Raw genomic sequence first — 144,179 nt, forward strand, 5'->3', positions numbered from 1 at the left:
ATTAAACATTTTTTTTAAACATATGGATGTTGGTTCATTATTTATTTTATTTTATTTATCTATTGGGCCACAGCCAATGTTAATTTACATTATCAATCAATCTGTAGATTATTATTTCAGCATATTTTTATTGATTGTTAAGTCTGTAAACTCAGAAAATTGTAAAGAAATGACGTTACCAGAGCCCATGGTGGCATCTGAAAATTACTTGCCTGTCTGATGACCAAATCCAAACCCCAAAGATATCCCATTCATGATAATATAAAAAAGATAAAATTAGAAAACCCTCACAATTGCTGTAACCAACAAATAATTGATAATGCTATTTAAATAATTTAGGTGATCAAGTGATTATTAAATCTGATAGTAATTAATGTTCTCTCAGTCAAATAATTGATTAATTGCCTGCAATTTCAGGACTCACTGTGAAGAAATATATGTGCTATAGAGTAATCCTTCACCCCCACAGTCTCCCTTTCTCAGCTGACATTCCATGTGGATTATAAGCAGCTTTGATAGGTGACTATAATCTGAGTTCTCTGTGGTGTGCATGCTGGGCAGCTGTGATCTCTCTGTTTCAGTATAGTCATAAGTCGAACCAGATAGAAAAGAATCAAGGGATCTAACAGAGGCAGAGAGAAGGACATCCTCCTGCCATGGGATTTACTGTAGATCACTGTCAGTAAGCCCATGACATAAACACAGGAAGGAAGCTGAGGGATCCCTGAGTGGGGGAGCCAGATGTTTCCTTAGACGTTGATCAGGCTCATGGAGTAAATGCATTAAGGAGGAAAAATTCACTCTTGTGAATGCAAATAATAGCAGCCATGATGCTGTCAATCGTATCAGATAATTTCCCATAAAATAAGTTGAGGACAATAACCCATAATGTTAATGCATTCTTTAAGGAGTCAAACACACAGTGGTGTTCCTTGCACAAACACCATTTGAAACTGACACCCAATCTAATTTCAGTATAACATTGCTATCCAATAGAGCCCAAGCAACAAAATTTTGCCCTGTTAGGCCCTTAGCTGTTTGGCCTGTATTGTAGAAGCATCAAAGGCACAGATGAACAATAACCTGATAATGTTAGAATGTATGAATAATTGGGTTATGTACAATATCATGTCATGAATATGCTTAAAACCAGGATAAAACATAACAGGAACTAGTGTGCATCTAAAGACACTAATAGGCAGACCATGTTGATGGAATGACACAGAACAGAAATTATTACAACTGAGTGGAAGAAACTTGGGGGATTCAAGAGGGCTCCAGCAGCTCATTATTACAATCTGTGGTTGCCAAAGCATTTAGGATTTTTTCATAAACTATCTTTAAAATGAAACCAAAAGCTAAACTAATGGAATTTTCCGTTTTTCAAAATAAGTATCGCTTTAACCTCCACGCTGGATACATATGGGCAAATACGTGATATATTATTATTATTATTATTATTACCTTTCGTCGGTAAACTTCCGGAAAAAAAACACGAAGCGAGCACGACACCGGAAATGGATCCACAAAAAAAAAAAAGAAGCTGAACCGTCAAAACATAAACAGAGCAGTCAACCTTGTGTGAACACAGCTGGCTTGTTTTATGATCTGCCTTTTGCCAAAAGCTTTATGCACGCATTCCTAATGTCGTGTGTCTTCCGTCAGAGAAATCCTAGCCGAGGCACTTAGCTCAACTGCTAAGTAGTGAGGTGGAGAAAATAAATCTGCAGTAAAGATTAGGACTAAACTAAGAAGTACGCCTCGTCGGGCCTTCGAGTAGAGGTAACGCTAGCTTTGCTAGTTAGCCACTACAAGCACTGCTAGCTGCTTGCTCGCTTTCGGACAACCAGCTGTTTAGTTGTTAAGCAGAACTGACAGTAGCAGCTTATTTTAGTTTCGATATTTGTAAGCCTCGGAAATGCTAGTTAGCATTAGCTCACCTCAATAACAAGTGCCAGACAGCCGCGCACTCGTTGTTTTGCAAGGAACAGTGCACTATTAAAGACCACAAAGCACAACAGGGTATTAGACAGGCCCGTGAGCCTACTAGCAATCGAGTTAGTTTGTTTATGTGGTTACGTGCAGTGGTTGATAGGTAGTATAATTAGCCTGGCTGTTAGTTTGGAAGCTATGGAGCTAGCAGGTAACTTGTGCACCAGAGTACACAGTGCGATGTCGGTAGTTGTCAACAGTTCAACGAGTGCGAGCAATTATGTCGGCTTACTTATGCGTACAAGTTGTCTGTTCTTAATCTGATCACTTGCCAGTTGGTTAATAAGCAACCTTTGTATTGTATTTGTGTGTGACACTCAAAAGGTTCTCCCTCGGGTCGACGCAGGACAAAGGAGGCAGAATGGCTGAGGCTGACGGCAAATCCACTGCGCTTAACGGTAAAGGATCAGTGCTGGAAAAATAACTTGACTATTTTTACAGGCCATAATGGTGCGGGCTGGCATGCTCGGTAGCACCGAGAGTTAATCACAGTACGTGTTTGGTTTGACTAGGTTCTGAAGAAAAGGAACCTGGGGAAGATCAACACAAGGAGGGAGATGCCTCTGGAAGCAAAGAGGGACAAACAGAGTCTTCCTCTCTAGATGGTAAAGTCAGTCCTCTAGTTGAACAGCTCCTTAGAAAGACTTGTGCTGCTAACATTGTTTGATATGGTACAGACTTTGTTAAATTATAATTTTAATTATATACAAGATTTTAAAATATTTATTTCTGGGATTCTCTGCTGTTGCTTTTCTTAAATTTCTCGCAGCCTGATAGTATTGATACACTTCACAGAAGAATTTTTGCAGCAATTTTACACCTTTTCTTGAATCTCCCAATGAGACAGTGTTGTCTTAACCTTATTTGCCTTGACTCTGAATTTCCCTATTTCTGTAGCTACTAAAGAAACAGGAGAGCCTTCAGGAGACAAGCCTATGCCAGATGTGGAAGGAGAGACAGGTGCAAACAAAGAGGGAGAAGAGGAAGAAGACACAGACAGCATGGATGGCAGCGGCCTCTACTCCCTGACTGAGGATGGCGAAAGAGAAAGTGAGGGAGGTAGAAGAGAGAGGGTAAAGGATAAAGATGGTGGGAAAAGGGCAGCTAGAAAGAGAAATAGACCTGGCGGTGGCACCAACCACTCCTCCAGCTCAGATGAAGATGACGATGAAGATGAAGAAGAAGAACAGAAAGATGATGAAGACGATGACGAGGCTATGGAGGCGTGGCTGGGAGCAGAGCTCCGTGACCTCCGTGGTCCTATATGGCGAGCAGTACCCTCACTGCGCTCCAGGGAGATTGGCAGGGACTCGCACCAGTTTGTGAGGCGTGTTTGTGGAGCCCGAGGCCTCGTGCAGAGGCTGGAGCTGCAGGGCCGCCTGGAGAGGCACACAGGCTGCGTCAACACATTGCACTTCAACCCCTCAGGCACACGCCTGGCATCAGGCAGCGATGACCTGCGAGTTGTGATCTGGGACTGGGCCATCCGCCGTGCTGAGCTGGAGTTCGACAGCGGCCACAAGAGCAATGTTTTTCAGGTAAGCTGGTATAGAAATTTTTACCTCTTTAAAGCAAATATCCAGACAGAAGAATGACCAGAGTTGAGTAATGGTGAGAAGAATTTACCCAAAAACATTTATAAGATTAAATGATGAGGGTGGGTAATTAGTTCATATTGTCAGTAGTAAATGGTAAAACTTGAAAGACAGCAAGAGTAGACACAGAGTGACTGGGTGACAAATCAAAGTGTACTGTGGTCATAAACCTTTCCCTGCTCTTAATGTACATAGGCAAAGTTCCTGCCTCACAGCGGAGACTCCACCTTGGCCATGTGTGCTCGAGATGGTCAGATCAGAGTGGCTGAGCTCTCTGCCACACAGCGCTGCAAGAACACCAAGCGGGTAGCACAGCATAAAGGGGCAGCACACAAGGTGGGTGTTTGCACTGTATTCGTGAATGAAAGTGTTAAGTTGTTTGTGCTATAAAGTGCAGCTGTGATAGATATATACTGTTAATGGAATACAGTCTCTCCTCTGTGTGTGTTTATCTGCATATTTTTATTTCAGCTGGCCCTTGAGCCAGATTCGCCCTGCTCCTTTCTGTCTGCTGGAGAGGACGCTGTGGTGTTTGGTATTGACCTGCGTCTAGACCGTCCGGCAAAGTGAGCAATGCTAACATTAAAATTTACTGAGTTTAAATTTAGTCAGACCTTGGTAGTGAAAACTATTGTCAGAGCTATATAGTCATAGGTATTGATAAAACCTTTGTAGTTTTGTTACACAAATTTCCCATCTTTCAGTCAGTGTTGGTGAACTTTCACCTCTAAACAAGCTCCTCTTTATCAGTTCTCCTTTATTTGTTATATGTTGTTTAATTTTTAGGATTTTCTGTAGTTCATACCTGTTTTTCCTTTGTCTCCTTACATTTTTGTGGCAGTAAACTGGTGGTTGTAAAGGAGGGTGATAAAAAAGTCGGGCTTTACACCATCTTTGTCAACCCAGCAAAGACACACCACTTTGCTGTGGGTGGGAGAGATCAGTATGTGAGGTAGGAACTGGCTTCTAGCTTTAATTCTATTTATTTTATTAATAATGCAAATGGGATGCAATTGGAATAGTTTAAAAATATTTAATTTTGTTGCTTACTGTCTTCTAGATGTTACTTTTAATTTTTTTTCCCACTTTCTTTGCTGCTCCCTCTCTTTAGGATCTATGACCAGAGGAAGATTAATGAGAATGATAACAATGGTGTACTGAAAAAGTTCTGTCCTTCACATTTGGTATCCAGTGAGTCCAAAACCAACATAACCTGCCTTGTGTACAGTCATGATGGTACAGGTAAATCACCTGCACAATGAAAATATTTTAGAAAAGTGTAGTGTTTGAAGTTTTAAATAAGCACAGCACAAAAGACGGAAATGGAGTGGCTTGTATGCAGTCTCTATAAAAATAATTTGATATCCCTAAGGCATGATTTAATTGCCCTGCAGTTTCCATAATCCAGCTTCAATTTTATATTTGAATTCAATTTGATTGTCCTGACATAATTTCTTTCTCTGTTATGAACATATACCAGAAATATGTATTGAAAACAATGAGACCTGCTCAAGTAATTGTCTTAAAATTACAAAACTTCTGCTCCTCTCAGCCCTGATGCAACCACAATGCAATATCAATGACACTCGAATAGAATCAGGTCTACTCTCACTGAATAATTGCATCAGTGTGCTCTCATCTTTGCAGAACGCCAGTAAACTTGTGTTTAGCACCAGCTACAGAAATTTATTAAAGTTATATTAATTTGGTTTTTTTCTATGATCAATAACTTAGCTAAGGTTGTCTGAATCATCTCTATATGGCATTAAAATAAATTCAACAAATGACTCTTTGATCCTCTTTGTCTGTGTAGAGCTCCTGGCCAGTTACAATGACGAGGACATCTATCTGTTTGACTCCAACCACAGTGATGGAGCTGACTATCGCAGGAGATACAAGGGACACCGCAATAATGCCACAGGTATTTAATTTAGCCACTATTTACAGCATTAGAAATCTGTGACCTTTGTACCCAGCCACAGTTTTAGAAATTTGACTTATCAGGTGTTGCTAACCCTAACTTTACAAGCATTTGGCAGTTGGCCTCCTGTATAACCCTCTCCCATCATCGCTTCTTCCTAACAGTGAAAGGTGTGAATTTCTATGGGCCATGCAGTGAGTTTGTGGTTAGTGGCAGCGACTGTGGACACATCTACCTGTGGGACAAGTATTCTGCACGTATCGTCCAGTTCATGGAGGGAGACAGAGGAGGAGTGGTGAGTTACAGAGAGAAGTATATCATATAATGTATAACATAAAAATAGAAATATATATTTGTTAGACTCAAGTATGACTTAGAAAAAGCAATGCAAACACATTTCTACCGTAATGTTTTTGTTTCAACAATGATTTCACAGTTTTGTGTTTATTTAGAATATTATGTGTTAAACTTCATGTTCATGTTTAAATCTCAGTCCCTCTCTCTACTCTCAACAACCATAGGTGAACTGTCTGGAGCCTCATCCCCATCTGCCTGGTATGGCCACCAGTGGGCTGGACCACGACATCAAACTGTGGGCCCCCACTGCTGAAAGCCCCACAGGACTCAAGGGTCTAAAGGAGGTATTCCTTTTGTTTTATTGTTTTTCTGTATCATAATATATTCTCACAATGGGTAGCTGAGGTATTATTGTTATTCTGTCTCTGCAATCACACAAGTTATGATGACTAAAATGTCACCATAACATAATGTAACGATACAAAACGACATAAAAGAAATCCAGGATATACAACAAATAAAAAGTACCTGAAAGTGAATGGAATTTTGTTTCAGGGACATGTTGCACATACACAGTGTTGTTTTGTCACATTCACACCTCTAATTAAGGACACGTTGTGTTTACCAAGGTGATGAAAAAAAACAAGCGGGAGCGTGATGAAGACAGCGTGCGCCACGGTGACCAGTACGACACCCAGCTGCTGTGGTTCCTGATGAGACACATGAGGAACAGACGGCCCCCGAGGGTGAGCTCTCAAACACTTCAACAAACCTGGGAAATTATTAATTATGTTTTGGGGTGTGGGTGAGCAGAATCTAACAAAAGGATCCTATTGGTTACATTATGGAAAATACAGGATCCAGTGTTTTTTGAACTAAGCTTCTTCTAGAAACTAAAGGTCAGGACATCTCTCTCTTTATTGCTTCAATTTTGACCATTCGTTTTCATCATCTGTTTCCTTGACTGTCTGCCAACTTTATTGAGATGCATTATTAAATACAAAATATCTTGATCTTAGACTACAGTCCAATCAAAGACAAAATCACAAGATTCGACTCAGTGATGACAGTTGATGAAAATACTACAAACACTGCCAAAAGTTAATGAATATGTCTTTCATTAGAGATGATTACATTCAATATACATACAATACATAGGTAAAATATTTCTGACTCATGCGTTTATTTAATGTGTATATACCAAAATGAACTTTTGGCAGTGTTTGTAGTATTTTCATCAACTGTCATCACTGAGTCGAACCTGTAGCACAGTGTTGCTGTTAAACCCTGCATTCATCAAATGTGTTTGATCAGCATCATGGACGCAAACGTGTTGTCGATCAAAAATGTAATACAGCCATGAAAGTTCTGTAGTTATGATGGCCTGGAGGCCGAAAATGCTAACTAGTGATTTTGCATTAAAATGTACATGGTTTCTGCTTTAATGTTTGAGTTGATTACTTAAAAGATGTTGATAAGATATTTACATGCTGTTTTAGACAGGAGGGCTCTGAGTTCCTGTGCATACTGTTAAAACCCAAATGGTCTCAGTTGCACATTCTTTTCTGTGCTCTTCCTCTTTCTCTTGATCCAGGCTCGCCGTGAGGGTGCAGACCCAGACACAGATGAGTCCTGGAGCTCTCCAGATTCCTCTGATGAAGAGGAAGGAGGTCCAGACCACGTCCAGTGCATGTCCTCCTGAGCCACACACATACATATTTAAAAACACACACACACACACACACACACACACATATATACACATACATATTTACACACTTTATTGCCCTTGAATTGATGCACATAGGCAAGCACTATTGACACACTGGCACACTCAAACACTGACGAGCCACAGACTTGGGGTGTTTTTTTTTTTTTGTTTGTTTGTTTTTTTTCCAAACACACATACAATCTCACACAGACAAATGCGTACATTTACTTAAATATGCTGTTGAAGCAGAGTGACAGAGATGTGTTAACGCCTGGTTTCCCAGCAGTTACAAGTGTGCACATGGCGACTACAGACTGCATACACACTTCCAGAATCTTTTTTTTTTTTTTCTTTGAGAATCGTACAAAAAGGTTTATTAAGTGCTCACATCCCTATAAACCACTTGGAGGCCCATGCTTGTCCATACATTATCTATATGCTCAGAACTGTGTACTGTGCGTGTATGGCAACAAGCACCTCCAATTTTTAGGCACCCTGTAGTAAGCTACACATCACCAGCACACAATCTCCCCCTCTCTTAGTAATACACCTCTTGCTCTTGTGCTTTCTGTGCTGATGAAGAGGGGTTCAGCAGGGAGGAAGGGCGTAGACTCAAACTCTCAAACCATCCCCTAAATGTGACTTCCTTTTAACATTTGAACTTTGGAGAGGGGAACCCCGGCACCCCTCGCTGCATCGCCCCAGCCTCACACTGTTTTCTGGCCCTGAGCTTGAGCAGTTAGTTGCATTTCTCCCACATTTTGCTCCTGGAGGACTACTAAAATCTCTACATGCTGCACCACCTTACATGCTGCCCTCAGCTACTCCCTCGCCTCCTCTTTCCATCACCCTCCCCCCTCACTACTGAGTGCACTTTGAATCAGGGATGCTTTAGTTTGAGACACAGACAAAACGTGCACTGAGTGAGTGATTTTTTGGATGGAAGAGATGTTGTTTTGTCTTGTATCTCATTGGAAAATCCACAGTGAAGTTCACTTTATTTCTCTTGTTTTTTTGTTTTTGTTTTTTTTGAGTGAGGGGAGGGTATTTTGCACTTTTTTTTCTTGACTGAGGAAGAGGAGGTTTCCTTTTGCTTCCACCAGCCTTTCCTCCTCCTCCTTCCTCTTCTCCCCACCCCCCTTCACTCTCCATCCTGACACCCATCTTTGACAGGACGTCTTCACCTCTCTCAGTGAACATGAAAGTGGAGAAGTAGATGGTGTTCAGCATGTGCATAGGAAATAAGGACTGATTTTGGGCCCTGTTGGGGAACCGTGTAATTTTAAGCCAGAACCGACCTGGATCAGTCGCAATTGAAACACTGCCTATGAGCCAGATGAGACTGGAGTAATAAAGGACTCCACTTCTTCATGCGGTTCTTTTAAAAATCCTTCTGTGATGCTAAACATCTCGAATCAATTGCTGAGTGACACTTTTCAGACTAACATTTGAACCAGGCCGTTGTTTGCTGCCAGCACACCACTTGTGAGAAAACCTGTGTCTGTGCTGTATTAACATTGGCTCAAAGAGGAGGACAGGGGGTCGGCAGGGTCAATATGCTTGCCAGTCATTTGTTGTGTGAGAGCGATAAAGTCCAGCTTTTCTCATTTTCTATGAGAACTCTAGTTAGTTGAATTTATATGTACATATATAAATATATATTAAAACTGTAAAAAAAAACAAAAAAAAAAAACAACTTTAGCAAATGCTGTTTGACTTCAAAAAAAGAAAAAAAAAGATGTCGAAACATTTGATTGGTATTGATGCAGAGGTTTATATTCTATATGAGGACAAAGTACTTTTAAATTCCAGAGAAAACAAAAGACTTGAGGCACCATTTTTCCTTTTATGAATGACAGCCCTCTGTTATGAACAGAATCGGTGTCATTTCAAGTATTAAAGTTTTGACTCTCTTTGTTGTTCAAAAGAAAAAAACAGTATTTCCTTTCTATATCTTAATCCATCATTTGAGACAGTTATATTCAGAATTTTCCCACTGGCTATTTTTTGGCATCTTGTATACATAATAAGGCTTTTGATGGACAGTTTTTTTCCACCACTGCCTAATATTGCATTCTACCAGTTCAGTTGGAAATATGTACGATTCGTGCAATAAACAAAAAGACAGTGCTCTTGATGATGTTGTCATTTTATGGTCTCATTCTTTGTTGTAGCATACTGTGTGTATTGATTCTATTTTATTGACTGACAGATTTGGCCAGAGGAGGTCTTATTATTTATCTATGGAGACTTGCTTTTGTCAGCACCAGTTTTCAAATATCCTTCATAGTGTGGACTAGCAATGTGCAGTATATGCTCATCATTCAAAATCCAAAAGTTCTTAATACAGGCTTTCTGTCAAAACAAAATATTGGGCCCAAACTGAAACCATTAAGACTTTTGGATTTTACTAAGAACATGGATTGTAGTGACATCTCTTAAGTAACTCATATTAACTCATAATAATTATTTGTTCTATTGAATATTGTCATATTTTTAAAAATAATTTGTATGCCAGGCTTTTGACATGACACAGTGGGAAAAATGCAGGTACAAATAATAAAATGAATGATGGCTGAATTCTGTTGAACTGTTTAACTCTCACTGTCACATTGAGAGCCCACACAGTGGAGTCAATCAGCCAAAATGGAGCCAGTTAAAGAGGAGTCAAAATGTCTGCTGTGAGAAACATCTGTTGTATTAATGGATGTTTTGAGCAGATTCCTTGTCCAAAATATCTGCTGTCCATTTCCATTTCTATTATACCTAAACTTTCACATCTTAAGTACCTGAGACACTTGCACCCACACTTAAATCCCCACGACCTCTGGCATTAAACTTTTTTCCATCATGGGAGTAGTTCCCATGATGAAGAAAACAGAGTTCCACGTTCATGGACTTAGTGCTTAATTCAGCTGAGAAATGACAAAAACTTGACAAATGATCTTTATATCATGTTTTTATTCAACAGGTCTCTGAAAACTCAAACTCATGTTGGCAGTGACATTTACCCACAACTGTAACCACTCACCATCCTGATCTGACATAAATGACAGCTGTATTTCACATGAACAAAACAATAGTCTACAAGTACAGAGATATCTGATTTGTAAACCCAATTGTAGTGTTTTCTAGTTAGAAAACAAACCTGGACTGATGTGCACAGTTGTGAAACCAGCTCTCCAGGACGGTGTCTAAAACAAAACCAGATCTAAGAAAACACATTTTCAGAGCACATTTCAGACACACTGTAAACTGAAAAGATCTCATTAACACATAATACATTCCTGCTGGCTACTCTTACAATTTGGGCCATTTCTTTCACTCATCTCACTTGATACAAAATGTTTTGAAATCACAAGGATATAATTCAAGAAGACAGCAGATCAAGTATGAAACCAAAACAACTTGTACATAATGTAGTACAAATAGCTCTTCACAACTCATCCCAAATGAACAAAAATCAAATATAATATACCGTGATATTATTTTTTTAAACAAATGAAACAAACATGTTTTGGAATGAGTTGCTACTCCATGCAGTCAGCTGGTTTAAATCTCCAACACAGGAGGTGACAGTTTTTTACAACCCCTGCCAACCTGGTGCAGTCTGTCAGCTGGAGTCCTGCCCCCACCTTATGCATGTAGGAGATGTGATCTAGCCTATCAAATACAATCTGCCACAACATAGTGCAGACATAAATATTAAAAGAGGCACCATCATGAGCTTTCACTTGTTGCCTCGCTTAAGCCGATGTGTTCACACGCACATCACATCACACTGATAAGAATCCAAAAGGCACAGGAGCCGAGTGTCAGGTGTGTTATTCCTTGTACTCCAGAAACTGCTGCAGTCGTTTCCGGTGCTCTGCAGACATCTGAACAGCACTGAGGATCAAATATATATATATATATATATATCAAACATTAATGCATTCCGTATAATAATTTTTAACAAAAAAAAGCTAATTATTAATGATAGGCCTTACTTTAAGTGATCTCCAAAAGTGGTTGTTATCCTGTAGATGGCAGTCTTGAGTGTGGCCCTTAAAGCAAAGCGCAGTGTTTTGTAAGTCGAGTCTCCTATGCTGCTGGTTGACCTGACGGGCTTGCTGGAGGCATGAGGCAGCTTGAAGTGGCGATCTACAGCCTGAAGACAAGGAGAAGTTGTCAGTGTGCACATGACTCAAAGTGAGAACAGTCATTTGTTTTCTTTACATCTACCCTGCAGTGTAATGAGGCTCTGTTGCATGTGCATGCCAACTATGTCAGTATGTCACCACAGTAATGTTGATGTAATCCTGTATGCTGTGACTGAAATCTTTGATGTCTCAGTTTCTTTTCCTTAGAAATAAACAAGGACCCCCCCCACACACACAGAACTGAATCTCAGCGGTGGATAACTCAAAACCGACAATATGAACATTTTTTGTGATTTGGATGAGCAGTCCCTTGAATTTTTTTGATTGTAAAATGTCAGTGAGATCACAGTACTGTGTAGTTAGTGTTTGCTTTTGAGGTACAAAGTTTAATTTTTAATTTACAACAGGCTGGTATGTTTTGCCAATTGCAACAAATAAAGCAGTGAAATCTATTTCTTACACTTCTTTTACAGCCTCTTTAAACATTACATCAGTTACTGTGTGGACATTTTGCTAGCATTGACAACAGGGTCTTGTATGAATTGTGCATGTCCAGTCTGTATGTGCACTCAGAACAGCCACAGTAAACCAACTTACCTCTTGCAAGACCAGCATGCAGCTGAGAATGCTGGGTAATGCAGTCTGTACAACCCCAAAATGGTCTTCTGAGAAGGAGGCCTGAACAAGGTAAGACAGACCTGGAAGGATATTAGAGGAAATAATGATGAACTTGCTGGGGTTAAGAGGTTTCATCCATATCAAATGAAAACAGAGAAGTCCATCATCTCCTCCTACCTTCTAAAGCCCAGATGTGAGCCTGGCTGTCAGCAAACAGAGCTTGACTGGAGGCTTCTGGAAGCTGCAAGACACAGTGTTAACTAGTAGTAGTTCTCTTTTTAAATGACAGTTGCAGATTCAGACCAATGACTAAGGAAGTGGTTAGTTAGACACATTTTAGTGAGACTACACTATGACATGCATGTAGGATTAAAAGAAGGCACAATCTCAGAAAGCAAAGCAAACTTACCAAACTAGTTTCTACATACAGGAAAAAGTGAAGTCTAAGTACAATGTCTGGTTCTGACAAACTTCTCAGTACGTCACACTTATAATCACGAGACAAAATTTCAAAACATTTGATTAGTACAAATAACACAGATTTTATAGTACTCAACTTTCAAGACACGTTACATGACTCCTCAATTCAAGCTTTTAAGGTAATTAGTAAGGCTCATTGTAACAGCTAGATGAGTGGAAAAGAGCTACATTAGTAATGCCTGAACAATTAGGCCCAACCAGGAGTTAAATTAGTGATGCCTGCAGGTCGAGGTTGTTAGATTTGTTAAAACCAAATGAAAATCTACTGTGCCAAAGGAGAGCATGCAGGAAGGAAGCCCCTCAGTTTTCAGAAGTCTACAGGAGATAGCATGCACATGCCACACATCCTTACCTTGTTAAACAAATACATTATCAGCACCCGCTTTGCCAAGAAATTTTTAACCTGAATGGGACAATTAAGTGTAGAGTTGTTTTGGTATCAAAACTAGAAAATATAAAACACGAAAATGGCTTTCCACACTTAAGCCTGGGCCCTTGTAAAAACATTGAAACCTGGATATCTCTACACTTGAGGTGGATATATACTCTCAACAGATGACGAAGACAGATGATGTGACCATTGTTTCATCAGTAACCAGACTCCAAATTAGATTAAGTCACAGTACATGTGAACAAGGAAAGAGTAAAAAATGCACAGGGCAAACGGAGATCTGTCCATTTTTACAACTATGAACACCTGATCGTCAGTTTTGGAAAGTTAAATGTGTGAAAAAAAAGTTGTGTGAGGCAGGGTTTGATTCTTATAATCTTATCCCAGAGTTAAGTTAAGTGTGAAAAGCCTTATGACAGAAGCACAATGCTGGACAGACTAACAATTACATTATAATTCTGATCTGTAACAAAGTGAAGTACCTGTTCTTTTCTGTTCTGCAGGAACTGAGCCAGGAGACTTGGTTTGGAGGCTTCCTGCTTGGGACTGGGAACTGAGGCAGGGGATGGTGGGAAACTGCCATTGACCTGTGAATCTGCAATGAGACAAAGGTTAAAGTCACAAATGGGAACAAAAAAGCTGGACTCTGAGATATCTATACCAATTATCTATTTAGTATTAAACGTATATAATGATTCCCTGAGCCACTGACAAGTTGGTATAATCCCATGCAAGAAGTTCAAAAGCTGAAATTAGCTGATTAGCTGATTAGTTCAGGTGAAAAAAATGTACAGAAAACTACTAAACACATCAACAATTTCAGAGCTGCTCATAACAGAACAAGGTGAAATTTGTCACTTATCAACTGAAAACCCCTTGGTATCAACATGTCAACTATTCCCATATACACACACATATAATACTTATTACCATTTATAGTGATCCAGCAGGAACATGTCAAGTCATGAGGCACCACAACTGTATCAGCAGTGGCTGCTCCAATAAGAATTTTCACAGCTCTATTTAGTTCAAATTGGATCCTGCAGTGTTTGTTTGATCTGAGTGACCTGTCTTCCATGAGCCTCCTCTCACCTGTGGAGGTGGACCAGAGTTTTGGCGCTCTCCTCATGATGTGTGGGCTCTGCACTGTGCCGTGCCATGGTGAGCACTGTTCTACTGGAGCAGTGAGGCGCCGCAGGGCTGGAGAGGCAAAGGGGCTGTCCAGGTCAGGAGTGAATGGTGCCGTCAGAGGGCTCTGTGGGCCTCCAACAATGGAGCGGGCAAAGACTGAGGCTGGAGTTTTCATAAGCAGAGTGGGCCTCGGGGACATCAAATCCTCTGTTCCTGAGGTTACTTGTAAGAAAATAAAGGACAGAGGCAGAGGATGATCTATCAGGATTTGCATACCTTTTCCAAACATAATTTAGCAAATAAAAGCTTCTATAATAGCTAGATCTTCACTCTAATCGACCACTGGTATACCGGATGTCTCTGATGAGGTCTTCCTTTCACTCCCAGTAGACAGCGATTTGGCCCTGCCATTGGTTGCCACAGTGTCGTGATAGGCTACAAGTCTCTGGGTCAGATCAGCCAGCAGTGACAGACACTCCCCACTGATGGCATTCCAGTTATGAGGGTGGCCACCTGAAAAAGAGAAGGATGAAAAGATATAGTAAATACATTTTGCTTTTGTTGTTATTAATACAACATAATCTGAATATTTGAAGTGTCTCATGGTTTATTTTATACAGGAAGAAAAAAATAAAAAACAGTTCTGAGCAAGGGCCTTTCAAGGACTTTTCTACACAGATGACATAACAGACCTGGCTGACTCAGACTGAAGACCTCACAGCGTCGTGATGGTGAGTGTTGAGACAGCAGAGCCAAGTCCTGCAGAGCTAGGAACTAAAATTTGGAGGACAAGTCACAGCAGCCAGATTTGATAATAAGTAGGCACACAAGAAAGAGGTAACTTGAAATAATGTAAATGTGTGCATTACCTACCTTTAATATCATTGGCTGCTTGTCTGTAAGAAGAACCTTGGGAAGACACTGATGGGCATCTTCAGTAAAAGATGACTGCACAGGAAAACTGTACACCTGCAGATGAGAAATATTATATAAACATTAGACAATTACCTTCAAGTTAAACTTTAAGCACTGAAGGCGATTCTGAGACATTTACCACGATTACACACATAATCCTGTTTAGTCAGGTGTCTTTCACATACTTAGACATTCAAAGCTATGACAACGCTGCCCCCTAGTGTCTCTAAATAATTAAAAAGCAAACAGGGATTGTCTTTGCCGAGCAATACAACACCCTACTTAAACTGGACAACAAACTGGATTACCTTATGGTGGTCACAATGGTCAGGGGGCATGCTGATCACACAGTGTATAAGGTTTAAGCAGTAACCTCTAACCAGCAGATCAAATTTAACAAAAGCATGCAAAGAACAATTGCAAACCTTGATGTTTATTTGACTTTTGTACTGTAGCACAGAAAGATGTAATGTTTTGTTGCTGTGTAAATTTTGTCTTAAAAAAACAAAACAAACAACACATACCTCAGTGACAAAGATCCTAAAGAGCAGCAGTGTGATGTACCATGTAAAGAGGAGGAAGGTGGCACTGATCCACAGGTGGTAGAACAGGGAGAGGTCCAGCAGTCCAGCAATGCTGTCAAGCGGGTGGGCAGAGCTGGAGGTGGAGATTGCACACAAACACATCCATGAAATTCCTTACATTGGTACAGAGATTGGCCACTGCCAAAACATTAACAATGTTTAATCAAGAGATCATATGAGGAAACTATACTGACCTCGTCAAATGCAGATTCAGTGTTTTACAGATCCATGCTCTTGGAATGTATCCTGTTAATGTTCAATTTAAATATTTTATTTATCTATCACTTCTAGTAGCATTGTTCAGAAAAGGACAAAAGCAAGACAAAAAACAGAGCTCAAATACAATAACTGAACAATACATAAAAGGTTACTAGAGTTTTCTTTATAAACAGAGGTCACTCACCCAAAAAGAAATACACAACAATGTAGTTCCTGATCGAGTAAAGTGCTTGAATGGCGCTGCACTTCACCACCAAAGGCAGGGATCCCTTGAAGCGAAGGTATTTGTATTGCTAGGGAAACAACAATAGGCGAGCATGAATATGAATAATTAAATGGAACTCAAAGCAGCATGCTGGTATTTTTGTTTTTTAAAGTCTGGTTTAACTGTTCAGGCTCAATAGCTTTAGTTAAGGTAGTATCAGGTCCACAGTCTATATAGTGCACAGGAAACATGCATGTATTTATCTAGACTGGCAGAAAACCACATCTAGATACAGTAGAGGTATGTTCACACTGTCACAGTTTTCATCTGAGACCAAGCTATCCAGGAAAAGAACATTTTCAGTCAGATAAGTGAGTAACCTCATACACACCTGAACAGTGTGAAAGGAGACATAGTTCATGTTGTGGATCACACCCAACAGACTGTGAGAAAATCCAACAAAGGCTCCAGCCAGCAGAAGGATGAGTTGATACTCATTGAGACACATCTGAGGGGAACTGTAAGTGTTGAAAACGAATCGAGGCAGTTAGGCTACAGCTGAAGCATGTAAAGCTAAATGAGATACGTTTATGTGGTAGCAGCCTACCCATCACTCTGTATGCACGGATAGCCGAGCGTCTCATATCTTCCCCCAATGGTGATGGCACAACACCAAGCCACAATTATTCCCATGATACAGTGGACCACGGAGCTGACAAACTGACGAGGGTGGAGCAGCTGACCCAACAGGGCGATCTTTGAGCATGCAATAGTTGGAATGACTAAAGAGAGGGAGAAAAAAAAAAAGTGAGCCAACATCAAATGTTATGTATTAGACTCTATACTAATAAGGAATAAAACTTGGAATAGCAATGTACAAATTAGTCAGAATCATAGAAGTGGAAGAAAAAGGTTGAATATGCAACATTTTAATTAATTACACCAAAACTGATAATAACAACAATAACATGTTTGATCAAATTATGTAATGTAGTCCTGTATAAACTGTATTATTTATTGTAAATACATTTCCTGTTACTGTTAGCTATTCTGTTTGTCTGCTGTATATTAATGCTAAGGTGATTAGCATTCATTTATGTCACTTTATATCTATGTGCTGCTGCTCACCTGTATAATACTCCAGGTTCAGGAATCCCACCATGAGGATCACTCCACACAGCAGGATGAAGGAGAAGATGGCACTCGCACTCGTTAGCAAGGACAAGCATTCTGCAGGTAAAGAAAAGCATGACCTTTGTACACAACTTCACACAGCTCTCAGTCAAATCCCAAAATTACCGTGATGACTGACCTGATATCGTGTGGATGGGATGGAGAAAACTGAACCTGCTGAGGATTATAAAAACTGCTGTGATGGGTGGCAACAACAGGACAGCCCAAGCAATACTGGCCGCAGCTCTCCAGCAAATCACCTGAACAGAGCAGTCAGTATTTATACACACAACAAATACACAAGCATTAATTTGCCATTGCAGAATAGTTACTGTTACAACTATGTGTTACAACTACAGTTAAAGTGACAAAGCACTGTCCATATTCAAAGTATTAGGCTATTCCAAAATACCTTCTCTTCACAAATCTATTAGAAGATAAATATATTTCGTTGCCCTAAAGGTTAAGGACACCCACAGTAAGATTTTCTGGTTTTAATGTAATATAAATGGAAGGACCCCGCTCCCTTTCTCTTGCTGAAGTGTCTTCCTTCTTTTCCGTGTTAAAGCGTTTTTGGAGGGTTTTTCCTTATCAGAATAAGAGCTCCAGGCAAATTTGTGCAAGCAAAATGACTCGACTTAATTATCCACTGAGTGGTATACATCAAAAATTTAAATTGATAGGTACTTTCATTTTTTGTTCATCTGCGGTAGGAGCTATGAAGCATCTATTGTTTCAGTCAGTGTAGATGCATAATTCAAAGATAACTGGATGCTCTCTTGTTGGATTTGGCTAATTTGATCACTTTACTAGATTAATCACATTCAGGAACCCAGGTGAATTAAAAGTCACACGTCTTTTAATTTGGTTTTGCCAGGTTTAATTACTTTTTTCAAAAGTCTTGAAAATACAGGAGGATTAAAAGAAAACCGGTATAAGGACTAAAAATCTGTGTGCCGAGACGTAAGTGTCATACTTTTAAATTCTGTCTAGCATATACAGCATAATATATAAAACTGCATATTTTGTTTTCGGTCATCCTAACTGTTTCCTCCCCAAAATAAATAAATAATAAATGCCTTTTAGCTCCGCTCACATCAACTAGCATAAAAACACAGGCTACTTGGAGTTAGCATGCTAGCACAATCGAAACTTTTTTTCCTTTATGAATGACGAACTGATTTCAAAAGACAAAAACTCACCTTGCGGACAAACCAACAACTTTGCTCTGTAGAAAACATGGCTGGATAAATAGAGAGCCACACGGCGATTATAATTTCTTCGGCTCTCCTGCTGTCAAACTATTTCCACTCAGTTTCCCATATCGCGCCACATGCACTCAAAAGACCTTTGAAGGACCCCGAATAATAGTTGTCCATCTTCCTGCCTGCTGCCAGCATTTCACATCAACACGGATTTTCTGTAAATTGCTTTTTGAACAAAAGTTATATGTATTTACAGTAAATTCGAACTGTTCGGTCCATGCAACATTAATTAAACTGCATACGCTCATAAAACGATAGCTTAAAAACTTTTGCTTAAAGGCTGACTTAAACATAAGTAAAACGAATTAAAAGATGTCATTGTTTAAATTGAATCTTCTTTTACTTGTTTGTCATGTACAGATGTATTACACATTTGTTCTATAATTATTTCCTATTATTCATATATCTCTGCTTTACTTTCTCAAAGCAGATTGGCTGTCGTCTTTCGTCTGACCCACATCAGTTCTGAATTCCTTTAGTTTCATCATGCATGAAAGCTTTCTTGTCATTATGATAGCCATTTCCATAATTTGGAAAACTGTGTTTATCCAAAACAGTTTTTTTGTCAATGTCCCGAGAGAATGGCTTGGTCTCAAAAGCATTGGCTGGGAGCTTTTGGGATGAACCGATGGACATCTCAGTTTGAATTGCTTTATGGACAAGTGGTTTCTGTCCAGGTTTCTGAGTAATTGCAGGAAGGGCGAGCTGCTCCCTCTGGACCTTCTTGTCTTCCCACAACTTCAGGAGACGACGCTGATTATTTGTCATGTCCTTGAGGTTTTGCTGCAATGACTGAACTTGGTCTTCTAAAAGAGTTTTAGAGGTGACTGTATTTGCCAACTCTGATGTCAAATCATCAATGGTCAGGCTCAGCTTCCCAGCCTTCTCCACCAAGGAACTGCATTCACGCTCCTTCTCGTGTAAGTCATTGATTATGTCCTTTGTGCTCTTTCCATTGAACTTGGGGCTGCACTCAAGTCCAATCTCAGTACGAAGAGCCTTCACTTGTTTCCTCAGCTCCTTGTTGTCCACGGTCAAGGTTTTCAGCTTCTGTTTCAGAGCCTCAGTTGAACGCATCCTTGACTCATACTGTCGGAGTTTCTCTCTGAGAACACTTTCTCTGTGCATGGCATCATCTCTCTCCTTCCTACATTTCTCCAAAAGTTTTAAAGTCTCAAATTTGGACACTTTTTCACCTTTCCCATTTGAGGTGGCCATCCTATGGAAAGTCCAAATCACAATATTAAAAAATCAAAATCAAAAAGGCATTTTCTTTAAAAAAATAAAAATAAATAAAATAATAATAATAATAATAATAATAAAAAACCATTACTTAGAAGTGATTAAAATAGTCCTTGAGTATTGCGCTAACAAATCCACAAGCAGGAGCAGCTGCCTGCATGCCTGAGACTGAGGCAGGTGACATTCCTCTAAGAGGGTTATCTGTTTGACAGACAGCTCCTGTGTAACTCAAAGCTGGGGCTAGAATGACCATTAATTAGGGCGCCACCATCCCTTTGACACCGTTTCAAGTGACACAATTTTTTTTCTGTTTTGTTAATTAATCTAAAAACTTTGCCTTTGTTAGTCAATGAAAATATTAAACACAGTCTATGCCTAGGTCCCCTGCATGTGAGCCTGTATGTAAAGCCTGTAGAAACCAGCTTTACATACACAAGTATCTCTTTCCACTGCAGGTGATTGGTGCATCCAAACAGCAACGTGGTAGACTTTATCAGTTTGCTCAACCACATGACAGTTTAGATAGATGAGTTGGAAAAACAGCAGCAGCAGCCAAATGTCCACTTTTAAAGTTAGACACTCTCTTTAAAATGTTGAAGTTATACCTATTAGATTCAGTCTCTCCCTTAAATATTTAAAATGTTCAACTGCTGAAATGTACTGGCAGCCTTTAATGCTGTCAAGACCTGGCAGAACAGAGTCACATTGCCCACACATGGGAGAGCTGGGGTGTTTGAGGTTGTACTACCTAAAAGCATCCACAGTCACTATTGTTGCAAATAGCGAACATCAGCAAGAGATAAGGTTGGATTTGTATTGGTATTTAGCCTAGGATTTATATATTCTAGATTTTAGTGGAAAAAAAAACAATTAAATACACAAAATTTTATACAAGTAAAGTGATAACATTTGTGTCATTAGTATAAATATGATGCCACAGCCTGTTAGCTTAGTTTAGCATAAAGACTGGAAACGGGAAAACCATTGTATCTTATTCCCTCTATTCCTGGTGCTTATGCTAAGCTAAGCTAAGTGGCTGCAGCATAATATTATACTAACAGCATCTAAGTGGTATCAATCTTCCAGTATAACTCATGACAAGAAAACAAACAAGCATATTTCCTAAGATGTGGAACTATTTCTTTATGCTGAAAAATAGGATCTACATATACTGTAAACTGATCATTGTCATAACATCAGAAACTTCATTAATGAAAATGGGTCCCAGAAAGACCATGTTTTATTTTATTCCCCATGAAAACAGACATATCAAATGTTCATCACAAAAAAAAAAAAAAAAATTACAAAAATAGTTACACAAGTTGTAAATCACTTGGATGGGTCTTTGGCATTAGTTTGGGGCAGTTATGATTATATCAGTTAGAGAAAAATACAATAATTCTGTGTACATATTAAGGCCAACCCTTGAAAATCTTGCCAACACCTACAATTGTTATGCTGTTCATACAGTAACCTCTGTACACACATATACTAGACAGTTCTCATTATAGGTAAAAAAATGCATGAAAAATGCATATACAAAATGCCACCAACATTACTGCAAAGACTGGTTAGCTAAATATTTCAACTTACAAAGCTTTAAACTAACATACTAAAAGAGATCTTGTGTGCTGTGTAACACCATACCCCATTTATTTTTAAGGAAATTCAGAACCCATCCCGTTAGAAATAACATACTCGGTAGCAGTGTTCATTTTCAGAGGTCACTCAGTTGAGCCAAGTACACACACTGGCTTTTAAGGTCTTGAGCCAGAATGTCCAAGTGCAGGTGAAATCCAGACGACCAATGACTTCATCACCACAGCAACCCGATTCTCTCTAATAAGGCAACAAGAGAACCTGCAATTTAAAAAAGAATAACACTTGCTTTGGGAAGGAGAAATCATGTACAGGAAGTCCGGTGTCAGATGTTCTGCTCAAGCAGGTCAAAACAGCACATGCTTGAGCCAAAGCCACTAAAATAGGCTAACAATATAGAGCTGCTAATGCAGTAGGCCTTATTCTTAATACAACTGGGTGCAAATATAAGAACAACCATGAGAAAGCACAAGGGGGAGAAAGATGAGTTACATGTATCAAGTTATTCGTGTATTTGTACAATGAGCTCATGGCTTTACAAGCTTTTGTGTCACTATTGTTTACCTTCAGACAACGAAAGGCTTTCATGTTGAAGATGGTGCCTTGGTCAGCACTGTTGCAGCAGATTTAACAAGTACTTTGCGTTCCGAATTGCTAAAGAAATAGGCCTGAAAAACCAAGCAAATAGGAGAAATAGTGTAAAAGAACATGGCAAAGAGGAAATTACATGTTTAAGAGAAACTACTAATCAATCATGGACTAAAGCTGGAGTGTCTGGGAGTAAGCGTGCAGCAAATGTTCAGTGATACAGGAGAGAATACAGCATTCCTGCAATCGATTTATCATGGTCAGCCTTCAGACATGGCTTACTTTGTAGACTAATTACACGAATGTGACCAGACAGATGATACCCCTGCAGACCTGACAGTATTCACATTAAGAAGTGCACTAACAGCCCGTTGTCACACCAGTTAGCAAATGCGGTCGTCACAGTTTCCAATGAAGAGAGTCTCCCCAGAGGGAGTTAACTTGACACTATCAGGTGTAGTCATTTCCCAGAAACACACAGGGACAGAGACACGCAAAAATGTCCGTGTAGTGTAGTCTGTGACTGACATAGACAAGTTGGGTCAAAGCTTGGCCATGCTACTGAGATCACTGAGGACAAAAGAGAGTGAGTCAATCATTGTTATCTACACCAAGATGGGCAGGCAGTGTTTAATCAATTGAATTAGCGCAGATATAGATTGCCAAAGCAGGACAATGAATGTTGTATCTCATTTCCCAAAACAGATTCATTTTCCATATCACTCCAATTTGTAATTAATCCTACAAGAAACGTTAAAAGAAGCATTATAGCTATAGTATAATTACCTTACAACCAACAGCAAGTAGGATGTTGAACACCACAATGGCTGACATGGTCGCTATGATAATTTTGGGGTGGTCGTCCCTGACTGCAGGCCAGAATGTCAACATCAGAACTGAGCCAGAGAGGAAAAGAGCCACCACGATGGAGCACCACTGCAACCATTCAAATGTTCCAATCCATAGGACCTTATATAGGAAACAAAAGTGCAAATGGATCAGAGTAGCTTTTCAACTCAACTGTTTTATTTCAAAATGTTAAATAGATAAAATAGTTTTATAAAGCTGAATGTTACAAAGATTTAAAGCTTTTCAGCTGTACTGAAGATATGTTACATCCTGCCACAACTGTAGCACAAGAAAAATGACAGTGAATGTTATCAGTTTTTACCCCTGTTACTCTGATTAATTAAAAAAAACTGACATCTTACCACTGCAGGTATGTATATTGAAAGTGAATAGCCGTAGACGCACACTATCTCCATAAAGGAGTATGACACCAAGTTCATAATCTTGTTGCTTCTCCATAGCAGGAAACTCCAGAGGGCAAGTGGCACCAACCAAGCATAGCCAAAGATTGCTGTTGCAGCTATGGACACTGAAAAACACAATATATTCGAAAATAAAAGTGTTTTTAAGAGGAATTTGCAGTACAATTTCCTCTTACATTCAAGCTGAGCAAGTGAGCTGTGAACACCAAAGAATAACAGCACTTACCTTTTCGAAACTCTGGGGTATACTTGTAGGTCGGATCGCCCAAGTGGGTCAGAAAGTTGGATAAATTTCCACTGATGGCAATGGCAAACACAAGAGTGGTGCAAATCCAGAATGGTCCTGAAAACACAAGTATCAGTCACTTAGAACCTCAGTTTGCGTGCACATTTGAACAACCTCTAATTAGGGCATGAAAAGTACTAACCATATAGATCAGGGTTTCTACGAAGGTAGACCTGAATAAAGTTCTTTCCAGGCCATGGCATCACTGATCCAATGATTCTTTCCTTCACCTGAAACAAATGTTAATAATCATTATGCATGTGAGCTCATTAAATCTATATTGGGTCTGATGCACTCCATGTTAGGTAACACATTGTAATAGTGGTAAAAAAAAAAAAAAATCTTTAAAATTAGTAGTAATTATATTACGTGATGGGTCTCGATGTCAAAAAATCTTTGGTAGTACTCAAACGTCCAGAAAGGGACACTTTTCTGTTGCCCGGAGAGAAGCTTCAATAGAAAAAAAGAGAAAGAAAACATTTAGTAGTACATAGTTTAAAAATTCACACATTCTTTGTTAGTATTAGTCCTGTCCTGACCTCTGTTTTGTCGTCAGTGGCTAGTGGGTCCCCATCCTCATCATCAGGAGGGAAACCAGCAGCTTTTCTTTTCTTCTCAGGCTTGATATCTTCATCTTCAATGCTAATGGTGGTTGCATCTCTGTTGGGCTCTAACAAATTGCCTGCTTCTTCAAATTCTAAATAGATGGCATGGAAATACAACAAGTTTATGAGTTAAGTATGCATTGTTGCTGTGAATACATCGCAGTGCTGCAGTGGTAGAGTTGGGAGAGATGTACGTTTACCGAAGGTATTGAGAGTAAATACAGAGAGAGACAAGTGCACTCAACCAAACAACACGGAGGCAACACTGTTATACTATTAACACAAAACGCTGTAGCTGACACTCACCTTGAAACTGAAATGGATCATTTATCGACGCCATTAATCCGGATTCACTCTCAATAAAGAGGTTCTTATTTCCGGGATTTATCGGCAAAATATTGTTGCACGAAGGCAACAACTTAATCTTTGAAAACTGTGAAGGAGAGAAACACAACTTTATTTAACTTCCGAGCCTAATTATTCATTCCCTGTATGTTGGATTAAGGTTTAACAATGTGAAATGCAGGGAAAAGAGACAAGTTTTAAGTTAGCTTACTGGTTAGCTACCACGTCCTCACTTGACAGCTCATCAACAACTAGCCAATTACAGTGACGGTATAACGCAACATTACAAGGGGCACAAATAACAAGAGCCTCGTTTGCATTTAAAAGTCAAGGACTTGGTATTGTTTGGTTTCTTTAAAAAAAAAGACGCATGCTCACCAAATTATTTTCCAAAACTCATGAAAATCATTTCAGTTAGCCAAACGTTGTCAGGGAGGGGACATACCAGTCTTGTAAACAAGACTACTTCCTGTTACTAAACATTTTCAAAATAAGGGTTCCGCCTTTTAAAAAAATGAAACATACAATCGACCACGTGAAGCCAGGTTAATTATGATGTTTCTATGAGTTTATTTGAGTGAAATTATTGCTACTACTTGTGGCTTCTTAGTATTCCGGGATCCTGAAACAAGCGTCTATTAGTAATAGGCTTTTAATTTGAAGTTACCGGCGGCAACTCTCATAATGTGCAGTGTAAGCTGTTGAAGAGAACTCGAAACACTTGTCAAAATACACGCAAGTAAGGAACTAATTAGAGTGAAATGTGGAATGCAATGGGAATAGCTAACAAACAATAAAACAGCCAAAACTTAAGACTCAAGGGTCGAGGTTTCAGCTTAAGTCAACGATTCTATTCATTAGCTAGCTACTGAGCTACTTCAGTTTTTGTTCTGCCTTAGAGTTTAGCCGGCTAGCTAAGCTCACATGAGTTGAGTGTTTTGTCTTCACGGTAAAAATGTGTGACCTTAGTATGGACAGTGGCACCATTTATGTCCGAGAAAGAGGCAGCCTTCGTCGTGTTGGTGACATAGTCCTGGCGCAGCCAAAACCAGTGTCATCTTGCAGAAGGACAAATCCGTTTGTGCTGAGAAAAGAGCATTTCATATTCACCTACAATGCAGAAGGAAGTCTGAGATACACCACAAAGTCGCTTTTTGACCTCACTCTGTTGTTCGTAGCAGACAACATTCACCATGTGGACTCTCTCGTCGGTTTTCCTGAGCAAATAGGAGACAGACTTTTTGCAGCAGCAGAAGAGAATCGTGTATTTTCAAACACAGATATTTCTCCCAAAGCCCTGCAGTTATTCAGTGATGCATATGGGCAGATGGTGCTTGGATCACTCTGTCTACGAAATAGGTAAGTTATGGTGCTACTGTCTGTATCTCCACACTCTCTCAGGTTTATTGGCCATAAATTGCAGTGTTTCTTGTCCCACTTTCTGCAGGTTTCCACTCTTGCATGAGCGGATGGATGAAATAAAAACATTTCATAGTCTTAAGTCTCTGGATTTGTTTGGCTGCAGACTGGGTGATGATCATGAGATATTCCAGCATCTAACATCCACCTCATTGGCAAAGTAATAATACCTGACTTCTCAGCCCCAAAGACACATTGTGGATAACCTGAAAAAAAAACAAAAAACAAAAACATTACTAATGCTTCGTTGTCATTCATCCTTAGCAGCCTAATTCAGCTTTTCATCGGTGGTAACAGTATGTCAGATGTTGGCTTACAAAGATTGACTGCACCTATTCGGATGATGAAGAAGGGACTGGACTGTCTTCAGCTCCTGGATGTTTCCTGTTAGTTACCAGAATATTAACACCTGACATAAAGTGGTGACATAAACACCACTACGTCCAAATTTAAAGCAGTCACAAATTGATGTCCATTACTAAACTGTCATCGGTTATTCTCTTTCTTATACAGATAACCCTATCTCAGAGAGGGCCCTCAGATACCTCACATGCCTCCCCAAACTTGAAAAACTTGATGTATCTGGGACCAGTTTGAAGGTAAGCCAATAATGGTTGTGTGTTAAAACATAACTGTAGCATATTGTGATGCTGATATATAAATGTAATTTATACCTCCAGCTTGGTGCAGGATTGAAAACAACCATATGGAACCTGTTGGGACTCATTTGTTCCGAGAAACCACTGGACAACTTTGATCACTCAAGATGTAAAACAGAAGGTTGGGCAGAGCAGGTAAATATTCTCAGGTACTGATGAAACTGTAAATGTTGCAGGTGTAGTATTTTACAGTTGCTCATAAACAATGCTTGACTCATTTCAGGTTGTAAACCAGTGGGAAACAAATAGCTCACAAATGCCAAAACAGAAGAAAATTGAAGAATCAAGGACATCAGCACTACGCTTTTGTAAGTTTACATTACATTACATTACTTACTACTGGTAAGTCAAGTTGAACTTTGTAACTTGAGATGTGAATGTTTTTCTGTTGTGTAGTTGGAAGGCAGAAGTTTGTCAGAGAAGTCCTGAATACAGCACCACTGGTATGTGAGCGTGAAGAAGAGGCCAAGAGAGAGAGACTGCATTTCTACAGACCTGCAGCAAACAGTCACATACCAGAGAAACAGGTTCCTTACCCAGTAAATCACCAAGAAAAGGCTTCCTGGTACAACATTAAAAAAAGACAGCGTCAGCCAGAAAGGTGTGACAGTTCACATCATAGTCCTCCAACAAAACGTTCACCTTCATCAGCTCTTACAGCAGAGGACATTGAATTGTTGAACAGCTATTGAGGTATGCATCCATGTAGCATTCCACAAAGAGCAGTGCAAAGCACAAACAGGTTCATTAACAAGCAACGTTTAGGCTGAAAGGAACGATGAGTCACCCTGGTCAACTGCAGACACTTTCACTTGGATTTTTAACATATCTTTATAAATAAAAGTTCAGTATTTTGCATGTTTTCACATCCTTGTTCGTCATTTTGTGGTTTGGAAACACATCCTTGTGTGCCAAGGCAAAGCAGACAGCTATTCTGGGGCCTAAACAGCTCACGATGTGTGAACTGATCTGATTCTACTTGGATTTAAAATTTGTTTGGTAATATGCAATACTCAAGCACAGTATCAACTGACACAAGGACCTTAAGGTGGTTATGGTGATTGCCTTATTATCTAATTTTGAAGTCCTGTTTTGAGTATATGTTGGGCATTCCTAAATTACTGTGTTAAATCAAATTACCACAAACAAAAAAGTAGGGCGGTTAATAGGGGACCTTCTAGCAAGTAAATCCACCCATGAATTACATCCTTCATGTGCTGTGTAATTGTTGCTTTTCTGACATATCAGAGCAGTCCACACAGTCACTGATGTGATCACATGCAGAAAAATGAATAGGGGAGATCTGATCTGTCATCAAATGAAATTAGGGGCACATTATGTTGAGTGAACATGTAGTTCTGTTTTAGAGGATCAGACCTTTCTATTCAATACGCAGTGGTAAATAAGTTGTCTGATATTTCATTATTGCACAATTCTCAACTTGCAAGCCCTCAATCAGTTCTGGAGGCCATTGAAGAGATCAGAGTGATAAAACAGCCACTGTGTCAACACACTGAAAGCCAGTGCTTTTCTCTGCAGTCTTGCATAAACAACTGAAATACACTAAATCAGTCTTAAATTTCAATCGTGCTAACAGTATTCACCAGAGGTTTGGGTGTTCTGGGGAACTTGCTAAAACAGAGGAAGGAATGTACACACTACAATGTAGTAATAGAAAGATGTGAGTAAGATCTTACAGCTGTGTAACCTGAACAAGGAACATGATGTCATACTGCAGTTAACCCAGACCTAAAACTTGTACTATTGTTGAAAAAAGTCACACTCCTGTCAATAACTTCACTCCATTGTATTTAATTCTGATCCATCATCATGAGAACAGACAACAGTGAAGCGGGAAAGACCTACTGCATGTATCGTCACTATTAATTAAGATCAAGAGCATTTTATTGTAAAATTCAATATTATCTGGAAATTACTGCAGTAGAAACATGAGAACAATCAGGGAGAGTCTGCAACATAAGCACAATCTATTTTAGGGTTTGGGTGAAACCTGTTATCAGTTCAAGTCACAAACAGTTCATTTAAACATTATTCAATAAAATAAGTACACCCACAGAGAGCTAATGCACACATGAAAATTGGAGAAAAGCCCAGATCCTATTTGATTGGTACTGCCAACACTATACTATAATGCCTCATTATACCAATATACAGAAAAAAAACACCTTTCCACCACTCCAATTTTAAAAGCGTCAAAGGGAGACGAGACACCTGTATCAGTGATACAAAATGTTCTGCAAGTAGTTATTCCTGTTTAGACCACAAGAAGCTCAGGTCTAGTGCCATAGGATAAAAATCAACTAAAGATTATTCATATAGGAAGATGTCCCTTCTCTGCTACAGCTGCTTTGGCTTCTAGATGTTGGACTGGCCCAGGTTCACTTTGGAAGGGAGCGGCCCGGCCTCTTCCTCTGGCCCTTTGGAGGTGATGATCAGCAGGGAGGATGCTGGGTATGGAGTCAGTTTTTGCTCCTTGATGTAGTCCCTGTCACCATAGATGCTCAATTTCTGAAAGGCAAAAACAAAACAACTGTTGTTTTGGCTTTTAATGTTTCACAACCTTAAATGTAACTACAAAAAGGTAAAGGCACACCAACACCTCTACAAATACAAGTGAGCTTTAGAGGTACTGGTAATAATAAATCCAATCAAGATCAATTTTCTTAACAAGTGCTTTACAGACAAATCATATATATATATATATATATATATAGCTGACCAGTCGTAATCAACCACAAGACAAAAGACAAAACTACAGCACCCTGAAATTACTTTTTATGTTAACCTCAGACAGCACAGAACTCACCTCTGCAGGTACATACTGGTCTACAGCAGTTGCCACAGTGGCACAGCAGATCCAAATCAGGACCAGCACAGACAGGATCAGAGTTGTGGTCAGGATCCACCCTGGTAGCCAAGGGTTCCTGAGAAGAAAAGTACAAATGTTCAGCTTGTGTGGCTCCATTGGGAATACATCCTCCGTAATGTTAATGCCATGCTCTAAAAAGTAAGTTAAACAACTGAACTTCCTTGACAGTGTAGATAAATGTGTGCTAATTAACCTTGAGAGACAGCTGAAGAGGTTGTATTCATCATCATAGCTGTGGTCGCCGGTCATATCTCTGTCCCTCTCCTGGATTAAAGTGCGATGGTATTCTTTGTAAACTGGGCTGCTCAACCCAGGGACTACAAATGAGAGATAAAAGTTTCTTAAATATGCACATATAATCTGTTTATTTCCTTTGTTATATTAGAAAACTCATGGATCGTGTTTGAAATCTAACTGTAATGTATTCTTCTCATCAGCTACTGTGAAAAGACTTAAACCAAAAATGGGTTTCTCTTTTAGTAGTTTATATTGCATGACCACACTGAGCCTCCAAGGCCATTTGCTACTACTGAATATGTAAAAGAGGTCACACGCATACAGTATACTTTAATTTTTAAAAAGGTGCAGTAATTTTCTAAAACTACTGCGTATGGTAGATTCTAGAAAACATTACTCAAAAGCACAAAGTAGTGCTTTTGTTGAGAATATATATTATATCTATATATATGCACTATACACTACAATGCACTGCACTGTCCTCTTTGCACCAATAAGTATTAATGGCAACAGGATGGTGTCTGTGGGTTTGACCAAAAATAACATACAGTGCCCATGATCATCATAATGAAGGAACGGGTTACTCGGTGCAACTATGTGGCTCATTTGTATATTTTCTGAGAAAACAATGGAGGTCTGTGGTACAGCAGAATATTCTATCAGGTTCCGCCTACACAGAAAATACTTGTAAGGATACATTCAGTGTTGATTTTGGTTTATTTATAAAATTCCTTGAAAATAAGAAAGGTAGAGAATATCACTAGCTTTATCCTTTAAGTGGAAAATTGTGTGGAGGGCTTACAGCTCTTCTGTGGCTCCTCTTTATCCTCTTTTTCCAGTTCAAACTGGGAGAAAAACTTCACTTGTGGTTCAGTCTGTTAAACAAAAACACAGAACTGGGGTTAAAGTATAGGATTAAGTGTGTTTGCATACAGTATGTAAGATTAGATAACCTATTTTTTCGCTGCTCACTACTATACCTGAAAAATTACAACTTTGCCATCATCAGCCTGGAGGTAGAACGTCCATGTGGAGGTGATAAAGCTATGGGCCTGACTCATTACATCATCCCAAAATCCTCTGACCAGAGTCAGGGGGTACAGCAGGTGAATCCTAGGCATCATGGCCTCCAACTGAAAAAACGAGCACAACTGAATACATGGGGTTTTTTTTAACATTAGGAGATCCTTAAAGAACACTGAATGATTGTTACGTACATGTACCTGCTCATGCCGTTGCTCTGCAAATGGGAGCTGGTTCTGACAGCCCAGGTTGCACGCATACTGCTCATCAGACTGTGTGTAGGCTTCACGACAGGCTGCGGGAGTTTGGAGGTGGTGAGAGATAACAGATGGTAAAACAGGATTATAGTCAAAGGACAAAGAGCTGTTTAGAGCAAGCTACCTTATTATGGAATTGAATGTGTAGACATCGGGCTGATTATAGGCATTACGTGCATGGGCATTTGTTTATAGCTTTACCGTAGGCGATTACACGGATAACACGCCATGTCTGCTGAATTATATAGGTCAAAGGCTTAGTGCATAACTCACTTGATTCACACTCTGATTTGGTCTGATTCAGATCTTCACTGTCACGAACAAACTGACAAATGGAGAACAGACGGCAGCCTCTCTGACAGGCATAGAGTTCCTCCTCCTGTAAAACAAACAAGAGGACCAGTTGAATGCCTCGATAAACAGCATCCGTGAAAGATGACGAACTTTCCACTTATATATTAACTAAAATCCCCACTTCGCAAACAACATTGTTTTTAAAAAACTGCGTTATAACAGTGTGTTATAGTATACAGGCCCACTTTTGCTTCGCTAACTTACCAGCGTTAGGTAGCTAACGCTTGCAGAAATTACTTTCCTCAGCGAGATGAGTACTCACCCGTGGATACGTGTGCAAACTGTATGTCATTTCACATGATTTGTGACAAGATGCGGTGTTGCCCAAAACGCTGTCGAAAACATCCGAAGATGCTGATGTGCGAGACAGCAGGACGAAAAATCCAAAAATATAGACAAAGGAGGAAAGAGTCCCCATTTTGCCTGCGAAAACCTAAACAAACAACACGCTTCTCTTCCTCCTCCTTAATCGGTTTGTTATCTCGCGAGACTCTTCGCACATATTTTGCTATGTTTAGGTGTTCCTCGTAAATTTCTCAATTCCACTGGCGGATCTGATAACACGTTTAAATCCCGTTGATAATCTATCAAATAGATAATCTATTTTTTTTTAGAACTATGCCTTATGGCCAGACCCCGTTGGAAATTACTTCTGTTAACTTTTATTGTTGTTTATTTTATGTCCTCCAATTTGAAGTACTTTCAAATCAAGCTGTACAAAGGTGCCCTCTGCAGCAGCAGAATGCAGAATATGACTTTGACAATATTTATGCATATACATAACAAAAGGTAAGCAACACAGACAGTAATAACAGTTATAGCGTAATCGAAAACAACTGCATTAGATCATGAAATACATCATTTGTACCCCCAGGTTCTGACACAGTTTCCTGCACTCCAGTGGTTTTGCTCTCCAGACATGAGTTCTAAATAGCAATGCAGAGTAGGATTTCACCCAATAAGAACTGCACCTATGTGCTTGACTAAACAGGAGCTGTTAACTTAAATTCAGTAACACTGGTGAGCCTGCAAATAGGCCAAAGCATTTGTTTGGCACTTGGGTGAGGATGTGGGATTAGACTGGTGGCAGTGACACTGGTTAAAAAATGCACTATGAAACTGAGACAGACTTCTGAGGAAGAATAAAGAGATTTAAAAAAAAATGTATTTCACCGTGAGTCATAGAACAATGAAATCACATTATAACAATTGTGTTTTTATTATTGCTATTTTGAATTATTTTACAGTTTATTGTTATTATTATTGTTTATTTTATTTTGCTGTAGTTATTCACGTTTATTTTATTTTATTTATTTATTTATTTATTTTATCATGTGCACTTAAGTAGGTCCAATTTCCCATCGTGTTGGGTTGGATCCACAGAGTTGCCTGTTATTCCGACAGAACATAAAGGCACCATTAGCCTACTATTTACCATAACCATCCAAGCGATGCTAGCTTTATCAAACAGAAGATTTGTCGTAGCTTCCATTGGAAAGGCAACTATTAATTGGTGGAGTATGGACGAATGACTTTATCCAAGCTAGCAATGTGTTTTATATTTTACATTTCAAGTGATATAGTTAGCTAGGTAACGTCAATCAGGTAACTGCTAACAGCAGTTAGCACTGGGTGTTTCTGGACGCTCCCTCTGACCTGAACATCCAAGTTAAATTTACTGGATCAGCCTTTACTGTTTTAGTACCACTTGTGTGTCAAACCTTAGCAATCCATTTGGTAGTGTCCTTACTTGTGTTTGAGGATGGACAAGTTTGTAGTGCGACTTCCAAAGGGGGAAACACCTATAAAATCGAAGAGCACTGAAAGGGTTTACAAACAAACTACAATTGAATCTTTACGGGTGAGCCATCAGTCATACACGTAAATGATAAGGCCGACTATTTGACAGTTTTATTGCCATATCACTTGCCCTTGTGTTTCTTACAGAGGGTGGTAGTGATTGAAGACATCATGCGCTACAAGTCCATGTTGGAGCTGCCAGAACAGAGCAAAGACAACCTGCTGACTGCCCTGACAGAGCTGAGCAAGAAGATCCCATCCAAGGAGGTGCTCAAGTCCACTAAAATAGGTAGGCTGGAGACCTTTAATGATAAGAACCAACTTTCTGCAAGGCTTTTCATGGTATTTTACAGTTGGCCTCGGTGGTTTATGGCATGTAGATATCTGCACAATGCCTTCTTGATTAGAGAAGCACACTGCAAATATATATTGTATATTGAATTAGCATTTTATTACCTATTTGCTTAGGCTGTAGATAGGATTGCAGAGTAACCAGGTCAATTTAAATCCACATAATGAACAGTATATATAGGTTGAACATACTGTATGGTTATGAGTCCCGAGTTGGCTTTCACTGCATTATTACAGCAGCATTATTGCTCAAAACAGTAAACAACTGTCAAAAGTATGTTTACCTCATACATGCCAGGCCCATTCTCAAACTCACAATATTCAAATTATTTAAACACATAATAAAAACCCCTCTGTTCTTCAAAGGTCACACCGTCAACAAAATGCAAAAGCATCTGGACCCCGAGGTGAGTTCAATGGCGGCAAAGGTTTACACAGACTGGAGGACGTTCATCGAGGAGAATTCCAATAAGCCATCTATTGAAGTGCGCTCCGACAAACAATCTGAAGGACTCAGGAGCAACGCTAGAAGACTAATGTCCGAAGCTCTGGAGGTGAAGGTGAGGAAGAGCGTATCAGTGAAGTGCTGTGTAATGGCTAAAGCAGTTGTGTTCTTCCCCTTCTGTTTATTCCATTTCCAATTTCCATGTCACATTATCTTGGTTGTGAAATTTTTGGAATATAAATGAATGTCTGTTAATTACAATACATGGTAATTTGTATGAATGTATAAAATCTAGCTCAAGACACGTCTTGCTTTTTGTTTATGTATGGCATCACAACATCACATCAAACACATGAGTTGCAGTTAAATGCACTTTAATGTTTCCTTCCCATAAGAAAACACTGTATGTTGTAGATGTTTAAAGACTTTTACCAAATCAGTCAGACCCACAGAAAATTCAGCATTCATTATTCATGCGATAAGCAGCCGCTCTTTATTCATTGCTATTTAACACTTTTTAATTTGTATCTTCTTGCATTCTAATAGTAAAAAAACTTTGCAAAACTGGCTTTTCTCCTAATGTTCCTCAAAGTGCAGTTTGCTGGCTGCAAGTAATTGACACCTGGCATTTCCTTTTTAAGCTCTGTCCTATTGTTTGAAAACCTGCTTATCTTGCAGCTGTTTGTTCACTGGCTGAGTCATTCCTTAATATGAATATGAATTTTAAGTAAAGCTTGTGTTTTATTCTTATTCTTTTATCTAACCTACAGGAGGATTCTGGTCTTATAGACATCATCGAGAGAGAAGTGTTTCATCAGAGTTCCCGGTTAGTCAGCAGCTCATACAGAAGGACTGTTAGAGCGCTGGTGTTTGCCTTCAAACACAACCCTGAGATCAGAACTCAGGTGAAGGACAAGACAATATCTGTCAATCAGCTGGTTTCTAAATACAAAAAATAACTAAAAATGAATAAGGCTTAGCCTCTGCCTGCATATTGAAAACTTCTGGTTTATATGAAATTTATTGAGGTTTTTGATGCACACACATTTTGTGTGTTTTTTTTAATTATTATTTTATTTTCTTGATTTTCTGTAAAGAAGATACAAAATACTTTTTACATTTTTACATTTTGTGGCACATCAGAAGCCTTACACTGTTTAACTGTGCGTAATTCATTGTCAAGAATGTACAATTTATTCTTAGTGATGATGATAATGCTGTTCTTTGTGCTGGAATCATGTATGGATTTTTTGTTCATAGATGCTTTTTTATATTGTTGGTGAACATTGTTATAGAAAATATGATTTTAAAATATGACAACTTCAACATTGGAGTCCTTTCTTTGATGGATAAGACTATAGGTACAGTAAATATGACTACAGCAACACCAGCCAAACAATAGCTATTGCCATGAGAATAACAGCCAGAACACAGATGCTTATGAAGACAATATCACTCAAGTCATGAGGCTCAGCTTCCTGCTTCCCTGCATCGCCGCCGCTGTCATTGTCAGTTTGCTGGGCCTGTTCCTCGAGACGACGCTCCTCTGCTGAAATGATGGACACTGATGCTATCTTCCGCAGGGCATCGCACTGCACCTTATATTCTTGCACACTCTGCTGCTTTCCATCGGAGAAATCAATGTAGAGTTTGTTTACCAGCATGGTGATGTTCCGATCTAGCTGTTAAGGATCAGGAGTTACAGTATTAATAGAGACAAGGCACAAATGACTAACACAAATCACTGTCTTAAACAGCTAACTTATGGTAAATCACTGCTTATTGTGGTGTAACAATAAGTGACATAAGATTGTGGCTAGTCACCTGCCTAGCAGTACCACAGTTGACAAACTGAGCCAGTATCTTATATGCGGTGGCTGTTAACTGGGCTGCACAGGTTGGGTTTCCTAGGTAGATGCTCTCACGGTCCAGCTGAGGTAAGGACTGCTGTGGTATCAAGATGGTGAATTCTGATCTTGTGCAGCTAACGTTTACAGGAACCACTTGGATTGCAGAGGAAAAAAGACAACATGACATATTTTTAACATGACATATGACAAAACAACATAGAAAAGAGTTGTTTGTAGAGATGAACATTTAGCATTTTAGGCAGTAACCACAAGTATATTTAGCTGAGATTTTGACTGCAAACATTGTAGGCAGTGGGGAGTTCATGACTTAAACCTACAGCATTCACAGAATAAGTAAATTTAGCATTCCTGTAGATTGTAAATGTGATTTTCTTTTATTCTGGAACTGAATAGGATGCCCACATACTGAACATTTACCTCCAAGATAAGATGCAGAGAATCCTCTGTGAGCTTCATTTCTGTCTGTGCTGAGTACCACCAGCAACTTGTTAGCTTTTGAGATGAGAGATGGAGGGTGCTCTCTGCCACACCAGCGTCCCAGCAGGGTGTCTGTCTGACTGTCCCCATCATAAACTGCTACAGAGTCATAGTCGCACTCGTCTGACAGACTGTTGCGGTCCTCCATGTCCATCACAGGGAAGAAGAGCTTGATGCGGTATCCAGCTGCTAGAGTGATGCTCCAGTGACAGTTAATGTTGTTTGGATAGACGCTGGGGAAATGTGGACTGCTAAAGTTGCCACTTACAGCTGACAGCACTTGCTGGCACTCACCTGTTAAAAGTGCAGTTGATCAAATAAGTTAGTCAACTTTATTTATATTAATCTACTACAGTGTGTTCAGTCTCATTTTTGCCAGGAGGTAAATGAGGAGATCAATACCACTTTCAGGTGCGTATAATAAATGTGAAGCTATAGCCACCATCTGATTAGTTTAGCTTAGCACAGAGACTGGAAATGGAGGAGACAGCTTCCCTGGTTACTGTGCCTGACCAAGATATAATGAAATGCCACTTTTAACTTTTTAACACTACAAATAAAACAAACAAAATCTAACTTTCAACTGTATTGAACTCTGGGCTTTGCTTCAACCACTCAAGGGCTTGTACATTCTTGTCTGTGGCAGGGACGGTGTGATGAGTTCTGCTGTATCCAGTTTCTTTTGAGGATAACCAGCAGAAGTGTTCAATTTTCTTTTCATCAGATGACAGGATCTTTTGTGTCATGTTCCAGGTTTCTCTTGCTGAAGTCAAATGGATTTTTCCCCCCAACATTTTTATACTGTTCTGCAGATCTATAGCACTTTACTGCAGATGTGTCTTCTGATTTCATGGTAGATTTTCTGTTCTGAATGGATGAATGACTAGGAGTTTTGTGTACAAAGGTTGCTATATGTGAACCCAAAAGTCTGACAGCGTTGGTGACATTGTTGGTAACTGACCAAAGTCCTTTTTTTGTTTTTAATTCCTGCAGTTACACCAAAAACATGGATAATTGATAAGGTCAAATACTGAAAGCAATTAGCATATTGATGTGTTTATATATATTTATAGTTTATATTTGGGGTACAGCTATTCAAACCTTCTTACCTGAGTAATAGTAGGCCTTGAACCCCCGTCCCCCAATGTTGAAGTCAGACTTGAAGACTACCAGAAGCTGGTTGGAGGTGGTGACAATGTTGGGAGGTTTATCTGCCCCACAGTATTTGCCCAGGTGGCGGTGGGTGACTGTCGGGCCATCAAACAGGGCGACAAAGTCAAAGTTACACCCCTCATTGTTTTCCAGCTGGAAATCCAAGAAGGCCAAGGTGACCACACTGGTGTTGGACACGTGGATGGCCCAAGAGCAGTCTGCGTTGTTGCTGTACTCCTGAGGGTAGCCTGGACTGGAGATTACACCTGACAGGCCAGTGAGAACTCCACCACACATATCTGGAGAGGACAAATATACATCTTACATTTTTCTTTTTGAAAAGGAGTAACACCACACGTGATGTCAGTCGGATTGAGAACCTGTAGAGAGGGTTGTAAAGAGGACAGTACTGGTAAACTGAAAGAATTTTATGAACTTTATGACATAAAGTGGACAACAACAAGCATTTACATGTAACACTGGAAGCACAGTGGTTACTCATTTTGATGTATCTATATAGTCAACTATCAGGTTTTCTGTGATCTCCTGCATTATAGCACCTAAACATCAGCATGCTAACATTATTACTGTGAGCATGATGATAATGTGAGCTGTGCCTAAGTGCACCCTCACAGAGCTGAGTGTGTGGCTGTAGGCTCTTTGTCTTGTTTCTGTACAATGTTTTGTCGAGATCTCCTGTGAGGTTTAAAGTCAAGAAGTTTAGCTAAAAGCTATGACTTATGGTATTAGGCAGTTAGCCAACTGACCCCTGTCTTATTGCATCAGATATAACAAGTTACCTTTTCTGTAGCCAACACTGAAGCCCCTGTAGGCCACATGGCGGTCTGAATGGAAGATGATGGACATGACATTCCAAGAAGAGGTGAACTGAGGTGGAGAGATGTCACCACAAAATGTCCCAAGGAGGTTTCCCTCATCCTCAGATATGCCATTGTAGATCTTGATGTAGTCATAAGCACAGTTGGCATGGTACTCCAGATCAAAGTAATGAAAGGTGAGGAGGACAGAAGAGCCCTCTGCTACCACAATTAGCCAGGAACAGTCAGTGTTGTAAGGATACAGGCTTGGGAAGTTTGGACTGGAGATATTGCCAGACGGAGCAGAGAGGATTCCTCCACATTTGACACCTTATAATTGCAAAAATTGTTTTATTACAGCTCAGAGAGTGGAGATACCGAGCAAAGGTTATTGCACTTTCCTAGCTCACATATTTGTTTGACTATCTCTCTAGCAACCTGATACAACCTCTGAAAGTGTATTACAAGCTGACATTGAACAATTGAGGCCCAACTTTTGCTGTATATACAGTACCTGGAAGATAAAGCACTCCTATCAAGTTTAAGCTTTGCTCCATCAAGGTAACAAATAGCAACTCACCTTTTTTAGAATCAGCCTTGTCAACAACCAGTAGCAAATGAATCAGTATAGCCACCCTGAGACTCATGTTGTTATTGTTGATTCGGCTTTTGTCACGCCTCAGCTACAATACCAGCAGACACAGACAGCAGCAGTGTCAGAGCATACAGCCTTGAGACATCAGCAGTGGTGCCTGTAGAGGTAATAGGACTTTGAAAAATTTATCCGCAGCCTGAATGAGGAACCTGACACCTACCTAGGCCACGCTTTGCCCTCTTTGCTAAATTTTAATGACTGATATCCAATGAGCATGAGTGGCTTGTCAGGACACTGTTTGGAGAGATGCTATGCATTTTTAATGATGGTCACACACACACATACACACACCCTGAACACCAGCTGTGAGTGGAGTTGATAAAAGAGACAGGAAGAAAAGAGAGGTGGATGATCACATTTGTCACTAATATAAATGGCTTCATTAGAACAACATTAAGGAGAGAAGATCCCAGAACTACTGATGTTGTGGAGTAAGGGAGAGTGTGCACATTTCACTTTTCTTGGGTAAAAGTAGCTTAACACGACACAGTGACATCAACATCTTACCACTGAATGGGAACCCTGATGAAGAAATACACAGGTTGGACAGGACAAAAAATTATCATCTTAACTCACATAGAGCCCATAAGTTCTGGTTGAAAGCTCCAAAAAAAAACTGTTGATGATGTTTTTATATTTTTAAAAATATCAACACCACAGTGGAATAATATTTCATTTAAGGTAGCCATCTTGCATTTAAAATTGACTCAAGTAGTAAAGCTTTTGCATCTTACTGTACATAAATATCAAAAATAAAAGTACCCACTGTAAATGCTTACCCCTTGTTATTTCTGTTATCACTGATGGGCACACAGTATTTGTGTTTGAGTAGAGGGAAATATACATCCTATATGGTCACAGGTTTAAACCCACAAGAATTTTAATGCGGAATGTGGCCTATATTAATTTTTCTCAGTGCATTATATTGCATAGTTAATTAACTACAATATACATGCTGCCATCCAATAAATATAGCTCATCAACAAGTACAACTCTATGAAATAAAGTTGAGTTTAAGTATTAAGTTTTTTTTAAAGCTTTATTTCTTATGTGAATTTCAAATGTTCCTTTACAAACTACAGAAATAAAACTATAGACCGTAGAAGTGACTGCATTATGAGTCCTAAGCAAGGTCATCTCTCCTAAAGATGCAAGCTTTTCTAATGCAAATTTTGTTTACACTCTGGTTTCAGTTTCTGAGAGGAATAATGCAATGACTCGCAGACAGAGATTTTGTTGTATTTGCCAAATGCCAATCATATCCCATGGCTCATTCCTCTTGGTTTGGGAGTCTTATAACTGAATAGTGCCGACACATGTAGACAACAATAATCCCGACTCAATGGAGTGTATAACAGACAGGGAGATAAAGTACTCTTAGTAAAAGCCTATTCTGCAAATAAATGTTTGCTATTCCAGCAGTGCTGTGAAGGCAGGGCTCTCAGAGTGAATATCTAATGGCTTTATTGAGAAATGCTAATGCCTAAAGATACCTGCTAGATGGTGCTGTTGCACTATGAAAACATGGTAAAAATCATAAACGGCTTTTAAAAAGTCATGCCATGCTCTAAGCTGAAATAAATAAGAATGTGATTAAAATCAGTCAAGTGGTTTTCACACAGTGGTTCCTGGAACTAAAATGAACCGCCTTGCCTTTGAATTTTAATTCTGTCCTCTCTGAAAGCTTGTCATTGTTCAAGGATGTGGGCACTGGGCAGTGCTGAAATGTGTTTCAGAAAGATATCGTTTGTTTAGAGCAATTAAATCACCTATTAGCAAGTAAATACTCAAAAAACAAATAAGGTTGAAATTGTTGGAAAATTCCAGCAGAATAAAGGGGAACCTCAGTCAAACAAATAGCTGCTTTTTGACCTGGGATGTCTCCTGGAGCTTAATTGAATGATTTTAGTCCAAAAATATATAAAATTATTAATACTAGACAGGATTTAGCCAGTTGGCAGGTGAGATTGCCTGTGTGTGTTGATGACAGCTGTGGCATCTGGCATCTTTTGATCAAAGTAGCCAGAGGGCAATTGATGTGAGTGTTGATATTTGTGTGCATTTAGAAAAATTTAAATAAAAGGTAATCTGCTTACAAAACATCTTTTTCCACATCAAGGCAGATTATGTTTGACTCTGCTACGGGTATAGAGGGACTGTGGGTAACTGCTCACTCTGATGAATGTTCTCTAAAGCTCCTGACAGTCAGGAAGAAATGAGATGAATATATAAACACATATGTCACAGGACAATAAAAAGTTAATCTTTCTGACACAGCCTGCAGCTTGGCAGAACATCCCCGCACCATTTCTAAGTGTATGCAGTGCTATATGGTTTTGGTTGGCATGATTTGTCTGTTAATATTTTTTATGTATTCTGCAGAAAGAGCCCAAGGATAACCCTGAATCAACTTATGCTTCATGTAGTTTAGATGTACATGACAACATAGTGTTTCATCCATATTTTTTGCAATGCAGTAGGTTGAATTTTTGACTCTTGTTTCTGCTCTTTTGAGTGCAGGCTGCACTAAAAGCTCATTTTCTAACAACCAAGCTTTACTTAATGACATTCAGAGTATTTAGCATTAATCAAATTGCTACAGCAATGGAAGCAATGTTTATGCAGTGGTGGACCAGCCAGACTGAATGAATACAGAGGAAACATTGCTACAACCTTGTATTCCCAGCTGGTGCTCACTTGCAGCCAGAAATGTTGTTGTTTTGTCTCCCTTGCAGTGATTTTGTTAACATTTTCTCTACATTTCCACCTTCTCTCTACCAAGGACAATATTGATATGTCTTTGCACTGCCAATTCAGGGAGCTCACATATTGGATTATGGACCATAATGAGCTAAGCCTCTTTCTATAGTTATGAGGACAATGAAATCCATTTTTAAGCTCAAGGAACAGAAAAGAGAAAAGATCAGCTTCCCTTATCAACTGCTACTTCTGCTGCCCTCACTCCACCACATTAGTACATTTGTAACAATTGTTATGATACTGGTTGTTTTTGAGATTTTTACTAATTTAATTGCAATCAGGGTGAAAATGAACGTAAAGCATAACAGAAAATGACCACAGAAACAATATAAAATGCAAGGAATGAGACTCTGTAAAGTTGGTGCTCAGAGACTTAAATAGCTGTCTTAAATAATGTTTTGACTTTTTGTGTTTTTAATTGCTCTGTATGAAAATATTTTTTCTTATAAAACAGCATAGCATAGATAACACAAATTAGCTGTCATAGCCGCAGCAAAGATAAATTATCTCAAAGACTGAAGAATATAAAAATGTAAAAATATACAGTAGAGATAAAACTGAAAATGTAATTGAGAGAGAAATGTAAGGCAAGCTGAATGAATTTTAAATGATTTTCATTCATTTTTATCAACATAACTAGGATCAATGTAATTTCTTTCCTTAACTTGAACCAAAGTGTTTTTTGCTGTACAAGAAAAGAAAAAAATAATTCAGGAGGCACTATACTAAAAAGTATAAAATCTGGCAAAAAAGTGACAGTCCGTCAAATCAGTTGTAAGAGAAAAGCACAGGTGAAACTGGTGCTACTAATGATGGTTCTGTTACATTTAGGTGTGTCAGTAACCCTTGTCAGTGCGCCACCATACACAGTGGCCGAGCCTCAAAAAAAGGTAAAGCTAAATGGTTTGCAGCCCTGACTGATCTCATTAATTAGGTAGCACCTGTGGTTTTCGTACTGCGTCATGGTAAAATGTGAACGGAAAAGGATGTAAATGAAAAATTATTTGTTAGAATATATCAAAACTGTATTTATTTCGGTCCTCTGTTTGTTTTTTAACAAATCGTTTTGTGTTTTCAACGCCTTCGGTTTGCTTTTGTAACTTTTGAGGCTCCGTACAATGGCGGTCAGCAATGCGAGGAAAGAAGCGGAAGTCCAATTCGGCAACTCCAGGTTTGCTGCGGTGCCCATTTAACATATTCTACTCTCTACAAAGTGCATTTAACGCACTCCTTGCATTGTGGTGGACTTTTTAAGCCGTCAAACCACAATTTTTGATACGTTTTCGTTTACTCTCTTATGGACTTCGCGCAGCTAGCATTACTGAAGCGAGCTAGCCTGAAAGTTCATTCGTGCCACTTCCCGAGGACTTCGTGGAAGAGTAATTGCCGTGGCAGTCGCTGCAACACGGACTCCTCCCAGTTAGATGCCTAGCGAAGGTAAGTGTTTGCTGCTTATGCTAATATCATGAGTCAGATTTTGTGTCTTTCTTCCACTGGTTGTGCAAATTTTTGTTTCTTTTTTCCATGGTTTCATGCTGTTGTTGTATGAGAAGGGAAAGAATAACAATGTAATTATTTTCCTGTAATGTCCTTAATGGGAAGCCCAACATAGAATTTGTTACAGAGGATGGGTGGTGATCAGTGGTTGCTTTGTATTTGTTAACATCAAAATTACACAAACTGCTGAGCTCCTGTTCTGTGGTTTATATCTCTGCTACACTCAGCCACATTGAACCTGCAAACTTGTCCTGATGGTCATGCTCCTTATCAATACTCCATAACCTTTCATAGGAGAAATGGGCTCCTCTCAACCATGAATTTGTGTGTTTAATGGAATAGTTCTGCAGCATAGCTGATGTGTTGGGTGTTCAGACTGAAAACAGCATGTTGCGGCACGTAGCTGTGAAATGACGGAATACGATCCAGGAAGGTCTGCCTGAGAAATGGATTCATGAGTTTGAAGGCTAATCAGATGCCAAAACACTGATCAGTGGCTTAAGGAAAGGTTTTGCAACTTGGTGAGAATCATTTCATCCCCTCTGTTTCACAGATTGCAAGGTAAACATTAGAATTAACCCACTCACATTTTAAAGTATCTATCTGGAACGTGTCTTGCTTGCATTTGAATGATTGACACGGTGAGTTACCAGATGATGTTGAGCTACTTTGAGCTTTATTGCCAGATGACACTGTTTTTCTGCCTGAGCCTTCTGCGTTGGTATTCCACTGGGTCAATGCACTGGTCTCATTGAAAGAAAAAATGGTGGCTTGTTTTCCGTGCAGTGCTGACACAACAGCTTGCTGCTGTATATGAGATGGCTTGTTTCCCATTTGCCCACTTCAAAACACATCTCTTGTACATAGTTATATTGTATACTGGCTTTAACTATAGCTGTTTTCTTGCACACAGCCCATTCACATAATTCTTTCTCTGTAATATTTGCTTCATGGGAAGTTCAACATGGCTTTTGTCAAACACACATGGTAGGTAGTTGTCAGCATTTTCTCCACACACGCTATACTCTGCGAAGAGTTAAAGAAATAATGTAACTCAACTCAAAGCAATATATTTATGCAATGAATACAAGGCAATTCACTCATAGCAATTTCCTTATAACTGGCTTTGGGCCGAGTTCAGCTGTACCTAGGCTGAAATCTGTGAAAATGTGAGAATTCTCATGAGCACAACCTGTTGTAAACATAATGGCAGCCTTTCTACTAAGACCAAAAACTAAGTTTCAAACCTGATATCCCTCCTAAATTGATCGACAGGCCTTTTCATACATAGACACTAGACAAGTTTGTAATGTTTGCTTTTTTCCACATCATCAATTCATTATTAATTAGTTCAGCTTTGCTAATTGTGCAAATGATTTTGAAAGGCACAGTTTGAGATGTAATTTTATCAGTGGCAATTGAAGTGTTTCTGTATAATATATATCACAGCTTTTCATAGAAAAAACGCATAAAAGTATAGCATCAAAATGAGAGCTCTATTAATCAATTCCAACTGAGCCGTCTAGACCGCTGTGTTGTTTTGGGCAAAAAGCGACAGCATTTTAATTAATCATTCACATAGTGATGCTGCAGTGTAAATACTCCAGATAACACAAACTCAAAGAGGGGAGAGAAGAGCACCCTGGCACATAAACAGAGAACAATTATGGCCCTTAGCAAAAGCACTTGATTAAGCTGTTTTAGTACCCTTTACTCACTGGGTACTAAACATCTGACTCATAATGCATCAGCTATATCAGAAGATCACTTTTGCTATGATCTTGCGTGAATATTCACACAAGTAATTAAAAGAATGGAATGATGAAGTAGATGGAGACAGGAATCAGTGACACAGACAGCTCAGCTACTTGATGACGAATTTGAGAGCAGTGACTTGAAAATATCACTTGTCATTTGAATAGCATTTGAAAAAAAAATCTTTTGAGAATAGTCTTCTAATCCTTAAGTCTAACCATTTCATAACAGAAAATCAACTGCTTTGGCCATTTACGTTTTAAGTGCCAAAAAACATTTGTTTATGTACAAGTGACAAGGTCCTCTTGGCAGCTATAGGAATTATGACTCTTGTCCTTTGGGGACAAAGGAGGAAATGTTATGGCATTGTTATAGAGCCACAAAGTCCATTTAAGGAGATGGTTGGTAGGTGGATGGACAATAAGTGCCCCCCCCCCAACCATAACCACAATTATTCTCTAATCATTACCAAAAATTGTAATGGTGTTTTTCCAACCCCAAACTCTAACCCACTGTTTTGTCATATGAGCAAGCTGTTTTTGAAACCATTATCTATAATGGTTATAGAAGGCATTAATAAATGCAGTCATCCTGCCAAAGTGTCAAATCAGAAAACACTTACATCTGTTGTTTTGGGTAGCATATTTTGTTTTAACTTGTGACTGACTTAAATGACATGTGAGAGGATATACATTTGTTTGACTACTGAGAAATTGTGACATGATTCCATGTATTGAGTTATTATTAATGCCATAAGGACTCATATCTGGCCACAGTTTTTCTCCATACTGCTGACTCTTTTAGCCTTGGTAGCCTTTTGGGTCTTGAATCCGCTCGTTGCTTCCTGACAGATGGCCTTGTGTACCAGTCATTTCCCAGTTTGTGGGGGGCACCAGCTGTATGTACAGACTGGGCCCATGCATAATACCCACTGTGTACTTTTCATTCAACAATCATGCTATATTTAGTTACAAATAATGTGAAGTCTTGTATTGCACCACAATATAAAAACCAATTTCACTAGGCATAGTACCTGATAAAGGCCATGCTGGTCGCGTTCCATCTGACTAGTTTACATAATGTTGTAATCTGACAAAACAAGCTGGTCAAAACACAGACCAACCTAATTATTCTGTGACATTTCTCTCCTTAGTATAAGACGTGGCTTTGTTTAGCAAGCAAAGTGTAACCCATGAGATGCTTGCGTTTACAGCAAAACAAAATGTGTGTTTGTATGAGATACCAATTCAAAGTACTCTTGAGGAATAATCCACCTTGCAAGAATAAACAGTTGGAGATAATCAACCCCATATTGAGAACTAATGAAAATTCTTCTCAGGAGTCCTTTGGACATTATGCCGACCAGTATATTAATTGTTAGGGGGACAACAGCAGCAATAGAGATAGAGGGTTAACAGCAATTGGCCAGTTAGACTCCTGGGATGCATAATAACCAATTACTGTGATTAATAGGGGTCTAATTAAATAGTCTCCCTCCCAAACATTGCCAGTAATGTCTTCATTGTAATAAAACAGAAAGTATATATTATTCGCTCTTTCTCATGTTTTATTACTCCTATGTTGTCCATATTTGTGAATCTCGGTGTTGTGGGTGGATCGTCAATACTTCTCTCATAAGACATTATCATTACTTGCATGCAGACTGATGGGAGTGTGTTTGTGTGTTTCTGAGTGTGCATGTGATTGTTTGTGCTGTGTTCCCTCATCTATCAGTAGGCTGCCCTTCTCTGATGGCCACTGAAGCTCCATTAGTACCCACAGTCCTGATTGATGTTGCACAATACTGTGTTGGAAGGCTAGGATTGTTGTTCTGAACCAGCTACATGCTTATTACAACACCTTTTCACCACAGCTATGCTGATGTTGAGAGGCTGAGATTTGCATTGATGGTGAGCTCAGCAAATATCTAAAATTATTTACTTTTCAGGAGTTTGTTATGCTGTGCTGTGTCTCCAAGTAGGAATAATGTTTTTGAAAACAGGGAATTTTAGTTAATAAGGTGTTTCTTGAATGAATTTAAAGAATAAGCTTGCATGTGAAACAGTTCTGGACCCTGACTGACAGACTATACAAGCTACCCTGATTCAGATGATTCAGAGCTGTTAAGTGGTTACATTTGATCTGGAGTATTGGTTCAAATGCTGCAAACTTGGTTGATTGAACTTGATTGGAGGGATTTAAGCAGTTATTTTGGGAGCTGTGACAGTCAAGGTCCACTCCCCTTATGATTTTGCATATGAGCTATCTAAAACAACATAAAAGTGATGCATTTTTCTTTTTTCAGCCTGAAAGCCCATTGATCAAACAGAATCAAATTTTCAACGTCTGTGTTAAACATCCTTGATCCGATGGCATAATAGGTGCTCTTAAAATGAAAAGCTGTGAAACACATAAATTGGTTAGTTTATGAGATCAGACATTGATATGGTTTCCTAGATGAAAACACATTTTTTCCATGTGATCTCTCTTCCTGCTGTCCTTGGTGTCTGTGTCAGCAAAATTGCACGTCTTGAAAAGTGAACGCTTGAGTTATGTCGCTACTTTTCAATATGGCCTTTGAATTCCTGTCTGCATTCATTAGTGGGAAGCAATGGCACCATGAGAACTAGGGCCAGCTGCCAAGACATCCATGCCGCGAGACAATGAGGGAGATTGCCATCTCTGTAGCCGGCTGATGAGTACACAATCTCTTTGATTTAGCATTTGAAACAGAGATGTAAAACTTGTAGCCCGCTGGACTGTCAAAAAAAGCTGAGCTAAATCACTCAAGTTTGGATTTATTTTATGCCAGCTTTGCTTTTGTTCCTTCTACAGTGGCTCATCGTTGTCATTATCAAGGTCATAAATGAATCAGGAATGGGACTGAAAATAGTTATCACTTTGTCTTGTGTCTGAAAAGGTTTTGTGAAGGATTATTTGCCTCATGTGTAGGCTGTTGATAATGATTAAGATGATGTTTGAGATTATTTGTCTATAAAGAGATGTAGGAAATATGTGAGAAATGGGATGACATGCAGGAAAGTCTGACTCAGATTCAAACTGACAGCCTTAACCAGCTGAGCTTCCCACACACAATTCTGTTTTTATTGTTAAATTCATGCTATTTGGCAGATGGTGTACATTTTTTCCATCATATTTTTTTGTTTGCAATACATGCGTAGCTTTGCCTTATGTACAATGACATGTAACAAAGTGCAGTGATTGCTTTGCTGCATATTGAACGAAACATTTTAGTATTCCAACGGTGCACATTATTACGCCAGTTTCCACACATTAACCTTTCTCGGGTTCTTGCCTTACCGTTGTGCTCATGTGTGCCCAGACTATGATTAATATGCCTTTGCTCTCATGTGATAAAATCTTGCCAATCTCCCTCTCTGCCTACCTACAACTCCAATCACCTTATTATTTTCGAAAGGTTGCATGGTCACTGAGCTTAGATTATTCCATTCCCTGCTTTACATCTTATGCCAAATGTGTCCCTTCCTCATTCAAATGTGTTTTGTCTCCAGGAATGGAATATGGTAATGTGTTTTAGCTTATGTGTGGATGATGTTTCACTATATCATATAACCATTTCATCAACTTCCCACTAGGGCAGCTTGTACGAATGTCCTTGGTTTGCCAGGGTTTTCTCAGCTGGACCTTTGTGGCTAAATTTGCTTTGTGACACAGGAAGCAATAAGACCAGAGACTACATGAACTAACTAATGAACCTAATTCATTCTTCACAGTCCTTTTCTATTGACAGCATTGGCCTTTTGTTGAACATGGTTTCACATATTTTCCCAGAAGATATTGTCCATTTTTGTCAGTTGGATTTAGGAGTTGATGTACATTGGTCCTTAAAGGATGAGGCTGACATTATTCTTTGTCTTTGAATGGTTAACAACTCCAATGAAAAGACTAAAATCAAGAATGCCTCCAATTTGTGTCTCAATATTTTTTGACTTCCCTATCTTGTCTGTGGCACCCAGCATGAAGCCCACTGGTTTCTACTAGAGGAGATTATTTTAAAAACAGGTCACAAATTTTTAGTTTCATTTTAAATAAAGGCTCAGTTTTATCCTGAAACAGCTGAAACACAGTTTTAATAAATTTTGTTGTTATGTATTTGGAGCAGTTTTTTAAACCATGTTAAATCAGGTACAAACAAACTGCCAGCAAGGGAGGCTTTACAGCCACATTGCTAGCTTCATCAACTGTAGTCTATACACACCCATGCACTCCAGAAAAGAGAAAACACATGTGTGGGTGGAGCATGGCTGTGTAGGAGCTTTAACAGTTTAATGGTAAGAGTGGAGGTCTATGGCACCGATTGGAATAAGATAATACTCACTACTACGAAAAAAAAATCATTGTTGATTTTGGTGTTTTCATGGGATTTGTTGAAATGGAAAACACACCACCACCAGCCTTCTCCTTTAACAAGTTATATATAGTCCTACAGGTTTCAGTTGATATAGGTGTAGATGTTTTACGCATACTGTTTCACCTAGGGTTATGACAGATCTGCTATTGTTGCTTTTGTTGTACAAATTGAAAAGGTTTTTTTTTTTTTCTTTTTTTTTTTTAAACATCTTCAGTTTCACTTCATGGAACCTGCAAGAACTCTGCATACTCTGGGCTTTCATGTCAAGATGTCATTACAATAAACATGAATAATTGACACAGCTCAGCTCTTATAAAATATTCATAGAAATTTATCAGTTGTATTTGATATTTGTGCTTGACAAACATTGGACCTCTTGAATCAACTATTATTAGTAGTGAATAATGCACAAATAATCTTTTATACATGACACCATCTATTATTTATTCATTGTGATGTTTTGCTACATGATAAAAAAACAAAATCTCTCCAGGGCTACACTCATTGCTTCCCATTATCACATTTCACTAATCTGAGCAGTTGGAATATATTTTCCTGTATTAATCACAGATTTGAAAAAAAAAAAAAATGTATGAAATAAATTTAGCATTATTGTAAGGCTAAACAATTTATGTGACCAATTGTAGTTTCAGGGTTAAACAACACAAAAATCTTTTATTTCTGACTTCTAGTTCTAGTGAAAACACACAGGGTTTTTGCCTCCTCTGTCAATGTAGTTGGAACAAAACCATAAATATTCCTAAAATATGTCATTAGCAGCTGTTTTCAAGAAGAATCCTCACTGTCCATTACAGAAGCAGCCTAACTTCTCCCTTGAGTTAGTGACTACATTTCAACTCTAGCATACACACACGAATAGCTCTGTGCATTAACTGGAGTTAAAAGCCTGGCCTGACCAAATGGACCTATTTACCCACAGATTCTGTCTCAATTAGCACAGAGACGATGATGAAAAGACATCCATTACAACCCACAGCATGTTTTCAACAGTGACAGATCTGAAGTATGACGGCGGGAAGAACAAGAGAGGAGGAAGTGATTGCTTTTGTCTATGGTGTTACTCGGGGGAGACCATTTTGTTCTGCGGTGCAGACTTGCCCAGTATATCTTCTTGAGCTTTTCAACACATCAGCCATTTCACATTTCGTCAAAGCACTGTGTTATTTTCAGAGCAAGGTTGTGAAAGATTCAGCAGGTTTGCAATCCGTCTTTACTGAAGTACACTATTTCTGTTCCTATGTGGATAGTTAACGTTGTGGGGTGTCCATGTAGCAACAGAGAAAGTGGAACATTCCTAGATAATTTTAGTTTATTATGTCTTCTGTATTATTTTCATAGTCTTGGCCACCATTTCTGACAGTAACTTCTGAGATTACACATTCACCTTGCTGAAATAAGTCATACAGGATGAGACACACTGGTAGTCAGATTATTAATTTTGTTAAGTTTTTTAAACAACCTCCCGCGTATAACAAACCCTTACACTTATTCAGAAGACAAAATGAGGGTGAATGGTAAAATCATAACCCAAACCGTCAAACTGATCTGGCTTGTTTACCACCCGTCTAATCATCTGACTCTTCATGTCTTTTGTCAGAGTAGATATTTTTCGTTGTAATGTTAATAGAGCGGATATAGTTAGGCCCATCTTTATATTGTTTTGATATTATTTTGACAGTGGATTGATCATTAGTTATCTTTATGTTAAAATGCCAGCCATTTGCTCTTTTCTGCTTCTCAAACGAGCATTTGCAGCTTTTTCTATTTTTGTATAATTGTAATTTGAATCATTTGGCAAGCAATTAGTAACCCTGAAACAATTTGAGGACATCACAATGGGCAGTGGGAAATGTGAGTATAACATTTTAAGGACTGTGCATTGATCAATTAATCAACAAGTTAATGAGCAGATTGATCAATAATGAAGTTAAGTATTAGTTGCAGCCCTAGTGCTGTTTCTTTGTTTCCAGATTAGAGATTATTATTGCAATTGCAGCAGTATTAGTATTAGTATTACTGATAGAGGTAGTGGCCAGAACTACAAAAATGGGGTCCATGTTTAAAAAAACTAAAATTCTTCTGTAAGTCACCTGTGGTACTTTTATCACTTTTGTTCAAGTACAAACTATTTGTCCTCTTGCCTGAGGAGGGCACCTTGTACTGCTTTCAGTCCAGAGAGAAACCCTGTGTCTGACCATGTGTCTACTCATTCAAAAGTGGGTAAAATTTTGTGTACAAGATGTACATGCTGTGCAGATGCCCTTTCCATTATGGCAGGATCTGCTCTTAGTGCCACCTTTGTCGCTGTGACTGACAGCGTCGAGGGAGGGGAGGGAGGGAAGGTAGAGGAGGGTGGTGGTGGGGGGGTCACCTGCTCCCCAACACAGGACCACCTGTCAGAGCCAGCAGGCTCAAAACTTATGATGTTTAAGATCAGCTTGGGGGCACTGGACTTCACTTCAAGGATGTACGCTTCATAAACTCATAAACAGTTGAGCATTCATTAGCTCCATTAGGACTAAACTTTGAAAGGGTAACAGTGTCATTGACCTGACTAGAGCGATATCTGTTGGAATCATCATTCACTTAATATCCTGGAGTCTTGATGGCCCATATCTGCCTTTTTGACATGACTTAATTTGCTTTTGGTGAGTGCCCCAAATCCCCTGGTGTAAAATATTTTTTTCCACACATTTCATATGTGTTGCGTTGTGATCTCACTCTGTAGGGGTATTTCCCGGGGACAGGTGGTCCCCTGTTCCCATAGGATGCTCAGTGAAGTGGAAAATTGAAAAAGGTGGAGCAACAGATTTATAGTCCATCACCTTTATTAAGCCTTGTTTGCACAGACAGAAAAGTGAGTGTGTTCATTTCACGCTTAAAGTTACAAGTGTCAGCTGCACCCACTTTCTGTTTAACTCCAAAGGGGAGCTGAGACAGATCTGCTGTTTTTGTCATCGGCCTTTTAACAGATGGGGCAGATCACAGAGCGTAATCTCCGCATACTTAGCTGTTGATGTACGGTGTGTTTGCACCTGACGTGAGCAATCAACAGAACCACAGAGGAATTCATGTTGATACACTCTGTGAAAATCACCCTGTGATCTGGATGAACCAGCCACAGCGTTGCGGAATTAGGACTTTTTCCAAGAAATACATAACCACAGTGGAATAGGCATAAGCTGGACTGCAGGATAAAAATAAGCTGTTTCCCAGAGTACCAGTGTCATTATTAATATTCTTTCTCTCTGTCTAGCCATAAAGGTATTTGACACAGTTAAATAGGTTGCAGACACCATTATGTACAAGATGAAAATAGCTAGCTGCTACAGTACTCCTGAATCACAGTGGGAGTTTTAAACCAGATGACCAATTTCCCCTGCAGTGACCCTGGCACTCTAAGCAAGCAGCCTGAAAAACCCACTCTTAATCAAGAACACTGGGATTCAGATGGAACTGTTTAGGAATATGTATGTACATTGTGAACTGTGGTGATGAAGCCTGTGCTGCTTGAGACAAAAGTAGGTCATGCAAGAACATCTTAAGGGACTGCTGTGAAATTCTAAAAAGTCATTTACTGGGAATTGAATTTCTAATGACACTAAATGAAAACGGAGCTGTGAAAGTGTTCTGCTCCTGCGTGAGCCCCACTTTCTACAACCCCACTGAGACACCGAGGTGACACGTGAGGGTAGTAAACGCTGGGCTTATGGAAATGAATGGCACCATGTGAAAATCACATTTCATTGTGCTTTATTAAACTTTATAGCTGCTTGATGAGGCCCTAGGCTCCCAGATATGATGTCATTAGTTTACAGTGTTGGGGAATGGACGTTTTAGTTCCTCATTTGCATATACAGTTTACACTAAGCATTTAAAATTGACTACAGTCACAGCCAGGGGGGAAGTTGATACAGAAGGTTTAGCTGTTAAACTTGGATGTGCACTTTGAAAAATCCTAACAGTTCTGTGTTGTACAGAGTGAGTAGCTTTGTTGGTGCAATAGGGCAGTTCACTGTTATTGATTAGAAGACCAGCAATAACTTCTTCGGTTATTACCAGCTAGAAATGTTAACAGAAACCCACCTTTCATAAGCTTACTACCTGTAATGGATTAGTTCTGTTTGGTTCAACTAATAACTTTTTTCATTGTTGGTCATTTTTTTTATTCACTGGGTTTCTCTAGAAAATTAAAAAAGGGGCCATTACAGTTTTAAAGAGCCCAAGGTGAAATCTTGCGAAGAAACCCCCAAAAATATGTTCAATAATATGAAAATGTGAAAGGAACCAAATTCTCACATTTCAGGAGATAGAAATATTCTCTTGAACATTTGGCATTTGGAAAAGTATCAATCATTTGCTCCCTCCAGTTTCTCAGATGTGAGTATTTAATGCTTTTCTCTGTAATGTTTTCTTGTAAATGAATAAATTGATTATTTCTGGGTTATGTGCTGTTGGGTGGACAAAAGTGCTGCTAGAACAGTCAACTAATTGCCTCCTCAACAGTTACTGTAAACATCAGGAAATATTTGTGACTACTAATAGCTTAAAATTAACCTTTAATTTAACCAACCATATTTAGCAAAAGATGTCTGAAATCTTCAGGCAGTCTTTGGAAACCAGCTCTGTGTCTGAGGTGTATCTGGAGGTGCTAATAATGATCACTTGGCAGTGGAACTGTATTGATTATTAGCTTTGGCCCATATCCATTACCTTGTCTAGACTTCTGTCTGTGTTCGCCTTTTTCTTGTGTCCCCTGTAGTTCCCTCTTCATTATTTTTTTTCCTGTCCTTGTGCGTCTTGCAGCTGCTGCCCTGTATCAGTATCCTGTTCTAAGTTACATAAGCATGTGAAATGCTCTTGACTGGCGAAAAAAAAAAACCCAAAACCTAAATAAATAAATAAAAGCAAAGTGGATTATCTGTGACTCATTCCAACATTCGTGAACACTTGAGGAATTTTCTAATTTGTTTGATTATCTTTGAAGTGACAGTCATGCATAGTAATCCTGATTTATGCTAATGTGCTGCTCCCCTTCCTCTTCTCTCAAACTGAAGCAGAAGATATTGGCATCTGGTGGTTTTGATGTGCATGTGTGTGGCAAGTGAGGGTCTGAAATATAAAATGAAAATGGACCAGTGTGATCTGCTGCTCTGAGTGCATAAGTGCTGTGCCATGGATGCTGCTCATTGGCCTAGTGGTGGAGAGGCTAATTAACAGCAAAAGCCTGCTGATTTGGTTGCCAACACCAACAGAAGGGCATGTTCCAGATGCCAGCTGGTATCTAGAGGGTGGATGCTTTTAGATTAATGAAGAGCACATAGTAGAGGGGAAGCTAAAGGTACAGTTCTATGGTCTCCAAGTTATTTCATACTGAAAAACAGACATAAAGCCACAAAGTCACCTTCATGAGAATGGGTGTTATTTATTCTGAACAGATTATTTATTTTACCTTTAAAGTTGAACTGAAATTTGAGTTCTCCATAGTTTTTCTGCAAGAAAATATTTAATGATTTTGTAGCCATTGTGCGTATTTTTACATTTTTCAAAAGAGGATGCAGTCACTTTTGGGCATATTTGTAGAACTAGTGTCTAAGCTTAAAGCCTCTGATTGGGTTTCTCCCATGGCAACAGCTGACTGGCATTTTAGGGCCGACGTTACTTGGAGACATGATGAAAGTGGATGCTAGATAGCATAGCTAACGTTAGCTGTGTCTGATACACATTATGCATAGGAGGGGGGTCTAGCGGGTGTTGGTGGTCTCTTTTTCATTGATGCAGATGTGGTGCTAGCAGATGATGAAACTGTCAAAACTCACAGTGATGAGTTGTCCTCTAAAGTCTGCGCTCTGTGTGTTACCCCATGATTTGAATTACAACAAGCTCAAATCACAGAAGGGAGTGGGCGACGGCTAACAACGTTAGCCCCCTGCAGCAAATAAACTGTGTGGCTGTTGGAATTGAAGTTATATCATCAACTGTTTTTAGTGCCTTCCCACACAGATATTGTACCATCAAATTATCAATACTGACATCCAAATCCAAAGATTCACTCCCTTTGATAAACAATAATAATGGCAGCTATCACTGTCAGAAGAATACTAGGTCCTCTGTTGGGGTGGAAAAAAGAAGAGGAAAAAAAAGACTTACTGATACTTACTTGACATGCCTTTGAATTAAACTCTGCATTCAAATCTGTTCAGTTTACTGCAATTAATATGCAAAACTCCTCATCTTGCAGATAGGGCCAGTTTAGCACTCTGGAAAGGGAGTGTAGGTGAAAGTGATTATTAAACAACATTAAATACAATACATTTCTCTCACCTCTCTAATGCATGCCTATCTAAAAAAATCACAATTTCCAAATATCCTGTGGTTGATAAAGTAATATTAAAAACTTGAATGGGCCAGCTTTGCTCAGTGCATGATATATGGTGGATGTTTGGACATTGTTGAGGAGAGCAAAGTTAAGTCAAAGGATTTAGAAAAAATACATAATATAATAATAGTATGCCATAAATAAAGGTAAAAGTTTTTTTTATCAGTAATGAAAAATGAGAAGATGCAGCTGTCAATTAGCTTTCAATTAGTATAACTGCACAGTTTTATATTTCTTATATTCAAATTAAACGTTTAAATTAATTGATTTTTGTTTAAAGTACACAAAATCCTGTCTTACTGTTTTTCAAAATCAGCATTGATAATTGCTAGTGGAGAAGATTTAAACATGTTCCTTCGAAAGAATTCCCATACCGCAGCATCTTGCTATGAGATGTCAGTCAAAGTGTTTTGCCCTTGAATGTACGATGAGTAAACTACCCTTGACAAAAATAATTTTATTTAGATTGCCTTGCAGGAATACTATTTGCACAGGCATACTTATTTATTTACCCTGAATTGATTTGTGTTCATGTTTATGTGCATACATATACATACACAGAAACAATGTCACTTTGAATAACATGGTTTTAAAAGATATCAAGCACAGAATTAACCTTATTGCATGATTCAAAAGGTTTGTCTCTTAGGTTTAGTTTCCCTCTCATGTCTTTATTTGTATTGTGTGCTTGTCAAAGTTTTTGCATTTTGGCAGTGCAGAGTATTTTGTTTGTTGCATTTGGTTTTGGAAGAAGATGCCATGAGTCAGAACTAGTCATATGGGTGATGGCAAACAGCCCTCCAGATTCATTAGTAGTCTACCTGGGTAAGACTGTAGTTCTCCTGTCTAGCCTCCCCATGGCTTGTCTGAGAAGAGAACTACACCTGATGTGATGCCAGCAGAGCACTGTGCCCTCCCTCCTGGCACTACAGAGATAATGATTGCTTCTGATGATATTTACAAAGCAAAGTAAACCACCACTTTAACAAAATTGTTCAGATTTCTACTTTTTACTGTTGGTTTCAGTGGTATTTTGTACAACTTGAACACCAACATTATAATTTTTTCTCCAACTTTGCTCTCATAGTCATCATCAACTCTGCCTAGAGAGAAAGGGCACAACTCTCAGGTGGTCTACTATTGATCAGCCTAGGGCGGCACATATTCTATCTTTGTCAACTGAAGACGACATTTGTAACAGCATGTAAAGGAACCAATGGGTGCTCTGGGGCACATACAGTATTTTACAAGACAAAAAGATATAGCATGTTTCCTTTAAGCAATATCAAATTATTATGAAATCATGGCTAGTTCAAACTATTGACATTTTTATAAACTCATAAACCTTTATCTCTTAAAAGTGCAGGTACTGTCTCAAATTGGGTTTATAGCTGAGTGCAAGAATAATTGAAGGGCACTTTAATATCTGTGGGGCCAAATTCATACATTATGTTTATGCACAAAACATGACATGCATACAGATCCTTCTGTGCGACCTTCTTTTTAGAATGTGCAAGTACAGATAGTTGAGATGTTTGAGTCTTGAGTCTCTGAGTCCTTAGCAACATTAGATTATAAGGTAATGTAATCAAAGTAGATTTTATTCTGCCTTGAGCTGCTGTTACTTTAATAAAAAAGGTTACGTTTAATTGGGCCAAGTAACCCTCTGTGGCAATTATATATATATATATATATATATATATATATATACCTTATACAAATGATTTACAATTTACAACATTGATTACATATATGAACATAATACTTAGGGATATATTTAGTGCTTTGTGCTATGTTATATTTACTAGTTTGCTGTAATGCTCAGATTTTATATTCATAGTACATGACCCTCTGAGAATAATGTAACTAATGGATTGTTTTCTTTTAAAATTGACTGTCACATAACCGATAATTATTTGAGGGTTTATTTGATTTAACAGACACTTTGTAATGCTCCTGTATTGTGCTGTCCCATCAAAAATTTCAAACCTCAAAGGTTGAGTTATTAACCAGAATAAAGTCAGCCGTTGCATTCATGATTTTATTTAGCTTACCTTTTTGGACCTCTTTTATTTATGTCTTATTGATACTTAATTGATAAGTTTGATGTTAAATGACATTTTAAAAAGCAAAACATGCAATCCTGAAAGTCATAATAAACATTTTTGTTAAACTGTGGTAGATGTGTTGAGAATAATGTTTTCTTTGCGGAAATGTGAGAATTTGATGGTTTACATACTTTACTATAAAAGTTTGCAGCTTGTTTGCTTGCGATTAAGTGGGTACCCTTGATTTATTCATCTGGCCCTGAGATCTGTAATAATATATGCTGGCTGGAGTGTAACCGTTTACATGGTCCTGTGCAGATGTAGTCATCGGTGAAGCTGCCTGGGGCATGCCTGTGTTTACCATCCTACAGATATTCATCTTTAATCAGCTGGGCCACAGATGGATTAGCATGCTACATGTAGAGCTGTGTCAGACATTAACATGCTCCCTGTTCGCTGGCGGGGAGGAGATGTGGGGGAAAGAAGATAAGGTCAGCAGTTAAATATTATCACTAGCCACAGGAGAGAAACCTAGATTTGGAAAAGGGTGGAAGCGAGGTAGCCACCATGCTTAAATGACTCCATAAACGCCAGTCAATGAGGAATAACCAGGGGCCACTACGAGCCACGGCAGTTTCCTTCAGGCATCACCCTAACAAAAGCTAGGATCAGGGTAAGGACACATGATAATAACCATCTCACTTATTACTCACCATCTTATCTCTATCCATGGCAAATTATACCACACAACTGGGACTGTAATGTGTGATTCACTGGTGATGCTGTAAAACTTCTTAAGCACTTTTGGGAACGACAGTTGCAAGGATTAATGCAGAGATGTTCTTCTTATTGACCTCTAAATCAGACAGTAACAAGTAGAGTGCTGAAATGTTGCAGCAAAGCTGATATATATGTATACATCACTGCTCAGACTGGGTCATGTTTGTTTTTCAATCAGCTGGGACACCCATTCCATCTTCTCTGAAAGCTATGTTCACACTGCCATCACAGAGCAGAGCTCATAGTCTATTTCCGAAGTCTGCATCACGTTCGGTAGATCCCTCTAATAAGCACAGGTCAAATAGCCTCCATAAATCATAAAACATAGCACTTTTCCTCTGGTTTCACTGCAGCTCCGCTGTAATGGAACAAGAAGCCAAGATAAATTGTTATTACTGCTCCTACAGCAGGAACCACTGGTGGAAAAAAAATCAATTGTATAATCACTCGTGGAGGAGAGGAGGAAAGGGCGACATTGAAGTGTTCCTCCATTTCAGGTTATTCCTCTCATGGAGGCTTAGCGCTGCTCACAACCTGGGTAAGGGGCAAAATAGAGCGAAACACTGAGAAAAATGATTCATACTCAAAAGCTCTCCTCCAACTTGAGCACATAGCAGGAAAAAGAAAAAAGAAAAAACCGCTATTCAACTTTGTGTGGCTGGCATTTACAGTTCATTTGTTTTCTCAGGAAGTAATTTTCATTAGCAAAACCAATTTCCCCCCAAGTCCTCAACCTGAATAATAAACACAAACTCTTGCAGAGAGAGGGCAAAAACAATATTTCAAGTCAAACTCTTCTTAGTAGCGCTCTAGAAATATTTTGGGATGCTCTCTTTGTTTGGGCTCCAGGTAAGAGGTGTCATAGTTTGCAGAGCGTGTCGTAATCACTTGCCTTAGGAGAATCCTGCTAGAGAGCTAATCATTACCACTCTGCCAGCTTGTTGAAAGGGGGGCACATTTCTCCTGCTCAACTTTGGGCTGTTTTCATCTCTGTGTGACTGCTGCCTGTCAAACAAGCCACCACTGGTTGAAACGGCAAGTTTATATCAAAGCCACTCACAACACAAGTTCATTTTGAAGCTGCAATGAAAGATTCAATGCTGTCTGCCTTTAATCAGAGCAGAGCAGCATTATTCTCTGCAAAGAGTTTGTTTCCCTGAAAACAAGCTGCCGCTCACTAAGGGCTTTATGCCACAGTATCATTGCTCTCATACAGCTCTTATTATTCAAGTATACCTTTGTTAGTGTAATCTTGCAGAGCATGGCTATAACATAGCATTATGAAGAATGAATTACAGTTTTTATTTTTGCTTTACACCTTGTTTTCATTGTGCGTTTGAATATAAAAGCACTTAGAAATATATGATTGCTTGCAATGTGACTATTTTCTCCAAGCACTAGTACAGATACCTTTATCAGATCATATAGATAGTTCATCATAAATGGTGACTATGAGTGTCCTAATTTTTAGCCACGCTAGTGGTGTGTCTGTAGGGATGACAGTGTCAGTCTGCCAGTTCACCTTTTTTGTTTACATTGCAACGGCTAGTGGGTGGATTGTCATTGTCATGAATAGACACTGCATAGACATTCATGGTCCCCCAGAGAATGGGTCCCTCAGGCTTTGGTGATCCCTTGACTATTCCTGTAATGCCACGATGCAGTTGACATTTGTGGTTTTGAGTGAAATACCTACCTTAGTGCTAATCAGTGAATGTTAACATGTTAATGCACTAAACTGTGATGGTGTCCATGGTAAACATTACCTGCTTAACATCAGCATGTTAGCACTGTCATTGTGCACTGACATTAGCATTTAACTGCAGTCACACATGTATACCTCATAGCAGTATTCCTACTGGGTTCTGAGGAGAGTAGCAGCCTCCTTTCATCAGACAGTTGTTGCTGTTCCATTACTTCTCTGCAGATATATGAAAATATATTTTGTGATTTATATCCATCTTTGCTGCTATACCAGGAGAACTCAATGTGTTTGCTGTGCTTAAGAAAGTCTGGCAGTTGTATAGAATACAAATAGTACAGAAAAGCATGTCTACTGCCTAGTTTGGTGGTAAAGAAGGAAGTGACCTAAAGGTAGGCCAACATTTTGATTACCTCTGATCAAATCCTGATAGCTCATCTTTAACATTCACAGCAGCACTTTGTCCACCCCCTAGAGCGACTAGATCAAATTCTCAATTAGGCTTGTTGTAAGTGTGCCATTGACCTTGAGAAGGGCTCTTTTTTTAAGCATGGTTGCAGGTTGGAATGCTAAGCCTTTCAAGTCACTTGAGGATAAATAGTTTGAGGCACATATAGCAACGGAATAAATGTAGAAATCCAAAATTAAGGATTTGAAATAGTATTGATGTACTTGATGAACTACCATATAATAGTTGAGCAGCAGGACCTTATTCTTGTGTGTCTGTTAATAAATAATACTGCTGATCTGGGTAAAGCTATGTTGAGTTACTCTCAATAGCCCTATCTCATTTTGTTTACAACAAATGAATTACAGCACGAACACAAGCACACAACTGATTCATGGCTCCTAATTGGCCTTTAATGGAAGCACTGTGTGTTAATAAAAATCAACCGCTCGTATCTTTTTAGGAGTGTTGAACCTTGGGAGGAAGTGATTAAATTGGTTATTAAACAGGTAAGATGCTCAAACACTGGGGTGATTAATTCTCCATGGAGCACCTTTCACTGAGGCATCCCCTGAAAAGATGAATGTAATTGTACCAATTTCCACCCTGAGCTGAGCTGAGTCAGTCCCCAGAGCAGACCAAGTGGACTAAAACAAAAGTAGTGACAGATGTACTGGTAAGTACATCTGGTAGTTCTGGTAAGAGGAAAAATGAAAACTGAAAGCACTGAGGCTGGAATACTTGCAAATGAATTAAAGTAAGGCAATTATCCAGTGTAGTGAAACGGTAATTACAGAAAAATGATCAAGGGACTTATTGAGGAAAAAATGTTGACAAATGTTGTTGATGTCTCACTGCATCAGACACACCATGCTTACTAGCATTGATGCACGCCTTTCAGAATATCAACTAATGTGTGAGATTTCTGCCAAGTAGTATCATTCAGACAAACACTGATATTAGTTTGATCAGCCAGACAGTCCTTATTTTCAAAACCTGTATTACATATAGCAAATGAAAATTGCACAGATACTAGTTGATAATGATTTTTTTCCAATTATTATTATTAGGAATTTAGGAACTTCAAAACATTTATTCAATGACAGATGAGTGTTTTTGCAAATACTTATTTTACAAGATAAGTCTCAGGTGTTGATAGTGGGTAACAATGTTGGAAACTGTCACTATTCTGGAAGAAACTTATCCATTGTATGAAACTGTATACTATTGCATGCAGTAGTATAATTATGACAACATATATGGCTATCATCTACACCAGATAACAAAATTATGCTAAGCTGAATTACTATCTGCTATTGCAGTAGATGGTAAAATGTGATTGTCTGGTCATTTGAACAACCACAGAATACTTGATGACATATTTTTGAACATTTACCATCCAGTACAATAGTCGCCTCCCATTTAGTTTAGAAGATGGGCATAAAACCCATGTTTCATCCTTTTCAGAGGACATGAAAGAAAACCCTGAAAGAAAAATTATTCCTTTGAGTTACAGATGCTTGTGGAACAAACCCTTTTACTCATATACTTAAAGTTATAGGCAAAATAATTCCCTTGTTCACTCATTCACAGTTGGCAGTTTACTAGGTTAAACAATAAATTGACATTCTTATGAATCATCTTTTTGCATCATCACTGACTGATGAAGTGAGACATGATGATAATTTTTCTATTTTGGTTCAAGTAGTGACTTCTTTCATTTCATTGTGGATTATTTTTGAGGACATTAAATAGTGCAGAATTTTTACTCAAGGAGGTCAGTCATTCAAAGTGCGAGCAGTAAATAATACTGCCTATAGTGATTTCAGTCCTGATTTTTTTTTTTTTTGGTAACACCTATGGTTACTGGTGCTCAAGGCAAGTGTAATTTAATTATTACTGTCTGACACTTCCTTCTGCATTATTATTATTATTGTTATTATGCAAAATGCATGCTTTCACTGACTTTTGTCTGTCTCAGCACCCTGAGTATGCGAATGCATTCTCTCCAGTTAATCCCTCTCACTCTGCCAGTTACAATGAGAACTGCTATATAGACATGCAGTCATGCATTAAATGGCTGTCACTGAAAAAATGATAATCAATAGTGCAATATCAAAAATGTTTGAAATATACTACATATTGTATTAGACCATAACATACTGAATACTAATACTATAAATGTGCCATTTTATATACGTATTGTATGCTGTGGATAAGGAAATATAAGCTACAGCATATACTTCCTATGGCAAATGGTACACTGCAAACATCATAAATGGAACCCAAAAGCCATCAAAGAATGTGATTGCTTTTTGCAGGTACTTAAAGGCACAGCAGCTGCTATTGAATAAAGGAAGCACTGTATTAGGCCTGTGACTGCCACAAGGAAGTCTCAGATATTGTATTTTACTTTTGAAAGGTAACATTTTCCAACACTCAGGTTTGATTTTGTCAATCAAAACACTTGATGAGTAAAAAAAAAAAGCTTTTACAGAAATACACTGTCAAAGACCTATTACGGGATTGCATCCTAGACAGAAAAATTGAATGAAATGAAAAACTGATAATAGTTGGCTGAGTGGATTGGGAATTATGTGAGACAGTCAGACTTTCCTGAAAACTGAAACCACCTCTGCAGAAGCTCGACAATCCCCCAGAAGGGCTTCAAAGTTTTCGAGCCTAGCAATATGAAAACGAATGAGGGGAAAAATACGACTCATACTCTCGTCTCATAGCTCTAAGAAAGTTGTCATAGTCTTGTCAGTGTTTTCTCATCATGCTCTGAAGTGGGGAGACTTGAAAAAGCCAGCACAGTGTGTCAGGAAAAAGACACATTTTCTAAGATAGCTGTTTCATCAAAAGACGTTTAGGTATGTAATGATGTAGTATCAATCGCTTTGTGACATAAACCATAAGCACCATTGCTTTGGCAGCTGAAACAGCTCAGTGCCTAGTCAAACATTTTTCAGCAGTGGCACCATTTACTCTAGTCCAGATTTCCATTACTTTTTCCTTTAGCCTTCTGGTACAAGAGAAAATGCTCTGAATTCTAATTAAATCAGATATATCCCCTACCTGTTATCCATCTTTGATGTTTTTTTTAGAGTAGTTTTGTTTTCTCATTTGTTCCTAGGGGACCATATAATGGCATACTGGAATCGCATAATTGCTTTGAAGCAATCTGCATATTTTTTAGGTGAGTTCAACAAAGCGTAACCAAATAGATGTCTTCTTTTGAGTTAATAGAGTGACTCTGCGTTTCTCTGTAGCCCAGTCATATAAGATTGATGATGGGGGCCAAGCCCTCCTTAAGGCTCATTCATTTCCATGGGCTCATCTCCCTACAACCAAATATAATGCTCTCTTACCACGTAGCTGTACAGACATCTGCTCAGTCAGTTTACGGTTTTCGTAATTTGCTATTCAGAAAGGGTTAGAGAGAGATAATTGTTGTGACTGCAGAATTGTATTTGCCTTTGGGGATATTAAAAATTGCTATGTCTATGCCTCTGCCGGCGACAGCTGTGGCTGGAGGCATTATGCTTTAGTTTGTCCCTGTGTACGTCTGTCTGTCCGTCCCATTCCCATGAATGTGGTATGGAGTGCCTTGAGGCAATTTCTTCAAATTTTGCACAAATTTGGTGGTCAAAGGTCAAGGTCATTGACCTAACAAAGCATGTTTTGGCCGTAACTCAATATTTCATGCACTAATTATGACAAACTTTACACAAATATCTAATTGGATAAAATAATGATAACATTTTGTATGCAAAAGGTTAATGTCATTGTGACATCATAATGTACTGCCACAACATTTTCTGGCCATTATTCAGTGCCATAACTCAGGAGTAGAGGGGGAGATTGTGACCATATTTCCTGCAACCTGACTGGTTGGCAGAGGCATACAACTGCGAGGTGGTAAGTCTAATTTCTACATGTCCTTACTCTCTTAATCGAGACAAGTTGACTTTAGTAAAACAATTTAGGCAAGATATTGTCCTAAAGATTTTAGTAATTAATGGAGAAACTTATGTCAAACTGACTTGAATGTTAACAGATTGGGAATATATTTATGTTTAGGTTCGCTTTTTTTCAACTCAGCAGTTTTATAGATTGTAGTTGCATTAATTAGATTTTCCAGTTTCATTTAGTGTTTTTTATCATTCATATTCATATTCATTCATAAGTCAAATATTCAAGTAGAGAAGACTCAAAATGTGTCCTATTCACTAAAAAACACACAATGTAATACATTTATCAAATTTAAAATGACATAACAGCAATAAAACACAAACTGGCTTCCAGTTTTGTCATGGATGCTTTTTAGGAGAAGCCGAGTTTTGGGCCTCATCCTGAAGGCATAGGACGACAGGAACGTTCCTATTACCAATATCCACATATAGTGTGAGAGACAAGGACACAATATTGACAGTTGGTATTAAGTAACAGTTCAATTTTATTGCCGAACCATTTTCCCAATCTCACTGGAATCACTGAGCATTAATAGCTTAGTATAAAATAAAGTACTCACAGAGCTTTTCTTGAAGATTAATCTTTCCCAAAAATGACTGGAAGCCCCCCTGATTTAAGTTGGTGCAGTAGATTTCTTTTTCATGAAACAAGCCCTTATCATGCCCAGACAAGCTGAGTGAATTAGCCAAGTAGAAGCTGGCAAAATGATGCAGTGCTAAGGGGGTGTGGGCTTCAAATTGATGCATAAGTCTGTTCAATTCAAAAGATGCTAGTGTTCCAATGTTCCCAGCATAATTGTACAATATACTAAGACTAGTTAAGGAATACAATCAAACTCAATATTTTTAAGTAATGTTGACTTACGTGTGTCTATTATTCTGCCAAGTAAATAGCAAGACCTGTTGACTTCTGATGTCAGCTGACTTATAGTCTCTAAACAAACATTAGTCACAGTGACCCAGGGACTAACATGTCTCTCTATTGAAAAGCATTATGATACCATAGAATTATATTTTGGGATGGGGCTTGGGATTTGGATGGCGCCAGGCCATTTAATATTATTTGAATTTCATGACAAAATCATCTTTTAAAGTCAGTATTTCATTTGAAAACAGAACATTTTATTTTATTGAAGTCTTGACAGGAAAAGCACAGATGTTCACCAGATGTTCACCTGTGCTTTTACTGATGACTGCTATGAAAAGAATCTGACATTTCCATAAGAGGTGAATAGATTATAAAAAAACAGAACAAAGCAAAGCCATCAATACAAAACAAAAAATATGCGCAGAAGATTCAATAAAATGGTGCAATATGAAAAAATACATATTAAAAAAGTAAACTAAACCTATAACTTTACTATTTAAATTTACAGTTATACACTTTAACATATTTACAACATAGACAAAAGAAGTAATGTAGTAAAAGTTAAGTGCACAGAAAATGGAGTATTGCACCAAAAAGAATTTATTGGACATTTACATGGGTATTTCACAGAGGTCAAGTATGGATTATCAGGTTTTGGCAGCATTTATTGTGATAATGGCCCTGGTGTAGAAACTGTTTTTCAACCTGGTTTTTGACCTGATGGTCCTGAAACGCCTCCCAGTAGGTAACAGTTTGAACAAATGGTGTCCTGGATGAGACAAGTCCCTCAGGATGCTGTGGGCTCTCCTGAGGCAGTGTGTCTTGTAGATGTCCTCCAAGGAGAGAAGATGACATCAAATACTTTTTTGGGCAGTATTGCTGACCCTCTGGAGCACCAACAGTTTTGTTGCCAGGTTGTTCTTCCTAAGGATTCTCAGGAAATACAGTCTCTACAGTCAGTTCACTCTATCATTCATTTCACTTACATACACATTTCACGTATATGATTTCCTGTGACAGTCATGGACAGTAAGTGCAGTCACTAAAATTCTGTACAGGGACCTCTTTGCATAAAGAGCACTTCCATACTTAATACTGTATACCGCTGATAATAGCCTACTTTTGTACTTTAACTAGTAAAAAAAAAAGTAGGACTTTAACTTTTAACAGTATATTTATACACTATGGTATTGCTAGATTCAAATACGTCTTAATTTACTGCCCTGGTGTTGAGTCATGCCCTTCACACAAACCCAGAAGAAATCAAAACTACTTTTCCTATTTAATGTCACGTATTTCCTGCAGGTTTTTCTAGTCTTCCTGCTTCTAAATGGAATAATTTAACTTAGCAGCTATATCATATGCAAAACATGTCAGTCAGTTGTAAGAGCATGAAGAACTGCAGTGGGTGTGTGTAAGGGCAAAGTGAATACAATCAGGCATGTAATTGTTTGGCTGTATTGGCAGTGACAAAGCATAGCTTCAGCAATAACGGATTACTCCTCTCAACAACAGACAAAGGTCTTATGTAATGGAATTCAATCAGCAATGTTCTTGTTTTTTATCCTCTCCATACAGTCATTGGTCCACTCGTTTAGGCACTGTGTTTTTGAAGTGATCACAGGTTTTGGGATCAGATAGAAGGGCAAAAATATTGACCGAAATGGCATCAAATTGCAACTTATATTGCAGCCAAAGTGCTTGCAAACTTTTGTTGAAAGCAAGAGTTGACAGTGTGATATATTTCTGTACAGGGTTGTGATTGAATCAGGACTCAAGTCCAGTTGGCAATGATGATATTGTTACTGCTCAATATTGGCTGGCTGCACCAGTTGGAAAAGGGGAGTGAGTCAGAGATGTGATCGAGGTATAATGGAGTTCTTCACAGGTCAGCGCAAAACTATTGACCTCTCAGCGGGTTCTCTCTGTCCTCCACTCATCCGCCACAACATCCACCATTCATCAGCAGTCCATCAGCCCAGGGTTTCCAGGAAGAGCTGGGAATTGTGAATCATACTTTTGTCCATCTGCTGCCCTGTTTCACAGATTCCATTCCTCTTTCCTTCAACATTTAGTGTAAATTCGGACTGGAGATGCTCTCATGCATCAAGCAAAATAGCAAATGGTTGTCTGAAGCGATGAGATGGCAGCATACAATATAACTGGCCAGATTCCAAGCACATTAGTCCACAATTTTCTCTTTATCAGCAATTTCCCCTGTTTATCATGCTCTATTTATTATTCTCCCTTTTTTCATTTGCATTTCACATTTTGAATATTGTAGGAAACACAGAATTAGAGGTTACCCTTAAAAGCCCACACAATTGGATTGTTTTCCCCCTCCCTGCATATTTTCACAGCAGCAGATTTGCTGTACCCAGTGGTGAGTACACATTGTAATTCCAGCTGATTCTATAGGATGGCTGTTATGTTGTGCACACTTTCTGTGCACACGACTGTTTTTCTGATACACAGCACCTCTGTGCTGTGAGATCACTCTTGATGCTTGTTCTGTGGAGGCTAACAATCAAAACAGACTCTCAGGTGTGCCGACAGATAGAAATATATGTTATGAAAGTGTCTGTATGGGTGTAATTCAAGGTACAGCTGAAAAAGAGTATGCAACATCAGCATCTTTCCCGGAGGAATTTAAATTATGTCGTTATCTGTGATTAAATTCTTACTGAGCAGCAGCAGATTATCATAGATAAAGTTTTTACATTGCATACATTAAGTGATAAGGCTGGTGTTATATATTTTCTTACTGTCTGACCAATACTGTGAAAACACCAAAACTAACAATGTGGTTTGGGTTGTTAGTACTTTCCAACTTCCCTACCCTGTCTGTTACAGTCAGTCCCATTTTGTGAATCTTTAAAAAGGGTCACAAAAGTGTGTGTGTGTGTGTGTGTGTCTGTGTCTGTGTCTGTGTGTGTGTGTAAAAACACACACACACAAGGCTAAAACAGTGGGGAACTGTAGATCCTTTTAGAAAATGTTGTCAAAGACCAGTAAATGGTGAATTTGTTGTGGACTATTTTTAGCTGCTTAGCTGATAAATACATGTGGTGATGTAGTATTTCCGGAAGCAGGACTCAATATAAACTGCAGTGCCGATGTTCATTGTAATCTAAGAACATGTCAGTGCAGTGGTGTGGCTCTGTATTCTGTTTAGCTGCATTAGTGGTGTGGCCACATGGATGGGAATGTTGGTCGATCAGTCCACCACTTTGGAAAAATCAACAACATATACAGTACAATATCAATAACTACAGAATGAATTGCCATTACATTTTGTAAATATGTTCATTGTGGCCAGAAGTTGAATCTTACTCACTTCGGTGATCCCCTGACTTCCTACTGTTAGTATTTACCATGTAATTTTGTACAGACATTCAGGTCCTCTGGCAGGATGAGTTACAGTAGCTTTGGTGATCCTCTGACTTTTTGTCTGGTGCCATTGTCAGGTGAAACTTTTTAACTTTTTAACGTTTCTAACATTGTTAATGTGATAAACATGCCTGTCTAGGTCTATGGCACAGAAGAATAATCATGTTTCAGCTACACAAGAAATAATTGTTAGTCAGATAGAGATTATTGTTGGGTTTGGTCTTTCATGGGATGTGTGGACAAAAAGGAAAAAATATCCATACATTATCTAAACTACTTATCCGTTAAGGGTCATGGGGGTGCTGAAACCTATCCCAGCTGACACTGGGCAAGAGGTGGGATACAACCTGGACAAATTGCCAGTCCATCATTGACAAACATCTTGTTTGTCTTTATATTCACACTCGAACCCGGAACCTTCTTGCCGTGAGGCGACAGTGCTCTCTCTCTCTCTCTCTCTCTCTCTCTCTCTCTCTCTCTCTCTCTCTCTCTCTCTCTCTCCATAGTGTTAGTTATAGTGTTGAAGTCACTGAGTAACTGTGTTAAAGCCCTCTATCACTTCTACACTTGTTACAGCATGCCAGGCATGACAGTGTGACCACTCATCTGGCTGTTCCATTACAGCTAAATTCCTTTCTTTGTCTCCTATTCAATTTCTTTTTTGTCTCTTCATGTACCGTACGTGTTTCTGTCAGATGAACTGCATTTTTTACACATTACTCACACAACGGTTTCTCACAAAACTCTAATGTTTCAAACCATTTCCTCTTGATTAACGTGGAATGTGTCTTCCCCTGTCCTGTGTCAACATGTATTTGAGCCCAGAAAAGGTTAATTGGCTCCAGTGTGGCTGATGTTTGACAAAAACAGCCGTTTTGAAGACAAATGCAAGGTTTGGAATTGTTGGGACAATGAATAGGGGACATCTGAATGAGGCTGCTCTGCATTTACTGTCTAAGAGAATGTGCACTCAAGGACCCTGACTGCTCAGAGGAGCACCAGCCAAATACAGAGAGGATAAGAGACAGGCCTCTGTAGCAATTTGTACTATTCATGCTACATTACACAAACAGCCGTTGAGCTAAAGCACTCTGAAGAGCCTATTTTTATTCAATTGTGCCTGCTATATTGAAGAAGCCTCAAATTCTGCTATCAAAGGTTTTTGTGAACTATTTCATTTCAAGTTTAGATACTTTTTTGATGAGAGGATGTGCTAGAATTAACTCTAGTGTGTGTAGTTTGTTGTTCATGTCCTTGGACAGAGTTTTTGTGTTTGTCATTAGAACCTCAAACAATGCTACAAGAACCCAGTGTTTCAAATTGCTGTCTTTATGGCTGAAATGTTCTTATGATCACAACGTTCTTGTGACGACAGTGTGAACCCATCAGCACAGTGCCAGCAGAGCCAGCCAATATTAATGAATCCTCAACGTGAGACACTGAGCAATTATGTGTGATGTTACTATGGCGTTTGTTCTTTGCTTTTGAAGAACCATCCAATTATCAGTTGATCTGAGAGTTTCCAGGGGATCACGACAATTGTCACTTGTAATTTTGTTGTCGTTCAGATGATGAGAAATGTAACTTAGCAACAAAATGGATGGCTTTATGGGACTGTGCGACACCGGGCTGGTTTGTTGTTGCACTCTAATTAGATCTGACAAGCGTGTCAGCATTTACCATTTCCATTTTTCCTTTTATTGCTTCCCTTAAAACAAAAAATGACACATACACAGATGCACTTTTCAGTTTCTTAACAAACAACAAATCAGAGAAAAGAGCCATATAGTTTCCAGATTGTTATGAAAAGTCTGGGTCCTCATTGTGGTATTAATTTAATTTGTAACAAAGTTTCTTCTTCTGTTAGAGAGACTGACATATTGATAGTCATATAGTTCTCTACATTTCTTTTATCTGCTCTTGTTATTATTGTTCAGTGTACTCGATTGAATTGTTTTGTATTAGGCAGGATTTCCTCCACTGTACATATCCATTACTCTGTCTTGCTCTATTATAATTTCTTTCACCATGATGTTTTAATTGAGAACAGATAAACATCACTGATGTAACTGACACTGACCTAAATCTTCAAATGTAGTCAGAAAATCCAGTATAGAAGAAACTTGAGGCTAGAAACATACCCTCATAACACTTTAATATCACAGGACTAGTGTGAGGGATAAATATCATCCCTCCATCTATAAACCATTATTAGGATTTCATTAAAAAATCAGCATAGTGCGTCAGTAAGCCCCAGCACTGGTGACTCCCCAGACTCTGGATGATTCTGCACAGCAGCTTCTGGGAGTGAGTCGACGTTGGCGTGTTGTTGGCACAGTACCTGAACAGCTGCAATTTTCTGCCGCACAGAAGGAGAAAATACTCTGCCTCCTCCAACGTATGGTTTTATATATTTAATTTTAATCTTTTCACCTGTACAAGCATGTTTTATGTTCCCACCATCTTACCTTCTGTTTCTCTGCTGTGCTTTACCTAGAGGAAAGTATCAAATTCTGACTTTGCATGATTTGTAAGCTGTTTTGTTTGTCTTGGGTTTTAAGCTTGTATTGATAGTGTACAAGATTATCAGCAATTTATTCAAATGCTGATGATATACAGTTTAGACCTTTACTTGCCAAGTCTGTCCAGTTTCTCTGCTTCTCAGCCTGTCACTCAACATGAGCTTTTAGAAGTCCCTGCTTTTGTATAACAAGCCACCAGGGGGCAATATCTCACCTAGAGTCCCACTCCATGTGTGGACTGGTTTTAGTGGTAGGCTCCAGTTCCTTACACTGTCACTGAGCTCTATGACCTGTCCTTCCAGAGCCACCCTACTGTATGTGTGTTGGAAAATTGTAGGCAACACACCCTGAGGGCAGGCTACATTTCAGACCGACAGGAATTTGAATGCTTAGACTGAGAATCAAAAGATCTACCTACACATGCAGAATTAAGTGAGGGAGGTTTCTCTTTTTGGGCACTTTCTGTCCCTATACAGACTCACCACAAAGTAGAACTGTGGGAAATTAAGCATTTTCATTTCAAAACACATATTCTGGGGAAAAAATGTTGGAATTTAAACCCAAATGATTTCCCTGTTAGAGACATTTAACTATTCCTTAAGCTAAGGAGGGATTGTGTTCAACTTCAGTAACTCATAATGTGATTTACCTTCACACCAACATTTTTTCCCCTTAAAAGCTGAATATTTCATTTTAGGATAAATCTCTTCAAATTCTTCTTTGTAAATTTACCCTGCTCTTCAACCAATGGGTGCTTATTTTAAGGCTCTGCTTCTATAAGTGGTGTGATGTAATAGCTGAATTACTTCTGTACTGCCTTTTTTCAGCCAGATACCCACCTTTCTTTTTCTACACATGAATGCATTGCCACTTACATGCTTTCAAGCAAGTATACCATTCTAACAAACAATGGTGAGCTTACATGTAAAAGCTCTTATACAATGTTGATTATTGTTCTGATATGCGGGCTCGGCTAATCCAAGCATAAGAAAAAGAGACAGACATGTGGGAGCATGCGTTTCCTTTGTGAATATACAGTACGTGCTGGCAAGTGTGTTGTTTCATCAGCAACTTAACTATGCATGCGGTCACCTTTAAGTGTCTCTGTGCTTATTCAACTGAGTGAAAGAATGTATGGCATGATAAGGTAATTACTATAAACCTGACAATTTCCTGGTTTAGGAGCACTGAGTTTCTGAAAATATTCTTCTTTTTCACTTATGCTTGAACTTTACCATGTTACCTCGTTATGTTTGTTGTACCTTGTAGCTACTGCCTATATATGCATGGTACATGTTGTATATGCATGCCTCAGTATATGCGTGCCTCAGTGTAAGCAGCAGATAGGCTTGATGTCCTATCTTGTCTATAACTTGTGACCATAACCCTATGTGTCTGTCTGGTTCATTTAACCTTTATTGGTCTTGGTCTTGTCTGCCTTATAGCCTTTGTTGGCTCAACAGTGAGATCTGATAATACGCTGGTCAGTAAACACTGACAATTTTTAGTTCACAAATGTTGGCCAGAATGCTTTTACAGATAAGTTACAGAAGAAAGGAGAAATACAATAAGAATAATACAAGAAAATTATGCCAGTAAATAAATGAATGAAAATAATACTGTATTTATATATAAAAGTAAAAATACAATATTTATTATTAAAAAAACATCACGTAACATAAACACTTTAAAAAGAATCCCTTATGTATGTATGTATGTGTGTGTGTGTGTGTGTGTGTGTATATATATAATTTTTTTAGGGAGTGTAACCCAGATGTGTGCTGGGCAAGACATTTGCAATTAAAAAATAAAATTCTAAGTGCCCTTTAGTGGGCAAACTATGTAAAGGCAACACTATTTCCAGACTTGAAATTATTTGGCATTTCTGTATTTACATTTGTCAATGTTATCACCAATTTATGAGTCTAACCCAAATGTACATATTGTTAGGACTGTACCCAGCTCAGAATTTTGTTAAATCGGATTTAGCTGTTCAAAATGAAGAGTTGACAGTTTGTCCTTGTTTTTCATACTAAGAATTGGCGCCCTGGTCATTGCTCATTTATGATATCCTAATGTACTGCTGATTGTCTCTCCTGCCCAGGCTGCTGACAGTGTTGTCAGCCTGTTCTATCTCACCATAACACCAGCAGAGTCTGCTTTAGCTGTGCATCAGAGCGACCAGCTGAAACAAGTTGTACTTCCCTGCCTCCTTCTCTACTTCCATCAGTTTTTGTGGTGTGGACATTTGAGGATAAGACTCAGTTGTAAAGTTTACACTGTTCCTCCTGCATTGCTCTGTGCTACTGCGAGAGAGCTAAAAAAAAGTCCTTAAATCACATTTTGTGAGTCAAATACATATTACATAGAGAACCAGTAATAATAAAGTCAGAATAGTGAGTGGTCAGCAGATCTGATGGGTCTGTAGGTGGAGTAGGGGCTGAGAAGGTATAAACAAGTCTCAGTCCATGCATCCCTTTGAAAACCATCAATAATCCTTAGAATCACTTCTGTATATTACTAGTAAAAAAAAAAAAGGGCAGCACGGGAGAAAGTAGTTCCCTTTTGTCTTTTTCTGTTATCCCTCACTTTCTCTTACCATTTGCAGCAACTTCTGCATAACCTATGCTGTGAGTTAGGTGTCAGTTTCCCTATGCAACACAATGGGAATCAATAAGCTGCCAGCGAGTGTGTAAGAGAGAAAGAGACACAGAGACTTTGCATGTATCCAACAGAGTGGAGAGAGTAATTTCCTTTCTTTGGAACAAAGCACTGATCCCTAGAACATAACTCAGTATTTAGGCAGAGAGCACAAAACATTTTACACCCCATAGCCTCTTTATTGAGGACATGTACCGAATAGGATCCTTTTGTACCGAAACAGTTTGAAATCTTCTAGTTATTGACTTAAGTTATTGAGCAAAGTGCTGAAAACCCTGCACAGGATTCCTGGTCTGCTCTGGCGTTACTCTTGTTGGTGTTAACATCCTATTTTATTTAATCGCAAAGGTGCTGTCTTGGTTTGAAATATGGGAACTGTCACTGTTTTGTTCTGCTGTTTAAGTCATTGTAATCTTGAACCGTATAGTATTAAGGGACATGGTGCATTATCTGTAGGATCCATGCATTTTAAACCTGCAAAAGCTGAATCTTAAGTTGATATATTGTACTTGTTAGCAGTGCCTAGGAAACTACACATTGTAGTCAAATTTCTGGTCACCTGGTGAGCGGAAGTCCAATAGTCACTCTGTTCTACCTCTGTTTTTGGTCTCTACCAACTCCTCTGGCTGTTTAACTGCTCAATGCTCCACAAGAAACAAATATCGGGAGAAACATGTTTCACTTTCCACTAATGTTTGAATGCTTGATGTCTAATATGTCACTTACCATACATATTTAGCAACTAGCTTTTCTTTGCTCCTTTTAGTGAACTTTCTCCTCCTGGTGCTGCTATGCTCTTGGCTACAGAATGATGAGTTCACTGCTTCCACTCCTTCACTCTTGCATCTTTTATAATGATGTTCAAGCACAATACAGCACCTGTTTTTGCATGCCTTCTTGGATTCGGTTGCGGAAGTTTGCTGCAGGCTGCTCTGTTTGCGTAGTTGACACTTGTGCTGTACTGAGTTCCTGTGCCATGGGTACCTCTAACTTAAAAAAAAAAAAAAAAAAATCCTTGACAGCCAGCAGTGGGAAGAGCAGCTTTTTAAATGTATGAAATGCTAGTGAATTCAGTTTTTTTGATGGCAGTCATGTTTACTTGCTTGTGCTTTGAGTTTGGTTCTCTGACATAGTATCAAGGCTGCTGACACTGAAGTTTTGGATGTCCAGATCTTCACACCAGCACATGAACACACAACTACAGAGATACAGGGCGGCTTATGCTCTTTCAGTGTTCCTTTTTTCCTTCAAGTCTGCAAGACTACTTTCACAAGTACAGTGACTTGGCTTCCAGATCCTGTTACTGCTTGGCTCACACCTTGTAGATACATGAATTTGTGTTGTTCACTTTACATATTGACCCTGCTATCAGCATTGCAATATTTACTGATTATAGGTTCCAGGTCTTTTTCTACTCTTCATTTTGAAAGCCTTAATGCTTGTGAAGCTAATGCACCCTCCTCAATTCTTAGCTGGAAGCCAGGATTGATCTCCTGCTGTCTACTCATCCACTGCAAGCCTACAAGAATTGTTTGTTTGGAGATGCTCCTCTGCACACCATTGTTGTACAGGGCTGGTATTTACATACCTGGTCCCCTTGTGTGTGTGTGTGTGTGTGTGTGTGTGTGTGTGTGAGCCCAGCCTGGAGTCTTGCTTTTTCTCTCTTTGCCTCTAATCAGCAAGCCATTTTGGCCCACAGCATAGCTGCTGACCAGAATTTTGGTACATTTTATTGCATGTCCAGAGGGCAGCCATTTCTGGCCACTTTTGGTTGTTTTTGAATTCCTGGAAATGGCACATCTAGCGTAATAACACATTCAAGGTCACTTGAACCACACATCATGCCACTTCTAATTTACTTCAACAGTAGCTGAACATTTTATCTCTACATTATTTGTACTTAAGCTTTAGTCACACAGGAATCTGGAGGAGCAGTGTTTTTGAGTAAACACCAAGGTGTGCCAGATAAAGTGGTGTGTATATGTGTGTATACTTATAAAGTGTGAGTCTTCTTGTTGCACCCTCAGGGGTTGATGGCTGAGCTGCTTGGGAGGGGAGCTGCAGTATTTACCACCTGCTATGAAACAAGCCTTCTGTGCAACTGTGATAGTGTCATATGAAGTGAAATGAAAGTGATGCCTCTCCATATCAATGTGTCCTGTTTTTAGAATAATATTTTCATGGCATTCCTACTTTTATTAGATTGTATACAAGTGGTGAGTTAGGAAGCAAAGAGAGGCAACGGAGTGAAAGTGAGGATGACAGGTAACAATTGTCACGTTCATTTCTGTCAGACAGACTGTTGGCTCCCTGGGATATTTCCATCCACTCAGCTAATGTCCAAGTTTCAGTATCACTTTATGTCAACAGAGCTACTTGTTTCTGAAAATCTCTGTCTCCTCATATTTATCAAAAACAAACAAGATTTGTTTTTGTCTTTGACGTCTTTGTTGTCTTATTTGTCTAATTCTCTTTCTTCTAAACTCTTCTTATATAATGTATATAACAATTGGGACAGATACAGTATACATAGAGAATATTGGCTGCATGTTAGCAAAACATCCATTAGAGGAGTAGATCTTTCTCCCTATGATATTGTTGCACATGCTCAGTTTTATTTCTTAAATCTGTCATTTTTTTTTCACCATTTAGATCTAAACCTATTGTTGGCCTGAAACTGCTGGCTCTGCAGCACCACCTCGATGCACCTCATACACTGTCCCCCTGGGATACCCAAAACTGCCTTGGGTGTTGTCAACAATTAGATGACTCAGACAGAGTGGGAATTCATTTTTGTATCTTTCATAATTTCAACCAAGTTTAAGACGCCAGTGCTTCCTGGTGAGAGAAAATTTGTATAACATGTTTTTCTCCTTACTGACATTCAGATTTTACATGGAGGAGGATTTCAATTCTTCAAACATGAGTGCACTTGTCATATTTTACATAGTTTACATTATTCTGTGCCAAATCCCTGCCTTCTGTGCCTTTTGTGTAGGTTCCTCCCATGTGTTTTGGAAGGTCTTGATGACTAGTGAAAAAGGTTGAATAAGTGTATAAAAACTTTATGCTCATTGGGATTTGCAGGTTTCCCACTGGATCTCTCAGCTGAATGGGGAGCAGCCCTCTGACCATGTTGATGTGTTCATGGAACCTCATTGTCTTAGTAGCACATGTATGCTGTATCATTTGTGTTTGTACTAGTGACATCAGGGAAAATCCTGGAACAGACCTGATACTTCTGATGTATGTATGCTTGTTGTCTTTCCATAATGCATCTGTCATAACACTAATTGATATTGTACTGTTTCTGGCCTTACTGATGGCAGTAGCTATTTGCGATGACATCTAAAAATACTGGATCATTAGAATCAAAGACTTCATCATCTTGGTGTCTACCAATCTCCCCTAGGATGCTCATGCTGGGACACGTTGAGTGGATTAGGTTCTAGCTGAACACTGAGAACTGCAGTGAAATGCAGTAAAGCTGACAGAGAACAAGCTGTAAGTTTGGTGGTGAGTGTGATTCATTGGGCTGTTGACCTTCCTTTAAGGGAGATGATGAACAACCTGGTACCAGACCCTGGGCCTCAGGCCCTGCTCTCCCTCTCAGCTGTCTGCAGCTTCACCTTCAGCTCACATTCAATCACTCTGGCAGCCATCGGCTGATAAATACCCACCATATGGCTACCTTCCTCACCCCTTGCTCCATCCTGCAAAACAAACAACAAAATGTCACCGCCACTGCAATGGTGCCACCTAGTCCTCCCATAAGCACCATATCCCTTCCAATTTGCCCCCTCTGCCCATAATAGCCTGCATTACTACAGCTAATGGAGGAGATGACGGTCAAATTGGTGCTCTGTTGCCCTTGCTAAAGTACATTGGCTTGAAAATACAGTATTAATGGTATGTTTTTATGTCTTTTTTTAGTAGTAGGCTTTAGAAATAAAACTTTTATCTAGCTGTCTCTGGTATATTTTTTTACATTGAGTATTATTTTATGTATGAGTTTTATTTCATCACTCTCAAAAAAGACCTTGTGTTACCCTGATAAACCTTTCAAACCTGTAACCTATAGTCAAGTCTGACTGTTTTCCTTATCAAAACATGCACACAAGAATGCCCCAGGGCCTTACCTGGGAAAGAAGGCTATATTTCTTTGTCTTTTATAAAAGAGGTCTGCATTGGCCTGCAGAGGCTTTCTCTTAAACTCTGTTGAACATGGTGTGCACTCTGCTGCTGGCATGTCTGGGAAAACAAGCAGAGGCAGTTATTATAAGTCCTGATGCATTTCTGCCCAGCCTTAGGGATGTTGCCTGGGCAGGAGTTGGCTTGAGGGTTAACTGCAAAATTTATTAGCTCACACCTCACGATTTAAGTATAGAATTATTCCAGAATGACAGGTGAGCCTGTGCACTGAGAGGTCATGACAAGAAATTCAGAGAAATTAGCACTTTATTAGGGACACTTGTGCATCTACTTGTTAATGCATTTATCAGTTCAGCCAATCATGTGGCAGCAGTGCAATGCATGAAATCATGCAGATACAGTGAGCAGCAGCTGTGCAGACCGAAACACTTTGTTATTGAGAGTGGTCAGAGGACAATGGTAAGACTGGTTGGAGCCCACAGCAAGGCCACGGTGACTCAATGACTACTCTTTACAACTGTGGTGAACAGAAAAGCATCTGAGAATGCACAACATGTTGAACCTTTTGGCAGAGGAACTGCAGCAGCAGAAGAGGATGCTGGGTTCCACTCTAGTCAGCCAAGAACAGAAACCTCAGGCTGCAGTGGGCACAGGCTCACCAAAACTGAGGACTGGAAAAACATGGCTTGGTCCGATGAATCTTAATTTCTGCTGAAGCATGCAGATTTTGAGAATTTGGCATCAACAACATGAAGCCATTGATACAACCAACAGATCAACCAGGCTGGTGGTAGTGGTGTAATGGTGTGGGGAATGTTTTCTTGGCACACTTTGGGTCTTTGAATGCCTAGTCCCTGAATCAGTCATCATTTGAATGTCACAGCCTATCTGAGTATTGTTGCTGACCATGTGCATCCCTTTATGACCACATTTAGTCATCTTCTAATGGCTACTTCCAGCATGATAACACACCATGTCACAAAACAAAAGTTGTCTCAAACCGTTTCATCAACATGACAATTAGTTCAGTGGCCTCCCCAGTCACCAGATATAAATCCAATAGAATGCCTTTGGAATGTGGGAGAATGGGAGATTGGCAGCATGAGTGTGCAGCTGATGAATCTGCAGGAATTATGTAATGCAATCATGTCCAAATGGACCAGAATCTTGAGGGAATTTTCCAACATCTTGTGGAATCCATGCCACAAAGAGCTGAGGCTGTTCTAAGAGCAAAGAGAGAAACTACCTTGTATTAGTATGGTATTCCTAATAAAGTGCTTGGTGAATGTAAGATATAGAGGATTTACTAAATTCAGTATTTCTTGTATAATATGTAACTTTAGATTTTGATTGCGTTCTTACTATCCATTATTAATGAATTGCTTCAGTTTCTGTGTTGTGGTCAGCCAGATTTGTGCAGGGTGTTGTGTTGATGCTATAATGAGACCACCCTGTGAGCAATTAGGTTTCTTAGGTTTCCTTGGAAGCACCCATTAATTATGATGCCCTAGTATGAATGAGCACATTATTTGGCAGTACTATGTAACATTTAAAGTTGCTATTTAAATGCAAATTTTGACTTAATGACCCCAATTGAATTGCAGTGAATAATTTCAATTTCAATGTTTTTATGCCTTTTACGTGCATGAAAACTTTGAAATTGTTCCAGCGTTGCATCATGGTCACTAATTTCAGTGCATAAACCAAAGGGTAATAGAACAAAAATAGCTTTGTGTGTTTTGTAGAGAACATGCCCACGCTGTTGTTATTTATGCAAAATAGCTGAGTGCCATTAATACAAATACTCCTTTTGTGAATTGATTGTGGAATTAATTCTGTGGAATAAGTGTCGAGATAATAGTGTTATTAAACAGCCCCCACGCAGTAATATCAATAACTAGGTGGAATATAAAGGTAAAAGAGACTCTAACATACTGTGAAATAGCTCTGCCCTCAAAGAAATTCATAATCTCTCCAATGCCTGGCGTCATGGTGGGTCCCATCGCGTGCTGCTGAGCACATGCCTCAGCTGTAACCTTGGCCAATCCTCCAGTCCCTGCGGGGCTCATGCCGGTCAGGGTGGGTTGTAATACGACTAATCAGACGCTTTAACTTTTATGTAAATTGCCCTGGCTTATGAATCTTTAAAGAGGTGATGTCAAAGACAAAAGAGGGCGGGATGAGGGTAGGTGAGTGAATGGTGAACGGTCAGAGATGTGAGCACTACATCTGATTATCCACTACTGCTTTGGAAAGACACTCTCTCACACGCTAATGAAGTCATATAATTAGTCTAATTAGTGATGCTGCTGTCAAAACTGGCCACAGAGAAAAAAGTGCCTGTTCTTAAATGTTACTGTAATGTGACAGGCTTTTATCACTGCTATGACATTCACATGGGGATCTACTGTTATCAAACGTGTGAAATGTTTTTGGAGGTTAAAGATGTGGCAATATTTCTCTCATCCTGTTGTGCTTAATGACCCAATTTAAAGGTAAAGGAAAAGAGTAATTGTTGTGCCTTCAGGTGCGATGAAGCAACATCCATATATAGACAGCAACAGATTAACAGTGACATACAGATTAACAGTGTTGCTCAACTGAGCTAACCGTAATTACTGACCTGCATTCCGTGCTACCCAAGGCTCCCTTTTAAGCATTTCACACTCACACACTTGCACACACAGCGTGCTGTTGTTTCTGCCACAGAATGATTTCATGATTCAGGTCAACAAGATGCCTCAGGCACATAAACCAAAGTCTTCCTGTCTTTCACAACTTAATTTGTGAGGAATAATGGCTCAGATGTATAACGAGGCCATAGTACTTCACATGTTTTGGCAAAATATATTAGCCTCAAGAACTGGGCTCCCACACTGAATAATTAGTGTCAGTGTAAACCTATTTGTCAAGTCCAATAACTATATATGAATTTGCCTTGGTGGCATTGTTGCAAAGGTAAATAGACAGTTTAAATAGTCACACAACACAAACTGACAAATATTATTCAGGTACACTGTAACAGAACCTCATATACATTGCAGCTGCATAAGATAAATTTTACACAGCATTGGCTGTACATACCATTTTATAGACTCTTCAGTTTTTATGTTCTAGGTAAGTGTTTAATCACAATGCAGTAGAAACAATATGATAAATGGATTAGATGATTGACAGAAAATTAATTAATTATTTTTATAATATTTTTAATTTTAATCCTTTAAGCAAAAACACCAGAAATTCTCCCTTTCCACTGGTTTCAACTATATATATATTACTGTTGTGTTACAGTGATAGTAAGTTGAATATGTTTGGACTTTGGATGACTGTATTGGCCGGACAAAGCAAGCACTTGAAGATGTCACCTGGTGCACTGTGGAATCATGGAATTATAAATGATCTATAAATCAAGAAAATCACAATCAGAATAATCAGTCTCAATAATCATTAGCTGCAGCCCTACTATGTACATCAAGGATTCAAATATGAGTTTCTTATCCTTTGACTGTTAAATGAATAATGAAAGTGAATGTGTGAATATGTTCATATACAGTACTTTACAATCATCTTTGTCAGGGTGTCTTTTACAGCTGTTTTCTAAAACAAAGCAATGTTTTGTAAAAAACAAACAAACAAAAAAAAAAGATAATGCATCTATCACTTTCTGCAAACAATGTCAATTCATGGTAATGCTTAGGAAACTAAGAGCACTCTGTTAAGGATGGAGAAAGGTTGTGGTCTTGTTGTAGTTAAATATTGGAAAAGGCAGTGCTGAGATGAAGCTTGAGATGGGAGGTCTTGTCTTTTTCAATATTTAACCAAATCCACAGTCTTTCCCTAACCTTAAGTGTTTTGAGTGTAAACCTTAACCTAACAACATGATGGGACACAGAATAAATATATACAGGTCTCAGGTGTCAAACTCCTGACCATCCACCCCTGGCCTTTACCCTGTGACCTAAAGATCGCACACTTCCTGGATTGGAAAAAACTACAGTACTGAAGGTCCAGGTAGCAGTTATGTTTCCTTCAAAATGCATTTAGCAAAGCACATTAGTAGGATATAGATGTATTTTGTGGGAGATAGTGTTCCCTTCCAACATAGTAAACTCTGGGATATAATAAAGAGTTTATTGGAACTTGACAAATAGATTTTAAATGAACAACATGTATGAAAACACGTGGACAAGTTTTTGTGGGCTAGTTGACTGACTGGATAATAAGTGAACTCTGTATGTGTATTCATTCCAAATTGAACAGAAATATAAAATAACAGATGTTCACTTTGTTTATTCTCAAAGCTTCTGCAATCTTCCTTTTAACTTAAAGTGTTTTTTTTCCTGTGGTGACACTCTCTTTAGTTAAATATATTTTAAGCCTTTTAGCAAACCAGACAGACTGAAAATCTCACAGCCAAATAAAGATTACCCTTGGCACTAAATGTGTCCATGTTTGATATGACTAATATTAGATGTACGATGAGGCTGTCTCACAAAGTGATGTCATAGTGGTACAATATGTACAAAGATAAACAACTAGTTTGGGGAATAATTTTTGCCTGGGGCAGAAATAGCCACTAAAAACCCATTTTTTTGTCAAGTAACATTTCCTGTGACCAATAAAAGGTAATGATTTTTTTTTTTTTTTTTGCAACAAGGGACCCCTTCCTCTAAAAAGTAAAGATCACTTTCCCTTTTAAAAAATGAGTTCATAGCAAAAAAAGGGTGTTCATAGCAATCAGGTAATACAAACATTGTTAAAGGAGTCACTTTATTTTGCAATTTTATGATTAGCTTGTCTTCAAGTTTTTGCCTCCATAGAAAAATGTCTTTCCTTATTACTTATTCCTTACTACTTCCTTTCTCTCTTCTGGGAGATGGAGTCTTAAGGTCAGTAACGCATTTGTGATATTTTCCAGGTACTTCATTCAGCCCTGATGAAATTTTCTTGGGTTGCCTTCTTGGAGATCTGTGTAAATGTGCAAAAACAGATCATAAACTCATCCATCAAAAACGGCCCCAGAAAACTAAGTTTGCATTTAGAGTGTTTCTCTTCTGTCTTTGCCTGACTTCATCTTAGGTTTTTGTAATTGGGCCATGATTGGATTAAGAGAGGAAATGCTGGGGACAGAGAGAGACTGTTTCACTACTGAATATAATCCACTTTCAGACTCAGTGTTTCTGCAGTGTCTCTGATCATTGGAATTAATTTTGTATTAAAAGTACTTGTCTAATGACAAGGCACAGTGAAAAATATTTTTTTCTCCTTGACATAATATCTATTTTCCATTTCTATTGCTGCCCATACTTAAAACCAATGCTCACATCTCAAAGTTAGTTTTTTAATGGGAATTGTTATTGAAAAACCAAGTGACAAACACATTGCATATGTTTCTGTATTTGTCTGTTTGATCAACCCATCAATGGATGTGCTGATCTGGCTTCATTACAGAAATTAGTAGTTTCTTTTTTACATCACATGGAAGAACATCTGTTCCTGGACAAAGTAGAAACAACATGAAAACCTATAGCAGAAACATGATGACATGCACTCTTTTTCTCACTTTTTATGAAATTCTTGGGTTACTGTGAAAAAGTGAAGCGGAAGCGAGAGATAAGGAGGAAACAATCTGAAGATGAAGGTTTATCCGTGTGTTTCAAAGAGCCTATCTCTCCATGTTGAAGACATTCTGACTGATCTCGCAGAACAAAGGCAGTATGAAAATAACTATGCTTCTGGCGCTGTGCTTCAGTCTAACTTATTTTAAGAAATCAGCAGAACACAGAGGCCAGTGTAAGTCCATGGCACGATGCAATTATAGTCTATATCAAAACAGAATCTGAGGTCAGATGTTTTGCAGCTCGTTGTTTGATTGTTTTCCTTATTGCATTATTGCACAGCCAGGATAACACTGACACTGACTGGTGAAATAGCCCCCTGTCAAAACCCATTCACTCGCTGCAAATTAATTCCCATCGCTTTCCTTTTCAGCTGAATGGAAGTTTGAAACCAAAATGAGGTGCCTTCTAATTTAGACTGCTCTCTTCGTGGAAAGGGAGGTCATTTGTATGAAAATGAATAACCGAGCAGATTGTCTGATTTAACACACTCCTGTGGGGATGCATATAGCCTGAACAAATGCAGTGATGTATAAGCTAACTTAATTGGAAGTAATGAGGAAATTCCCAACAAGGTTTTATGCACTGGGAGAAATATGTAGTTATTGTGAAAGGGCTTCTTTCTCCAAGTGCAGGGTTAAAAATATATAAACATATGTATACAGTCAATAACAACTACACTGTGACTAAATTACTGTTAAACAACATCTTATTTATGTGGTGCTACGAAAACTATTTTCTTTGCAGCTTCCTACAATATTCAAAAGTAATTTTAGTGTCTTCTGTGGTTGCAGAAAACAGGTTAGTTTAATATACAAATCTAACTTTAATGGAACAATAACTCATCCCTGGACTTGCCCATACGCAAGTTGTGTAATATTAACATTTCTGGGTTTGTTTTTTAGTTTTTGGGGTATCCAAGTCCCTCAATATGCTTCTTTTAGTTTTACTAGTTCCTACATTTTCCAGAATAACCTTTGGCAGGTTCAGAGAACAGGTATGGAATTGTTGATTTTAGATATGGGTTTATGTGTAAGTGGAGAGAGGGCAACAGTGATAAGAAAGTAACAGTTTTTCCCAGCACTTTCTTAAAGTGTATCATGTCTTGTGGCTGCAATGAATTCTGGTCTCCACCATTGGTGGAGAAATGGGTTTCATTGTATGATTGTCAAAAGCCAGTGCATAGTGGTAAGTCTTGTTTTTGTCTCTAAAGAGCAATATTTAATGTACAATTGATGTTTGAAATATCTCTGCAGTAATGTTCTACTGTCAGACTTCCTGCTCGGTTCACTTTGGCCTCTATTGGGAACGGTAAACAGTAATGTTTCCTGCAGCAATTTAAGATTAGTTCACAAGTTTGAAATATGGCAGCAGAATCTGTGCAGCTGGCGCTAACGGAGTCAAAATGTGGAGGTAATTAAAAATAATAAGCTGCAGTTTCTTCGCCAGCTATAGGCTAAGACAACTGATATCAATGTTAGTAACATTATTTCATATGGGCAATGTTTTTAGTTCACTATTTTTTGTTGTAATCTGACCATCTCTAAAAATCTACCTAAGTCTATAATAAATTCCATGGACATGGGCTTCGGGAGCATCTTAGAAGTGACAAAAGGGTGTTTTTTGCAACCCTGTCTCCTAAAAATTGTTTATTTGATACTAAATAGCAAACACACATATTTTGGAAGATACATTATGTCACCCAGGGTACATTTTTTAACACAATATGGAAGCATTTTTAATGAACAAATCTGCAGTCATAAACTGTTCATACCAAATGCATCTGCAAGTCTTGCACAGACAGCCTTTTCAATGTTTATATGAGTTTTTGGCAACTCAAAGCACTTGGGGATGATGAAAGATTGTTGTCTTGATTAAATATTGAGTAAGACAACAGTAACAGAACACAAGATATATTAACTTTATTTAACCAAAACTGCAATCTCTTGCTATCATTAGGTGTTTTAGCTTTAACCTGACCTCACACAGAAAGTAGGACGCAAACTCTAGTCTCAGGTGTCAAAGTCCTGCAGTTTGTGTGATATCCAAGCGATATAATAACCTAATACTTTAACTGGAAAAACATGGCCAGTCACACAATCCATACAGCATTTATGTTTCCTCCAAAACCTAGTTCATCAGGCAAAACCATTTTGTATTATATACAGTACACTGTAAATGTAATTTTTACGAGACATGTCACTTGGATGCTTCAATATGACAGTCACTGGCTTTTGTTTTAAGGGCTCTCCATAAACACTGGATGTGAAATTAGCAGTTTCTCCTTTTTTCATAAACAAACTACATGTCAGACCTGTGCAAGCATGCAAAAGTAATGTTAAAAAAGTGCACCACTGAATGTCCCCATTTATCAACAGCAGATAAATAATACTGGCATAAAAGCATCTGCAGGTTTTTGTACAACGAATGTGCTACACACAAATTTGGCAAAGGAGTAATGAAGTTCACCGTTTTTAAAAGTATAGGTTAAATAATGGCATGAATTTCAATGTCTTATATTTAAAATGACCCCATAAAAATATGTTCTGTTAACAATACATTAGCATAAATAACTATTGAGGTAGAGTAGTTGTTGACAGGTTGTTTGAGGCAAAAGTCATGCTTCATCTGACTGCAGCCTCCAGAGCACAGTGCCTGTCAATTATATGCCATATTTTCAGATGGCCACTTTATCTTTGTTTTTCTGTGCTCAGGCTGCATTATGTTCTGCCAGACTCTTTCTGATAACTGCTCAGAAGCCTCTTTGGGTGACTAAGGTAAAGAATTAAGGGGGCTCCCTTTATTACACTGCAGAGAAAAGACCACTGTCAAAACATTGTTTATATTTTTTTATTTACTCTATTTACCAGACGTTGTACTTCTGATTAAGTAAAAATTCACCACAGTATCAGTAATTCTTCCTAAGCAGGATATTTTCTTTCTGTACCTCTGGCTATTTGATGATGGGGAAATTCAGTTTGAACCATCTATTTACTGAGGCTGTTCTGACTCCATAACTGTTATCTGATAAAACTTAACACAGTTTGTAAGTTTTTCCTCTAGTTTTATGTAGCTCTGGTGCTTTGGGGTATTTTTATTTTAGTTCCACATTTGTCCTGGTTTTGGTCCCAGTTATGATTCTAGTGCACAATTGCAATAATTTTCTTAGAGTATCATTTGACAAAGCAACTTCTCTAAACAAGAAGAGTCCGCTTGTGTTTGTTTCATTTTTTGTATTTTCTACTGTGCAAAGCAAAAAAGAACTTGTCCTTGTACTAGTTGAATACTGACAGTCAAGATCTGCCATCATCAAATTCCTCAACAAAATGTCTTGTGTCTTCTCACAGGTTATGTTTGGGTAACAATTGTGACAAGTTAAAATGAGTCTTTTTCATCCCTCTTTGAAGTTTTAAGAAATTCACAAGAAATGGGAAAGATTAGAGGAAAATCTGAAAAATGAAACCTAATTTAGTGCAGCAGAAAATCTTTTTTCTAGCAGCTACTCCTTAACTTTTGTAAGTATGAGTTTCTACCGATTAATTCAAAATGAGCAATGCAAAAGAGTTGTCTTAGAATTTTTAAAACTGAGACAAAGTAGTGAGCAGGTGTTTCTTTTGACTAAATGATAAACAGTTAAAGGAGAGATTTCCATATTCAAGACTGTCACAGGCTGATTTCTATTCATGCTCTCTCATCTATTTGCTGTGCGGAGTACAAAATATTCTATGATAGAAATGTTATATTTTATGAACACCTACAGGGTGCCAAGGAATTAAATTATATTTGGATTGTGATTTTGGTACATTATTACTTCCTTCATTCTTTGACCAGCATATTTGTACAACTTTATCTACAGTATTAGGAACTGGTCCCATCAAATAAAGGAAATAAGTGGAGCTTTTGTCTTTGTGGTGATGTTAGGCAGAGATCCACTGTGTGGAGAACTAGTTTGGGTTTTTTAGGTGTTTTTGTGGTTCTTTGAATAAGAGATGATCTTGAGCTCATCTATGGAATTGTCGACTTTGCTCAAACGTCGATCTTAAAAACCACCATTAATTGACTTTACGTCACAGCCACATATCTGATGATGTATATTAATGCTGCTATATGTCAATATTTGCTACATTACTCTGTTTATTTGAATGTGATTATACTATGTTTGATTTAATTCTCATCCCTCCAAAGCAAGAGAGATCCATGTCTCCTGTCAATCTTATCGCCAGGAAAAGACAGTTATCTGTTTACATTCATGTCAGTCCTAAAATAAAAAAGTGCTATTTGTAGAATGTTCATGCCTGAAGTACTGAAGTTAATTAGGTGCATAGAATAAACTGGAGTAGCACATTCATGACGAGCCACAATAATTATGTTTTATGCTCAACATGTTGCTTGTTATGATTCTGGATCAGTAGAGCGGCCTATATTGAGTGATGACTTCTTTCTAATTAGATGCAAAATGCAAATGGGGAGCACCACGAGGACTATGGAATATATTACCAACTTCGTGATATCCTCGTGTAAGAAATATAAAGTCGTACCCAGACGTGTTTATGTTGTCATAACTAATATATTCCCAGAGGTGGCTTTTTCCATAGACAAACAAATGAATGTGATATATCGGCCTTTCAGATTTATCTGTTTCTGCTATATAACTATGTTCCTGTAATAGTACAGTAGGGCTGTGACTGACAGTCAGAGCGCTGCCGTTCTCCTCTGGGAAATGTTTCTCTTGCAAATGCCTGATGTGTATGAGGCAGAGTTACACCCGCTCTGAAAACTGATTAGTTGGCTCTAGGCTCACGGTGTATGAATTATGCTCTTTGTGTCAGTAGCTCTTCTTGGATAGTAATGACTTTGTCAGCGAGTGTGTATTTAGGCCAAAGTTCAAAGGTCAACAGTTAAACCATGTTTGAGGATAAAGTTCCCATATTTTGATGCATACCTCTAAGCATGAACATGAAGATCATTTAAGTTTTAAAAAATATCACAGTGAGAAACTGAATTTATATTTTATATAGAAATAAAAGAAACCACCTTGTATCACACTCATTAAGGCTATTTATGCATAGCCTGTCCATTTGGGATTCTGACTCACTTCTCTGAGGCAATCTAATTCAACCTTCCCTTGTAGCTACCTGTGGTCCATTCATTATCGTTACAAATCTAACTTAGGGAGAAGTAAGACAACAACTCACACTGGAACCCTGAAGTATTGGCTTTTTTTGACAGGTTGCAATAGAGAAAGATAAACCTGTCAGTATGAGTGAATAATTTGTTTCCCTTGACATCTGTGCTGTTCTTTATAGCCTCAAGAATAGTTATGTAGACAATGGGTGACACAGTTGAGATTATAGCAATCCTCACCAGATTGAAAGTGGGAGATAAGGAAAACACTGTTTCCCTTGGGAAGAGCTGGAGAGAGGAATACTAACTTGCATCAGTTTATCCTGATGAAATGGTGAGCAGTCCAAGTTTAAGATTAAGGCAAAACGTGTTCTCCACACTCTACTTTTGAAAAGCAGTATTTTCTGTAGCGATGTTTCTGTATTAAATAAAAGAAAATACAGTTCTCTGGTTCGCAACAGTAGGCCCCCTGAGTAGAAAAAAGACAAAACATGGACTGTGCATTTAACTGTGGGTCTTTTTAATGCTAGAGACATTGCATTTTTAGTTCCCCTCACCTTCTCTCTTTGTACCTCAGCCAAAAATGTGAGCCATTTTCTACTTTCACAGTCACATTCAGAAATGTTAATACTTTTATGACTTTGCTGGAGCAGATGGAAAACCTTAATAGGAAGAAAAGAAAAATGAATTGATATTCTTCATTTTACTGTCACCATGGAGAGCATGGAGGGGATGCAGCTTTCATCTGAAAAGTTTTGATATGACAAGAATCAAATTATGCACAGATGCACCAAGCAATCTGTGTGTTTTCTGAGGATATTCTGAAACCAAAACATACATATGTATTTTAACAAACAATGCACATGGATTACTGTATGCTATTTTTATCTCTTAATGCAATTTGAATAATGTAATTGTTGTGCCAATATTAAAGACAGTACAGTTGGAAGAATTACATTATAAGTGTGAGAAATCCAACAGATGGAGACGGTTGCAAAACCTTATCAAATATGAGTTGTCAAACAGCCCCTCGCTCACACGTGCACATACAGATAGTCTGCCGCCACAGACACAATTGAGGGAAGCAATCCACTTAACATGGAAATTGTCCTTTCATCTTTTAGGGAGAGAATCACTCAGAGGAAGTCAAGAGGCAACTAATCAACAACAAAGAAGATATTTCAGTTGTAGCATCAACTTTGGACAAAATTTTAGCTCTGCACTCTGTGAACTCAAACCAAGTCATTTCATGTGATATTAAGTAAGATTAGATATTGAGTAAGATTTAATTTGGCTCAATATCTATTTTCTCCAGCTCTTTCATTATTTATGTTCACTATGAAACTGCAGGTCTCCTACAGTATGACTATGAGTCTTTGTGGTACAGAGTACTAAGACAAGACCTCATTCTTGCTCTAGTATGTGACAGATGCAGTCTGTGTTATGCCGCCACAGAGGGCCACGGGGTTGGAGCTAAGCTATTCTCCCCGCATGTGATGGCTTACAAGCTCCGTGTGGTGGAATGGCGTGTGAAATATGGACACCACCCCTGCCACGTTTCGACTCAGCAGCCAGTCAATTGACCTCAAAGGCCACTTAAGATTTGAGTGTGTAATATTTCATCTGATCGAATTTGCATTAAAGCACCTCTTTTCTGCCCTCCTCTTCATTTATTTGAATCAAACCACCAGAACGGGGCTCTTAACTTTGTCTCTTGCCCTGGCTGCACCGAATCGTAAGTAATAACACTGATTCACACCTTTGTCTTAATTCTGGTCATAGCTGTGTTTCTTCCTCCCACACAGTTTGGGCCAAATTAAGATTTAAAAAAAAACACTGCATTTTTCTGCATTCTGCAGTTTTCATTTGAATTATATTCATATTTGATATCTGACTGTTAATAGCTGATTGCAAAGAAAAAATCAGGAGGTGGTGTGTAATTGGATGTTAGAGAGACAAGAGAGCATAGACTAAAGGGATTTGTGAACATTCACAGTAACTGGAATAAGATGATATAGACTTAAAAGGCAAACAGTTGTGTCTTTGATGGGTGGGTGTTACTGTGAGAACCACTTTCAGTCCAAGTGTAGTGAAATGAAACGCAACACACACCAAATGATATGCATAGTTTAGCCTCTTACTTGGGACATCTGAGAGCCCATTGGCTAAACGAAATCTAATTAGGTTTGGAGTAAACCACATTATTGCCTCATTACTGTTAATTGACCTCTTGGAGACCTGTTACTGGAACACTGGAGAGGATGCCTGTATACAGATAGAAACATTAAGAGGTTATGTTGAGAAGACTGTGAGGAAGTGAATGGAAAGCACATTAGAAAAAGACATTACTCCATTCAACACTCATTCATCCCTGAGGATGATTCTCGCTCTTTCTGTTTTGAACTGAGACCAAGGGTCTGATAAATCCACTAATAAATACAGTAAGAAATCAAGACTTATAGTGAGATGTCCCAATATCAAAGGGTAGCTGGAGAAGCTAATTTTCCATTACTTCAGATGTGTGTTGCCGGAGGCGTGCCTTTGAATGGTGCTCGCTTTTCAACTAAAGATGAATCAGGGAATCTTGCTAAGGTGAGATGGTTTTATTTGACAAAAATATTTTTAGATTACTGTTATCTGTGGTGTGGCCTTTTAGGAGAAATGATGGCTATCAAGCAGTTCAAATCAGGGTCGCCAGCAAATCCACAGGAGTGCAGTCTTTTGGAAAACAAATCATAAAATACCGTTTGCACTATACATGTACCGGAACTCTGTTACAGAATCCCATAAAAAGGTATCCAACTCATAAAGGCAAAGAAGGAGGAATCCCCTCAAACATCTCACATCAATAGGTGTCCATGGCTTGAGGCTCACTCCCATCTTGCCTCATTAAATTCTCATACAACCCTCATCAAAACACATCTTTCATCTAGACACAGTGTTGGTGCTGCGTAGAGACCAGACTGCACCACTACCGATAAGAATTCCTTCCATGGTCTGCATGCTGTGGACGGACGCTTGCTGGTAACACAGTGGGATAAGCAGTTTGTTTTTGTTTTCTCCTCACAAGCAAAATGGATCCTAGAAGATGTATAGGACCTTTGAAGTTAATCTACCAGCAACAGCTGGTTCCAATGTGCCTGTCCACTGAAATATCAGCTGTGTGCGAATAAAGTTAAAATATATGACAACGAGCAAAGAAAAAGATGGATATTTTAAAAAAAGAGTTGTAGAGTGGGGGTTGGTTCATTCATTAAAAAAAACAAAAAACTATACATTTTATTAAAGACATGTAAGCCAACTTGAAGCCATCATGGAGGAGATGTCAAGAATAAACTGTCCAAGCTCAACTATTAACTTTTCGATTAATTTTTCACTTGACTGCTTTAAGTAATTTTCCTCCAGACATTTTGTTTTTTCAGCGCTTTTCACATTTCATAGTTTTTGTGAATATAGACACTGTATTATGCTCTTCGGAAAAAGCCTTTTAACAGTCAAACTTACTATGAATAGATCATAGTAGGATTTCTTGAAATATTATTTTTTTTGAACTAGTTGTGGATGCTGACTCAGGGTAAGCCAGTCCACTGTCAGCCAGGCTTTCAGATTCTTTCCTTTAGTTATAAATATTTTCTTGCCCGTCATTCTCTGAACACCTCAGTGTCAATACAAATATAAATATTTAAACTTTTAAAAATGCTTTTTTTCTGATTGGTTCCTTTTCTTCTACAGTGTTTATATATTTGGGTTTGTCATTGCCATTGTGTAAAGAAAACACAATGTAACTGATCCAATGTTGAATCAGAATCAAAAAACATATCTAACACATTATGTAAAGGTCAACTTCTAGCTTCAACTCGCTGTCATGGGTGCAGACTAGAAAACTGTAAGTGATGACGTTTTTTTTTTTTTTTTTTTTTTTTTTTTTTTTTTTTTTACCTCAGTGGTCTTTGGAGGCCATAGTTGACTTCTGATTTTGTACTTTAAAAATAGATATATTGTTCAGTTCACTTGCAGAAGTTTGCTCTTAAGCGTCAAGTGAGAGAGTCCATTAAAATGTTAAAAATGCTTGAATGGCTCGTCACATAAGAGTGTCCCTTTGGAAAGTGAATAGGACTTTAACTGTCTGATGTAGCGACGCCCTGGCTGGTATTTCTGTGTATTTGGCCACATCTATAAGTCTGTGTGTTTGTGTGTGACTGGGACATTGTTATGACAGACATCACTGTCACAGATATTGTACACCATGTCAGGTCACTGGGAATAGTTATACATGCAGCTGCACCAAAACTAAAGCATATCAGCTGCTAACATTATAGATGTTTTGATGTATGTATGCTTTATGGGAACTGACACTTGACAAGACTGCATAGTGAGTATATTTGTATGTATGGCCTTTACCGAATGTATATTTAAAGTTTTATGTGAGGCAGTGGTGTACACATTTGTTTGCTTGTCTAGATGTGTGCAGTGTCTATGTATATATAGTATTTTTATTTTGATGTATTATTTCACTGTGGATTGCCACATTTCAACACCTCTGAGGGCTTTCAGATTTTCTCCTACATGTTTGTTTATAAATTTTCTATTGCAGAATGTTGTTCTTTATTTTTTTTTCCTTTATGTGAGGGTTCCCAGCGGTTTACCTAACTCTGATCCTTCACTTGTAGCTCGGTGCAACAATTTCACCTTTACCTGCTACAAGAATGTCTTGCGTCTAATATTCAAGTGCTTTCTCTGACTCTGCTTGTGTCAACTGTTGTTGTCGGCTAGTCTCACACACACACACACACACACACAGAGGGGTGAGGTGACTATGGCCCTCATCAAGCTGCAGTGGCAGAAGCTGTCATCTAATACAAATATGGCCGTACTTTATGATAGGACTGGAAAAACAAACCAGCACCAGGTTCACAGCAGAGGTGTTGGAAACATTTATTCCAGCAGAAAATTGTTTACTTTGAGCACTGACCCTAACAAATTCATAAAAGGAGGGAGCAAACCTTTGAGAAACCTTTACTTTGAAACACAACAAATTGCTTTTAAGGAGCTTTGACTGTACAAGATGGCCTCATTATGGAACATTTACTGTATGCAATTTGTGGTTCATACAGCTTAGAAAAAAATCTGCTACACTATTTGTATGTGTTCAAGCATGTTTGTAATGTTACTTGTTAGATGGGACAATGGTCTGCTACTGTTGTTTGGTCAATGATACATACATAATATTTACATACAGTATGACAGATTTTAACCGTGCCATGTAAATATTTTCTACAGCTGTCATTGTTTTTTTTAACTCTTTAACCCAATAACTCTTTTCAAGTCTCTTTCTCTCATCATCTTCTCATCTTCCTCTCGTCTATGTTTTTGTATTCATACCATTATATAAAACCTTATGCTTCTCCACTTTTCTGTTCCGTATTGAAACAGCACAGATTTGTAATTCAATGCTGTTGTGACCCCTGAGATATAAGCTTTTTGGAAGCAGTGACTAAGGCACCCTCTAACACTTTGAACATTTTCATGATCCACTTAATGAAAAAAGCAATATCTTTTTATGCAACAGAGGGTAACCTATATAAAGTGTTTAAAGTACTTCAGTTCACATCAGGCATTCTTAAAAGCTAAGCTGAGAAATGTTTTCTATATTATAGCATATCAAGTGACTGTCGATCACACTGACAGTCAGCACCAGACTGTGCAGCTCTATGCAGCTTTCAGCTCTGTTCTTTTTTTTATCACCCAAAACAACAAAACCAAAACAAGGCTAGCTATACAAGCCAGTCTCGACCCAGGAGCCAACCTAGCCCCAGTTTGGACCTCTCATGTATTCCCATTACATTCACTTCACAGAGCTAAGCAATCATTTTCCTGAAAAATAACTACCCCGTAATCTCATAAGGTTTTTCAACAGTTAAAGCTGTTCTGAAGGTATTTACAGAATTCTTAATAAGACTTTAACCTTTTAAAAGGTTTTAGCCTTTTATAAATACAGTTTTCAAACACAGATGGTTACATACACAAATTACATGTGTCTGTGTACAGTCTGACATGAAAAAAAAACCCTTTTATTAGCAGCTCACTTTGTCTTTATGATTGTTACATTGCACTATTTTGTATTTTCATAAAAAATGGAATGTTTATATATCTGGTGCCATACAAAATGTCATTGTTTTTGTTATGGAGTGGACAATATATCTTTTCATCCAAATGGTTAGAACAATTTTTTTTTCTAGGAATAACTTCAGAATAACCTGTGAGTGTTATTAAATAACCACCTGGATTTTTCAAAGATTGCCAGTTGTGGGTTTTTCAAATAAAGTTGAGAGAAGAGACTTTAATATAATGGCAATACATGAAAGGGACAAAGTTGGGCTAGAGCCAGCCCATATAGTTCTCATTGTACTGTTAAGCGCTATAAGTAAATGACTGACAGGATACGAAGGGAAAAAAAACAAGCCAAAGAGATGAGAATATTTTTCTTGATAAACCTAACTGGGACCTTAACTGAAAACTTGGCTCAAATCTTAAGCATTTCTCTGAAACATTAAATATTCTTGATTAAGTAAGTGAGTAAGTTTTTAAAAAAAATCTACAGATATTATTTATAAAGAATTTAATGCTTAAAATCTCAACTGATCTGCTTCATCAGTGGAGGTATAAGTGTGCTTTGACCTCAGAGATTTGACTGACAGTGACCAAATGACCTACCAACACATTCTATTTCAAATGTTGCTAAATCCTGTTTGGTGCGTCAAAGTATGTGCCATTGCCTTTTTCTAATGGAGACCTGCCCCCTTCAAACCAGTGAGATGAGCACAGAGAAAAAAATAAAAACTGAAATCTCAAGTGTGAAAAACTGTTACTAAGGCAGAAAATATTGTTTTAATATAGAGTCCCATCATTCAAGAAGCTGGTTGAGAGAATGTGTTTTCAGGGCCTTCAAGCCTTGGCATATTGGACTTCGATTTGTCAAATAATGAGAAAGTACACATCAATGGGATGATGCTCTGTTTCTTCTGCATGTGTAATTAGTCATAACAACTTGATTGGCAAAAGGCTTGTGGCTTATAGATCGTCTTTCAGCTCCCAATTGACCATCATTTTCCCTTTTGTTTAGCTGTATATTAAGATGAGATAGGATAAGATAATCCTTTATTAGTCCCACAATGGGGAAATTGACATTGTTTCGAAAACAAAAGTACAAAAAGGCAAGATATAAACTAGTCAGTATGTAAAACAATAATATATCACAATGTATAAAAATTATAAACTTTATGAGCACTATAATCAGGACTACGTACACAGTAACTGATTGATTGATGATGTGTTATAAATGTTCCATATACCCAACTGAAAAGCACCAACTCTCCTCATTCGTCCATTTAAATTTTTGGGCAATAAAGTGATATCTTTTGAATCTCTTTTTACCCTTTTTTGACCTTTGCAAAGTGACAGTGGCAATAGTTGGAGGGCAGGATTTTTGTGTCTGCTCTGCCATCACTGTGCAGCATATTGTGCACCTTCTTTTCTATTCACGTTAAGCCCTTTTTATTCGGGTATAATATTTATGGCAGGCTAAGACGGCTTCACCAGCTGAGCTAAAGAGACCTCAAAATGCACCCACAAACCATCTTTTTATCTCTCTTTAACATTGCAGGAGAGTATATGAAGTCCCCAGATGAAAAGGATGTGATGCGCGAGCTTGCATGGACACAGTCTGCTGCTTTAGCTGCTGCAGTGATTATTTACAACATAATGAGGAGCGCCTAAAGTTTCCAAAAGATTTGCAGAGCCTCTCTGATCCAGTTGGCTCATCTTAAAAGAATATCTCTGTCTTTTTTTGTCATTGATCACTGTTCAGAGCTCTCAGATCAGAATAAAACACATTTTTACGTTTGCTGTTGATAATTGCTACATACATTATGTAAAAACCATATGGTAGAAAACATGCCTTATTCTGATTCCCAAGAGATAATTTCAATAAGTTTAAAAATTGCTGTGGGAGAACTCTTTCTTTAATGCCTCTCCTGATATAATCACTTATGACTTGTAATTAGCATGATTTGGTATATGTTGTGATTGTCTCAAGAATCCTTTTAATACAGGATAAAGTCTGGTGTTGAAATAGTGATTATATGGACAATTTACATAGCTCCTTTAAGAGAACATGTTAAAGAAGTTTTGTTTGCCACTTGGTTTTCATTCACAAAGCAAACTTGAGGCTCTGCTGATGTTTTGTCTTGTAATTTAGCAGCATAGTAAGTAACTGCAGTGTGTGAATTTAATTCTTGAATATTCATGCTGCCATATTATTTAAACTTCTGTTGAAAAATGATGCCCTGATAAGCTAACAGAGATTATCAGACATGAACACTAATAGATGCTGTTTCATACAACAACAACCACTTAATTTCACACTGTGCTGGCCCTTAACAAAGACTGATCTGCCATCATTCCACCTTTGTTGCTGCTGAATAGACCCAGAGTTTATTGTTCAATGAAAAAACAAGTCACTGGCCATTTTAGTTGAAGAACAATGAGATTCAGGGAGGTGTGTTCTCAAAGTGATTCTAAGATAAGTAATGCATTTTGGAGAATCAGGAAATATTATTTCCCCCCCCTTTTTCTCTGACTTTCAGTATCTTGTGTGCCTTAGAATGGCTGACATACTTTATGCCCCAACTGTTGAGACCCTCCCGATAAAAGTATCCTCTAAATGAAAAGAAAACAGGCCCTAATGGGTATCCTTAATGGGTATCCTCTAAGATTGACAGTGGCAATGACAGCATTCTTTTTTAATTTTCTTCAGAGATCTGTCATCAGTTGGGCTTCCAGTGATGAAGTAAAGCCTGTCAGCTCAATCACATCCATTGTATATAGCATTTCTGTCTTAAAATGCTGTCTATATGCAGTAAGATTAAGAAAATCCAAAGTACATTATATCAAGGGTATTAGTAGAAATTGTAATTGCAGAGGAGGTCGAAGATCTCGGAAGTACAGAGACCTTTTGTTTCCTTCTCATGTAATTGCTTCTCTAGGTTCCAATAGCAGTGCATAGACCTCTTTACGTAGCAGGGCACTAAGTGCAGCACAAATTACTAGTCATTTCAGTCACCACTGACGCTTATTCAAGAAATATAAGTAAGAGCTACATGATAGAGTTTTACTAATAACAAATTCAGTAGCTCTCAACAAATGCTGGAAAAATAGCAAACAATTTATTTTTATCTTTATTTTTGTTGTTTGCCAGTTTGGGTCTCCTTAAACTCCTACCACAAAATATGTGTTTTTGGCTTCTTCACCACACACAAGCCTGGCACACACTAAAAGATTTTTAAAATCTTAACCGATTTAGAAAATGTGAAAATTTCACCAACAACCAGAGTCTTGACTCTCAAAACTCGAAATCTCGCATGATACATATATATATATATATATATATATATATATATATATATATATATATATATATATATATATATATATATATATATGTATGTATAGTGTGTACCGCGCTTCAGTCACATGACTGCATGCAATTTCAAAGAGGTTAACTGCTGCTGTTTAGTATCACTAAAAACATCTACCACATCATGCACTGGAACAATTCTTCTCAGCAAAAATTATTTTTAGAAAATGTGTTGTTTTTCCAGTTAAGTTAAACAACAAAATGTTTTAGGTATGTTTACATTGGCTCTTAGTTTGTTAGTTTTTTTTTCAGACTTTTCAGTTTCTTCTTTCTACTCATTATTTCAAATGATTATGAACAATATACATCATTTTTTTAAGTGTCCTGTTTTTTTTTTTTTTTTTTAACAATAATAAACACCACAATTATGTTAGGACTCTAAACATAGTCTCAACAGTGGAACACACAAATTGCATGACCCTGGTCTCATTAAATATATTTTAGTGTCGTCAGAAAGTACACACGCGATTCAGAACTTGTCTCCAAAGTATCTTGGGGGAAAAAAGTCTATCTGGGTGTTTATTTCTCACCAGACATGTCTGAATTTTTTGTATAACACCACACCAAGGTACTTTCAAATGCAGTACTTTCACGTTTTTACATTGTGCCCCATCTACACACAAGGCAAGGACATCATTACAGTAGTAACCACCTTCAGCATCAGGCTGGGTCGATAATATTTCTCAAAAACCATTATGGTTGTGTATTCCCCTGGGGAAGGTCTTAGGTTGGAGAAAATAGAGGCAGTGGAATGATGGTATCAAGTGATCTAATCACTTCTGGAGCAGAACCAGATAGTGAAAAGTGATTTCTTGTTCTTTCTGTGTCAGTATGCTAGATACACGATGGAACAAAGATAGCTGTAATGAATTCCTGGCATTCAAAATTCATAATTTTAGTTTCTGAATATTGTTGGTTAAGAGTGGCTGTAATTTCTGTATCTGTGCACAGAATGAACGGCAAATGTCTGGGCACATACAGTACTTCACACTACACAGTTTGTGAGGAAGTAATCAAATGCTACTTATCTTCATCCTCATTATAATAAACAGACATCACAGTCACATATGGTTCTGGTAGACAATGGCCACAGATGGGTGATTAGTTGAAGTGTTCTGAAGGCCGTGCTGTTCTTCTACCAATTGATATGGAGCTTGAGGACCCCAGTGTAAAATGAGGACTGTAATCACAGATCCTTCAGAGCTGTAACTCAACACTAACGAACAGCATCTTTGTACTCCTTAATTTTCTGTGCCAAATGTGGCTGTGCAAGCTCACTTTTAGAAAATGGTGATGCATCTAAAACATCAGATTTAAATCAGACTGAAATATATCACTACTTAACTGACTTTCTGCAGTTCTTTGCCTTTAATATATTCATATAGCTTCAAAGATGCTATGAAAGTGTCTTAAAGATTTAGGGTTCATTACCTTAGATGTAGCTGGCTGTGTTCTTAATGAATCACTTTGCCTCATATCATCCCTTCCATGCTAATGAATATGGAGAGCTAAGATAGCTGTACCAGGTATCATAAAATGCTGCTTAAAGCAGCTTTTCCAGTCTGTATTTTGAGGGGTATTAATAGCTTTGTGAGTATTTGGATGATTAGCCCTAGCTGAGATGGAAAGCAAGCATTAATCATATGTTTTGATCATGTGGATTTGAAGAGAATCTCAGAACTCTGTATGAAGAAGCCTGTGGAGGTCCCTAATTGAAATGGGTGGGGGGTATACAGAAAGTGTGATCTGCTGACCTCGATCCAAGAGATGTGTTGATGAGTCCGGAAATATACCTTTCTAACATGTTTGAGCGAGTGTACATGCAGAAGCCTTATACTCAGAAGGTCAGGCTGTGGAGAAATACATGTCAGTCTGGAGCTGATTAACACATTTTCAAATCCAAGCCATATTCAAACACAGTATATTTCAGATTTTTCTTAATGCCCCATCAAGGGCAATAAGCAATGTGTAGGGTGGGTAGATTTATTGTCACATAAAGAATAAACCACTAGTGATGGCTGCTGCATGTAAATCCATCTGAATTAATGTTCCTCAACTAATATCAGTACAGATTTAACAGCCTACCATCCTCAGAGAGACTTCTGAGCACAAGAAGTGCAAACCTCCTTGTTGCTAGGATTCTCACATTGAGATAGAAAAACATTTTGCTCTGTCTCCTCTTATCATTCTAGCCCCGTCTTGGTAGGCCTCCGTGGAAACTGGAAAGAGAAGGCAGATGGACAATGATAGCAAGGGAAATAGAGATTTTTAGAGAACTTATAAATGACAAAGGGAGGGTGATGGTATGATTATCCAGCCCGGTATCCCTAGTAATCATGTCCATATTGGATGATTCAGTACCTTCCATTTTATGGTCCGGTGCCAGTGGAGGATGTAGTGTGCTCCTTATGTAGTGAGGTGAAAGGTGAGGTTGTGGATGAGCATGTTGTACATCTGACTTTAATTTCGGAAACAGGAATTAGAACCTTGTCACAGACCGGTACCTGGAATTTGCCTTCTCTTAACGTAACCTCAGTATTTCAGTAACCTTACATCTTACAGTGCAGGTAGTACTGGTGAAGTTTTATTGCTTTGCTCTTCTTTGTATGCCTCCTGCAGTGTTGACTCACTTGAGCTACATTGTGGGAGCCTGACCCAGTCCTCTGGTCGGTCTCAAAAACATACAGTTCACAGCTTAGCATTAGTTTCATTTCACTTAGAAACGAAACCAACAGTTCAGGGATGAGTGTTATCATTCATTGTCCATCATGGTCTCAACAAGTTCCATACTATACCTGCAGAATGCCTGCCTTGCCATGTTATCTCTTTTCTGCTTTGTCTTTCTCTTCTTCTTGCCTCTGCCCTCTAACAGCCTCAGATTAGATGACACCTGCTTTCTTGAAACATGGCAACAGATCAATAAGACAAATGATAACTTGTGACTGTGACATTTGACTAACCTTAAAGAACTAATGTTTTAGTTGCCTAACTTTGACCACATTCTAATTTTAACTGTGTTGAGTTGTAGAACCTAACCAAACTTTACCTGAAGTTTATATGCCATAATATGGCATATAATGCCACAATCTTTTCCTAACCTTAACCATAACATAGGTGCTGCAGATATTGTAAAAAGTGAGAATTTAAAAAAAATGACTTGTATTTTACTCTATTTTCTGACAGCATATTGACAAATAATACATTTATTAATCGGTAATGTTCAAATTAACTGATATTGGAAATCATTAGTTGCAGGAGTACATTGAAAGTCATCTTTTGTTTTGCAGAATCATTCGGTGATAAGGTTTTATTATCAGACAGTTGTGAAGAGGAAGCCCCATTGGTGATACAGCAATATATTGAAAATCAGATAAAGCTGATATCTGACATATCTGTTATTGCTTTGATTCCAACCTTTGCTCTTCACTCCTCCTCCAGTGAGCACAATTCTTTATGGCTAGTTTCACCTGCTGCAGTATAAACAGTCCAGTCAAATGTCTTGTATCAGCTCTAATGAGAGGCTTTTAATTGAAAAGGTAGTTAAGACCATTGACCAATGACAACATGTTAGTGAGCTAAGTTACACTGTTTGGCAAGTAAACTGGGGAAAGTTATGAATAAATTATTGTTTGTCATGTTAATGTAGTAAACACAACCTAAAAGTTTAACTTACTTAAAGTGCCTCCAAACAGACTGGTGACAGCACCTCCTGCAGCAGAATGGACATCCACTGATCGATTATTTTGAAAATCCTGGAGCTTCCCCCTCTGGTCCATGTGTGTAGATGGCAGATGTACTATGTGCAGATAAAATAAAATTGATAAATATTTATGTCAGTATTAATTAAATGTAAATACGTTATTTACATAACAATATGCAAGGGGGAGAATATTAACTTTAAGTCTATGAAAATTGGTTGTGGTATATATATTACTGCAGGTAAGCTAACATTACACTGTACAAATGCCAAAGGCTACCTTGTGTAAATCTGTTAAGACACCAGCAAGTTTGACAGAGTGTCAGTATTTGACAACTTGGGAATGCAAACAGGTTGGGAACATTTCTGGAAGAAAGTGCCCTTGAGTAACTTTCATAAAATTCCTGAGTATGATATAAGCTCATATGGATTAATTCCTTTTTGTTTGAAATGCCAATTAAATTAGGAATTAACTTTATTTCTTGCCAGACTGATTATCAGCAAGTTCTTGATCCTCTGATTGGTCTCAACAGCTCTCCCATAACAAAAATAAACGACTATCATCTAGGTCACTGGCAAATAATTAAGGATTATCCAGCAAGATTGTGTTAATTATGTCTACAGCGACAACAGGATCAGCCTGATGAGGGGTTCAGTCATGTCTTCATAATGACTAGTGCCATTCGATTGTTGAGAACGAGGGACAATTTCATCAAATGTGAGCATATTCTATATATCTGACGGTCTGTGCTTATGTAGTGCAGTGCATTGTTATTTGTGGTCGATTGATATGATGCATACAATAACATAAATTCATACTTTGCAGGCTTCATGTGATGAACAAGGATGAACACTCATTATCACTCATGAATAATATTCACCCCATTTTCCGCCCACTGTGGGTTATATCTACAGATCTGTTCTCAGAGATTTGCATGGGCTTTACATTTTAAGCTCTTGGCACTCTGTTGCTGATGCAAAGATATATGCTATATTGAACTTAGTATTATTAAAAGCACTTTGTAAACTTGCATATATTTTATTATTATATATTTGCCTTTCATGTAATTAACTTGATTATCTGTTTGAGTAAAATCTCAGCCAGTCATGTCCCTACTTGAGTCTGTTACTAAGACACCTCTACACATGTTTTGTTGGAAGCTGTCAGACTGAGGGGAAGAACTTTTCTCCTATTTCAGCCGCAATTCCAAGGGAAAGCTTTTGTCTTGTAACCGTGGTGGAGAGAGAGTGAGCCAAATTAATAATTGATGGCGTGAGATGGATGGATTCCCCTCTGTGGAAAGCTGGTCTAATTGTGTGTTGTATTACCTGGAATGAGGGGTCCGCTGTGCATTATCTGCAACCCCACCATAAGCTTTTTTTTGCCACCTTAAGCTCCCATCTTCAATTGTTTTCTTTTTCTTTTTGTTTTTTCCCCCTCACCCTAACTTTACTGTAACTTTCTGACGTTCACAACTGCTCTAAAGACCATTGTTAATTAAGTTACATAATTTATTTACCTCTAAAACCAACAAAAATAGTCATGAGGTTTTCTAGTTTATAACTACAAAGAGTTTTGTCTGATGTGATGTAGAACAGTGGAGTGCCATTCCGCTTTGAACAAGTCAAACTGATACTTGACTTTTGAGGCTAATATTCCATAGATATGCACAATCTAACTATTTCCCTGTGGATAAGAAGTCTGGTACCTCAACTCAGGGTACCAGTGTTCACTTTCCCCCTGGTTTTAAAATCTGTATACCTCACAGCATGGGTCTCTCTGGATTCATTTTTATGTAAAGCAAGATGAGGCCACTGAGCTGGCCGCCTGGTGTGACAGGATGAATGTGGGTGAGAATGGTAACACTGAATTTTAAGAATTTTCACAAAGTGCTTCACAGCTCCATCAGTTTAGCACAAACATTAAACAGGCAGAATAGTAACAGGCACATGAATAGCGAAAAGATTAAACTGGCAGTAGCAAGGCAAAATATCAAATACATCAGTTGAAAGTAGCAAGGCTGTAAACTATAAGTGTGTCTCAAGAAATGTTATTAAAAATGGCAGTTTAATTGGATGATCTAATGGTAAAGTCTACCAGCTGCCCAATGATAGAGGGTTATTGTCCTCTCAAGGAGAAAAAGTTGTTCATAGTAGGTTGGCAGGTATTTAGCCAAGTTGACACAACAATAACTCTTGAGCTGAGTGACTTTGCTTTGCTCTGTAGCTCAACAGTGCACCAACGGTTCAGGGCTGCACAGTGGTAGCACAGTGGCTAGATAAACAGAAGGACATTTTGCTTTGACCTGTTGGCTTGTTCCGTAGCTGGGAGCGGGATGAAGCGCACCATGACATTGAGAGAGGGGGTGTGAACGTTTAAGTGGCACCAGACACCTCCAGTGATATGCCACATAGAAAATGTTTCACTTCCAACACAGTGGGGTGCTGCAGCTATTTTAGAGTAGACAGTTGGACCCAGGTCAGAGACAGGTGAAAGAAAAAAACTGCGAGTGTGTGAAAACTGGCAAGGAGACTGTTATTAGCAAGGAGCAGTCATTTTACACTTTTATAACCGCAGTGAATAATAAATGAAAGGCAACTGCAAAAATGTCTGGTGCACAGCACAGCTTCATTCCCAGCATGATGTTCAATGACTGTCAATCAGTGAAAACAGTGAAGCTTTTTTCCCTCTGTCTGCTGAAAACAGTAGAAGCTTTTGGGTCAGCAAAACAACTTATTCTCCATTTTCCTCTCTGAACATTGTCAGTTTCCATTCTTTATTGCACCAGATTCAGCTACTGTATTTGACATAGATGGGGAAAAAGCCACTGCTGTACAGAAAATGCTGAGGTCAATAATCTCCATGGATTCTGCCTTTTGAACTTGAGCACTGGTATGAAATTTAACCACCCTCGGCAAGATTAATTACCCGGTGAGAGTCTTTTATGGCCAAGGTTTATCACTGGGGAGAGGTCCTACCTGTGATTCTTTTATTTCATGGCAAAGCATTATTGGTAAAGAGAGACTGTTGATCATATTCTCCACCACTTATCCAATCATGGCCAATCCAAGAAAAGATCTGAGAAGCCTCGTGGAAATTGGAGATAGTTATCAGTCATCTCAGCCCAACAGGATACAGAGGCAGTGAACGATATTGTCTGCTTGGATGTCATCCGCGAGGAGGATGTCAGAGAGCGGTTTATGAGAGCACACAAAATAGGCAACCATTTATGTATTTAGGTGACCATCTGCAGTGAGAAGACGAGTGTAAGGTTTATGGATACTCTGCTCCATTTCCATTAAGCTTGGAGAGCATTTATTTTATCAGTGCACTGTAGTGCTGGGTGTCCACAAGGTCATGTTATTTTTTACATATCTGTAGCATCAAAGTCAGTATTAGCTTCTTGAACCAGTTTTAGAGCTCAGCTGAAAGATCAGCAAGCTAATATCATCTGCTCATTGGATTCACAGTGTCAGCATGCAGTACATTCAAAGATAAAGACGGGAAATAAACTGCAGTAATAAATGTGTTATTGGCTGCATTTTATGCACAGCTGACCTATAATTCAAGTTTAATTTAGTTCTCATTCTAGCTTTTTCCAGAACTTTCAGCTCTATCTTTTAACCATAATGATTGGGATTGTTTTGTCAAACTAGTATTTCAAGAATGAACCTGGATGCTTAACATCAAGATGGAAGTCCAAAAATAGATGAAATCTACAACAACAACAACTGCCAAGCTTGCCTGTCAACAAATCCATCTTCATTTACTAGTAGTTTACAAAATTGTAAATAATAGTTTTATTATTATTGCTTCAAAATATTAGTTTATCTTATATATTTATGTAAAAAAAAAACAGCATCACTGTCATTACAATGTTCAAGTATTCCACTACAATATGTGAGCTGTGTAATGTGCTCTGCTCTCAGATTTTAATTACAGCATCAAATCCAGAGAAAGTGAGATATGGCCCTTTTTGTGATGAGTCAAATGAGCTTTTCTGTTGCATTTCTGTGCTGCGCTCTGGCAGTATTCAATTAGATACCTGTTTTTTTTCCTGCTGAAAGCTGAGAGGTTAACAACGATGATGCTAATCATACCCCTGCACTGATAATTGCCCAATATTATCATATTACGTGCCCCCATTAGCTATATATTGATTCTCCTGCCCAGAAGGATACCAGTGGTTCAGATATCCCACCAACAGCAGTAAAAAAATATTACTCTGCCTGTAGCTGCATAGCTGAAGTCATTTAAAGTCTTTAAAAAGTTTAAACTTGGAAATATTTAATTAAAATCATCCATTAACATATGGCCCATGGCTCTAGAAAATGGAATCCAAAGCACAAATGGCAAAGCCATAATTCAATCTTAAAAAGGGAGCTCTGTCAATAGGCATCAGGTAAGGTCAGGTACTTCACAATCTCCATCTGTGACTTCCAGCTGAGTTATGATCTCTCAATTATATTACAACATAAAATTTTTTGCCCAGGTTGCGTGTGTAATTGAGTTGAGTTGACTAAAGGGAGAATAAAGGATTCATATTACAGTTTAATCCCCTCTCACACAGTGGGGGGTCATTCGGATGTGGGCAGAGTTGGAGACCGCCAAAGATTCTTAGCCTCGTTGCTCAACTCTGCAGATTAGAATATGAAATTAATCCAGTGGTATCTGAGAGGGTTCACATGTATTTAAAAGATTTTTATGCTTTGGAATATATGAAAGTGATTAATCAGAGCATGTAATGTAGGTAGAAGTTCACCTTAATTTTAATAATTTGTCATTATGTTTGATTTGAGGCAATGTTTCATTAAGTTTAAGTCCCATAAAGAATGATCTTCAGTTGATTCTCAAGGTTTTCTTCTTAAATAGTCAGCAGTCCTTTCCGTGTATTCCCCAAGCTTTTTAAAGTACGCTTACGTGACAGGTCAGTAAAAAAATAAATGCTTTTCTCAAGGAATTGAAAGCTGTATTATATTTGTTATTTGTAGGTGACCTTGACTTTTCTGAGGATATTCAAAACCTCACTGAAGATTTGCTATTAAGAAGACTGTGCAGGTGGTACAGCATCCATTTACAAAGCCTATGCAAAGGAGATGAAAAACAAGCTTTTACTCATCCTGTGCTTAATTACTAGCCAGATAGTCTTTTTTAGAATGCTTGAACCAAATAAGATAACTCCCGCCTTGCCTTTTTTTCTCCTGTTTTTGTTTGTCTCCCAGTGAAAAAGAATCCCCCTGCTATTTTATTTGACGTCTCTGTCCCCCACTGAGAATTCATGCTAAAGAAAGCTGAACATCGTTAATGTATTCTAATTAAAAAACAAACATAAGTAGACATTCAGGTTCAATCTATGGTTATCCAGGCACCTAATTATGAGTGTTTGTTTTATATTTGTTTAATTTATAAGGGATGATTCACTCAATGAATGCTCCAGTTGAAGGGAAAGTGGTTTCTTTGTAAATTCATTATCAATAAAGGATTAGTTTCCTCCATTGGAGGTCATCAGTGGAAAATGTAAAATATTTGGTCTCAGATCAATAAAAATACTAAGAATTTAAGTAAACAGTCTTCTATTTTGTGAAAAAGACATTTACATATTCTTTTACAAAATCATTACTTACTAGGACATAAATGTAACTTGTTACAGAACCTCATGTCACATAATTACTTACATTTTCCTTTTTTTCCTCACTTATTTAGAGAGTATTCTTGAAATATACTGTTAATTTTAATTCTTTAGAGCCCTGGGACAGGCTACAGCACTTTCTGTAGGAGTAAATGCATGTGATGATATTCATTTAATTTCATCTGCATGTTAATGGATTACATTGTTGATGTTTTCCCTGTTTAGTACAGCGTAAATTAATCAAGATGGAAATTTCAGAGACAACTTTCTGTTCACTCGTGATGTGACTGATGAATATTCAAAGCTTTCTCAGTTGATGAGCACTGGATATGGATTAAGATGTTAAATTTGATTCAATAAAATAAATATTTATGCACTCCCACATAAAACTCACAGGCTGTCACAGGTGCTATGAAGATTATTTTCCCATGTTTCATTTGCCTCTTGTATTCACACCACAGTTCTGTCTGATGGCAATTAATCATTTATAGTAGAATGTGTCATGTTTATTATTGGCAACAATTAAGGGGCAGTGGAAACAAACAAATGAGAGCCTTCATGCCATTACTGTGCTGAAAAGATCACTTATGTATTTAGTGTGTGATGCATTTGAAAATCTGTTTTTCTGTCATCAGTTGTTGCTGTGTACAGTACAGATTGCCTTGTTTTTTCCCCTCTGAAAATCACTATTTGATTATTCATTGATATGCTACAGCATTATTTTAATCCTACTATACCATCACACGTAGAAAGTAAGAAGATGGACTTAATGCAGTTTAAATTTCTAATATACTGAAATATGTAAATTTAAAATGTCACACCATACTTTTTCACCTCATTTTGAAGGCAAACCATTATGGTTTTAACACTCCTGGCAGTTGTTTAGCAGAAGTGGAAAGCCAGCCAGATCATGGCATGACATTTTGTCTCATGATTAGTTAGTTAATGATCGCTCATCTCTATATGGAATTTGCTGTGTAAAATACCACCTCTGCTCTTTTTTTCTTGAAGGTTAGTGTGAAAGTGTGTTCATTTTTTCCTCCACAGAGGAGGTTATGTTTTCCCTGTCTATTTTTTGGTATTTGTTTGTTTTTTAGTCAGCAGGATTGCGCAAAAAACACTGAACTGATTTGTTCCATACTTGGTGGAGGGATGTGGCATGATCCAGGGAAGAACCCATCAAATTCAGTTAAAGTGATGTATCTAGGAATTTTTTTTTTATTGTAAGAGCTAGACAGACATGAGTGGGATTGTTTGGCCTTACCAGAGGTGTGTACTGTACTGAGTGCCATTCTAGTTTTATCTTATATTTGACTTGAGTTGGGATTTGATTTCAGGTCATGTGTTATTATCCTCTGGTGGGCTCTTTTGGATTGCGGCTCTTCTTTTGAGAATGAAATTATGCTCATGTATTGGTGGTGATACTGACCCAATTAAGGGGATCAGGCTTTGGCAATGATGTGATTGATCCACCCTGTAGTTTCTTAGTCATTGTAGAAATAAGTATTTTAGCATTCAGTTACATTCAAAAATCAAATCGTGAATCTCACTGGAATCAAACGACTTGTCACCCCCTGACCCACTGCTTACCTGCTATGAATTCCCTACCCGGAACAGAAAATACATTTAGTGTGAGGTAGAGAGTCACAATCCATCCCTTACAAGTGACTGCTATCTTACCAGTTTGTTCACTTAAAAAAAACCCTATAGCACAACCAATTCTGGGAGTCTGGCCCTTGGGATGTCAGAGTTGATCCATAGACCTGAACAATACACCGTTAGCCTGTACATGTTCCAGCCCTTTGATCTTCACCATGGGAGCTGTCCCCATCATCTCTGGGAGAGCTATCAGCACAACACACAGGCATTCAGAGAAAATGACTGCACAATTGGGGACTCAATAAGACCAGTCTCCTGTTGAGAACGCCTGACTGTGGGGTCTGTTGACAAGTGAGGGCTCCTTCTCTTTCTCTCAGCCACCCTTGAAATATTTATCACCACAACTTATCGCCCCTTGATCAATTATACACCTGCCATGAGCTTGCAATGAATTATTAACATGCCCCTGATAAGCATCTCACCCATTGATTTTTGTCACTCCTTTGAGATGGATATACTGGAAGAGGTTTTCTCTTGCTCTTTCTCTAGACATTTGGCCAGTCACCAAGGGGAGCCAACCAGAGCTGACAATTCAGGCTTATACAGGAACCCCTTGAATAAGCAGTCCTCTATCACTTCTTTTTACACGTTATTGTGATTTTTTTTTTAAATGTTGCAATTAATGATGATTATCTTTTAGGGGTGATTGATAAGTTTTTGGCCTAAGGCAGAGGGAGATGAGTTAAATAGCTCTTGTTCCATACTCGTGCAGTTTGACTACTTGAGTTATTATGCAGAAAGTTTGAGGTTAATAACTTTTGTGATATTTCTGTTTGTTTTGGGTTATTGAGGATTGCAAGTCAGCACTACCCGAAAAAACCATCCACAGCAACAATAATGTCACTATCACTGTCAATGGTGACCACTGGACTTCTTCTTTATCTTAGGGAAGAAGTTGTAGTCCGAGGGTGCAAAATCAGTGTGGGTGTTGGACAAGTTCAAATCAAGTTTCAGCAGATGATTGCACGAAGGCCAATGGTGTCCATTTTATACAGCTATTATTAAAGATATGCTCTAAAACAGATTAAACCAGCAAATCATTTGAGATGCTGTAACAGCAAATGTTTTGCCGTTTTGCTTGACAAATTATTTAAACAGTCATTAAAAAATACAAGGGCAAATTTATTTACTGAAAATCCTAGTTCTTTCCCAGAAACACCCTGCTATTGCTAACATACTCACAAAGATCCACAAATCTGCCTCTGTGAGCTGGCTATTATAGATTTGGTCATTAAAGTTGTAGAAATGCACCAGAACATGACATAAAACTTTCTCCTCAAGTTGCCTCTTAAACATATTCCAGTATTGCCTCTGATGAAAGGCTTTCCTCCTGCTCCAGAAACTAACTGTGACTTATCAGAGGAACTGGCAGAACTCAGGTTAGCATGACATTTTCATCAAATGTGTCGATTTTCTTCCCTGATTTTCTGGTGGCCTGAGGCATCATGAATCAGAGCTGAGAAATGCTGGACCTGGTAAGGCATTATCTCTTACCAAACCAAAAATGCTTGAAGACCCACATGCATAATATATATGGAGCCGTATATTCAAACCACTGACATTCTTAAGTCTGTCCTTGGTAGTTCCAGGTAACATAAAGCATAAAGTACAATCACAAACTCCTTTTGTAACCTCATGGCCACTGCAACCCCTACAGATCTCTTTTGTCATCTACCTGTTTCTGAGGAAGCTAAGATGAATTATTTCACTCCTCCATTTCCTTCTACAAGAACACCCCTGTCGCCCATTCATAATGGTTCCATCCAGTGCCAAGGCTAACATATGCTGGCTGCCACTAAGAGTTGAAGAGAGAAATTGAAATGTTACTTTCTTCATAGCCACGGCTCCTAGTTTCGACAGACTTACCCTGCCAGGGGAAGATTGATTGCTGGGGAGATTGAGTTTGAAAGTTGGTTTTCGCTGTGGATAAGACACTCAAGATTAGTTTTCAAAATGATGTGTAGATGCTTTCAGATTTGGCAAGAGAAAGGTTGGACAGAGACCAGACTAATTTTTGTTCTTTTTCTCCTCCCTCAACTGTGAAACATCTCAAAGAAGATCGCAATTTTAGATGAATTCCACGGTCTTGTGCCTTTGTTTAGTAAATGCCAGCTTACAGACAAACTCTGAGGCATTTGCTGCTGTCAGAGATCAAAGATCTCTCAATCAGAAGTTCTCTCTTGTTTTTTTCCTCCAAATATATTTGACTTCTTTTCTTTTACATTCTGCATGCGTACTTTTCTCTTCTAGTCTATCGACATTAACACAACAAGGCAGTGGACTTCCGAATATGTTCAGGCAACTGTAGAAGGTGTCAAGACCAGTCCACAAGGCATATTAAACAGATCAAAGACTAAGAGATTAATAGCTATGCCCAGATGGAAACCAGAGTAATTAATGAGGAGCTTAACAGCAAATTAAATAGATGGCAATGCAATTATGGAGGTGAGTGTTGATCAATAACCTTGACTAGCAGCCTCTGGGATGCTGCATCATACAATAGTAGCTTATTTGGTCTATCAGCACAGAAACATCCCTAGATGTAACAGCAGGGGTATGTGTGTGTGTGTGTGTGTGTGTGTGTGTGTGTGTGTGTTGGATAGGATGGGAGCATGTGTATGTAATAAACTGCTTTTTTTTGTCAAAGACAGACAGTATGCCAGGATGACATGCAGCCTCCAGACTGGAAATGAGCAATCAAGTAACTTATGCATTAATTTATCATTGATTAGCCCCCTAACTGGTATTTATATTCACTGTGAGATCAGGAGTGCTGGCTTCATGACCCCCTAGAAATTATCATTACAGTGGTTAATGAGAAGTTGTTTTAAATTTGCATTCAAGAGTAGTATGTGAGCCTAATTGGTTGCAAAATAGAATTTGAAAAAGGGTATAATTAGTGGATTTTATCCCAGATCACTACTCTGTGTATGTACTGAAGTTTAAGGTAAAAATCTAACCTGATTGAGTATTTCAAGAATGAATATATCCTGTTTTTAAGTAACCTCACGATAGTTAATAACCTCAGTTTATAAAACCTTAGTGAGGTTTACTTTAAAGACAAAATAATCAGTCTTCTGTCCTGGCTAGGTTTTTGAAATGAAAAACAAATACTGATTATATCCTCAGCTTAAAAACACAATAATATGGATTTATTTTTAATCATACTGCTCCAAGTGTCACATTCTTCAAAAGGATTCCCTAGGTTTATTTTTTTAAAGGTACCCTGTGGAGTTCTCATTGTAAACAAACAGTTTTATTTACATTCGGTATTTCTCATCAAAATGCCTTCTGAGGACCCTTAAGGCTCAACAAATACTTCAGTGAATGCATTTTCTATTTCATAAAACATTTACACATCTAGTTAGTTTTTTGAAACATACATTGTTTACATATGCTTTAGGTGGTCTTCTCTAGTAACATACTATTATATCAAGTTACCATGTGTTTTACAGTACTCAGGTGTTGTGCATCTAGAGACAATACAAGACATTAAACCACATACTTGGCATGGGTCTATATGGATGACAGTGTTTCAGACTTCAGCTGTCCAGTTTTGGTGAGCCTGTGCCCACTGCAGCCTCAGGTTTCTATCCTGGGATGACAGAAGCAGAACGCGACATGCTCTTCTGCTGTTGTAGCTCATGTGCCTCAAGGTTCTTTTGGATAATTGCATGAATAAGAGGGTTTACAGGTGTTTCTAATGAGTTTCTTTGAGTTAGGTTTGGTGAGAACACTTTCATCCAGTGGAAGGTTAGCATTTTCCTGGCCATGATCTGTCTTCACCAAGATCTATCTTTGGTCTCTGTAATTTACATCTTCAGGTACTCTACCAAGTAGAAAATTGACTCCCCAGGGTACCTTTGACCTCAAAGTATTTCTTCATCCATCTGTTTGGATTGAGGTGGCATTGCATATAGAAGAATGCAGTTTACTGAAGTTACCATGGCAGCTGAAGGGGCACTGCTTGTCCTGCTGTATGATGTATTCCTCTTGGGCGGATTCACAGGAGCACAGACACTCACTTCTCTTTGTCAACATACATTTGTGTTACCTCTCATGCTAGGAAGTGAATGGTGTTTGTCTCGTCTTTATTTCATGGTTTTAGTTGGAAACCAATATCAGCTTTTAATTCTGTAGGATGGGGCAAATGAGTTGAAATGTGTATAGAATACAGAAATTTTAGTTTTTGGACATATGTTGTTCAAATTTTTTTTATCACTTATCAGAGAAAGTGAATTCAAAAAAGATGTTAAAATGCTAATGAAATGTAATTAAAAGAGTCAAAAGCCGATCAGACTATTTTAATGGAACTGCTGCTGAATTACATTAACTTTTTAATCCTTTGCATTGTAGATTTTAAAGGATATGGATCAAAACAAAATCCATTTTACATGTGCCAGACTTTAATTTTCCAAGAGGCTTTTTATTATTGAAAAAGAAAAACTAGATACTACTTCCAGAACTTATTACTGAACACACTCCATTGTTTCTCAGTATACAGTATCTCTTTCTTGCCAGCTGAATTTAAAAACACTTTGTCTGTGCCTGATGTTTTATGGGAAATAAATCATATTTAATATTGTGACTTTCATCTATAGAAAAAAAGAGTATTGTTATTTATTCCAACAGTTCAGTATTTATTTAAATAGTATGCAGTTACTGCCAAAGCAGAAAGTTGTCCTCATTGCAGAGTGCAAAAATAAGTGTGTGGGAATGGAGTTAGGTGTTCAACTTTGATAATGAAGACCACAGTTCCCATCTCTTGCCGATAGTCGATACTGTCAATCATTATCCATGACTGCAGTCCAACGTTTACCTTTACTAGGTAGTAGAGGACTCCACAGGTCGAATATTAGACCTGACCTGAAACGGACCGATACACAAAGATACACAATGTGATGCTTTTGGATAATCAGACCCATTCAAAATAGACCCAGCTAATAAGTTGGCCAGGTTCAAAATGCGGTTTACCTAGACAGACAGAGAGAATATCAACGCTGACAATGAGCAGCCATGGTAGAAAAGAACAGGAATACATTTAGTTTTTTCCCTGTGTCAAAAAAAATGATTTTTTTCTCTCTCAATGATGACACACCTCATCATCAGTGCTAATGGCAAGTCTTCTCAGATCCCCTCAGATATGTCCCATATCGACAGCCCAAAAACTGCCAAAATATAATGGGACTCTACCCAACTAATTATTTGGATCGAGCTTGACACAGGCCCCGGGTTGGATAGTTTTGTTTTGTGCAAATGTGACGAGACTTTCGCCATAGGAGCACTACTTTAGAAATGCACTGACGATCTACTTATTGAGTTATTTAGGAGTCAGAACTTTTTGTCATGTTATGGATATTGTTTATGTGGAGGTTTTTGCAGATGCCTTGGCCACAGTACAATAACAGAACAACTGCCATCACTCCTAGTTAGTCTATAGGCCAGAGGCATATCCCAAATATAAAGTATGTACTGTAATGAGATGGCTTTTGCTACTGTTTCTGTCTTGCAAATCAAATCATGGAAAACTAATAATGGTTTGCCTGAAGGTTCTTTCAGCTTGCTTTTTTTGTTTGTAATTTTTAGCAAGGCACAGATGCAAATTAAATTAAAGCTGCGAGCAGCGTTGAACGGGCCCTCGCACCCGGCGCCCGTCGGGGGAGCGGCGACCGCGGGACCCCGGCAACCGCGGGGTCAACGCAGGTCGCAGGGCACACGCTGGCGTAACAGTTCACACTTCCGAGATGTAAAAATTTTAAATAAAAGCTTTTACGCTAATTATTTTCTGTGATAATATTTTTCAGAGCTCATCATCTGTGACAGCTCTTGGCTCTCCTGACTGTAACCTCTCTGTGGCAGCTTCTCACAGACTCAATCAACTCCTCTTCCCCTCCCCCCTCAAACACAAACACAAACACAAACACACACACACACACACAGATACCCCCTCCCAAAAGGAGATAAAACTCAGTTTTAACTTGAGTTTACAAGCTTTGAGCTTTGAGCAAAAGCATTTTTTTGCAAGTTCTGTTATTGGGTGCATATATAAATCATTTATGCTTAAACAAGGGTTATAATGAAGTTATTTGAACAGTGAATATCTCATCTGCCTAAAGTCAGGGCGAAGCCACTAACCAGCTGTAGGGATGGGTATCATTAGGATTTTATCTTTATCCATACAGACCCCTATCAGTCCAGCTCAGACTGTTACTGGTTTAAGAGAGTGAAGTTTATAGCAATTTGCAAAATTTGGAGATTAGTGACAAACTAACCAGTTAGACTACATACAGACAAGCTTTCATTTTAGCTGTTAGTAACAGTTTGCCATGAGCTTAACCAGCGTGCTGTGCTTCGTGTTAAACATGTCATGAGACTGTGGACAACGCTGAAAATATTACTTTACTAACTACTGGCCGAACAGGCGCTTTTACAAAGAAAAGGTAAAGGCCAGCAGCTTTTACTTTTCAATGCACTTGTCGTCAACTTGAGTGGCTTATATTCAGCTGGTTCACCTCGACGCCGGTGGATGTAGACGTGCACTTTTCCTGTCGCCGTACACTGTGTAACATGAAAATATCAGCCGACCCCTTGTGAAATTTCCTAACTGATCAAAACCAAACTGTAAAGACTTTGGTCAAGGGGAGACATATGGTAAGATTACATGAATTCAAAATAACCTACAATTCCTTCAAATTAATTTGAAGCCAGTTTAATTTTTTGAGCCAGCTTTGACATCTGCAGATATGAGTTTCTGAAGAGGGGCCTGCTGAGGTTAGATGTGCTGAATAATATCCATTTTCATATCAGAAAAAACACTGCATTAAACATTGTCTTAGCTCACTGAGCTGAGGTCAACAGGTAATATAACCAACCTGTGAGGTGGCTCACCCCCGTAAGATAAACACATAAATGATCCCTGATAGAACCGATAATTAAAGGCACATCAGTGACAGGGAATGCTATTAAAACTAAACTATAAACTGGTGACATTAACTGCAAAAGAAGATTTTTATTGATACATTTCAGGTAGAATTTAGTTTTCAATAAGGAAAATGCTGTAAGAAACCTGAATTTGTTGCAACAAATTTAAAATAAAAGCTTTTATGCTAATTATTTTCTGTGATAATATTTTTCAGAGCTCATCATCTGTGACAGCTCTTGGCTCTCCTGACTGTAACCTCCCTGTGGCAGCTTCTCACAGACTCAATCAACTCCTCTTCCCCTCCCCCCTCAAACACACACACACAGACACACACACACAGAGACCCCCTTCCAAAAACCCATCAAAGAGTAATACAATGGCTCCATCTGTAGGATAAAGTAGAGAGTCGCAACAGGAAGTTACCCCAAAATCTGAGGTTTCAAACAGGAAGTTGGGTTTCCGAACTTTGACGGGCCAGAACCGGCACACGCTTCGACCCAAACTCACAATTTTCGGAGGACTTCTTCCAAAAATTGTCAAGGAGGGGCTGACAACATTTGAAGTGAATCTGGTCACCCGTCTAGAAACTGGACATCACACTATAAAATATGTCATTTCCTGCTATAAATAGGTGGCGCTACAACAATTGTATGAATATTGACATATGGATGTGTGCAGATAGGTACCATTAACAATCCTGTAAAGTTTGATGCAGTTTGGACAAAGTATGGCCGAAATATAGCAAAAATAAAGCAACTTCCTGTTTCGTGGCGAGTAATCGAACTTTGAGGGGCCATAACTTCCACGCCCTTCAACAAAAACTCAAAATCTGCCGCAATTTAACATCGTCTATGTCTTAAGAACATACTATTAAGTTTTGAAGTCAATGGGATAATGCGTCTAGGACTAGTTCGCGTTCAAGCGACCCCTGGAAATGGCCAAAAACACACAATTTTTTCACCTTCCGGTCAAAATAAAAATACTTTCTGTTGGGTTTAGAATATGGCTCCAAGAGACTTTTTGGTGCGTCATGGGATGTTACATATGTGTGCAGATTTTCAGATTTTTAGGCGCAACGGGCTTGAGGGGCTGTTCCGTTTAAAAATGTAGGTGGCGCTACCGAGGGCATTTTACCACGCCCATGCTCAAGACCCCTAAATTATTAAATTTTTCGCCGTGCCTGACGCGTCTGCAAATTTTGGTAAGTTTTCACGCATGTTAAGGCCCTCAAAAAGCCGATCTAAGAGGCGGAAAAAGAAGAAAAAAAATAATAATAATAATAATAATAATAATAATAATAATAATAAACAGACCGAAAACAAGAGGGTCCTTGCAACTCGTTGCATGGCCCCGTTGGGCCCACGCAACTCGTTGCTCGGGCCCTAAAAATAGAGTATATCTCCCCAGAGTGCTACTAAAGCTGTGCAGTAAGATATACCCATGTTGAAGAATGCGTCGGTTTTAACTGTTTCTTTGTGGATGTAAGATGTGTCAGCCTCTGAAAACGAACAAGTCTACACTGTTAATGATCCAATTTGATTTGCGCTTTACATTTCAGCTGATCCGCATAAGAGTGGATTTTAGAAATTGGACCTCTGAACACAGAACCCTGTTTCCTCAGGGGGTTTTCCCTGAGTAAGTGATCCACAAAATCCCAGTGCATGGAGAGATAAAGAGAAGGGGAGAAAAAAAGAAACAGAGTGTGGCATGGGGTGGGGGAGGGTGAGGAGGGCAGAGTGTGACATAGGAGTGCATTTCAGCTCCACTGCCTCCCATCCTGTGCGTGTGACCGTGGAAGATCTGAAAACCTCAGCTTCGCCCCACAGCAACGGCAAGGAGAGGAATGTTCTTAGGGAGACTAAATTTAGACCCAATGTGCTGTACCATCAATCCCGATTAAGCTAACTGCGGAGCCGCACTTGTGGGAAGAATATGGCTGAATGCTGAATCCTGGTTACATAAGCATTACTTTGTGTTTGTCCCTTCATAGCTTTGAAATGAAGGAACTTTAATGTTTTCATTTTATAACTCTCCTCTTAAATACTTTATCAACACTTCATGGACTAAGTTAATCTACATGGAGAAGGTCATGAGGCCATTTCTAATTTTGTTTGCACTGAAGAAAATAGCCTTAAAATTCTGTTTTCTAGTAGACACTAGTTGCTGAATCCAACACAGACATAATAACAAACACGGTAAAGTATGTCATCAAATGTATGTTGTAGTGTGAGATGCAATAATTGTCCAGATGTACAGTTAAAAAATGTTCAATAATCAATATCTAATTTCACTTCTTTTAAATGTGTTCCTTGATGGCAGTTCTGATAAATTATTGATATTCTGAGTGTATTATAGGATTTTAAAACTTTTAAAGGTGCATGTTCTAAGGTGTGTTTGCTTTAATTGACAGGTCTCTCATGTTTTAACACTCATACACCCCATCCACTTCAGTTCAACTTAATTGCCTAAATTTTAATTTTCTCCAACAGCTTAAAGATGCTGTGAGCAGTAAACCTGAGTCAGTAAACTGACTTCAGAGTCCCTCTGGGTTACATCAGACTCTATTTCTAGTACACATGTAATAATATTCCTAGTCTGCTGGTTTATTCTGTGTGCAAACTCACTGACATGTACATGTTTAAGAGTGACAAATGCATTCACACCCTGCACTACACAGTGCTTTGAAATTATATTATCAATACATGGCTACACTGATTTAAGATTTGTGTATTGACTCAGATGTGACAGAAGTGTGTCTAACGACTGTCGAGTTTTCTTTAAGATAGAGATTTGTATCAGTGACATGTGCATACATGCATACACTCAGTTGCATTTGTACAAATGACTGTGTGTTTCACTAAGAGCTGTATTACCTTTTTACATAGAGGCTTGTGTCTCAGTCTGACATTTTCATTTTCATCACCTCATACATTATGAATGAATCATAACATAAATAACAAATGTCTGACAGGCATTTAAGCATGACTTTTTCCATTTTATCATGAATTAAACGGACTCGGTGAGCTTGTGAAGACAGCGGCAGGATTTAATGTATTTCATTTACTCTATACTGTATTTCTTCCTTTTTACTTCCACAAAGTTTTGTCCTATGGGGGCTATGTACCCATTTACTTTCATCTGTCAGCCATCATTCATTTTGTACCTGGCAATCTGTGTTACAGATTGCACAGTATTTTCACTAGTTAACTGTGACTGTTTGGATTGACGTAACCTGAAGAGATGGATGGATAGATAGATGTTTTTGTATAATAAAATTTAAAAAATGTATGTACCAAATGAATATACATAATTATCTGCTTAAAACTGTAAGTACTTTATGTGACATTCATTGTTACAAAAATAGGGCCCTTGATGCATTTGTCAGGCAATCTCCTATAAATACACATGAGCCATCTGGGTACTTACAGACTACTGCCAACTCATTTAATATTCAAACATTCTCCTTCAATCACTCTTTACAAACAATTACCAAATTATTAATTCACAGTGTACTGACAGCACGGCAGCTCAACATGTTAAGGTCACCATGGCAACATAGCAGGGCAACAAAATTGGAGCTTGGACTTCATCCACAGTCTCAAGTACTTGTTGGTTTTCATTGCTGTCCTTGTTTTTAGTGGGTTTTTTTCTCCACACTCTTTCTAAACACTCCCTGTTGTTGTCCTCCTCACATTAATGAATTAATTAATGTCAATAGGTATATCACACAGACATATCAAAAACAATGTGTTGATATGACTCCCAGTCATAAGTTGCTTCGCTGCAGACAGCAACGCCTCCCTCATTAATAGCAGAGTAAATGCCATTTGCATTAACCAAAAATTGTGATGGATTTTTCCTGTCAAACATGCATGTACTCTGTTCCAGCATAATCAAATATTTATTCAAATGCTGTGTTCCTGAAATAGTGCAATAGTTAACACGTCAGTTAGTGGGAAGAAATACAGTATTGATTAATACTCCTTGTTTCATTTGCAAGCAGCCTACTGCGTCTTGACTTGTGCAGATGTAATTTTACTGAACCTTCTGAGCTGATGGTGGCATGATTCATCATGTAAATAAATGCATCAACATTACAAAGTTGTTTTCACAAAAGACATTTATAACATGAATATATTAACTGAACTTACAGTGTCACTTTTGTTTGCACTGCTCTTGTCAAATTACCTGTCTGCGTCATCCTTTATACAAGATGTGCTCTCAGTTGTGAGGGCATCCTTCATCCACAGCTACTTGAAAAATTAGAATCCTGCAGGGACACCTATTCTCTTGGCTCAGCAGGACCGTCTTCTCTCCCCAGTGGTATGGAGATGTGAATGTGTTATGAGGCCGGTGGTGGAGGCGATATAGTAGCTCCCTCCTTCCAGGTCAGGGCTGTCTCTCTGTGCAAAGAGCTCCTGCCTTGTCACATTCTGACTGATGGATGGGCAGGTCAGAACAATCACTCAAACAGAGTCCTGCGCCTGCCAAAAGGCCTCAGACCTGCCAGATCAGTATCCATTAGTCACATCATCCTCTTGGTCTTAGCTTGTTTGGGTCAGCATATTTTAGCCCACGTAAGGCTTCCTCGAGTTGAGAAAAAGCCAATGAATGCTGTGTGTTGTTAGAGCATTTGTTGGAACAGTAAAATACAGCTTCTGCATTTTATTTGACTAGAAAGATCGTGCAGTGTTTGCCATCACTTGGGTCTCTCCAGTAACTCAGTGTTTTTCTGTCAACAACTGTTGTTATCTTTTGCTGCACAGTCTCCTGACATTCAGTGTAGTGGGCTGAATAGCACAGGTGGAGCAACCTGTCAGATTGACAGAGTCATAAATAATGGAACCAAGCAGAGACCTGCACCGTTCACACTGCCCAGGGACAGCCAGCCACCCAAGAGTGATGAGAGGAGCCCAGGAGCCCAAGGACACTCATCTAATGGTCCACCATAACCAGTGCTACTATTGCTTATCTCAATCAAACTGCAGAGCTACCACACACATACACACACACACACACACACACACACACAGACAGATCGGGGGAAAACATACCCTGTCATGTGCATTTCACTGAGACGAAGATCAAATGCTAAAACTCCCCACCTCACAGTTGAAGATGATAAAGTTGCGTATCAAAGAAGAAAAAATACTGATTAAAGGCATAGCAAAGTAGACACTGGTCAGTGTTCAGTAAAGGAGCACTGGGTCCTTGAGAGAGAATCCTGCTCTGTGATCATTAGAAGGTCCGCGTGGTGAGTCCAGATGGAGCTGTCACAGTGAAGCATGCCTACACATGTCCTCAGTGTCTGTGGGATCCACTGCTTTGGGATAAATCGGGGGGGAAGGAAAACCAACATAACCTTGTGTCAAAAGGTTTGCTCATATGGAAGAATGATGACTTATTGCACGAAACAGTGTCCTTGAGGAGTCTTAGACAAATGTAGAAATGTTTATGCATACAGCCCTAGTCAAGTGTCAGTCCTTATTAGTGGAACAGCTCTGTTGCTCTTAGTTAAAATTGGCTGTACAGTAATAGCCTCCTAAGCCAGATAAGTTGAACCCAGTGTGCTGTGGTTAAACAAGTAACAGCGGTATCACATTCATAGAAGCTCATATCTGCAATCTAATGCCTGCATAACACATGCATAATACATTGTAGAAGTTACTGTAAGATTCGTAATGCATGATGATGTCCTCTACAAACAGTTGTAAGACATGACACATAATTTTATTATTGCAAAGTCTGGTATTACACATTGCTTATACTGTAGCTCAGTTTTGCCTCAAATTCTTTAAGGTGTTCTGAACTAGGACATTAAACTGAAGTTCAAGGCAATAATATGAAATTTCAGTAAAATATGATCATATTGCCAAATGCAAATCACTGTTGAGAAGCTGGAATTGGCATTTTTGCTTTATAAATGAACAGTTATCATTTTTTGTTAAGTATTTTTCTTTCAACTTACTGATTAATCAGCTGATTTTTCACACTACTTAAAAGTGTATAAATAAACCAAATTCTGGTCAATAAATGACTACTCTGCTTGATGTTTTGGTGTGGTGGGGCTTGGGTAGCCTAATGGATAAATGCATGACTACACAGGAGACGTTTGAGCCCAGTTTTCAGTTGCCCATCTCGCAGAACAAAGCCACTTTATTTTAATCAATACAGTTGTCTGCACAGGCTGCATAAGGGGTTATGTGTCACTTGTGGTATAAGTGTATAACCCAAGCTGAGCAGATTTTTTTGCTTCATATCAATTATCTTCAGGTTTAATGCAGGTAACTTCGGTGATTGCGTTTCACGCGACTTAAAAACAATAATATTCAGTGTAACCTTTAATATCATCATGAATATGTACTGTGTAATCAGTGAGTGAGACAGTTAGACACAAAGCCTGGTATAAACAGGTCTGTATTTCACTGATACTGGTGCTTCTTGTATGTGGATGTGGAGTCTAGGGGTCCTGCCGACTGACAGACACCACATCCCCTTAATTAATGAGCGATGTTCTTAGACTCAGGGCTCTAGTTCTGTTTCCTCCGTACAGCCACATTTTCACTTTGAATGTCTGTCATGATCTCTCAGGCTTTTTGAACCTGGACTCCGGTGTCAGGATCAACAAAATGCCTGCGGTAACAAACAGTGAGATGTCCATGTCCTGCCTCTGTCAGAGCTTCAGAGAATAACAGCTGGAAATAAATATGCCCTTAGTTAACCAGAAGCTGACAATGAGCCGACTGTAACCACACTCTGTACATCGTAATTACTTGACCTTTTAACACAAATGAACATATTAAACCATGTGTAATGAATGTCATACCTTATTACTTCTTTTTAAATGAGATATAATAATGCATCATGAAGGTTCATACAGAAGCCAAGCAACCATGCGTGAGTTATAATGCATTATCATAGAACATATAATGGCGTATTCCTCCTCAAATTGCATATTTATGGATCTTGTTTTGTAAACCTTAAGTCAGACCTGCATTAATTGAATATTTGGCCACTTAGAGCATCATGGTGAGCTCCCTCAAGTGCCCTGGTTGCCCCAGCATCGACTCCTTATCACCTTATGAATTTGTTATGTTGAAGTTGTTGGCAAACAGTTGCTTATTTATCCTTTCAAAGGGAACAACGCAACATTAGCACTCATTTGGAGTCATGTGTCTGGCCATCTGACAAATGTCAAGTAGTATTCAGGGTTGTTGAAAGTCTGATATTCTCCTTTTGGCTCTGTTTTGGTCTCCACCAGCCCCTAAGGGGAATATCCATACCTTGAGGTCAGTGGTCCACTATGTTCACCAACTAGTCACTAACTCTGTCTGTTGTAACTATGTCTGCTGTTTGGTCTTGAGAGCTAAGACAAACAGCAGAGTTGGGTGGTAATTCTCTGTGGGTCCATCACTATGAACAACCCCTCCCAGATTCCTGATAGATTAGTTGATTCATTGTTGATAGTAAAATATCATTAGTGCATCTTAAATTTTTGTTGTATTTTTTTTCCTGAAGGCCTTCTTATGTCAAAGATAACTTATTCATAACTGATTCATGGTCCTCAAAACCAGGCAACTGTAGAAACATTTAGATCATAACCTGAGGATCAGGACAAAGAACCAAAAGAGAAAAACTAAATATAGTTTCCAAGTGAAATATTTTCCCTGGCATTTGGAAACTTTTGGTTACTTCAGGACACAGTCTAGACAAGACGTCCAAATTATAGGTCAGTATATCTCATAGCACTATCTGTTGGCCTTTTGAAGAAAGCACTTTGATACATAGTTCAATAAGAAACTAATAGCTCTGCATGAATACCTGTGATATGTATCCCCTCTCCTCAGCCTTTTCCAGATGCATTATGTATTCTTCTCCTTTCATTTCCAAAAGTAAGTTATATGACAGTGTGTTTTCAGTGGAATGAAATAGAATTCTATTCTTTGCACCCAGCCAGCTCTCAGGTATTTCGATATCTTAAGTGATTCATTGCATGAATGTTTTATGGGTAGAAAAATGCAATTTGTCAGAATTGGCTTTCTCCAGTGGAGTTGGCATATTCCTCCTACTCTCCTCTGACTTTGAGGTACTGTATGATAAAGTGGAACCTTGACAAGCTAACTGGGCTCAGCAGACATTACTTGCTATTTTAATGTCATCTTTACATCACTATTTGCATGCATAATTTAATAATATTTTTTAAATTAGTTTATTAGTTCTGCAAAGTTTTATGAAATAGCAAGATTAAAGTAACTCAAAAATGATGGTGGCATTTATCCCTCTCTGGCCTACAACCTACAAGTGTATTTTAGCGTGAGTGATGTTAATCGGCAGTAAGACGCACAGAGATGTTCAGAGCAGAGATCCACACAGGGATCTTTCCTACTAGATGCAGTAATGAAACCATAAATCACAGCATCATTGGACATCTTCCCAGCCCCTGATATTTCCCCAGACATTTTCACTCCAACCATTTCAGTCTGCTTACAGTGTTAAATAGATTGACCATGGAAGATAAAGTTAAATGTGACTTTCTCCCAGTACCTCTGACTCGACAAGAAATGAGGAGGAAAAAGAGCAGTTATATACTCCATGAGTATGGGGTTTAATGCTAATGTTTTGGTACGGTTGAAAACTAGAAGCAACAGAAGAGGTGGTATTAAAGAAACGCATTTTCTCTGCATTGTGCTGAATGATGAGTATGGAATAGTATTTAAATGTCTATGAAAGACCCTTTTATAGTGGAACATATTATCTAAGAGGCGGCATAGTGAGTCCCTTTGAAGATTTTCACCACACGTTGGTTCTGTGAGGCGTAAACAGGCAATGATGGCTTGCAGGCTGAACCGTATGATATCCAACTCTCCCTTAGGTGCTAACAAGATGGGAAAAAAGGAAATAGACTACATTCAACATGGCAGGAATTTGTGGCTTGTTTCCACTGTTACAGAGAAAACATCATACTACATCATTCCTCTTTCACCTGACTCTGAGGGCTTTGTGGTAATGGCCATTTCATGAATGAGGAGCAGATAGAAAGCTGGGCATGTGCGGTTGCAAGGCCCACAATGGATACAAGGCCTGCCAGTCCAGTAATTAGTTTGGGCTGTGGTTGGCTGTGGCTGTGATGGAGGCTGTTTATCACCCCCAAGACAATGACTGCATAAGAACTGCCAAAACAAGGCTGTGTGATCGCTTCCTTTTGCTGTAGCTTCGGATGTTAAAATGGCTCTCAGAGGCGTCGTGGGAGTTTGCTGTCAGGTTTTCACTGGCGTTTCCACTACTGTGTGTCTCCTTAACTCATGACAGATGAACAGTATTATAGAAAACACAGAAGGTCAGTGGTGGTAGTAGTGATTGCTTCATTTGTAGCAGAAAATTATAATTGTTCATGCAAAGCAGACAGACGGCAGCATGTCTGTCTGCAAACAAATCTTCTTCTTATTTTAGTCACTGAAACATTTTCCATTCATTTAGGTGCAGCACTACACAAGGAAATGATAAAAATGTGCAAAAAGATTTTTTAAGAAATTCACTCTTTTCCCTAGATCTGTACCACAAACATCTGTAATCACACACCAAATTTTATTGAAATCTGTTGGAAAGTTTTTCAGATATTCTCCTGACAACATAACTTCCTTGGGTTTTAAAGCCTCAAACCAAGACTGGTGTCCAATGCTAATTTTGCCTATTGTTGACATGGTTCACATTTTATTGCAGGTGATGTAATACAGAGTACTGTGGACTGTTTTTTATGAGCCAGAATTGTACATTGGACCAAGGGTTGGAAATAGTGCTGCAAACCAATCATGGATTAGAACTTTAAAGGATCCATTGCATTATAACTCATGAAATGAGATTTGAAGCATACTCCACTTTTGCACCCAAGCTATTCAAAGCCTCAAGCCTTAGGGAAGCTGTGGTGCAGAGAATGATGCAGAGAGAGAAAGAGCATATGACACCATGAATTGATGTGGAAGAAACAAGTCAAGGTTGTGTGACTGCTGAACAAGAGCAGTTAAGCAATGAAAGGCTTGGGCATATTGGAGCATTTGAGCATGTATACTGTGTGTGTGCGTGGGGGAAGAGCATTCATATGTGCCCATCCTTGTATTGTATATTTGAAAAATACAGATAGTAGATGCTTTTTCACCTGTCAATGAAAATGGGATGTGAAGTGGCCTGATGCTGCACTTTGATCGTAGTTCATTGCTGTGTGATTTATGACTGCCAGCCTCTGACCCTCGTGGTCAAGGCCAAACAGTTTGAAGCCCTTCTGGTCAGGATGGTTAATCTTTCACCTTGGATGCAGAGCAAACGCGTTATATCTTGGCAATCTGCCACAACCGTCTCTTTAGCTTTCCTACCAATCAAGTGATTTAATCCAGTTGCAGAGGCTGGAATAGCCTTGGCCCTCACACTCTAATCCAGGGAAATCCGTGGTCTTTTCCAAAGCCTAAGCTTCAAGTGTTGTCAATTACAGCCTGAAAAATCCTAAAGTAGGGGGGAGATTTTCGAGTCAGTCTGAGCCCACGCCCAAAAGAGTGAAAATAGGCTCTTGTTTATCCATGACTGAGAATGGAAAAAGAACACTGACTGTCGTTGTGCTACGACAACAATTTAATTACATGAGCTGGCCAGCTGCTACTAATCTCACCGTGTGTACCAATGTACAAGACCTCTTTTAATAGACTCTTACTGCAAATTCCAACTAGCATGCAGTTAGCCATGTTAAAACCTTTGTGCAGGCTCTCCAGCTGTGCCCATGCAAGTAGAATTACAGCTCATCAGAGAAAAGTGTGTAATGTAGTTAATAATGAATGTGGAGTGGGTTATTTGGTCCAATCACTGTGCCTGGCCTTGGTTTAATGAAAGATAAATGAACCGAGTACAGTGCAAACATATAATCATCTTTGAAATCAAATCTGCCGCTATATAATGCTATATATGCTGTCAGATTACAGTCCACATCATAGTTGTATTTTTAGAAGTGGGTTAACTCTCAAATCACACACATTCCACAGAATTTAAATAATGCATGTCGAGCTTGATCTTGATCTGGGTCGCTGAGGTCTTTTGGGTGTATGACTCAACATTTAAACTGACAACGGCTCATTTCTGGTATGTCTGGTGCGCACTTTCGAAAGTGACTGTAAAAAAGCAACAGTGTCACATTTGAAGACGGTCTAATGGAAGCAGTGAGATTGCTGGAATGATTACACTTTGGTATATTGGTCTTTCTGTGTTCAGTCTTGACAGCATCCTCTCCTCAATTTAGATGACTGCAGCTGAAAGCCAGTCGTCCCCCCCCTTTTTTTTTTCTTTTTTGTGGTAGAAAAGACCAAATCAGTTCCAGTGCTGTGAATTTACAGAAATGTAGTCAGCACTGAGCATCCTACTATGTAATGGCAAATCTAATTATTGAAAACCCCTGTGCCCTTTTTCATATTTATTGACAAAATGACAGTCTATTCATCCTGACAGCAGGTAGGGAGTTTGTGCCACACAGCAACAGAGTGCTGATTATCTATAGGCAACAGCATATTTGTTTGAAGCCAAACAACGGCCTCTCTCTCAACCTGTCAGAACTGGATGCAAATGAACGCCGTTTCTGGCTCACTGCACCTCACAAATTAATAACTGCGCACACCCTGCATTACAGTACAATTAGATTGTCCATTATTTTGTAAACGCCAGCAGAATCATTCCATCCTCTCAAGCATATTGTCATGTGGCTGCATTTGCCTAACAAACGTGAGATCAAAGGCGTATTTTTGAATCCTAATCAAATCTATTTCAAGTCCCATGCCGGCGCCGGATGGCAGGCTGCGGTCTGTGGCTGGCACGGTTTGAGGCCCTGTCTGAATACCTGCAACAGTAAATAGATGGGCGGGCAGGGTGATTTGCATATAAAAAGGAGCAGTGATAAAAGAAAGTACTTAACCTGGAGTTTCTCACCATCCAACACTCTGGCACCTCCAACAGAATGACAGAAGACTGCTTTTTATCAAAGGGGATCCCATTATAAGATAATTGTATTTATTCTCGATGGAGAATGAAAGGGAAAAGAGAAACAAAGAACATGGTCGGCAGTGCTGTAGACCAGGACATGCACCTGTAAGGGAGCGAAGAGCCATTCACAATAAATGCCAAGGAGTTGGAGAGCAGCGATGTTTGTAGTGTCAGTGTGCATTTGTAACGGGGCTGGTTTTTGTACCAAGATGGCTGCTTTGAACATGTAGGAATCCTATAAGGTATAATTCATGCCATGTTAATTACTAAGCAGCAGATGTACCGAGCTGAACAGAGGGAGTCCCAAACCATAACTCTTCAAACAGTGTGCGCTTACTTCTCCACCCTGTTAACACTCCTCTTGTCAGTCATGCAGTTAGATCAAGGCAGTAAGACTCAGCATTTCAGGTTTGTGTCCTGGTTTGGAGGATTTGTTTGTGAATTCTGAACGGGGCTGGCAACAAGAGAGGTGTACACTTTTTTCTTTGTCACTACTTGTACAGTATGAACAAGACTATGACAGTTACACTGTTAGGCTGTATTTAGGCACAGCAGTTATTTGAGTTAAAAGTTAATATCAGAATGCTCCTATTGACAATTCTGACACGCTGATCTTTAGCAGGTATGATGTTACCAGGTTCTTCGTCGTAGTTAAGCATTTTTCTTTTTACTTTAAGGCATCATTAAACTTATCACAATAAATCAAAATTAGAAGGAATATGAATATCAGTAGAAAATTTCATGCTAATCAGTACTGTAACTGTAGAGATATTTCACTGAATCAGGGAAAAACCTTTACCAGCTGCTGCCACTAGATGAAAGATTAGGGACTCATGGATTCATCCTCTGGGCACCATGAATGTCTATGTGAGATATCATTGAAATGGACATAATAGATGTTTAGGTATTTCAGTCTGCACCAAGGTGGTGGAGTGGTCGACCACTAGACCAAGTGACATTGTCAGTTACTGCTAGCCAAACTAAATATGGTTCGTAACAAACACATTTTGAATAAAACAATACAGATGTATAGCTATTTTCTGAATTCACCTGAGTTCATAAATGTATGGTACGCTTTTCAGTATATCATATTGGATGTACTGACTTTGCTTGGCTGTGAGTAGCTCCATGTGACCTCTCAGTTGTGGTTCAACAGCTGACCAGCATTATCAGTGTGCCATCCAAACATCTTAAGGCTGTATTCAATGTCAAAGTCTCCACATATCTACCGCCTCCCCCATATTGAGGGACAGCTGGCTGCTGCTGCTACTGCTAGAGGGGATCACAATGAGCAGTCTCTCCCTCAAGGCTTCAAGTGGGTCTTCAAGAAGCCACAAGGGCATTTGCCTGATCTCTCATGGGTCTTTTTTAATGAACCACAGTCATCATGTGTTATAGCGTAGCCTCACATGGTTCTACATACATGAAACATCAACGTTTGTGAAAAGGAAGGAGGGTGTTTGTCCTTCTTACTTTGCATACCCTTCAATCTGTGGTCAGATCTTGCTGCATGATCTCCTTTGGGTCTGTCTGATTCATCGCATCATCACTGTGGCCGCGAGGTGACCTTGACAATCAGTGCTGTTGCATCCCCCCGTCTCTGTAACAGCAGTGAGGCAGAGCAAGCATCCCTCAAGGGAGCCGTTCATCTAGATAGGAGACCCATCAGTCAAGGGAGCCATTGATCGGCACGTCAGATGGCTTGATTTCCTTGTGTAATAATCGGCTCAGTTTTGACACCCTCCCTAATGTGTAAACGGGAAGAGAAGAACAGGTCAAATGGATTGTGAAGGGCAGCTCTATTCTCTGTCAGTAGTGTCAGATGTATTAATATGTAGAGTCTTATATAATGGAAATCCCATTGGTATTACACATAGAGTGATTTGACATGTTTGTTTTCTGACTAATGTTACATGGATGTTCAATTTTCCTCTGCACTGGAGTGTGGCTCCTGTTGAATTGTTGAAGAGGATCATCAAATTAATCCACCCTGCATTCAGAACAGAATAAATTCATCGTCTTCACTGTTATTTCCTAGCACAGAATAAGACATACTCTTAGCAACCTCATGTGAGTGCTGCAAATGCCAAGCAATTGTTCAGGATCCATTTTGAGACCACAGTGGATTAGTGTGTTTGGTTCCCTGTTGTGGTCAGTGTGCTACTAGGACAGTTAGAAGCAGGCCGACATGTGTTGGGCATTGATAATGACTGTTGAATCACAACGGACCCACTGGAGTGTCGGGTAAAATAAAAGCACACAACCATATCAGTCCCAAGCATGGCGGCAATCGCCCACAACAAAGAACAGTGTCTTGCATGCCGAGCTAAGCTGATGGGTTTTATATTCAAATAATAAGGACAGGGAGGAATACCAGCAGCATGGGATTTCTTCCTACATTAGACTATCTGGAGCTGCCATGTACTCGGTTACAGTGATATTATAGGCTGCAGGAGTCGTAATTTCTCCATGATCTTCAGTGAAAAAGAAGACTGTTTCCATAAAGCCGCAGACTTAAAGATGCATTCAACAACAGCAAGCGATTCAAGTTTAATTCCTTTAAGCCTTCTGTTTGGCAGCATGTAGCATGTTCCCATCAATAAGTTGTTGATTTTCAATGGACTCTCAGTATTTAATGAGGGGGAAGTGCACAACATATTGTTTTGTTTACCAGTCCCTTTCTGTCCTTCTGGTCAATAGGTTCAATTTGATTCAGACTGTGGGTGGGAAAATAAATTGGAATTGTAATGGGGGTCATGTTGGACAAGATTCAGTTTGTTTTGGTACTCATCTCTTTCAACCAGCTAATGTGGCTGTACCATCAACTGAATTCTGACACTATGCAAGAGTCAGAATCCTTGATTGAAGTTCTTTAATTACATTTAAGAGAGAAAAAAACATACTATGTATTTGATGGCTCTGGCAGCGTGCTTCTCAGTATGTGTCTAAAATCCATTAAGAGGAGTGTTTTTCAGTCATCTTGTTGATAAATCTTTCAGTCCTGGACTTCATTCAGGGTCAGTGACAAAATGAAGCACAGGTTTGCTGAAAAAATGAATCTGGCATATTTGCACAAGCCCAGTTTGGTGATTTAAGATTTTTTATCCCCTCTGTAGATGCTTGCGGTGCGTGGAATGTGAAATTTATGGTATGCGCTTTAATCCAAGGAGTAACAGAGCGTTACAGGAAATTGAGATATATAAAAGAGTCACTGCACAACAGTCTAATAATATTGCTTGCACTGCCTAATTGTGGTGACAACATGCTTTTTTCCTGCACCAGTGGTGCCATGCTACATCACACAACAGTACAGCAGACCACACCCAACTGTGATTTCATGTGGTGCCAGTATGCTTCAGCCAAAGTGTTTATTGTATGATCAAACAGCAACTGAAACATCCTCTCCTAGCACCCTGTCATTGCTTAAATTGGGTAGCCTGGATCTGATCATGTCTACATCTTTGCAAAACCAGCAGTCTGAAATTCACAATTACATTCTACTTCAGCCATTTCTTCATGTGCACAACGGAGTGCAACGCCATGAGTGTCAAGTAAAGACTGTCCTCAAGTGGGTAGTTGCATCGTGTGAACGGACATCATGCTAGCCCCTCTCTGTGATGGTGGACTTTTTGGTCCACCTTCAAGCATGGCCTTTCATAACAGCTGTAAACACTTTGACCTCCTCCATATGGACAGATGTCAACCACTTTTTTGAGCATTCTGACATCTTCATACCTTTCAGCCCATAGAAGCCAGAGCAGATGTGCTTTTTCTCCTTCCAAAATTTAGTGTGGAGTTAAGAAGTCAGTTTTCTTCTGCCAAAGTGCAGATGCTCACTTAGCATATGAAACCCCTCATGCTGTGCCTTTTTGATGTTTGAATCAGAGGGGCTGTGCTTGACCAATTCAGAAACCACCAATTTGACAATAGCACTCACTTCACCAGATGTGTAGAGGTGATGAGATATGCCTACTTTATGAGATATTGCTTACTTTCCTTTATTTTTTTAATCTCTTGTTAAAAAGTAGTGCAACATTATAAATGCCCATGTTTGAATGGTGTGGGTATTCACATCTTGCCTCTCATAATGACTGCTGGCTTTCCACCCCACTTTTAAGTGAAACCATTCAGAACAGCTATAAACACTTTTGCCCTCCAGCGTTGTTGGACTACACCTGGTAAAAAGTTTGTTTAAAGTGTACCCCCACCTTTACTCTTTAAGGCTGTGAATGATTACAGGTTTCAAGCTTACACAACCATATAAAGCTCAGCAAAGTTTATTTAACCTTCAATTAAAAGTCTATACCAACACTTTCAAAATTGTTGGATAAATTTGAGATTGTATCTCTCAAGAATAATCTTGAGAAAATAGCCCTGTCACAGCTCTGATTGTCATCTTTTGGAAAGAGCACATGTTTCCTGGAAAAAGCTTGGCCTGACCTCTCTTCCCTTTCTGTTTCCATTGTTCACTGTGATTTCCCTAGTTTAGCTCTGACAGGCTGATACAATGAATTGGAGGCTCCACAAAAGAGACTTTTACGCTACATTAGGCGAGGGTCCCACATGCTTCTCTGACAGAAAAATACAATTTATTGAGATGGAGCCGTTCAACTTGGCAGAATTTCTGCTGATATGATGGGCTCTCTGCAATAAGCCTTTTTTTCCCTTCTCCGCTCTAACTGCCCCTGTTGAAGATTACGTTAACGTTAACATTTATTCTTTGAGCAAGCATATGGTCTTATCAGAGACTTTCAAAGAGAAGTATGACAATTCAAAGCAGGCAGTTATGCAGAATTAATGACTTCTTATGAATTACCTGTGACATTATGTCATTGAAGCATAACTATAAACTTAAGACCAAAGGAGGACTTTTTGAACACTGACACATACCTGCAGTAGCATCCTTTTATTTTTGTTAAAATTAGGTTGTTGTTTGTGAAAACAACTCCTCCTCTTGTCAGTGTAATGTCTGTCAAACTATGTGAAGCAGCTGATAAATCACAGTTGTAGGCGAGACCCAAACACCACTGGTGGGCCTCCAGGTCATCATGTCAATGAATCAATTCTCGGTGTGCTCACACATGAAATAAGACCTAATGAGAAGTGCCTCAACCTCAATCACAGGGCAACAAAGGAAATCACTACTGCCATCATGATGCTGTTTTCTCTGTAATGTCAAGTGGTCTACAGAGGGACAAATCTCCTTTTTCTCCTGTTTCCTAACTCACTGATTGTCTCTGTTGGAGCTATTTTTAAATCGGTTTCCTTTACAGAGATTTGATGGATTGAGCATGAAGTTCCCTGCTTTACAAACTCATCATGTTCCCTCACCGACCTCTTCTACTGTGCAATCAACAGATCTCCATCACACACCATGTTCTGCCTGCATGTGCTGACTGGATAAGTGTTGTGTGCTCTGTGGATGGTCACAGAGCACACAACCTCCCTCTCCTGTGTAATCTGTACATAAAATTGCAGGCTTCAATCTTTCCCTGGGAGCAGGGATGTAATGTATATTGGCTTGTTTTGATTGAAGCTGTTTGAGGGACATTTGAGAAAGTTTACTGGTGTATTTCTGTTCACCAGTGCAGTCTTTCATATTGATGGGCAGGTGTGCGGAGGGTAATAAGTAGCTGGAGAGAGAATGCACTGACAGAACCCATTACCTCTGCTAGAGAATACTTCATATATCCACTCAAATCAGAAAACATGAGGGTATAAATAGGAAAATGCTCATTGGACTCTTGCTGCTGGAAAATTGAACATTATCAAGGTGCTATATGTCTTTCAAATGGGTCTGTGACATTCTTATGTTTATGCTATTTGCTGGAGAAAGCTGTCAATCAGCAGAGAACAAGATGACGTTGTTTAACTTCAGGCTGTTGTTTCTAGACTCAGCGAGAACATTATTCAAAATTGATGATCCATATGTCGTAAGTAAATTAAAGACTAGTGAGCCAAGTTCAGCAGGACTGCAGGCAGGGCCTGTGGGGAGCATTGCTTGTTATAAAATTTTGACCCACGACTCTCCTTTCTCTTTTAAAATGGTGCTGGACCCTGTTTACACACACTTCCAAATAAAGACAGACGGGTCAGAAATTATTAAGCAAAAACCTGAATAAATTAGTAGAGAAGCATCACTAATGCAGATGTTTTCATACTTGAAGGGTGTATCTTCCTGGCATGATTTGGATCCTCTTGTCCTTGTCGTGCCTCTCTGGGATGCATGTAGGTGAACATGAACAGGGATAATTCAGAGATGTTTATGCGGCTGTTTCTTTTATAGTTCACAAGTAAAATGATTGTGCTTTTGTTTTTCCATTTCAAACCCAGTGCCTGACAGGAGTTTAATCAACAAAAAATCAGCTTGTTCAATGCACAGGTACATGTGTTGGCTCTTCTGCAAGCCTCTGCGACCTATGGTCACCCATCTCTGCATAGACCCGCGGGAACCTTTATGTGTATCTTTGGAGACCCATAAATCTCCTTAGAGGCATGAATCACTGCAGATGATAGAAAATTATTCTGAGTGATCACCATTATCCTGTGATGAAACATTTCAAGTATGAAACATTCCTATTCTGGGAATTGTCTCTTTCAAGATGGCAGTGTCATCCACAAAGGCACAAAGGTCGCTGAAGGGTTTAATGAACATGAAAATGAAGTGGATCATATGCTATGGTCTTTGATGACCCTAGATCTCATATTAGGTGAACATGAGAGATTCTGGACCAGTACATTAGATAACACTCTCCACCATCATTATCAATTTCAGAGACTGATCAATCTCTACTTCCTCTTTGCTGAGAGTCAGTCAGGCTTTGCTAGATTTTCTTTTTTTTTTAATGGTATCACAAGTAGAAACACATTTAATCATGTCAGTGTTCTCATCCCCAATAATTAAATAATGAAACTCATTATCAGTGGACAGCTTCAGCATCTTTGAATTAAGGAGGCTCCTAAACCTAGGCACTACACTTTGTAGCCTGACTAGGGCAGCTAGGTCAGCTAATTAATCTGTGAGATCAAAAGGCAAGTTGCCACAATTAACAAAACTAAAACAACAACAAAAAACATTCACACATCATATTATTGACAGCAAATTTTTCTCTCTGCATAATCAACTCTTGCTTACCCTATCTCTTCCTCTCTGCTCGTCCCACCCTATCTTTACTCTCTTCATTTTTCAGCTAGAAATGAGTAGTGCAGTGCCTCCATATAAATTTAACTCTGAAGTGGTATTGATTTCTTTAGGTGAATGGTTCATGTTGTAGGATCTTTGGGTTTCTGCAGCTGGAGGTATGCTTTCCAAACTGGAAGTGGAAATTTTGGAACAACTGTGCAGTGTTCACCAGAATACACATGAAATTGTTTTCCCACTTTATTCAACAGCACACTTAGGTCACCGTGACTCTGGATAAGGGACATTTTTGTGTGTTTTCCTCTGTTTTGAGCATGCTGTGTCTACTACATCCCACACATGCAGCAGGTTGCTAAACAGCTGTTGTAGTTACCTTGAAAATGTTTCAGCAAGTCAGTGCCCTTATCAGAAAGAGTAAACTTAACTATTTTTCTGAGATTTGACTATCTAGCTATACTTTCTGAGCAAGCAAGTCATTTCCTAAACAAAAAATAGAAAAGAGTCTAACACAAACACAAAGTCAAAGTAATCAAGAAAGAAAACTTGGGGCTGTTTGCATGTTAATGAATATTAGCAGGAAGAACATATTATGATAATATCCCAATGAAAGGGACACAAAATAATATAATACATGTGCAGTCTGTTTTTGGGTGGATTTACTGTTAAAACCTATTTACTGGAACTGAAAAGGGACATTTTGTGAGGTTAGAAAACATGGCCAAATAAACAAGTACAAATGTTAGCACTAAACACAGCTCTTCTGATGAGATCTAACCCACTATCAATCTAAACCAGAGCTTAAGGCAAAAATAGGAAATCCTGAAAGGATATTTCAGTCCCCAGATTGTTAACGTTTCAAAGGGTAATTCTAGGTCCTCTGTTTTTCTGTGTTTCAGTGAAATTCTGTGAGTTCTGATGTGGTTTCTGATCAGTGGTGTCTTGAGGAGGAAACTCCCTTGGTGGTTCTTGGCCTCCACTGAGACTTGGAATGAAGCTCTTAAAAATTCCTGCACCGCAATTATAAGGCAGACATGCAGCAGGTCAAAGAAAGGACAAAAGTGACTGTAATATCCGAAACATGAATCATATTCTCATCACCACAGACACTGAAACTGAGAGAGGGTAAATAAATCACAATTACAAAGTCAGCCACATGCAGCAAGCTGTCTCTGTCAGCTTTAAAAAGTCTGACATCATCAGTTTATTTTCAAGTTTCAAAAGTTTTAAGATAAATTGCAACAACTAAACTCACAAAAAGGCAAGACAAGGCTGCAATTTCAAGAACATTTGTTGGAAATCGGAAAGGGACACAGGTTTCAGAATCATCTGCCAAACACTGACAAACTGTTTCAGCAGAGAGGAACATTGGTCACCAATAGAAGCTCTGACACATACTGACACTCAAACAGAGCTGTTTCTGAACACAACACGAACACAAAAATACAGTCTCAAAAATAACCACCTACCAGAACTGAATCAAAATCTCATTGAAAACTGCTTTGTGAGCTTGAGCAGCCTGGTACATATGGCAGAGTTGTCATTTGAAAAATAATTGCATTCGAGGCTCAAAGACAGAGACATAACCTTGTCTAAGAAGCATGAAACACGGATCCCTGTATAGTGGAAAAGCATTACATGGTCTAAAGATGAATTTTTGCTATTTTCCACATATGAACACAAAAAAGCCAAAGGATACCAGCAGCTCACAAAGTCTGTGACCAGTTGTTAAACATAGTGGTGAATCTGCAGTGATATAAGCAGCCATGAGGAACATTAGGTGTGATGATTGTTCTGCACGGCCATATAACAGCCAAGGAATATGATGCCATTTAACTGCAGCACCCTGTGGTGCAAAAACTGCTCTCTAATGACATTCCTGTATTCCAAGAAGGTAACGCCTCAGCGCACACTGTAAAATGAATTCAAAGGTAGTTTCATAAACACCAGAGTGACGTCAAATGCCTTCCAGTCCACAATGACCAGACCTGAATATAGTTACACTTTTATTGAAAGTAGATTTCGACCTTTCAGGTTTTTGTTTTGAAAGATTTGCTCCATTCTCATAAAGAAATCTAAGCATAAACATTAATTCTTCAACCCTGGAAATCATAGTTTGAGTCCACTTACCAGCCTTTTTAAAACATTTTACATGGAAAAAGGTTCCCGTTACACAGACCTTGAGTTTAGATTGTTTTGTCAAAGTACATTTCCCAAGATTTTAGAATTGACTTTCATGCTTATCTTATGAGCCAACATAGATCAAATGTCCTAAAAGTTTACAGATAAAATCATAAGTGGTTCACCCTGCCCGTCAATGCAGTAGATTGATCTTCATGACAACTGACCAAACTTATATCTGCTGAAGAAGAGCATGTAATACAGTTGAAAGTATAAAAGCTGTCATACAACACAAGTAACTGATATCAGTGGTATCAAAAAAGCAGATCATATATTCTAGAGCAGAGATTATATCTTCATTCAAATGTAATCACCTTGTAAAGAAAAAAACAAATGAAGATGATAGACATTTGAACAGATATTTTATACTGCAGTAATGAATTAGGAATTTAAAGAGGAAATTCACCCTAAAATAGAAATGACATAAAATTTGTCATTATTGTACAGCTGTTTAATTTTTTTTTAATATGTCCGTCTGGGGACAAAACATGGACCTGCATCCTTGAATAACGGACCAACTCCCAGACCGCAGACAGCACCCAAGTCATTTTACTGGGATATGGGCCCATTTTGTGAGTCACATATAAAATCTAAAATATCTCTGACAACACTTGTTTGAACCTGCAGAGCCAGTTATTAATTCATTTTAAAAGGATCAACTCCAAAACCTTTCACTTGATTGGATGGAGGCGGCTTTATCTTAGACACTGTGACTTCTCAAATAGCCAGTCACAAATTGTACCTGAGGTCAGGACCAGTGCTTTATTTGAATCAGACTGTTATTCGATGCAACCCAACACTGCCATCTGTTTGTTTTACATTAAAACCCTTTCTGGAGGCATGATCCATTCCCATCCCTTCCCCTCACTGGAAGGCTTTTATTGTGAAATAAAGCCATGTCAAACTTCAAGTATCAAACTTCATTAGTAAGAACAAGAATTTTTTAACAAATAAATTTGGACCAGCAGACTATCTTGTCTAAACTAGTAATCACACAAAGTAAAATTTGTTTTATGATGGATTCTGCCTTTATCTTCCACTGTCTTAACCACAAAGGATGGTTAATCAGAAATATTTTTCATACATTTAAATTTAATCACCCATCTTAATTTTTTCTCTCTTTTATTATCATTGCACAAGTCTTTTCTTTTCCCCTGCCTGCCTCATTCAATCAGAGGATGTGTATTAGGGTTAAACTTGAATTTTCCCAGTGCATTAGTCTAAATTGCCTTGTTTCAAATGCAAAAATTAGCGGGAAGATTTTCAGCCTGAGTTGCTGGTAGCGCATCATATTCATCTTCATCAAAACAGGAAAGTCATGGATTTAGGTATCTAATCAGCAGGAACAACAAACAGGAAACACTTAGCATCAAACAGAAGAATTTCTGTCCAATCAGACAGTCAACAGACCACCTAATATCCTCATCATATATTAATGATCTATGCAGAGAGCCTGGTGTGGTCCTGTAATATGAAGTACATGGACTGCACTTGAATGTTGGGTCCAATTTGTGGGTGACGGTTAGGGCAGAGTGATGCTGACCTTTTCTGTGGTGAGCGGAGTGATAGAAGTGGAGCTGGTCTGAGTGCAAACAAAACTCTCCAAACTGAGACAGAAATGACAGAATAGAGGGGTAGATGGGTGGAGGGACGGAGGGTTACATTTGTGCAGTATTGATTTTTCCTTTGGGTTCTAAAGAACAGGAGCTTGTCACTGTGGCCGATGAATAGAGCCCCTTTGTATTGCATTCTACATGCTTTCTCTGACAATGAAGATACTGCAGAGCTTTTTTCTTCTTCAATCTCTCGCCTTTTGTCAATAACACAATTGCTCATCAATTTGGAAAGAAAAGAGTACAACATGATTATGTCTAGGTGCTCCTGGATATACGTTACCCTGACAAAACAGTTCAAGCTCATAGCCAGAGACAGAACATCTAAATAAAACTTAACTTTTGTTGCAATAGAATCTGGAAACAAAGCTTTTAATAGGTCCCTCAAAGTGTCTCCGACAGTATCTGGGGATTAGAGAAACTGTCCTCATTGAGCAGTCTGTCTGCTTAAGACAGTGAAACAGATAAAGAGGTTCCTATGAAAGTGGACACAGAGGACCAGTGTGGTAACTGTTGTCATCTCTTATGTTGCTCTGTTACACACAGCCATCATCCGTAGGGTCAACAGCTGGTAAATGTTTAGCAGGCCAAACCCCAACTGAGCACCGATGGCTTGCAGATGCTGTTGAGGAAACTTAAAATTCACACCTCGTAAAGAGAGGAGGCAGATGTTTGCATATTAATAAAGATGGGATATGGAGGGTGTCTGGTACGGGGAGGCATTACAGCTGCTCCATTACAGCGTACGGTGTACAGTATACACTACAGATGGATGTACTCTCATTTCATCTTGGGAGCATTTTGATCTGGATGCTTTTCCCTGCCAGATGTAAAGACATGTTAAAAAAAAAATCCGCACTGCAGTCAGCAAAGATCGTATCCAGGTATTAGGTAATAGTACAGTAACTGTGTTCGTTTCTTGAAGGCCTCTTACAGTACTCTTTGAAAATGCTTGATTTTCAAATAGTGTTATTTTCCTTCCATTTACATTTTATGAGACTTTATACCTCTAAACCACATCTTTAAAGAAGCCTAACACTTGTTGCTCCTTTAGAATTAGCAGTGACTTGTTGCAGGTACTTATACAATCTGTTGCAGTGTGAGAGTTTAAAATGCACACCGCAACTATAGGAGGCAGTGTTGGCAAGGTGATCTCCTGTGTTTTCAGATTGTCCTGTTTTCATGGTTCGATCACAATACCTGGTATGACCTGGTGTAGACGCAGTTGTGCGGCATTATTCATGTGCAAGTCGCAGTAACAGCAATGGAAACTGACTGTAATGTAGCCTACAGATGACAGTGAAGTCTCAGTTGGATTGATTTAATAAGAATAAGAAATCTCATTTAATAATAAATCCAACACTCAAGAAGCTGGAGCTGTGACTAGTTTACATGACAGCACAGGATTGGTCTGAAGATTAAACGCACAATACAACATCATTACTAGGTCATTGTTGGTTTATATATAGTAGACATTTAATATTTCATCATCACCAGCTGATTTGTCAGTTACATTAGTTAGGCCTGCTGATGTAAGAAGCATAAACAGTCTATGAGACCCAACAGCAACAACACAGATGAACAAATATTGTTCACAACAGTATTCAGACAACTCTCACTTTTGCCGGCTCCTCATGATGGGTTTTTAAGTACAACTGAAAGCTTGAAAGAACTGATGCTGCCCTTTTAGGGAGTATCTGTACTCTTATATGTTAAATATCAGTGGATGTCCAGATTTGATTACTCAAACTAAACTAATTCAAGGTTCAGCAGAGTCGCTCACGCTCATCAGGTTTATGAGGTTACTATTAAAGATTAAAGGTTAGAATTTTGTATTATTTAAAAATTCATTTTGTCTCACCACGCACAAAAAAAAAATAAGTCAGTTTGATTGTCAGTCAGCACTGGCTGTATGTGGATTTCCAAGAAATTGATAAAGCTAATATTTCATTTGTTACTTTAGTACATTGTAATATGAATAATGTATTTCTAAAGCAGCATCTTGAACTGATACATTTGCTGAAGTAAAGGATTTGACTGCTCCTTCCAGCACTGGTTAGTAATGTAACTCTATAAGTAGGCAGAGGAGTGACAGTTTATATCTATATCAAAATCAGCTGTCTCAAAGTGTTTTCAGACATTTACAAAAGGTACAAAGGCCTATTGTTGGAGGTGTGCTGTGTATGTCATGTCACACAAAATGACAATGAGGAATTGTCTCTCATAGGTGGACACAGAACAATAGTGCACGGAGGTGTTTCTGAATGCAGCACACTATATCAGACACAAATCTATTGATTTGTTCATTCAACAGCTTCACTAGGCCATAAATCTCACTTCACACACACACCAACCACAAGGGCAATCTGTCACCAGAGTCTGAACTTGATTGCTTAAAAAACGTAAATGGGATATGCACTATAATGTCATTCAATGAAATTTCAGAAATGACTCTGAATGGTAACTAGTTTTTGCAGTGGTATTGTGTAGTGGTAATTTGAACTGCAATCAGCATCCACTAAGTGCTGCAGTTGGGAACAGAATCAGTGAAAATCAGACCAAATCAGACTTTCACATGCTTCCGTCTTGAATGCAAATTGCCACATTGGAGGACACGGGGAAACTGAAAGCAAAATTAGGCATTGTGGGTAGATAGATGGTGTTAAGGCTGGCTTCTATTACTCTTGAGTTTGGCTCCCTGTTGTGTACACACTCACTGACAGACACATAGGGAAATATAACACAGCAAACATGGATTGATGGCAGTGGACCTATACATCCCTAGAAGTTGAACACATTAAAAGTCTGAGGTTAAATACTAATAACCATGCATCATCTTTGCTTCTCAATTGTCAACAAAGTTAACCAGTCAACAAGATTAGAGGAAATGAGATATTAGTGTTTGATGTTTGAATGTTTCCAATGCATTAAGCATAATAGCTGTACTTCTAATACAAGATTTGCATAGGAATTGCCAGTTTGAATTGGTACTCGCACAACATGTGGTCTAGTGATAGCCTCATGATTGCTTGTGCAATGTAGAGAGTAAGAATTACAAATGAAAGGAAACTTCACATTACAAAAAACAGGAGGTAAATAAATCACCAAGAGCAACAGGAAGAAAGACAATCAAAAGATAGAAACATAGTTAGACTTGACCTCGGGGTGGGGTGGGGGTTGGGGGGCTTCTCTGTAGTCTATATTTCCTGAAAATAGTGGAAAATGATGAGGGAGCTGTCATTGTGCCGGGGAATGTAATGCAGTGTGTATTTAATCTCTGATTAAACATCATGTCTGGCAGTCCAGGCACGTTCACTGTGTCAGAGCTACCGTTCCATACCCCACTCGCTTTGGCTCGTTTAAAAAAAAAAGACTGTTTCATTCGGCACATTTTGCAGTGATTGGGTAGATTGGGGAACAGGCACGGCCTCGAGACTTGCAGCCTCACTTGAGGGAGGGGTGGTGGCTGGATTGCTGCCACCCTCCATCACCACCCCCCTCAGCCCCTCTTTTCCTGGGGGAAAGAAAGAGAGAGGTCTCGGGAAAAGACCCTGTTTTTTCAGAGCAGTGAGGAAGAAAGCGTGAGAACAGTCACTGCAGGGCTTCAAGAACATTGTATCTGTCTGTAGGATGAAAAGCCTGGCAATAGAATGAGAGAATGAGAGGCCTTTTTACCAGAGCCTGGCTCAATGAGAGGGGGGAGGGGATAAACTGAAAGAGTTCACTACTTCCCACTAAATTAGATTAAGGTGAGTATTGATTGGGTAATAAATGCCAGTAGGCCTGTACTACAGCACCATCTACAACAGAAGCTGTTTCAGCGTTTCTTGACGATAATGAAAGTGGCAATGAAAGTACAAGACAACTATCTTATTACAGCACATTTACACCAATGTATCACACACCAGTAAAACAAAAGAAGGCAGCAAATGGCCCAAATGGAATTGGAGTTACCATACAGCGAACACCCATGGGTACTCAATTTAAGGCGTGGCTGCCTGAAGAACTGAAAAGTACAATGCTGAGATAAGTCAGAGCAGCAATGTTAGCAAACTTGCTGTCTCAGCGGCCTAGAAGATATGTTGCTGATAATGGCGACTCACTGCATGCAGGTCCTGTTGCCAAAATTCAAGCCAAGACTTCTGTTTTGTGCCCTCACGGTGAGAACTCTAGGACTCTCTATTAATCTGTGCTTAAGCTGCCTGGCTTCAAAAACAGATGCTTGAGGAGGATAAGGCAACTCAGTGGGAGAGAAGGCACCTAAGCCTTAGATGGATAAGAAAAAAAAAGTGGCAGCTTTATAGCGTACCATATCTGCTGTGTGGGACTTCACAGGAAATTGTTTTTATTATCATCTCACCCTTGGCTGTTTGAGAATGGCATGTGCCACACCACCACTTCTTCATGTAGATATTGTGACATATTCTTGATGTTTCATAATTATCCAGTAAAAAACAAAAAACAAACAAACAAACAAACAAAAACTAAAACAAGAATTTAAATCAAATTAACAGGCTAATTTCAGCTTCAATTCCAAAACCTTTCTCTATTCAAAGTCACTCCTCTTACCTTCTTGATATATCATTGCCAAACCAGAGATGACTGAATGCTAAGCACTGTAATTTCTTTTTTCTTTTATTAGTTTGTTGTGTAATGAGTAATTCTTGTAAACAAGATCAGAGAAGAGCATTGACAGCAACATTTGTCATGTTTTGCATGTGAAAGACTTTCCCTCTGGCTTAGAGGACTGTATTATTATGAATACAATATGATTGTT

General features: G+C 38.7%; 8 protein-coding genes and 1 long non-coding RNA gene across 14 annotated transcripts; 4 read left to right on the top strand and 5 right to left on the bottom strand.

Moving 5' to 3' along the window:
• The first annotated feature begins 1,511 nt into the window (after positions 1-1,511).
• dcaf8 (DDB1 and CUL4 associated factor 8) lies at positions 1,512-9,653 on the top strand. The gene is made up of 13 exons (XM_018677953.2): positions 1,512-1,782; positions 2,317-2,390; positions 2,505-2,597; positions 2,890-3,530; positions 3,783-3,923; positions 4,059-4,153; positions 4,429-4,539; positions 4,699-4,829; positions 5,401-5,508; positions 5,673-5,803; positions 6,030-6,149; positions 6,435-6,551; positions 7,400-9,653. The coding sequence occupies exons 2-13, from the start codon at positions 2,354-2,356 to the stop codon at positions 7,505-7,507; spliced, it is 1,833 nt and encodes a 610-aa protein (XP_018533469.1). The 5' UTR covers positions 1,512-1,782; positions 2,317-2,353; the 3' UTR covers positions 7,508-9,653.
• Positions 9,654-10,457: 804 nt separating this feature from the next.
• ndc1 (NDC1 transmembrane nucleoporin) lies at positions 10,458-18,741 on the bottom strand. Of its 2 annotated transcripts, XM_018677946.2 has the most exons (18): positions 18,577-18,741; positions 17,514-17,634; positions 17,330-17,431; positions 16,809-16,983; positions 16,593-16,719; positions 16,181-16,289; positions 15,972-16,023; positions 15,718-15,850; positions 15,152-15,247; positions 14,971-15,052; positions 14,630-14,791; positions 14,240-14,500; positions 13,630-13,742; positions 13,109-13,159; positions 12,454-12,517; positions 12,256-12,356; positions 11,506-11,666; positions 10,458-11,404 (listed from the first exon to the last, which is right to left on the bottom strand). In XM_018677946.2, the coding sequence occupies exons 1-18, from the start codon at positions 18,613-18,615 to the stop codon at positions 11,341-11,343; spliced, it is 2,013 nt and encodes a 670-aa protein (XP_018533462.1). In that variant the 5' UTR covers positions 18,616-18,741; the 3' UTR covers positions 10,458-11,340. The 2 variants fall into 2 exon arrangements, with proteins under 2 accessions (XP_018533462.1, XP_018533463.1); XM_018677947.2 differs by lacking the exon at positions 13,109-13,159.
• Positions 18,742-19,098: 357 nt separating this feature from the next.
• On the bottom strand, positions 19,099-19,857 carry zgc:113691 (uncharacterized protein LOC503529 homolog). Its single transcript, XM_018677795.2, has one exon. The coding sequence runs from the start codon at positions 19,855-19,857 to the stop codon at positions 19,099-19,101; it is 759 nt and encodes a 252-aa protein (XP_018533311.1).
• Positions 19,858-21,089: 1,232 nt separating this feature from the next.
• On the bottom strand, positions 21,090-25,052 carry yipf1 (Yip1 domain family, member 1). Of its 3 annotated transcripts, none has more exons than XM_018677945.2 (10): positions 24,954-25,052; positions 24,537-24,663; positions 24,165-24,322; positions 23,995-24,075; positions 23,768-23,855; positions 23,566-23,682; positions 23,280-23,446; positions 22,855-23,037; positions 22,045-22,148; positions 21,090-21,720 (listed from the first exon to the last, which is right to left on the bottom strand). In XM_018677945.2, exons 2-9 carry the CDS (start codon positions 24,568-24,570, stop codon positions 22,065-22,067), a joined length of 912 nt encoding a protein of 303 aa, XP_018533461.1. In that variant the 5' UTR covers positions 24,571-24,663; positions 24,954-25,052; the 3' UTR covers positions 21,090-21,720; positions 22,045-22,064. The 3 variants fall into 3 exon arrangements, with proteins under 3 accessions (XP_018533461.1, XP_018533459.1, XP_018533460.1); XM_018677943.2 differs by having other exon boundaries at positions 21,090-21,741; positions 24,954-25,051; XM_018677944.2 differs by lacking the exon at positions 24,954-25,052 and adding an exon at positions 24,787-24,945 and having other exon boundaries at positions 21,090-21,741.
• Positions 25,053-25,168: 116 nt separating this feature from the next.
• lrrc42 (leucine rich repeat containing 42) lies at positions 25,169-27,519 on the top strand. 2 transcript variants are annotated; one of them, XM_018677940.2, is made up of 7 exons: positions 25,169-25,934; positions 26,023-26,154; positions 26,259-26,380; positions 26,508-26,593; positions 26,675-26,788; positions 26,877-26,961; positions 27,050-27,519. In XM_018677940.2, exons 1-7 carry the CDS (start codon positions 25,531-25,533, stop codon positions 27,343-27,345), a joined length of 1,239 nt encoding a protein of 412 aa, XP_018533456.1. In that variant the 5' UTR covers positions 25,169-25,530; the 3' UTR covers positions 27,346-27,519. The 2 variants fall into 2 exon arrangements, with proteins under 2 accessions (XP_018533456.1, XP_050925858.1); XM_051069901.1 differs by having other exon boundaries at positions 26,262-26,380.
• A 922-nt stretch (positions 27,520-28,441) lies between these two features.
• On the bottom strand, positions 28,442-31,895 carry tmem59 (transmembrane protein 59). 2 transcript variants are annotated; one of them, XM_018677941.2, is made up of 8 exons: positions 31,677-31,895; positions 31,334-31,439; positions 30,998-31,098; positions 30,761-30,913; positions 30,583-30,655; positions 29,737-29,860; positions 29,481-29,598; positions 28,442-29,182 (listed from the first exon to the last, which is right to left on the bottom strand). In XM_018677941.2, the coding sequence occupies exons 1-8, from the start codon at positions 31,830-31,832 to the stop codon at positions 29,030-29,032; spliced, it is 984 nt and encodes a 327-aa protein (XP_018533457.1). In that variant the 5' UTR covers positions 31,833-31,895; the 3' UTR covers positions 28,442-29,029. The 2 variants fall into 2 exon arrangements, with proteins under 2 accessions (XP_018533457.1, XP_018533458.1); XM_018677942.2 differs by having other exon boundaries at positions 31,004-31,098; positions 31,677-31,894.
• A 903-nt stretch (positions 31,896-32,798) lies between these two features.
• On the top strand, positions 32,799-35,336 carry tceanc2 (transcription elongation factor A (SII) N-terminal and central domain containing 2). The gene is made up of 4 exons (XM_018677939.2): positions 32,799-33,275; positions 33,362-33,503; positions 33,932-34,125; positions 34,781-35,336. Exons 1-4 carry the CDS (start codon positions 33,177-33,179, stop codon positions 34,967-34,969), a joined length of 624 nt encoding a protein of 207 aa, XP_018533455.1. The 5' UTR covers positions 32,799-33,176; the 3' UTR covers positions 34,970-35,336.
• Positions 35,337-35,353: 17 nt separating this feature from the next.
• cdcp2 (CUB domain containing protein 2) lies at positions 35,354-38,975 on the bottom strand. The gene is made up of 6 exons (XM_018677938.2): positions 38,909-38,975; positions 38,311-38,658; positions 37,468-37,809; positions 36,299-36,652; positions 35,835-36,013; positions 35,354-35,692 (listed from the first exon to the last, which is right to left on the bottom strand). Exons 1-6 carry the CDS (start codon positions 38,973-38,975, stop codon positions 35,387-35,389), a joined length of 1,596 nt encoding a protein of 531 aa, XP_018533454.1. The 3' UTR covers positions 35,354-35,386.
• A 3,628-nt stretch (positions 38,976-42,603) lies between these two features.
• LOC108884199 (uncharacterized) lies at positions 42,604-97,026 on the top strand. The gene is made up of 4 exons (XR_001960999.2): positions 42,604-42,633; positions 42,852-42,914; positions 43,056-43,180; positions 96,739-97,026. It is a non-coding gene; the product is annotated as an uncharacterized LOC108884199 (long non-coding RNA).
• The last annotated feature ends 47,153 nt before the right edge of the window (positions 97,027-144,179 follow it).

The sequence above is a fragment of the Lates calcarifer genome, linkage group LG4 (assembly GCF_001640805.2).
Source record: "Lates calcarifer isolate ASB-BC8 linkage group LG4, TLL_Latcal_v3, whole genome shotgun sequence".
Classification (NCBI taxonomy): Eukaryota; Metazoa; Chordata; class Actinopteri; family Centropomidae; genus Lates; species Lates calcarifer.

What these genes read in the sequence shown, in the direction of transcription:
- dcaf8 (XM_018677953.2), top strand. Translation starts at nt 2,354, where the DNA reads ATGGCTGAGGCTGACGGCAAATCCACTGCGCTTAACG. An exon ending in AGAGTCTTCCTCTCTAGATG is followed by an intron (nt 2,598 to 2,889) that starts GTAAAGTCAGTC and finishes CTATTTCTGTAG; the next exon opens with CTACTAAAGAAACAGGAGAG. An exon ending in AGGGAGACAGAGGAGGAGTG is followed by an intron (nt 5,804 to 6,029) that starts GTGAGTTACAGA and finishes CAACAACCATAG; the next exon opens with GTGAACTGTCTGGAGCCTCA.
- ndc1 (XM_018677946.2), bottom strand. Translation starts at nt 18,615, where the DNA reads ATGTTTTCTACAGAGCAAAGTTGTTGGTTTGTCCGCAAG. An exon ending in CTGAATCTGCATTTGACGAG is followed by an intron (nt 15,851 to 15,971) that starts GTCAGTATAGTT and finishes CTCCACCTCCAG; the next exon opens with CTCTGCCCACCCGCTTGACA. An exon ending in ACTTTTGGAGATCACTTAAA is followed by an intron (nt 11,405 to 11,505) that starts GTAAGGCCTATC and finishes TTTGATCCTCAG; the next exon opens with TGCTGTTCAGATGTCTGCAG.
- zgc:113691 (XM_018677795.2), bottom strand. Translation starts at nt 19,857, where the DNA reads ATGGCCACCTCAAATGGGAAAGGTGAAAAAGTGTCCAAATTTGAGACT.
- yipf1 (XM_018677945.2), bottom strand. Translation starts at nt 24,570, where the DNA reads ATGGCGTCGATAAATGATCCATTTCAGTTTCAAG. An exon ending in TTGACATCGAGACCCATCAC is followed by an intron (nt 23,856 to 23,994) that starts GTAATATAATTA and finishes CATTTGTTTCAG; the next exon opens with GTGAAGGAAAGAATCATTGG. An exon ending in TACTTGCTGTTGGTTGTAAG is followed by an intron (nt 22,149 to 22,854) that starts GTAATTATACTA and finishes TTGGTTTTTCAG; the next exon opens with GCCTATTTCTTTAGCAATTC.
- lrrc42 (XM_018677940.2), top strand. Translation starts at nt 25,531, where the DNA reads ATGTGTGACCTTAGTATGGACAGTGGCACCATTTATGTCCGAGAAAGA. An exon ending in TCAGCTCCTGGATGTTTCCT is followed by an intron (nt 26,381 to 26,507) that starts GTTAGTTACCAG and finishes TTTCTTATACAG; the next exon opens with ATAACCCTATCTCAGAGAGG. An exon ending in GACATCAGCACTACGCTTTT is followed by an intron (nt 26,962 to 27,049) that starts GTAAGTTTACAT and finishes TCTGTTGTGTAG; the next exon opens with TTGGAAGGCAGAAGTTTGTC.
- tmem59 (XM_018677941.2), bottom strand. Translation starts at nt 31,832, where the DNA reads ATGGGGACTCTTTCCTCCTTTGTCTATATTTTTGGATTTTTCGTCCTG. An exon ending in AACGGCATGAGCAGGTACAT is followed by an intron (nt 30,914 to 30,997) that starts GTACGTAACAAT and finishes TCGTTTTTTCAG; the next exon opens with TTGGAGGCCATGATGCCTAG. An exon ending in GCAAAGTTGTAATTTTTCAG is followed by an intron (nt 30,656 to 30,760) that starts GTATAGTAGTGA and finishes TTTGTTTAACAG; the next exon opens with ACTGAACCACAAGTGAAGTT.
- tceanc2 (XM_018677939.2), top strand. Translation starts at nt 33,177, where the DNA reads ATGGACAAGTTTGTAGTGCGACTTCCAAAGGGGGAAACACCTATAAAA. An exon ending in CTACAATTGAATCTTTACGG is followed by an intron (nt 33,276 to 33,361) that starts GTGAGCCATCAG and finishes TGTTTCTTACAG; the next exon opens with AGGGTGGTAGTGATTGAAGA. An exon ending in GCTCAAGTCCACTAAAATAG is followed by an intron (nt 33,504 to 33,931) that starts GTAGGCTGGAGA and finishes TGTTCTTCAAAG; the next exon opens with GTCACACCGTCAACAAAATG.
- cdcp2 (XM_018677938.2), bottom strand. Translation starts at nt 38,975, where the DNA reads ATGAGTCTCAGGGTGGCTATACTGATTCATTTGCTACTGGTTGTTGAC. An exon ending in CAAGGCTGATTCTAAAAAAG is followed by an intron (nt 38,659 to 38,908) that starts GTGAGTTGCTAT and finishes TGCAATTATAAG; the next exon opens with GTGTCAAATGTGGAGGAATC. An exon ending in CTCTGCATCTTATCTTGGAG is followed by an intron (nt 36,014 to 36,298) that starts GTAAATGTTCAG and finishes CTGCAATCCAAG; the next exon opens with TGGTTCCTGTAAACGTTAGC.